General features: G+C 32.7%; 18 protein-coding genes, 1 long non-coding RNA gene and 1 other non-coding gene across 29 annotated transcripts; 11 read left to right on the top strand and 9 right to left on the bottom strand.

Annotated features, from left to right (window-relative positions):
* Window positions 1-3,583: 3,583 nt before the first annotated feature.
* LOC102662025 (uncharacterized) lies at window positions 3,584-5,482 on the top strand. Its single transcript, XM_041006788.1, has 4 exons — window positions 3,584-4,254; window positions 4,447-4,587; window positions 4,666-4,807; window positions 5,330-5,482. The coding sequence occupies exons 1-4, from the start codon at window positions 3,584-3,586 to the stop codon at window positions 5,480-5,482; spliced, it is 1,107 nt and encodes a 368-aa protein (XP_040862722.1).
* A 12,554-nt stretch (window positions 5,483-18,036) lies between these two features.
* TRNAP-CGG (transfer RNA proline (anticodon CGG)) lies at window positions 18,037-18,108 on the bottom strand. Its single transcript has one exon. It is a non-coding gene; the product is annotated as a tRNA-Pro (tRNA).
* On the top strand, window positions 18,047-20,412 carry LOC100779359 (uncharacterized). Its single transcript, XM_003537801.5, has 3 exons — window positions 18,047-18,758; window positions 19,779-19,985; window positions 20,073-20,412. The coding sequence occupies exons 1-3, from the start codon at window positions 18,252-18,254 to the stop codon at window positions 20,139-20,141; spliced, it is 783 nt and encodes a 260-aa protein (XP_003537849.1). The 5' UTR covers window positions 18,047-18,251; the 3' UTR covers window positions 20,142-20,412.
* Window positions 20,413-20,631: 219 nt separating this feature from the next.
* Window positions 20,632-26,501, bottom strand: LOC100778835 (protein DETOXIFICATION 46, chloroplastic). Its single transcript, XM_003537800.5, has 14 exons — window positions 25,977-26,501; window positions 25,775-25,869; window positions 25,166-25,274; window positions 24,979-25,034; window positions 24,601-24,656; window positions 23,995-24,133; window positions 23,741-23,878; window positions 23,589-23,657; window positions 23,369-23,479; window positions 22,996-23,124; window positions 21,772-21,849; window positions 21,235-21,306; window positions 20,976-21,035; window positions 20,632-20,896 (listed from the first exon to the last, which is right to left on the bottom strand). The coding sequence occupies exons 1-14, from the start codon at window positions 26,401-26,403 to the stop codon at window positions 20,795-20,797; spliced, it is 1,641 nt and encodes a 546-aa protein (XP_003537848.1). The 5' UTR covers window positions 26,404-26,501; the 3' UTR covers window positions 20,632-20,794.
* Window positions 26,502-30,287: 3,786 nt separating this feature from the next.
* EDS5 (MATE efflux family protein 4, chloroplastic-like) lies at window positions 30,288-35,656 on the bottom strand. Its single transcript, NM_001252998.1, has 14 exons — window positions 35,224-35,656; window positions 35,029-35,123; window positions 33,999-34,107; window positions 33,845-33,900; window positions 33,484-33,539; window positions 32,882-33,020; window positions 32,624-32,761; window positions 32,472-32,540; window positions 32,249-32,359; window positions 31,887-32,015; window positions 31,430-31,507; window positions 31,041-31,112; window positions 30,887-30,946; window positions 30,288-30,389 (listed from the first exon to the last, which is right to left on the bottom strand). The coding sequence occupies exons 1-14, from the start codon at window positions 35,654-35,656 to the stop codon at window positions 30,288-30,290; spliced, it is 1,647 nt and encodes a 548-aa protein (NP_001239927.1).
* Window positions 35,657-43,080: 7,424 nt separating this feature from the next.
* On the top strand, window positions 43,081-50,228 carry LOC100775983 (squalene synthase 2). Of its 2 annotated transcripts, none has more exons than XM_003537794.5 (14): window positions 43,081-43,573; window positions 43,665-43,707; window positions 44,232-44,321; window positions 44,609-44,684; window positions 45,418-45,487; window positions 45,886-46,029; window positions 46,487-46,591; window positions 47,017-47,163; window positions 48,044-48,119; window positions 48,844-48,932; window positions 49,303-49,394; window positions 49,478-49,523; window positions 49,798-49,867; window positions 49,962-50,228. In XM_003537794.5, exons 1-13 carry the CDS (start codon window positions 43,379-43,381, stop codon window positions 49,864-49,866), a joined length of 1,242 nt encoding a protein of 413 aa, XP_003537842.1. In that variant the 5' UTR covers window positions 43,081-43,378; the 3' UTR covers window position 49,867; window positions 49,962-50,228. The 2 variants fall into 2 exon arrangements, with proteins under 2 accessions (XP_003537842.1, XP_006590871.1); XM_006590808.4 differs by having other exon boundaries at window positions 43,100-43,573; window positions 49,798-49,871.
* A 2,439-nt stretch (window positions 50,229-52,667) lies between these two features.
* LOC100777051 (SH3 domain-containing protein 2) lies at window positions 52,668-56,181 on the bottom strand. The gene is made up of 10 exons (XM_003537796.5): window positions 55,874-56,181; window positions 54,979-55,101; window positions 54,808-54,877; window positions 54,580-54,731; window positions 54,094-54,195; window positions 53,725-53,925; window positions 53,544-53,606; window positions 53,259-53,411; window positions 53,075-53,149; window positions 52,668-52,892 (listed from the first exon to the last, which is right to left on the bottom strand). The coding sequence occupies exons 1-10, from the start codon at window positions 55,931-55,933 to the stop codon at window positions 52,776-52,778; spliced, it is 1,116 nt and encodes a 371-aa protein (XP_003537844.1). The 5' UTR covers window positions 55,934-56,181; the 3' UTR covers window positions 52,668-52,775.
* A 1,429-nt stretch (window positions 56,182-57,610) lies between these two features.
* LOC100775442 (subtilisin-like protease SBT3.9) lies at window positions 57,611-63,975 on the top strand. The gene is made up of 11 exons (XM_003537793.5): window positions 57,611-57,865; window positions 58,019-58,113; window positions 58,377-58,474; window positions 59,471-59,626; window positions 59,716-59,827; window positions 60,056-60,599; window positions 61,359-61,456; window positions 61,549-61,788; window positions 62,148-62,262; window positions 62,355-62,589; window positions 63,248-63,975. Exons 1-11 carry the CDS (start codon window positions 57,779-57,781, stop codon window positions 63,814-63,816), a joined length of 2,349 nt encoding a protein of 782 aa, XP_003537841.1. The 5' UTR covers window positions 57,611-57,778; the 3' UTR covers window positions 63,817-63,975.
* A 1,919-nt stretch (window positions 63,976-65,894) lies between these two features.
* LOC100789689 (GATA transcription factor 7) lies at window positions 65,895-68,110 on the top strand. 2 transcript variants are annotated; one of them, XM_003538957.5, is made up of 3 exons: window positions 65,895-66,056; window positions 66,177-66,517; window positions 66,865-68,110. In XM_003538957.5, exons 2-3 carry the CDS (start codon window positions 66,188-66,190, stop codon window positions 67,432-67,434), a joined length of 900 nt encoding a protein of 299 aa, XP_003539005.1. In that variant the 5' UTR covers window positions 65,895-66,056; window positions 66,177-66,187; the 3' UTR covers window positions 67,435-68,110. The 2 variants fall into 2 exon arrangements, with proteins under 2 accessions (XP_003539005.1, XP_014619472.1); XM_014763986.3 differs by having other exon boundaries at window positions 65,917-66,517.
* A 2,781-nt stretch (window positions 68,111-70,891) lies between these two features.
* On the top strand, window positions 70,892-74,071 carry LOC100820348 (uncharacterized). 3 transcript variants are annotated; one of them, XM_041006439.1, is made up of 5 exons: window positions 70,892-71,220; window positions 71,802-71,971; window positions 72,431-72,497; window positions 73,313-73,421; window positions 73,686-73,756. In XM_041006439.1, the coding sequence occupies exons 1-5, from the start codon at window positions 70,986-70,988 to the stop codon at window positions 73,687-73,689; spliced, it is 585 nt and encodes a 194-aa protein (XP_040862373.1). In that variant the 5' UTR covers window positions 70,892-70,985; the 3' UTR covers window positions 73,690-73,756.
* Window positions 74,072-75,768: 1,697 nt separating this feature from the next.
* Window positions 75,769-82,997, top strand: LOC100101849 (endoglucanase 24). Its single transcript, XM_003537790.5, has 4 exons — window positions 75,769-76,627; window positions 79,416-79,715; window positions 81,628-81,789; window positions 82,141-82,997. The coding sequence occupies exons 1-4, from the start codon at window positions 76,190-76,192 to the stop codon at window positions 82,747-82,749; spliced, it is 1,509 nt and encodes a 502-aa protein (XP_003537838.1). The 5' UTR covers window positions 75,769-76,189; the 3' UTR covers window positions 82,750-82,997.
* Window positions 82,998-85,384: 2,387 nt separating this feature from the next.
* On the top strand, window positions 85,385-88,364 carry LOC100818383 (fructose-bisphosphate aldolase 1, chloroplastic). The gene is made up of 6 exons (XM_003537788.4): window positions 85,385-85,868; window positions 86,393-86,662; window positions 87,022-87,131; window positions 87,263-87,353; window positions 87,502-87,771; window positions 87,855-88,364. The coding sequence occupies exons 1-6, from the start codon at window positions 85,689-85,691 to the stop codon at window positions 88,131-88,133; spliced, it is 1,200 nt and encodes a 399-aa protein (XP_003537836.1). The 5' UTR covers window positions 85,385-85,688; the 3' UTR covers window positions 88,134-88,364.
* Window positions 88,365-90,444: 2,080 nt separating this feature from the next.
* On the bottom strand, window positions 90,445-95,393 carry LOC100789168 (TATA box-binding protein-associated factor RNA polymerase I subunit B). The gene is made up of 6 exons (XM_003538956.5): window positions 95,280-95,393; window positions 95,040-95,155; window positions 93,642-94,315; window positions 92,355-93,155; window positions 92,095-92,228; window positions 90,445-91,106 (listed from the first exon to the last, which is right to left on the bottom strand). Exons 3-6 carry the CDS (start codon window positions 94,252-94,254, stop codon window positions 90,495-90,497), a joined length of 2,160 nt encoding a protein of 719 aa, XP_003539004.1. The 5' UTR covers window positions 94,255-94,315; window positions 95,040-95,155; window positions 95,280-95,393; the 3' UTR covers window positions 90,445-90,494.
* Window positions 95,281-98,300, top strand: LOC100788628 (pentatricopeptide repeat-containing protein At5g50280, chloroplastic). The gene is made up of 2 exons (XM_003538955.5): window positions 95,281-96,136; window positions 96,932-98,300. The coding sequence occupies exons 1-2, from the start codon at window positions 95,313-95,315 to the stop codon at window positions 98,217-98,219; spliced, it is 2,112 nt and encodes a 703-aa protein (XP_003539003.1). The 5' UTR covers window positions 95,281-95,312; the 3' UTR covers window positions 98,220-98,300.
* Window positions 98,301-99,209: 909 nt separating this feature from the next.
* On the top strand, window positions 99,210-102,175 carry LOC100818915 (fructose-bisphosphate aldolase 1, chloroplastic). The gene is made up of 6 exons (XM_003537789.5): window positions 99,210-99,628; window positions 100,193-100,462; window positions 100,822-100,931; window positions 101,069-101,159; window positions 101,307-101,576; window positions 101,660-102,175. Exons 1-6 carry the CDS (start codon window positions 99,449-99,451, stop codon window positions 101,936-101,938), a joined length of 1,200 nt encoding a protein of 399 aa, XP_003537837.1. The 5' UTR covers window positions 99,210-99,448; the 3' UTR covers window positions 101,939-102,175.
* On the bottom strand, window positions 100,277-100,923 carry LOC106795169 (uncharacterized). The gene is made up of 2 exons (XR_001383466.2): window positions 100,795-100,923; window positions 100,277-100,544 (listed from the first exon to the last, which is right to left on the bottom strand). It is a non-coding gene; the product is annotated as an uncharacterized lncRNA (long non-coding RNA).
* Window positions 102,176-102,807: 632 nt separating the features above from the next.
* On the bottom strand, window positions 102,808-104,956 carry LOC100816970 (uncharacterized). Its single transcript, XM_003537785.5, has 3 exons — window positions 104,469-104,956; window positions 104,350-104,392; window positions 102,808-103,154 (listed from the first exon to the last, which is right to left on the bottom strand). The coding sequence occupies exons 1-3, from the start codon at window positions 104,733-104,735 to the stop codon at window positions 103,003-103,005; spliced, it is 462 nt and encodes a 153-aa protein (XP_003537833.1). The 5' UTR covers window positions 104,736-104,956; the 3' UTR covers window positions 102,808-103,002.
* A 1,943-nt stretch (window positions 104,957-106,899) lies between these two features.
* LOC100527369 (uncharacterized) lies at window positions 106,900-109,423 on the bottom strand. The gene is made up of 6 exons (NM_001248166.2): window positions 109,210-109,423; window positions 108,117-108,213; window positions 107,903-108,018; window positions 107,565-107,807; window positions 107,296-107,390; window positions 106,900-107,157 (listed from the first exon to the last, which is right to left on the bottom strand). The coding sequence occupies exons 1-5, from the start codon at window positions 109,300-109,302 to the stop codon at window positions 107,301-107,303; spliced, it is 639 nt and encodes a 212-aa protein (NP_001235095.1). The 5' UTR covers window positions 109,303-109,423; the 3' UTR covers window positions 106,900-107,157; window positions 107,296-107,300.
* Window positions 109,424-119,618: 10,195 nt separating this feature from the next.
* LOC100788096 (kinesin-like protein KIN-7E) lies at window positions 119,619-128,266 on the top strand. 6 transcript variants are annotated; one of them, XM_014763985.3, is made up of 15 exons: window positions 119,619-120,733; window positions 122,039-122,343; window positions 122,755-122,844; window positions 122,927-123,027; window positions 123,180-123,296; window positions 123,433-123,514; window positions 123,603-123,670; window positions 123,758-123,823; window positions 123,919-124,043; window positions 124,618-124,954; window positions 125,448-125,549; window positions 125,659-125,791; window positions 125,914-126,512; window positions 127,031-127,335; window positions 127,562-128,266. In XM_014763985.3, exons 2-15 carry the CDS (start codon window positions 122,124-122,126, stop codon window positions 127,881-127,883), a joined length of 2,667 nt encoding a protein of 888 aa, XP_014619471.1. In that variant the 5' UTR covers window positions 119,619-120,733; window positions 122,039-122,123; the 3' UTR covers window positions 127,884-128,266. The 6 variants fall into 6 exon arrangements, with proteins under 6 accessions (XP_014619471.1, XP_014619470.1, XP_014619467.1 ...); XM_014763984.3 differs by having other exon boundaries at window positions 125,899-126,512; XM_014763981.3 differs by having other exon boundaries at window positions 125,629-125,791; window positions 125,899-126,512.
* A 6,773-nt stretch (window positions 128,267-135,039) lies between these two features.
* On the bottom strand, window positions 135,040-139,060 carry GRF11 (growth-regulating factor). Its single transcript, XM_003538953.5, has 3 exons — window positions 138,592-139,060; window positions 137,356-137,719; window positions 135,040-135,759 (listed from the first exon to the last, which is right to left on the bottom strand). The coding sequence occupies exons 1-3, from the start codon at window positions 138,821-138,823 to the stop codon at window positions 135,330-135,332; spliced, it is 1,026 nt and encodes a 341-aa protein (XP_003539001.1). The 5' UTR covers window positions 138,824-139,060; the 3' UTR covers window positions 135,040-135,329.
* Between the last annotated feature and the right edge of the window lie 663 nt (window positions 139,061-139,723).

Raw genomic sequence — 139,723 nt, 5'->3', positions numbered from 1 at the left:
AAAAATCATCACAAATTTTAGATTTTTTTTTTTTGAAAAAAAAATCTCAAACCCATAACAATCACTACCAAACACCATCCTTGCGCCGCCACCTATAACAGCCACCATGAAACCAGCAAACACAAAACATGTTTATCGCTGCCATGTGCCTCCAGCCGTCGTGGTGCAATAGCAGAATGCAACCATCAGTCCATCACGACCCTCCTTGCACCAAAACACCACCGTTGCGACTTTCAATCCCATCACCTCAAAAGCGCGCGTTCCTCTCCCTCAACCTCTTTCAACACCGCAACCCCACAGAAATTCTCCTTTCGTGTGTTGGAAAAAGCACAAGTTCGCTACGACATCTTATTGTATTTTTTTTTACACAGAGGGATATATATTTGTCGGTAAAAAGAAATTAAATCAACCAGGATTTTTCTTCACCGCTATTTTGCTTAACTATTGAAAACTATTACAAAGCGGCGATTCATTAGATTGATTTTTTTTAGGATTACAAATTTTTTATATTAAAGATACATGGAAGAAATTTGTAAATGGTTTTAAAATTAATTCTAAAGTTCCTTTTTTTCCAAATAATTTTTAAAATTAAAGTTGAAATTAATAATTAATAATTTAAAACAATTGAATTAAATTTTTAAATATTTTAAAACTAAAAACAAAAAATCACTCTAGACAAAAATTACGAGAGTGTTTGGTTGTGTTATTTTTTTCTTCATTTTTAATGAAAATAAAAAATAATGATAAAAATGTGTTTGGTTAGATCTTTATTTTTATTTTTAATGAAAATATTTTTTTAAATAAAATAAAAATTAAAAATAATAAAATCTTGTTTTCAGTTGAAATAAAAAATATCATTTTAAGTAAAATGAAAATATGGTAACAAAAAATATAATTTTAAGTAAATCTAAATATATATATTTTTTTAAAAATGTATTTTCAGTATTTTTATTTTTTAAAAATAAAAAATTAGTTTTCAAAAAAAATAAAAAAATAAAAAATGAAAACAGAATGAAAATGAAAACTAAAGAGACCCTAAACATATCCGCTCTTTCGTTTTTTAATTTTATTTTTTGTAATCCGAGTGTTCCGTTTGGTTTCCAAAGGAAGAAGGAAAGAAGCTTTAATGGTGGGCCCCATAAGAAATCCCTTTCCGCCTTGTGACATGAGAGAGTGGAATGGTTCCCTTGCCTCTCCAACAATTTTTTAAAACGTTGGATGAAGATAAGGGTTGAGATTAACGTTGCCAGTTTTAGAATAAAATTCTCTCCCGCGAGTGTTTTGACTTTTGAGTCTAGATTTGTTGCAGAAAGACATAATTATCCTTCACATGTAAATCTTTGGTGGAAAAAAAATCAGTTTAGCATCTACAATTTTACATTTGTTTCTCAGAACGTTTTTACTCAGGTCAACATTTATGTGGATTTTGGTTAATTAAAATTACTTTGAAAATAATTTGAAGCTAATAAATATTTATTTAAAATAATTTAAACATATTAAATTATTTTGAATAATGTTAATAAAAATAATTTGCAAGAATGATTTTTTAAAAGTTATTTAACATTATTAAAATAATAATAAGTTAAAAGACATTTTTAATATCTTATATTTTTATTCTCTGTATCATGTCTCGTTCTTTTATTTAAGAATATGTATTATTTTATAAAGATAAATAGTCACTTTTTTTCATGAATGTGTAATTCGCTCATAAATAAATTCCTGAAAAATAAAAATGCAAAATTTAATTTTTAAAAGTCTAAAAAATACGATAAATATATCCGGCTGTTATCTTTCATCTCTCACCATTAATAAAATAACTTATGTGACATAGAGGGATAAATTTGTCACTCATTGTCAATGTGTTCATCTTTAATTTGTCACTCATTATCAATGTGTTCATCTCTAATTGTCAACATAAAATAACTTATGTGACATAGAGGGATGAATTTTTGACTTTTCGTCTTTCACTTCACTGACAAATACGTCCCTCAAAGATGAAACCCGAAAGTGTAAAAAGTGCGACAAATATATCTCGACGTTAGTAGTAGATTGTGATTAATTATTATAATTTTGAAAAATTTATAATGATTACGACAAAATATTATCAATGGAAGTGAATTTTTATTACTTTGACGAATTCTTCTTACTTTTCTTTTACTACAAACAAAAAAAATCAATCATTTGGTTGTTAACTCTTGAATAAATGTTATTAACATAGGAAAAAAATTATTGTAAAATGATAAGAAAACCATTATTTCTGTTTAATCAAACACTATTTATTTAATTATATTTTTTTTATAAATTTTTCATAATAAAATATGAATATCTATTAATATATATAATGACATCAAATTACAAAATATAATAAAAGTTTGTTGATTTTTAAATTATTTTTTTATATCATACACAAGTATTTTTTATTGACTGATCATTTAAAAAATCACAACTTAAAAAAATCATTTAAAGGAGGTGAGTATTTTTTACAAATTCAAAGTGTCATTGTAATTTTTCCTAAAAATTATTCATGAATCTAATTTAACTATAATATTTTACAATAAGTATTTTTTTACTTAAACCAATCATCAAACAAGTATAAAAAAGTTATTTACGAATTTATAAAACTAGTATTCATTTTTCTTTTAAACTCAATCTAATTTATAGAAGTTTGTTAAAAAAATTGTCCCAATCAGTATAAATTTCTCAAATTGTAATAATTAGTCACGATTTACTATTAACGTCTGCATATATTTGTCACATTTTTTACATTTTTGGAAACTAAATTTCATATTTTCATCTCTTAGAGACGCATTTGTCAATAGGGTAGAAAGATGAGAAGTAAAAGAAATATATTATATGACAAATATATCCCTATGCTGACAATTCAATATTATCTCGTTGACAATTATTTCAGTGATAAATTTATCCTTCTGTGTCACATAGACTATTTTATTAACGACGACACAGACAGAAGTTAACAGCCGAATATATTTGTTACATTTTTTACACTTTCGAGGGACTAAATATTATATTTTCATCTTTTAAATAAATTACATATTTAGAGACAAAAATAATTATTTATCCTTTTATAAATATATATGTTATTTTCTCTCACTTTCTTTCTAATTAAACAAGATTAAAAAATATTCTTTTCTTCCTACTACATCAAAAATCATCTTACTTTTTTCTCCCTTCCTTTCCTTATACTTTTCTTTTATCCACTAAATAAACACGTACCGCAAAAACACAATTAATTAATATAGTTAAAATATAGCAAGTGTCAAACTCCGAAGTACCACTATAATATACACAGAGGGGCAGAAATGTGATTCTAATTTGTAGTGGTAACTTGTAAGTGTAACTGTGTAAGTCATTCGTTCAACAGTGATTTAGCTCTTTTCTTTCCCATCGGAAAAGCCATTATATAATCATAACTGATCTGTGATCGGTGCATAGCATCATCTTCTTATTTATGCTGCTGCTGCTGCGTTTTCCTTTTCTTTGCTAACAAGAACAAGAACAACAACATTTGTTCTGATTCCTATTCCTTCTTCTTCTTCTTCAACTCCAACCATCTCCAACAACAATGGTTTCTCCACTGAACCCAGAAGCTCTGGAATATTTACCAAGGCACAATCACAAGCTTCAGCAACAACAACAGCAAGTACTTCAACCTCAACCCCTTCCTTGTTCCACTTTCCCTCCCACTTCCATTTTTACTCCTCACTGCAACTTCTTGTTACTGTTCTCTTCATTTCCCTCACGTCATCCTTATAACCCCTTCTATTATCCCACTCTAACACTTCCACCATTACCACCTTCTTCCATTCCCTTAGCACTAGAAGCTGATCAACCAACTCGTTTTCATGAAATAAAAAATGGTTCTGATTCTGATTCTGATTCTAACCCGGTTGAAGCACATGCAGTGAACAAGAAGAAGGATCAAATGGTAATAGCTGAAGAACCAAAAACTGGTTGTGGTTCGATAGGATTTGTAAAGAAGCGAGCTTTCAAGGCTTACATTAATGGCCGGTGTCTTGAGAGTTGGAGACAAAAGAGTTACCCGCCGAGAAGGAAGGTGGAAGAAAATGGTCAACGTAAAAGTGTTGACTTTTTGAGGAACCGAAAGGTTTTTAGGCACCACCCAGCAAATGAACCCTTCAGGGGTTTTCCCAAGAGGAATCGTTTTAATCCCTCGTTGCCTGTTAGGGATGGCGAAACCACTGTGATGATCAGAAATATTCCCAGCAAATACACGTATGTTTTCTGTCAATAATACCCCCTTCATATTCTCAGTTTCTCATTCAATGAGCCTCTTTGTTTTTGGAAACCCGTGTCATTTTAAAAAAAAAATGATGGTATTATTTTTTTTGGTACAGCTTGAATTTTGAGACTCTTGAGCTTATTTTTTTAAAGCAAATTTTGTTTGTTTCATTTTGTGTGGCGTAGCCGAGAATTGCTGGTGAAGTTTCTGGAAGATCATTGTCTGAAAGTGAATCGTACTACAGAAAATGAAGCTTGCAAGGAGAAAGGCGAAGAAGAATCCATTGGTTTAGCTTTTGATTTCGTTTATTTGCCCATTGATTTCAAGTACGCTACGAACTCCTTTTGTTTAGTTAGCCTTTCTCTCACTTTCTCTCACTGGATGATTGTTTTCATGCTTTGCAGATCTAGGATGAACAAGGGATACGCTTTTGTGAACTTCACTAAGCCCCAGGCAGCTCGGAAGTTTCGTAACACAGCCTCCAGATTGAAATGGGACATGTTCCAGTCTAACAAGATACGTGAAGTGGTTTCTGCACGTTTACAAGTATGGTCACATACACATTGATTAGACTTAATCATCATTGTTTCTATTAAACTATTATTTATATTATTGTTAGGTTAAAGATTGTTATATTTTTCCCTACCTACACCTGATCATTACCACTATGTTTTTTTGTTGTAAACAAAAACTTTCATTTCAGTGCCCGTGTGAAGAAAAATTGTGAACCGGTCCTGATTTGGCGAGATTAGAGTATGTTTTTGCGTAAAGACCTAAATAACAAATTTCATTTAAACGAAAATCAGTGTCAAGTTAATTTAACACCATGATACTTCTGATGATGGACAGCACTGTTCAAAAGAAAAATGATTTCAAGTACAAGGACTAACTTTATAATCAGTTTGTTTTTTTCGCTGAACTATAGTCAGTTAGTGTTATTATTGCTTTGTTAATTAATATGTTAAAGTGGTACTTTGTTAGTTAATTGTTGCTTTGATTAGGATTTTTTATATTATAGTTCTCTATGTTAACCGAAAATATTGAGAGCTCAGTTATTCTCCACTGTAGGGGAAGGAACAATTGGAGAAACACTTCGAAACGATGAACTTTCCTTGTGACTCCGAGGATGTTTTGCCCGTGAGCTTTAGCCCACCTCGCGATGGTGTAAACAAGGGAGATCAAAGGACTATGGGGAATCTTATGAAGCGCCAACATGTTTGAAATGCATGATTCAAGAGGGGATGCCATGACAAAGCTCGATGATGTTTTCGTTTCTTTGTGATTGTTGTTACCATCTTTTATTTCTGTTTAGGTCTTCTGTTGTGGTAGCTATATTAGTATTAATATTTCGGTACCAAGTAATCTGGTTTCAGTGTTATTTGGGAGTTTCCACGAATGGGTTGGGTGGACCCCGGCCACTTGATCCAATGACCTAGGTTGTGTGGTGGGGTCCACCCTTCTTGTGGGTAGAGCCTCAACTCTCCAAAGCCCCAACTCAAGCTTGAGTTCCTGTTGGGGAAGATGGTGTAGTTCAGTGTTTAGTCTAATACAACATACTACTCTGTTGGTGTATTCTGATCCTTATGGTGTTGTATGCAGGCTTGTAGCCCTTGTACCTATTAATGTTTAACTTATTTTTTTTAACTTTTAAGCACATGCTCAGGGAATATATATTTAATGTGTCGTGTCGTTTTTTATTTCCATATCTAGTTATGTCGCTGTTTGTCGCTGCGAAAGTTCAAATTCTTCTTGACATTAGTTTGTGTTACTTATCTATCTGGCAACATTGTTGGACTTTAGTCAGCGCCTGGAGATTTGGCATATACCCCATACTAAGTCAAAGGTCACTGCCAAAATTAATACTGCATCCTTTGTGTTCCTTTTAAGATTGTGCTTGTTGGGTGCAAAGATTTTTTTTCCCCATTTGATGCATTCACAATTAATGTTGAGTCAAAGGGGTGTTTTGTTCTTTGGAAGCTTGTACTAAAATGGTGCAGAATTCGCAGGATTCAACTCCTCAAACATGACCGTTTGAAAAGTTGAGCTTGTTAATTTGTCCTCAACTCTTGGACCCAGAAGAAAGGACCTTTCATCTGTTTCATGTTTATGTTAATTTTTCTATCTCTCTCCCTCGTTGTCGTTGTATGGTTGTATGCTTGATGTGGCCTTCGAATTGCTAGTAGACGCAACTGTCTAGTTACTAAAGAAATGCTAGTGGCATGCGAATACTTGGGGTACTAATGTACTATTTACCACACGACAACCTTATGTTTACAGAATGTAAAAGCTGATTTTCATTAACACCCAAAATAAGTCCTAAAATATGACTTGTTTTATGGCACTAGACCAAAATCGAAAAAAATATACCCAAGTAAACCTTGTGCCATTTTATTTACGTTAGTTATCCAAAATACTGTTAGGGTACTATTTTTTCAATCGTGTACACTATTTTCTTGGGTACATCTGGATAAAAAAATTGAATTTGAGAAATGTATACAAAATTTTACGTAAATAGTTTAATTATTTAATTTGTATTTAAATCTTAATTAAAATCTTATTAAATAATCCTCTAACAATATATTCAGGCAACATCTTAGTTTGTGTTTGTTTTTTTGAACTTCATGTGTTATATTTAAAAGGCTATTAAGTACTAAAATAATTGTTACAGTTTCCAAACACGATTTTCAACCCTTTTAAAATCGATTTAAGTTGCAAGGTTATATTCATCAACATGAAAATAATAATGTGAATGAACTGTTTTTGATACCGTTGTATTTATAAGTGAAAGAAAGCAAAAAATAACCCTCAGGAAACTATATGCAAAAAGTGATTTTTTTATAAAAAGTTTTTAATACTGTTATCAACCCTTTTTAAACGAATTAAAGTTGTAAAAGTTGTATTGCCCTATTCATCATAAAAACAATGTGAAGAATGGTCGTTCGTTAAAAAAAAAAACCTTATCCATATGACCATATGCAAAAAAGAATGCAAAAAGTGAGCGTCGAGAAACTGTTGAAGTGCAAATGGTGATTTTTTTAGTTTTTGGCCATCATTTTTAACCTTTTTTTCAACTTGTTCAACTCGCTAATATTGTATTATTGTATTCATCTACATAAAAAGTACGGTAATGCATTATTATTCAAACCATAAAATTCCTTATGTATAATAAAAAACTGCAAAAACTGATCATAACAAAAAATTGTAAACACGTTCAAAGTTATATTTCACGTCAATTTAACCATTGGATTTTTTTATAAAAAAAGAAAAAATAATCATTGTTCATCGGATATTTTTTTAAAAAAACTATTTACAAAAATAAAATAAAATAACTGAAAAACGAAAATTAACTAAAAACCTGTTGAGAAATCTGTTTTGAGAAAACTACTTTCTCACAGGCACTTATTATTTTAAAATAAATAAAATGGCACAAGATTTACTTGGGTATTTTTTTTCGTTATAGTCCCCAAAATATTTCTATTTTTCAGATTACCTCCCATATGTTTTTCTACTGTCTGAACTCTGATTCTAGGCCATAGGCGCGATCAGATCGAGGGAGGCTGAGCTTTTATTACGGGTATCTTTGTGACGTAAAAAGTAAAATAAATTTAGAATAGATAAACACAAGGAAATTTGGTTATTTCCTTCATGTTTTGATTTCACTAATTCCCACCCATTTCTTACTTCATTGAGATAATACACAGGACGGATCCAAGACTGTATTTAAGGGGTCAATTTTTTTTTTCTTTTTTACACAATTATCTAAATATTTTATTTTTAATAAATAATTATATAATAAATAATACGTTTCAAAATAATATTTATTATTAATTTTATGAAAAAAATTAGAGATATAATTTATTACTATAAAGATTTTAAGAAAATATTAAGTCAAATTTTTTTATATATTTTATTTTATTAATGTATTTTTTCTATTTTTCTTCTTATATTTACATAAAGGGGCCTAAAAAAGGGAGGGTCCTGCTTGTTCCCATGGATCCATCTCTAATAGTAAATATCAACAATATTCTAATACCATCTACACTTCTTACTGTGCAAATCATGAAAAAATATAAAAAAAAATTTATTAACGATAATTTTACATATTTGAATTTTTTTTCTTTTAACCAGTGTCCTAATACAATCCTTATTTGCATTTCACTAATTCACCCCATTACTTACTTCATTGAGATCATAAATACCAGCAATAACATACACACCTGGTATTGAAGTATGGTATATGTATTTATAATATTTACTGTTTTAATTTCAAATGAGATCTTTATTTTTTTAAATAAACTAAGTGATGAATTGGTGATATTACACATATATTTTTTAAAGGATATTACACAAATTAATAAAATGTAAATTACACCAACAATAATTGATATAAGTAATAAGATATAAGTGATAATGATTTATATTTCTTAATAAAGAGATCCAGAGTAAAGTGTACCACACATTTAATATAAGATAAAAAAGATGCTAAAAAAATAAACTTTAAAGTGCTTAGATACATCTTTAATTTGTGAAAAAAAAACATTTGTAATATTAAATTTATAATTATAAATTTAGTGACGCAATAATATAAAATTATAACTAAAATGGGAGCTCATATGTAATATTCAGTTTGTAAATGCTACATTCTTTGTTTTGGAAACTAAAATGGATTACGTTGCCTGACCCTAGAGTTAATAAAGAAGTTTAAGTTTTGATCTAAACAAATACCAAGATCGATGTAAAAAAAATAAAAAATTGCTTGATAACAGGGAAATATATGAAAAGTTGAATTGTGATGTATTTTTTTTTAGTTACAAGAGATGAATAAAAAACAGAAAAAAAGAAGAAGAAATACACAGCTACTGTCTATGGAACAAATAGTCATTGCATCTGCAAATTGAAGTTGTTGCATGTGATGACAACGGGGACGGGTTAGGCACAAATAATTATTTTTTTATATATGTTTTATTAGATAAAAATCGGCCATGTGTTTATCTACATCCTCGTTGCTTATTAATAGGTTAAAATGCATTTTTTTTCTTTTTATTATTTTAAATCTGTATTTTTAGTTCTAATATTTTTTAATTGAGATATTTTATATGATATTTTTTTAAAATTCATAATTTTAATTGAGAGATTTTATCATTTATTTTTTAAAAATTCATAACTTTACTTATGATGACTAATTTTAAATGTTGATATAGGTATTATGTAAATATATAAATATTTTCTGACCAATACACTAAAATAGTAGATTTTTTAAAAATAAAAAATAAAATATCTTAATTAAAAAATTAAAAAAAAAATTATAATTTTTTTAAAATAAAAAGTAAAATGTCTTAATTAAAAAATAAAATAACTAAAATCACTTATTAGAAAAGAATAGGAGAATGAAAATTATAATTTAGTTATAATATTATTAAACTCATCCAGCCTCCATTTCAAGAAACACGTGTCGCCATTTTATTCAATTCTGCCTTAATATAGTTTTTCTCTGTATTTGCATTCTGTTTTTTCTTTGTTTTTACACACCGTGCAAACACACGGGAGCCATTATAGTATTTGTTATACATAGCTGCAAATTTTGTTGAGATATGTGAATAAAAAATAAAAAATAAAAAATAAAAAATAACTCAACAATTTAAAAATACTCTTAACTATACTTTTTAATTATTACGGTAATTTATTTTATAAAAAATAGTTTCAACTGTTAAGGTTCGGAAATTAAAAAAGCAATATTTTTTTCGTTAACTAATAAGTAAAAATAACTTAACAATAAAGAGAAACTAACAAAAGTAAAAATTTTGGTAAAAAGAAAAAACAAAAGTAAGAATTTTCTTATTGACTTATATTTAAATAGTAATATTTCAGTAATTTTACAATAATATATAATAATGGATACTTGCGAGTATGGGTATTTTGATATCCATCCACACCTTGGTGAATAAATTGTAGGAAAAATATTCGTGTACATTATTTGTGAATACCATTCATTCATTTTCTATTGGTTACAAATTTTACCTGTAGATATCATTGCTGCAAATAGTTGTCATTCATATGAAGACGCGCTTTGTGAAGAACTAGAGTATGTTCCTTTTTAGTAATTAGTTTAGTTAAAAAGATTTGCACACTTGTCCTTCAAAATATCTTAAAATTTGGTTTTATTCCTTACATTTATTGAAAACTAGTTTTTGGAGCCGTGGAATCCACGGTTTTTTTATAAATATTATATAAGAATTATTATGAATATAAATATTTTATAAAAAAATAATATCCTGATAACTTGTAGAATAAATAAGTTGGAGAACAAATCAAATTTACTAAATTAAACAAACAAACAAAATTTGTCTAAAAACTATCTAATAGATGGACAACAAATCAAAAAATAATATTCAAATTTTGTATTTATTTATTATGTTCATGAAAATATTTGTATACAATACACAATATATGTCTACCTTCTTCGTGAAGTCAATTAACTTTCAAAATTTGTTGTACATTAATCCACATATCCTTAACGCACATATTTCCCTGTATAAAAAAAAATACAATAAAATGTGTTCAAGAGATTAGATGTATAAATTTGAGACAACTTAGGCTGAAAAAATAATGTCTAAAAACATATAAGAGAAGAGTATCAAAAGAAATATCTAATTATAGATATGTATTATAATTATTAATATAATTCTAAATAAATTGTTTATTCCCGTGAATTAAGTAAAAAAATTCTTACTTGCATTCATGAGAAAAGAAAAATCTTCGTGTGTTATATTTTATATATAATTATATTAAATTATTACAACAACAATTAAAAATATAAAAACTATAATATACTATCTTTTTCTATATAGAAAATTAAATTTTAAGACTATAAAAAAATTAGATATCAGAAAAGTTAATAATGTTTGTGTTTAAGGTGGTTTAAATAAGAAATAAATAATTATTTTCTTAAATTTAATTTTTTCAGTCTAATTTTTCATAGAGAAGTAAATAATCATAATTTCATTGATTTAAATTACTTTTTTATGTAATTACATATATATTAATTAGATTGAAGAAATTTTAATTTTAATAAAAAATCTTTAGTAGAAAATTTCATCCCGTGAATTGAGTATAATTTCTCTTATTTGTTTTTTTTTTTATTGAAATAGTTCACCCCATCTGCTATGTTTATATAATTTATATTTTAAGAAAAGTCTAAATTTCACTTTATATCTTCATTAAATTATTCATCTCCATTTTGAATAATGTCAATGATTAATAAATTATTATGGAGTAAAATTACATTTTCTTGCTTCATATTTTAACTTTCAAGAAAACTCTAAATTCCACTTCATATATTATATATAATAATTTCTATCTTAGCAAATATATAATTAAATATAATTTTATTTTATCTAACTGATATATACATATATACAATTTTTTTATCATTACTAAAAAATAATCCCCATAAATTAAATATAAATTTTCTTACTCAATTTTAGAAAAAATCATCTTCATATTTTATATTTTAAATATAATTTATATTTTTCTGATTAATAACAAAAATATATAAGTTGTATCTTTAGTAATAAATAGTTCCTCCATTGTAAATTAAGTATAAATTTTCAAATATATAATTTTTATCTTACTAAAAAAAAAAATTCTCCCCATAAATTAACTATAAATTTTCTTACTTACTTTTTAAAAAACCATCTTCACAGTTTTATATTTTAAATATGATTTCTATTTTTTCTGAATAATAAAAAATATATATAATTTCTATCTGAAATATAAAAAATTCATCCCGTAAATTAAGTATAATTTTTTTTTACTTATCTTAAAAAAATCATCTTCATATTTTATATTTTAATATATAATTTATATCTTTAGTAAAAAAATGTTTTTTTTCCTAAAATTGAGTATAAGTTTTCTTGCTTTACAAAAAATGTATTTTATATTAAATTTATAAGATAAACTTTAAAATTACCCGGGTAAAAATAGTAATTTGTTATTAAAACATTTGTTTAAGAAAATAAATAATAAAAGAATAAAAAAAATGAGACAAGTTACAAAAAATGTAAAATAAATTTGATTTTTTTTTGTAAGACATGTACAGTCTCACCACTTCGAATGATTACTTCATTACTTGACCAATAACCATGACGGATAGATCTATTTTTTTCTTTTTAAAAAACAATACTTTGAAAATTACATATTAAGAGAGTCCTTAGTAATAAGTTTATAAAACTGATTTGTTTTTCAATCCTTTCATACAATAAAAATATATATAATTCTTGAATTAGCTTACTCTAAAAGTTTACTTGGACTCCACCTTTGATCATATTTTTCTTGAATTGGTTTACTCTTTGGTTTTAATTTTTACTGTTTGATTTTCAAATATATAATTTCTATCTTTATTATAAAATAATATCTCCCCATAAATCAAGTATAGATTTTCTTGTTTACTTTTAAAAAATTATCTTTATATTTTATATTTAATTTTTATCTTTAATAAAAAAATTACTCCCCTTAAATTAAGTATAAATTTTATTATTTGCTTTAAAAAAGTTATCTTTCAGATAGTATTCAAGTTCGATCTTTAGTGAAAATAATTTTTAGTTCGTCCTTACATACCTTTCGGGCAAATTTAAGATTAATAAGAATCTCTTTACCATGATAAATAGGAGGATTAAGTAAAAAAATATTCTTGATAGTTTATATTTAATTTCTATGTTTAGTTAAAAAAGTTACTCTCCATAAATTAAATTAGGTATATATATTTTTACTTGCTTTAAAAAAATCATCTTTATATTTTATATTTTATAAATAATTTTTATCTTTTAGTTAAAAAGTTCCTTTACATATAAACTAAGTATACATTTTCTTACTTACTTACTTTTAAAAAAACACCTTCATATTTTATATTTTATATTTAATAAAAGAGGTTCTTTCATGTAAATTAAGTAAATATTTTCTTACTTGCCTTTTAAAAAAATCTCTTGATATTTTATATTTTAATATACAATTTCTATCTTTAATTAAGAAATTTCTTCCTGTAAATTAAGTATAAATTTTCTTATTTATCTTAAAAAATCATCTTCATATTTTATATTTTAATACATAATTTCTATCTTTACTAAAAAAAAATTCTTCCCATAAAATTAAGTATAAGTTTGCTTAAAAAAATTATATTTTATATTTTACATGTTATTTCTATCTTTTGGAAAAAAATTATAAGATAAATTTTAACTGTTAGGTTTCTTAACAAAACTGATTTACAAATTTCTATTAAAAATCATAGTTGCATTACTTAGTTTTACACCGTAGCTTTATTTCAATTATAAATCTTTCCGCAATCGTGCGCTTATGTATGTGTTTTACTTGCACCAGGTTTAGCATCGAATAGACCCCTTCCCATGATGTTATATATGCTTACTTCTATAAAAGAAGATATAAAATGCAGAGAATTATCGGATACCCATGCACTTATTTTTTACAATCTGTGTCTTAGTTGTAAACACAGGAAAAAAAAGAAAAAGAAAAAAAGAATGATTGTGTTAAACATAGCATATATATCTTAACAAACCTGTAACCACATCAGAGTAACATTCATTCAGTCTATTTCTATGATCTCCCTTTACAAAATTGAGACCATTTCTCACACTTTTAATTATAAGCTTGCTTAAAGAACCTTTTTCACAGCAGTTAGCAAGACTCGACAGTGTAGAATCTATCAATTCCATATAGAAATATATCATCATGGTTAAAAGTAAAACCATTTCAAAGTCAGTATACCAATTGTTGTGTCAATAATCCATTATTATAATTATAGATTGATGGAATCATTAATCAAGCTTGAAGAGAATGTATTGAAAAGCTCTTAATGAACAAAATCAATAAGATAATATAGGATGCAACCAGTCACAAGATCACATAAAGGATGCATGCGAAAAAAAAATCAGCACAAATTCTCTTCCGTCTCATGATGCCATAATTAGTGTGAGGGGCATGACAAATGCATTTTTGTAATTCATAAAAGGGCTAATGTCAAATCATTGTTATCACCATCAGCTAAAGGTAAAAAAAGAGGAAAGGGGGGATGTCTGTTGTATTTCTCCAAAGCTCAAACATAGAGCTACAACCCAAATAGTACAAATGAATCTAATAAATCACAAAACTTAATAACAAAATAAGTGATAGTGAACAAATGTATAAAATATAGCACCCTGTACTACAAATTGAAAATATGCAGCCACAGATTATAAAAAAATGGCATGTGAACTGCAGTCTCATAATATTCATATTCAATTAACACTCGATATGTAGAAAATATTTTTTTTTACGGATGCTATAAATAATGGTCACTGGCTAGACAGAAAATAAATCACAATTCAACTTGAGGCACAGGGTAATTCTGTTTTGAGGAAGCACAAAATACATCTACAACAGTGAAGGGTTCTCAAAGGATCCAAAATAAGTAGCTGTTGTGAGACAGCCGAAGGGAACTCTGATGTTGTTTCTGTAGCTGTGGCTGCATTCCATGAACTTCTTGTTGACTCTGTTGTACATTGTTCTTGGAGCCATCTTTAACCACATCCACTAATGGCGCAGCAAAATTACTGCGAGCAAAGAGCAGAAAATGTCAAAATGCATCTGATGCATGTTTAAGATGTCTTGATTGAAATGCAAAATATAAATCAGGGTAAGACTGTTGCCTAAAAAATCCTTGCACAACCACAAGAAGTCTATGCACCAAAAAGTTCACAGCACCACAATTTGTCATCATATATCCCTCTTCCTCCCCCTTGCAGATTTCTACTACTTGAATGTTTATAAACAAAGTAATACTGTAGTGTTAGAGCAATTGCCACGAACATGAACATATTAATGCAAAGTAAGATTATCATATTTTCCATGCTAAAAACATTTAGTAATAAAACTAAACACAAGCAAAGTGCTCAAACTCACCTAAACCCTACTGTGCTTGATCCCGTCCTCAACAATGTCATCCCACTTTTTATCATCCATGTTGAAGTACTCGTCCTTCACCATCCTCTTCATCACCACGTCCCTGGCATTGTACAAATCGTCGATCTCCTCGTTGGTCCCTGGCGGGGAGTACTTCCTGGCTCCCCGTCTCCGCCCCCAGCTACCCCCTGGTCCCCATCCCCAAACCCTGCCGCTGGGAATTTTTTTCCGTCCCCGTTCCCACGGGTCCCGGCAGTCCCTGCAGGACCCCAATTTTTCTTTTAAGAAACTCCAAATTTTAAATTCTAATACAAATAAATTTAAAAAAGACTTAAAAAATCTCACCAACATAATATTCAAATTCAAATAATTAAACTCAAATAAACAAACATGGATAACAAGTTTAATCTGAAATAATACAAATATAATATTCAATAATAATACAAATAGTTCAAACTACAAATATTTTTTTGTAATATTTTGAACAAGTAAGTCTTTAAGTCCTCTAATTCTACAACCAGCAAATCTAAAGTCCTCTAATTCAACAACTAGCAAGTCAGTACTCCTCTAATGTTACAAGTCAATAAACTAATAATATATTAATATATATTCATTATCTCACTATTATCATCCATGTCCTTGACAACAACAAATTCAAATATATGTGTTATGGATAAGAGTATCATAAATATCAAATTGAAATAGATAAAATCATATATATATATATATATATATATATATATATATATATATATATATATATATATATAAGATCAAAGTGAATTACTAAAAATCATATTGATCAAGAGTGTTTAGATTTTTAGTAACTAAAATATCTTATTTATACTATTTCGTGAAAATAATTTAAGAACTTGGTCTAAAGAATAGGATCTAACTTATTCATAGTTAGGAGTCAAGATGTAAGTTAATTTGAATGTACAAGGAAATCTTTGGGTATAATTCAAAGAGAATTGGTCTAATTAGTTCTATATTTTAGTCAATTATTAGTGAAAACAGATAAATAATCATTACATTTTTCAATATTTGTGAATTCATGTAATGGTCAAATATAATAGAACTTTTAAGTTACATGTTACAATGAATATTTGTTGAATAACTAATAATCTCATTATAAGTACTAATAAAATAGAATGGGAAACTAAACATTAACTTTTGTTTTCAGTGTACTGCATTCATCATTCTGCTGCAAGTATCAATTTATGACAAAAAAAGACAAGAAAAAACAACCAGGGAAAGAAGAAACAATTAGGGAGACAGTTGAACCCCAAATCATATATTTTCAATGATGGATCACGGGCATAAATTGTAATATCATCCACGATCTTTCAAAGAAATAAAGAAAGTCCAAATAATCAAAACATGAAACAAACATGGGTTTGAACTTAAAACTAAAATCCGAGCAATCAACTAGGCAAAGAAAATAGAAGATTAAAACTTTTAAATGTAAAATGTAATTCTGAAATGATCAAGCAAAACTATAGGAAAAAAAAAAAGCAATGAAGACAATGTGTAGCAAACAAATCTATTGGCAGGAAGAGAGTAGCCAATATTTACACTCTGAGGCGACCGATGGCGAGGAGTGACGTGACTGGGTGGCGATGATGCGGTGTGGGGAAAAGTGAGCGGTGCGACGTGATTTTGGACGAGAAGTGAAGTGAAGTGAATGAGTAATTTGAAGGTTTAAACTTTGGGGGAGACTGAGTCATTAGAGTTTCTTAAAATATAAAGATAATTTTGTAATTTTCTCAAACTAGGAACTTGCAGGAGGGAGGGGATGATCCTTGTTCCTGTCCTCGCTGAAATATTTATCCCCATCCCTGACCCACTGAGTAAAAAAAATCCTCGTCTACGGACTCCAAAGAGGACAGTTCCCATGAGAATCTCCGTTTATGGTACAAGTTGACACCACTAACAATAATTTGCTTTTTAAAAAGCCACTCAGTACTATATATTTCTTCTAAATATATACTTTTAATTAATCTCATTTAACATATATATTGTTTATCAATTGATATAAAAAATGTATAGACACTACCTGCGCGTACGCATGGATATTGTACTAATGGTTTATAAAAAGTGGTTCTGTGTCAGATGACGGTGGAATTGACACACGTAAAAACAACGTCCAAAGGTGAGTTTCATTATTATAATTATAGATGACGTAGTTTGTTTTAGTATCTTATTAGAAACTAAAAACACTTGTTAAAATGTAGGGACTAAAAATATTAAATTTATATAAAGATTAAAATCAAAATTCAAGATATTTTGAGGGGAGAAAATGCATTGTACCCTTTTAATTTTTATTATTTGATTTGTCATATATGAACATGTAAGGAATTATGACTGATGTCGATATTAATGAAATTTAATGTTTTTTAATGTCAAGAAATTGTTTTTGTGTAAATTATTTTAAAGTATTTTTCAAAAGTGAAATTAGTCTTCGTCTTATATTTTTTAATATTTAAAGATGCATTCGATAATTTAATGCACTTAAATATAAAAAGATTTTACATCGCAATCAATTTAAATTTATTCTTTGACTTTTAAGGTTGTTATTTGTTAATATAAAAGTAACAAATCTAGATTATACGATAACTTGTGATTAAATAATAGTATAAAAGAATTAAACAGTCGGAGCATGAATTATTTACTTAATTTTTTGTTTACGAGTAGGAATAAAAAAGTAAAATGATGATAACATAAGCTACTGAAAATTAAGCATAATAGCATGGGTTCTGAAAAAGGGTTCTATAACAGTGATAACCCAACGTAAAATAATAAAATACTAAATTACAAGTAGGGAGGGGGTGTTGCGAGAATCGAACTCGCGACCTCTCGCACCCGAAGCGAGAATCATACCACTAGACCAAACACCCTTAATTAGTAGATGTTTTGCAAATAAGATCTATCTCTTGAATATTTTGTATTTCTGCTTTGATATCTTTTTCCTAATCCCCTCTATGTTACTGTGTCCTAGGCAAAATACACTACACTAGGCTCACGATTCATCCAAACTGAAATGGCGGCAGTAGTATCAGCATCTTCTCATCTATTGTTTGTTCTTCGTTCACAACCATTATCATCATCACCCTCTTTCATTTCTCTTCTCAAACCTCTTCTTGTTTCTTCCCCCTATGCTGTATCTACACCCCTTCGGCATATCCAAGTTCCACCGCTTCGAAAACCTCTCTTCTCTACTTCCTCTTCCCCCTCCCTTACCGTTTCTCAAGATAGTGAAGAATTGGAAGAAAAAGAGATTGCAGACGATGATGATGAATTGGAGACTCCAAGAAGAGATTTTGAAGATACCCAATTGGGTCCCACTTGCTCACCGTTGGAGAGAAAGAGGAAAGAGAGTGTGAAGTTGGAGGTTCCGAGTTTGAGTGTGAAAGAAAGGAAGGAGCTTGCGTCTTATGCTCACAGTTTGGGGGATAAGCTCAAGACCCAGTTGGTGGGAAAGTCTGGTGTTACGCCCAATCTTGCCACCTCTTTCATTGAGACCCTCGAAGCCAACGAGCTTCTCAAGGTATCAATCAAATCAATTACTATGTTCATTTCTCTGTCCCATGTTTATTGGATGTGTTTGATGAATTTTGCTAATACATTGAAAAAGGAACTTGTTTGATACTTTTACTTTATACTTTTATGGCGAGTTGCAACCCGGTAGATGTGTTTGTTTTAGGCTAGTGATTTGATAACTTGCTATGCTTCCAATTCTAAAAAATTATTTCTATTGGATTGCTTGTCTTATTGGTTTACCGTTTCTCAATGTAGCTTTCTTGTGTTAAACATGTGTAACTGCCATTTTACATGCTTTTATGTTGTGATTTGGGACGGTTGGACTTTTGAACCAGTTGATGGTAGTAGCTGTGTTGTTCTTGCATGCTTGTTTTTTTATCCGCAAATGTTAGTTTCTTAGTTTTAGTTATTGCTGATTAATGATTATACCTTTGTAATTTTGCACAGCTTTCATTGATTGGGTGATTTTTATTTGAATGATTTTCATAAACTTCAGTGTTGTACTTAAGTTGGTTGAAATATCTAGTGGCGGGAGGGATTGATTTTGAATGAAATTTTGCAAAATTGGTTTTTATTAAAATTGATTTTAAAGTAATGCAATTTATGTTGGAATGTTTTTATTATAAAATTAAGTTATGAGTAAAATTCAGCACAAAATTTTAGATCTAACGTAAAAGTTACTTAAAGTTGTTCTAATCCAGAATCAATTCTTAATTCTTCTCCAATGTGAAACCAATCCAAAACCAATTATAAACAATTTTCCAACCAGACACCAAACACACAGTTACTTTGCACGCCTAGAAAACAAAATGCGATTTTCACTTGTCTGGGTGGATTTTATCTTAACTAGTCACTATTGTAGACTGCAGATAGTGATTTTTTTGAGCCCACATAATATGTCTACTATTGTGTGATTTGTGTCTTCATCTTGTGTTTTCTCTTTTGCTTTGTAAACTTGTAAAATGCAGAAGTGTCAAGTTTTTCAAAATCTTGGATCCTTACTTGCAACCTGGATGATATTTTACAGATTAAAATACATAGGACCTGTCCAGGCGAGTTAGATGATGTGGTGAAGCAGTTGGAAGAAGCAACTGGTTCAGTGGCTGTTGGTCAGATTGGTCGAACTCTCATCATATACAGGCCCAGTCTCTCCAAAATGAAGGCAGAAGAAAAGAAGAAACAAGCTCGGAACCTTATTCTTAAAAAACAAGTCAAACAAAGACTAGTTAACAAGGTAAAAGTTACGTCTTTATTTATGTTGTTGTGAATAAACTATTGTGTTCTATTGCTATGTTTCTCTAATGGTCTTGTGAAACTGCAGAGTAAGGAACAAGTACCCAAACTATCGTGGCCTGGTTCATCATGGAGTGGAAAAAAACGTAGGGCATAATAAACTCTCTAATTGTGTCGAGGTTTGTCATGGTGCTTGGCTTGAATTAGCTTGAGGCTTTTGCATGCATAAATACCAAAGGTCATGGTACTGGATGTATTATTGGCACAAGAAAAGGATCGAAGAACGCTTACATACTATGATAGAATGTGTTTGTGACCACAGCTGAAGAACATAACGATGAATTGAGTTTGGCTAGAATTGTTTAAAGACCAATTCAGTAGATTCTATTGTATTTGCAATTATTACTTAATATGAAATCTTATTGTAATATTGTATGGGTAAAAAAATAGTAAACCTAAATAAACTACATTTCCTTCCAAGAATAATCTTTTGTTGGAAACAACAGACTCCCTCTCTGGTTACAAGAGACATCTTTTACTGCAAGGAAAAGAGAAAGCAATTCTTGATTGGCATGCAGCAATTATTTTAATTGCATTCTTGTTCAGTTTACAAGCATTCTGAACAATATTAAAATACACGAAAAAGATTGAGGCAGCAGCAACTTGCTTACAGTGCATTTACAATGCAAATGTATTGTAATCTGTGTTAAAATAGAACTGATTTTATAATTCTAATTTGCAACAGACAACATTCTTCTATCCTTCTAAGTTCTAACGCCTCATGAATTATAAAATAAAAAAGGTCACAACTTAGGCAGTCCTTAGCTTTCGCAGCTTATACTGATCTGTATCTTCCGAGTATAAAATGCCCTTGGGAGAAAGAAGGCGCCGGAGGGCAATTGAAAACCGAGCCTAACAACCATAAAAGAAATGCAAATTCAAGAGCTAATACTTTAATTCATTTCAAGCTCTAGCTAGGTCTTGTTCTTACCCATTGAAATAATGCGAGGGAAAACCAGCAGCCTAGCAAACCGAATCTACTACTCAAAGCCTGGGCATCATAAAGAATAGGGTGTTTCAGGCAATATTGGTCAAGCAATATAACTAAAGGCCTGTTTGTATACAAGTCAAAAGTGCTTTTGTGAGTTTCTCTATTCGAAATATAGAGCTTTTCCAGTAGAAAAGTTCTCAAAAGGACCTCTTGCTTTGTATCCAAACAATAAGCCAGGAGTTCAAGGAAAAGTTGTTACCCATAATACTAATGTACCCACACAAAAGCATCCAGTCATTGATAAACTTATAAATTTCAGATCCCGTCCAGCCTGCAAGAGTAAAGATACATGCAAGTTACAATACTTTTAAGACAACTTATCAACAGTCCCCCTTACGTCCAGTCCAGGGCTATGGGCATGGAGCGTGGCAAATCGGCAATGCAAGTGGCCCAACAGTCCTTATCATATATCACGGATAAAGGGGGTATTTGGAACAACTTAAAGGAGTTTATTCGGACATGAAAATAGCTTAGGACTGGTCTTTTTAGCTTATTTTAATAAGCTTCTCAGTAAAGTTTATTAAAACAAGTTCTTTTTAGTTTGTTCCAATAAATTTTATAGTCAAATTGGTGACATAAGTTATTATATGCTAAGAGCTTATAGAAAGCACAATTCACTAAGTTGTTTAACCCTAACACACCGAAAGCCCTTAAACATCCTTGAATAGTATTCACGTTAAAAAAAATAGTAGTTTTATGTGCTAACTTTCCCATATATATAGAAGATGAAAAATACCAGCAACGTTCCCTCGAGGCTGTGAGTAGGGGGTGTTATAGCCAGCGCTATAAAGTATGGAATCAGCACCTTATGCATCTGCATGGTTACAAATACATTAGTTAACAGCTATCTATTGTCTAAATTTTAAAAATATTATAATCCAAAATAGTCGCTACATTTCCATTTGTTTTCCTTGTTGCGTATCAGCTGGTGCAACCAGTTCAATCAGGAACTGGCTCAGTTATTTGAAAACCAGTCAAGAATCAAGTGAACAGGCCTGTTTAGTTCTTGACTGGTTTGAGCTTGCCAAAAAAAAATGTAAAACTTCCAGTCCTAGGATTCAAGACGGGAAATTTGTCCCATTAGATTCATCCACATAAAAACTATAGAGACCAACTTATGTTTGGACCAAAAAGGGACATAAATAGGGTGAAAAATGCATGAAAAGTGAGTTCTCATAAACAACCAAAAAACTGAAAAATCTAATATCACATTCTTTTCTTATTGCTCATAAGACTCATTTTTCATGCAATTTTCACTACGTTTGTGACCTTTTTTATTTCAAACATTAGTTGATTCCTATAGCTTTCATATAGGTGAATCTAATGGGACAAGTTCACGCCTTGAATCAATCAAAAATAGGTTCAAAATTGTCCCAAAAAATAAAAAACGATATGTTTTTTCAAAAGGCTAACTTGTCATAAATTAAATAAGGGGCCACTTTAGAACTTTAAAAAATTAGGGGACCAATTTAGAATAAAAAAATAAGATAAGGGACCATTCCTATGCTTTAGCCTTTCTTTTACTAATAATACTTTTGTAACATAAACTTATTTATTAATTCAACTCTGACTATTAATTTTTAACAATGCAAGACACATACTATGGTATTTTATGTTATTTTAAAATCTAAACAAACTTAACTTCTATAAGTTTTACATATAATAATTACGGTGTGTGTGTATAATTAACATTGGTTCACCCACGGTCAAACCCATAAACTGTGAACTATCTTTACTGTTTTAATACTGATCTGACTTTAAAAACAATATTATGCAGATTATGATTTTAAATCATGAACTCTCAAAGAACAAAACAAACCAGGGAAAAACTAGTGATTTAACTTCTAAATACTTGATTGACAATACCGCCACATGTTTTGAAACAAGTCTCAAAGGATTAAAAATGAAAGGGGAGACAACACAAATATAAAATCTAAATTTTAAAAAAGAATGACCTGACCTCCTGAATCACCATCCGATCAGGAGTAAAAACATAGGGAAATAACCAAGGTACTGATGTTCCAACAATCCCTAACAATAATCCAAGCATAGCTCCAATTGTCACAAGAGACTTTAGAAGCAATCGGGCCTGTTGATATTATGAAAATATGAAAAATGATTGAGAAATGAGAAAACAACATTGATAAGTAAAGATAACCACATAACATATTAGCATTTTGTAAAACTACCCTTCCCAACTAAAAAAAAAATTATCTTCTTATTTAACATGAACGTCACCTAGACGCAAAAAATATCAGAAACCAGAGATATGAGGATAGGGGAGAGACCTTTGGACATCAGAGTATGTGACATTACAAATGAGAAACACTTACCTTTGACAAACTCCTATTTACTCCATATATCAATTCAGGCATAAATGATTGAGCAGTTTGGGAGAGAGGTTCACCCCATACTGTACACATACCATAAGTTTGGACCATGACCTGAAGCAAGAATTAAGTTATCACTGGCCCTGAATTTGATTTTCAAAAAAGCCCAGATAGCAGGCAAATGAAGGAATAGTTCAAAACAGGAGACATAAATAAAACTAACTTGATGAGCAGCCATTGTATGTGTACCCATTGATGTAGCAAAATATATAAGTAGTGCGTAGAAAGCCACCTAAACATCAGAACTTCAGATTACATTAAAAGGTGAGCCTACTCCATACTAAGCTACAGATCTAGTATAATACTTGAGACAACCTTTGACATCAGTGTCAAAAAAACAGGAGCAGCAAGCCCAAGTATCATCAGAATTTCCTTCCCTGTAGGAATGGAGAAGGCAAGTGCATTATATCCCTTCATGTTTAGATTTTGAATCATCATGTAAGCGGCAACAACCTAGAATCAGCAAGGGAAAAGAAAAGCAGTATATAATGAGTTAGAGTACTTTGAGAATAGGTAGAACCATACACACAATTAATATATTATGATGCATAAGAGTTAGCTCAGCATACTTGGGCAACCATTGTAGCCCACGCAGCCCCTACAATTCCATAGCCTAAATAGGTGCACAAAAGTATACAACCAGCGAAATTTATAACTGTAGCAGCAGCCAAAGCTTTCAAGGGTCCCAAGGAATCTTTCATACCAAGACTGCAGAGTGTGAATACCAAAATAATAAATTGATTTAGTAAGCCAAGTCTTAACATATTTTTCAAATCATACAAAGTAAACATTGAGATTTGGTATTATATTAAGCTCTGCTGATGGTAAGAGAAATTTAAAAAAGGTTGTTTAAACATTTTCTTTTCTTTTCTTTTTTTCAAGTAAAACCAGAAAGAGGAAAATGCATACTTTATTCAAGATATAAGCAACAAACCATATATTCCACAAACAGAGGTAAAGTAACCTTGCTGTCCCAGAAATGTCAAAAGGAATTTTAGCCAAGAGCTTCCGACAAAATATCAAGACAAAATTTACGATTAATATTGAACAGTATTTTGACATGATATCAATTGCTACATGAAATAGAATGTCAAGACTCTAGAGCAGTATCTCAGATTGAACATAACCTCTAACTTCAGAGAATCAGATGTTAGAAATAAAAAGAATATTTGCACCTTGCACTCTGAGCAACCCATCCAACAAGTAAAGCAGGCCATGCCAAGCCTCGAATCTAACATAAAAAAAATGAGTGTAACCAGAAAATCACTGCAGTAAATTAGGCAGAGAACACAATAGCTTATCATTTAAAAAAAAAAAAAGGAAATATAAAACATAAAGCAAAGTGTTATTAGTTATTTACAAGATTTTATCCCTTCGTAAAAGGAGTGTTGTTATATTATTACCTTCGTCTACAATTACAAGAAAACAAAAGTTGACGAAAGCATAAAATACTTCCCTCCATAAATAAAATGTTCTGTAACTTATTGGATTTATAGAACATGAGTTGCAGTCTTTATTTAAATCAAAGGATATAAAATCATGTAGAATCAAACCTTCACATAATTGCTAGCTGCAGGTACTACGTGTGCATTCTTTGGCCCAGTGAAAGCTGAAAAGGCATAAATAGAAAAATCAACAGTTATGGGATTTGTTCTGACACCCTTTCAGTACAAGTGAATTATTGTTATCCAAAATGTGTTGAAGAACAAAAATGCCTAAAGCACTCTCCATTTTGAATACCAGTTATTAGTGATGCACCAAATAGCCTTGAGAACAAAAGCATCCCAACGCCACAAGATAACCCAATAAAAAGCAAGACAGATATGTGATGCTGTACTTCTTCTTTGTCCTACACAAACCCGTGAAAGAGCAGTATAAGTCCTGAAAGTGCATACAGTGGTAGATATGCAGATTTAAGTCTACAAGATCATGAAGGCTAAGCTGTAGATCTCAAGTTTCTAATGAACGACAGATTCAAGCAGTGGTCGTTGCATCACTACATATTTAAATACTGCAAAGTTGAAGGTTAAGCTGTAGATATTAACTATACATCAACCAACAATCCGGCTGGCTCCTTACTGCTAATAATTGTTATAATAATGTGTTGCCCTCACAGGCAAGTTATATATAGGATAAAACATGTCATAAGATTTGTGAAGAGAATCGCAAAACATGAAGCACCATCCTAGTAACTTCACTTCACTCACTCACTGTATATTCCAAAGAACACACATCAATGGTGTCAATATTCACTGATCTAGATCAGGTGTGCCTCGTGTATCAATTTTTGTAAGACATTATGCATATGTATCTTATTTAACATACAATCACACATTTGCTGCTACTAACCTGCTTGGCAAGGGCAGTAGCAACCATATTGGAAGTAGCAATTGATAGAAACATGAACACGTAGCTCATGTAGTCGCAAACAACTGTAGCAGGACCTGCTCATAGAAAATTAAAATAAGATAAATGTGTGTGCTATATCCTTAATTATAAGAAACTCTAATAATGTAAGATATATTATAAATGATAATTTATTTATGAGTACCTAAAGCAGCAAGCTCAATTGAGCTTCTCTGACCAATAACTGCAGTATCGATGAGACTCATAAGCGGTCCACAAATCCAAAGACCCGTTGCTGGTCCTGTAAACATCACAATTTCCTTTATCTGACTCCATATGCTTTGCTTCGCGAGTTCCTTTTTCTCACCCTGCCTCGATATTTCTTCGTCTTTTTCTTCTTCTTCAAAAACATCACTGCTTTTGCTTTCGTCTTGGCTTTGAAATGCGCGAACGGTTACGGCGAAGAGAGTGCGATGAAATGTGGAGACTGAGGCTGCGCCGGAGAGACACGAAGTGGGAGGAAGGGAAGGTGCAAAGAAACGAAGGGGAATGCGATGGTTTGAATGCGACGAATTAGGGTGCTGGTGGCGGAGAGAGGAGTGAAGAGATAGTGACGAGAGTTTCAAAGCCATTTTTCGCTCTCTGCTTTCGTTTGGTAGAGGGAACGAAAAAGAACCCGAATATTTCCTCCCACCTGCACCGAGTCCAGGCTTCACGGTGCTAAACTCAATATTTATTTTGTAATCAGGACCGAATGTTGAAATTTAGACGTTTAATGCCGGTGTAAGGTCAAATTTACATTTAATTTTTAATTCAATACTATTGTTAATATTTTTTTTTCAACGGTAAAATTATTTATCAAAATTTTATAATTAAATACTTTTATTATATATATATATATATATTAAAAAAGCATGTGTAGCATATTGACATGTAAAATGAAAATTCATTCAATTTATTCTTTAATTAACATAATTTTATATAAGATTTAAGTATTTCACATGTTACTCTTAATTGTCTATTTCATTAAAATTAAGAAAAGTGATTAATTTTATTTATAATAATAAAATTGTCTTAAATGTATAATTTTTTTCAAAATCATTCTTCTCATTGATCTTTTTCTCTCTTATAATACTTTATCAATATATTTTATTACTTTTTTTAATGAGAGATATTTTAGTCTAAAAATAATTGATACAAACAATAGTATAAATTACATCTTATAAAGAAGAAAAATTATATTATTTTAAATTTTGCTCTTATAAATAAGAAGGGAGAAAGTAATTTAATTTAAGCAATATATAGTTACAAGGATTGTCAACCATATTTTAGAAGCAAATATATGTAGTATTTGAATTTTGTAGTTGATAGGGAGGAATGTGGTAGTGAGTTTTTCTCAAAATTTCATAAAGAACTAGTAGAAGAAGAAGATAATAGAAAAGGTACTTGTATGTTGATAAGTTCTTATGGTTTTCCTTAGCGAAATCATCGTAGGGATTCTTGGAACCCTTTGCGGTCCTTGTCTTTTATGATCAGCCCCCCTTATGCACAGTGAAGGATTTTAATTATATGTTTTCCCAAGATGACAAGTTTGGTAGGGTGGAGCATCTAACTTGGTTATTAGAGGGATTCAAGGAGGTTGTTTCGAGTGATGTTGCACAATAGAGGTAGCTTTGAAACTATTGAGGAGCAAATCAATAGGGTGATGGCTAACCTTTTCTGAAGGAACCTATTTACTAAGGTTTGTCTTAGGAATGCTCCAACTCTTATCTCAAATCACACAACCCCTTCTTCTTTGCTATAAGGAGCACATACAAATGCTTTTCTGAAGACATTCCAAGTTTGAGAATGCTCGAATCAATGAGGAAGGGTTAAATGAAATAGTGAGTATGATAACGAAGGTTTGATGATTGATAACTAAGAAGGACTCAAAGTTATCGTTGATGATTACTTTAATAATCTCTTTGAGAGGAAAACAAGTAGTTTTGATATTGATAATGATGTGGTCTAATCTAAGATTATATAATCTGATATTACATATGAAGATATTAATGTTATGTTTTATAAGATTGAGTTTAAGAATGTCCTATTTCACATGCATTTAGACAAAAGATCTGTGTTCCCATTTGTTAAAAGATAGTGTGTTTAGAGATATTCACAAGTTGGCTGGTCAGATTTAGGAATTTTGTTTACATATCCAACCCAACCAGATCATAAATGGATTGCATTAATTGAGTTTTGATATTTAAAAATTATTTATATTTTGTAAAAATTAAATTTTTTAAAATAATAATTTGTTTTTGTCAAAATTTTGTAAGTATATAATGATTAAATGTACTCAAAAGAGATCAAAATGTAATAATATTTAATTAATAGAATTAATGATTTCAATGTTAATATGATATTTTTATTTTAGATAAAAATAAAATATTGTATTAACATGAAAAAATATAAACAAAATCAAGAGAAGAATAAAAATAACAACTTTAATAGGAAAAAAAATCATAGATGATTTAATTTAATAAATTATGTGAATTAAAAAATAATGTATTTTTTACTTAAAAATTAATTTATATATAATAATAAATTTAATTATAGTTGAGTTGGATTAAAAAAATAGAACTCATTAATTTGAGTTTTAATTGAGTTCCATCGACTTGGATTAAAATATTAAAAAACTCAACTCAAGATCAAATTGGATTATGAATTGACTTAAACCGTGAACACTCTAATGTGTTTTTGTCAAACAATTACAATGCTTATTCCAAAATGTGACAATCCAAATTTATAAAAGACTTGAAACCAATGGCTCTTTGAAATTTTGTTTATAATATTTTATCCAATGTAGTACTAGCAAATAGACTTCACAAAGTCATCGGTGAATGTATCTCTGAGGAGCAATTTGCATTAGTAAAAGGTCGCTCTATCCTAGACCATTCACGTTCAGGCACCAACTATTTATTTATATAAAAAGAAGTACCACAAATATACCAGTCTATTTTTTTTAAAAAATGAAAAGTAATTATTTTTAAAGTCCGTATTATTTAACCAAAACCTTTAAATAAATAATAATACTACAATCAAATAAATAAATAAAACTACATGTTATGGCATAGTTTTTCAGTGTGGTACGAATTACCACCACACTGCAGACTGTCTATCAAGTCAAGTAGATATAATAAAAACTTGGCAAAATAATTACACTCGTCTCTGCTTACGCCACGTGTGGCGAGTTAGCCACGTCAAGGTTTGTCTTCGAGTCCGTTGAGGCCAAGAGCGTTTACCTCTGGAATTCAGTGATCAATGGGTATGTTAAAAATCACGACTTTCGCCAAGCCCTTGCTTTGTTCCGCGAAATGGGTCGTAATGGGATGTTGCCCGATGATTACACTCTCGCAACGGTTTTCAAAGTTTTTGGTGAACTTGAGGACTTGGTTTCTGGGAAATTGATTCATAGGAAGGGTATAAGGATTGGGTTTGTGTCGGATGTTGTTGTTGGCAATTCTCTGATGGCAATGTATTGTAGGTGTGGAGAGTTTGGTGATGCAGTGAAGGTGTTCGATGAAACGCGTCACAGGAATGTGGGTTCATTTAGTGTAGTAATTTCTGGGTGTGCTGCATTGGAAAACTGTAATTCTACTTCGCATGATGATTTATCGAACTTTTTTCTGAGAATGCAATGTGAAGGGTTTAAGGCTGATGCTTTCACGGTTGCAAGTTTGTTGCCTTTGTGTTGTGGCGATACTGGGAAATGGGATTATGGGAGGGAGTTTCACTGTTATGTTGTGAAAAATGGGTTGGATTTGAAGATGGATTCAGATGTGCATCTGGCCCCTCAGAAGTTGGCCGTTTGCTAACTATTAATGTTCAATTGTGATCTTCTTGGACACTAACATTACCTGATTTTAATAAATAAGAGGACAAATTTTGTGAATTAATTTATTGAAAGACAAAATTCGAAATTGAAGATAAACTGAGAGACTAAATTTATAATTTTGCCTAAAAACTTACTAATTTTCAAAATCCTAAAAAATAACAAAAAGTCAGAAAAGAAATACTCCTAGTCTCCTAGGTTTCATTTCTCAAGCATATCGTTAACTATTTTGAAAATTGATTGACCTTATCCGAAATGTGATTGTTCTAAATGTCCTTAGTTTACGGTCTACAACTGAGGTACTCAGTGATGCCATCCTATCCTATTAAATAAATAAATAAATGCAAATCAAATAAACAAATATAAATTGCGCCCAATATAATTAAGAATCTGAATTAATTTTTCATGCTAATTATTATAGCAATCATACACATATAAGTATCAAAGTGAACTCCAACCTATGAGCCAACCCAGCTCGCGGACTAAACAAATTATAAAAACGATGGCTCACTTTTTAGCCGGTTGTCCTGGTCTTAACTCGCTTAACCCATAAGCTGAGATGGTCCAACATACTACTATCCTCTTTTTTTTTTTATTAAAACATACTTCTATCCTTGTAACTGGTGTGATGACTTCATCAAACTAGGCAGTCCTTAGCTTTAGCAGCTTATACTGTTCTGTATCTTCCGAGTATAAGATGCCTTTGGGAGAAAGAAGGCGCTGGAGGGCCATTGAAAACCGAGCCTAACAATCACATAAGAATTACAAATCAGAATGCTTTAAGAACTAATACTCTTGACTCAGAAATGCTGGCAACACACTCATTGCAAATCACAATTATTAGTTAAAAATTTTTGAAAATTACAAATTTTTATAGGTTTCACCTCTTATTTAATGATTCTTTTTCTTGATTTAGTAGTTTTAAATAAGTTTTAGAGATATGCTAGCAATATACTCTCTAACACACTCCTCCTAACACAATCTCTCATTAATTAAAACTTATTGAAAACTACAAAATCATGAGTCATTAAATTAGAGGTGAGGCTAACAAAAAATTGTGATTTTCAATAAATTTCAATAGAGTGTGTTTAAAAAAGTGTGTTACTAGCATTTCTCTAAGTTTTAACCAATGAAAGAGTGTGCGTTAGGACTTAGGAGGGGTGTGTTGCTAGCACTCCTCGTAACTGAGAGTGTGTTGCAAACTAGTGTAACTTGATACAAGCTCTAGGTCTTATTCTTACCCATTGAAATAATGCGAGGGAAAACCAGCAGCCAAGCAAACCGTATCTACTACTCAAAGCCTGGGGCATCAGGAAAAATTGGATGTTTCAGGCAAAATTGGCCAAGCAAATATTACTATGTATGTACGCCAGGAGTTCAAGGAAAGGTCGTTACCCATAATACTAGTGAACCCACACAAAAGCATCCACTCATTGACAAACTTATAAATTTCAGATCCCGTCCAGCCTGCATGAGTAAAGATACATCAAAGTTACCATAAAAGTTTTTACTTATGACACATTCTGGTCCCTATTGAATGAGTTGGACTGTTGGGGAATAAGCTAAATCCTCGTCAAATTAAGCATGTTACCGATATGATTGGATAATTTATAATATCATAGTACTGTATTGGTTTAATTTTATTACCGTTAAAACAACATAATTTAGTTGAGTTGAGAAAGTTAATGTTAAACATCCTAGAAGAGTAAGTATGGGAGAAGAAATAGTAATTTTATTATTATATGCTAGCTTTCCCATTTGTATAGAAGATGAAACGAACATACCAGCAACGTTCCCTCAAGGCTGACAGTAGGGGGTGTTACAGCCAGGGCTATAAAGTATGGAATCAGCACCTTATGCATCTGCGTCATAACAAATGCAGCAGTTAACATGTGTCCTATTGTCTAAAATCCAAAATATTATAATTCATAAAAATCTATGCATTTCCATTTGTTTTCTCTGTTGGGTATCAGCTTGTCTGACCAGTTCAACTGGGAACTGGTTCAGTAACCAGTTCGGTACATCCTCTTTAATAACTGATGATTTGAAAACCAGTCAAGAATTGTGTGACCTGGCCTGCTTAGTCCTTTAACTGGTTGAGCTTCTTTGTACACAAAATGTAAAACTTCTAATGATTGATTAATAATAACACCACACATTTTGAAACAAGTTGCAAAGGATTAAAAATGAAAGGCGAGACAACACAAATATGTAATCTAAATTTTGAAAAAATGAACTGACCTCCTGGATGACCATCCGATCAGGTGTAAAAATATTGGGAAATAACCAAGGAACCGATGTTCCAATAATCCCTAACAACAATCCAAGTATAGCTCCAATTATCACGAGAGACCTTAGAAGCATTCGGGCCTGTTATGAAAACTTGAAAAAGGAGAACTGAGAAATGAGAATTGAATATATTTCCATAAAATAACATTGGTCAGAAAAGATAAATGGATTACCATCTTATAAAACTACACTTCCTAACTAAAAATAATTTATCCTCTTACATAACAAAAACGTAAACTAGGCACAAGAGAGATCAGAAACCACAGATATGAGGATTGGACATCAGAGTATGCTTTGTAATGAGAAACACTAACCTTTGACAAACTCCGATTTACTCCATATATCAATTCAGGCATAAATGATTGAGAGGTTTGGGAGAGAGGTTCACCCCATACGGTACACATTAAATAGGTTTGGACCATGACCTGAAGAGGGAATGAAGTTATCACTGGCCTTGAGTTTTTGTTTTTAAAAAAAGCTCAGATGGCAGGCAAAGGAAGGAATAGTCACAAAACAGGAAACAAAAAAAACACTAACTTGATGAGCAGCCATTGTATGTGTACCCATTGATGTAGCAAAATATATAAGTAGTGCGTAAAAAGCCACCTAAACATCAGAACTTCAGATTATATTAAAAGGTTATACCACTCTAGACAAAGCCACAGATCTAGTATAATACTTGAGACAACCTTTGACATCAATGTTATAAAAACAGGAGCAGCAAGCCCAAATATCGTCAGAAGTTCCTTCCCTGAAGGAATGGAGAAGGCAAGTGCATTATATCCCTTCATATTTAGATTTTGAATCATCATGTAAGAAGCAACAACCTAGAATCAGCAAGGGAAAAGAAAAGCAGTATATAACAAGTTAGAGTACTTTGAGAATAGGAAGAACCATATATAATGCAATTCAATATATTATGATGCATAAGAGTTAGCTCAGCATACTTGTGAAACCATTGTAGCCCACGCAGCCCCTACAATTCCATAACCTAAATAGGTGCACAAAAGTACACAACCAGCGACATTTATAACTGTAGCAGCAGCTAAAGCTTTCAAGGGTCCCAAGGAATCTTTCATACCAAGACTGCAGAATGTGAATACCAAAACAATAAATTGATTCAATAAGCCAAGGCTTACCATATTTTTCAAATCATACAAAGCAAACAATGATTCTTGGTATTATATTAAGCTATGCGAATGGTAAGAGCAACTTAAAAAAGGTTGTTCACAATTACAGTTTTTTTTTTTAAAGAAAGTAAAACCAGAAAGAGGAAAATGCATACTTTGTTTAAAATATAAGAAACAGACAAGATATATTCCACATATAGAGAAGCTGTTTCAGATATGTCAAAGCAAGGGAATTTTAGCCAAGAGTTTCCAGCAAAATATCAAGAGAAAATCTACTATTATATTGAGCAGTGTTTCAACATGAAATCAATTGCTTCATGAAATAGAATGTCAAGACTCGGGCAGTATCTCATATTTGACATAAAAAATTCCAACCTCTTATGATAATCAGATCTTAGAAATAAATAGCATATTTGCACCTTGCACTCTGAGCTACCCATCCAACAAGTAAAGCAGGTGATGCCAAGCCTCGAATCTAAAAAAAAAAAAGAATGAGTGTAACTGAAAATTCACTGCAGCAAATTAAGCGGAGGAGAACACCATCGCTTAACTTTCTAAATTAATTAAGAAACATAAAGCAAATTCTTATTCACAAGATTCCATCTCTTTGTAAAAAAAGCTTGTTATATAAGACCTTCACATACAGTTACAAGAAAACAAAAATTGATGAAAGCATAAATTACTTCTCTCCATAAAATGTTCTGTAACATCTTGAATTTATAGACCATGGATTGCAGTCATTATTTAAGTCAAAGGATATAAAATCACGTAGAAACAAACCTTTACATAATTGCTAGCTGCAGGTACTACGTGTACATTCTTTGGTCCAGTGAAAGCTGAAAAGACAAATAGCAAAATCATCAGTTATGAGATTGGTTCTGCTACCAAAATGTGTTTAAGAGCAGAAATGGATAAAGCACACCATTTTCAATACCAGTTATTATAGCAGCACCAAATAGCCTTGTGAACAAAAGCATCGCAATGCCACAAGATAACCCAACAAAAAGCAATACAGATATGTGATGTTGTACTTCTTCTTTGTCCTACACAAACTCGTGAAAGAGCAGTATCAGTCCTGAAAGCACAAAGTGGTGGATATGCAGATTGAAGTCTACACAATCATGTAGTTTTAGTCAAATCAAATCATAATAGATAAATCATCGCATCACCACCACATATTTAAATATTACAGCATTGAATGTTAAGCTGTAGTGTGGATATTAAGTTCCTATAACCAATCTGGCTGGCTCATTACCGGCTAGTAAATGTTATAGGTTAAACTATTCATATGTTCCCAATAGTTGTCCTCATTCTAGGTTTTAATTCCCATGCGAACAAACTACAAGTTTTAATCCCTACACATGCATAATAAAAGTTGAGCTTTGGTCCATAGTGTTAACACCAGAGAAAATTTTTCAATGGTATAAAACTGCAACAAAAACTTTCTGGTGGGGATAAACCACTACAAAAAAATTGTCTAAGAACTAAAACTTGCTGTTTTCTGATACAGGGACTAAAACTTAAAAAGAAAACAAGAATAGAGACCAAGTAACTAGTTCAAGTTAAATGTTATAATTCTATGTTGTCCTCACATGCAAATCATATATGGGATCGAATGTGTTATAAGATATGTGAAGAAAATAGCAAATGCATGGGGCACCAGCCTAACTTGTGGCACATAACAGTTGATTTTTTATCAGCAAAGGTGAGTTGTTAATTGTTAGTTTTTTTTTGTTAGAAAAGGAATCGAACCTACCACTTTTTTCTCCCTCCCTTCTCCTTTTACCATCAATACAACCTTATAACTCTGGTACATAACAGTAGCTTCACTTCACACACTATACTTAAGAACATCGATGATGTCAACATCACAGATCTAGATCTGGAGTTCCGCGTGCATCATTTTTTTTTTCGTAAGAAGACACATCTTATTAAGCATCCGATATCACGCGTTTGTTACCAACCTGTTTGGCAAGGGCAGTAGCAACCATATTGGAAGTAGCAATTGATAGAAACATGAACACGTAGCACATGTAATCACAAACAACTGTAGCAGGACCTGTTCATAGCAAATTAAAACAAGATAACTGTGTTATATCCATAATTAATAGAAAAATCTAATAATGTAAGGTATATTATAAGTGACAATTTATCAGTACCTAAAGCAGCAAGCTCAATTGAACTTCTCTGACCAATAACTGCAGTATCGATGAGACTCATAAGTGGTCCACATATCCAAAGTCCAGTTGCTGGTCCTGTGAACATCACAATTTCCTTTATCTGATCCCATATGCCTTGCTTCGCGAGTTCCTTTTTCTCACCCTGCCTCGATATTTCTTCGTTGTCTTTCTCTTCTTCTTGTTCAAGAGCCTCAGTGATCTGGTCTTCGTCTTGGCTTCGAGCGGTTACGAAGAAGCGATGGCGATGAAAGGTGGACGCTGAGGCTGCGCCGGATAGGCACAGGGTGGGAGGAATGGAAGGTGCGAAGAAGCGACGAGAAAAGTGATGGTTTGAGAGTGTTGAATTAGGGTTTTGGCGGGAAGGGGAGTGAAGAGAGCAAAGGAGAGGTAGTGATTTCAGTTTGAAAGCCATTTTCGGTGTCTAACTCTGGTTGGGTGGAGGGAAGGAAAAAGGGAAGCTGAATAATCCCTCCCACCAAACACAGGCTGAGTGGCTCACGATGGTAAACTCATTATCTAGTATATAGTAGTGTTTTCTTATCATACTTATAATAGTATGATTTCATTTTATGGAACAGGATCCGTGACACTAGCAAAACAGAAATTTCTATGGACCCTGACCTAAATGTGACGTGTTTACACATCTAATACTGTTTATAACAGCACAGTAAAATTTTAGGAACATTAAAAGATACTAGTAATTTTCATTTTCTCAACTTCCCTTGATGCTTGCTTCTTCCCCACTAAGGCACTGAGGTGTGATTCTAAAATTGGGATGATAATGAACAAAAAAAAAAAAACTAGTAATCTCTATTATTCATTTGCCTACATAAAGTAATCATCGTATGAATCTGCAAATCACCACTATTATTCATTTGTTTCTATTTCCAACAATCCAACACCATTAGTTAAAGCAATCGAATGGAGGATCAATGCAAGTCACTTCTTTTTATTCATCTTTTATTGTTATTAATCAATTACACTTTTTGAATGAGTTTGGGATGGCAATTTGGAATTGCAATACACACTGTTCGTTTGAAGCAGCGTCTAGGAAACTGCATCCTAGGTGATCAATGAAATGCTAGAGTGTGGCTTTGCACCCTGATGTTGTAACTTCTGTAACTTTGATAGATTTTCTCTGCAATATTGATTTGAAGGCTGCACGAAACTATATTGCCTATATGACCAAGTTGATGTTCCTTATGCACAATTGCACATGCACCTGTGCACCTGTGTTAAAGGTGCTTCTAGATCGTTTGCAGAATTACAAGACTCTCTTTAAGGTGGGTGTTGGGTTTCTTTCATGCGTGCCAAATTGGAACCTCTTGTGTGATGAGGTCCTGTCCTGAGGGCGCAGTGGCACTGGCTGGACCCACTTCGTGTTTCTCCAGTGAGGCTCTTGCAAGTTGCAATCTGTGAGACTGTGGTTGAATCAATTTATTTATTTATTTAAAATGATGTGGTAATATCTCAGTTAGTTGCTAGTGACTAAGACACATTTTGAAAAGTGTCCAGGGAAGTCTTCCTCCCGTAAATGGGGCTTCTCATCCAATCTAGTGGCTCCAAATATTTCAGCTAGTAAATAAAAAATAGTCACGTGTCATTAACCATATTGGGTACCCCTACCGGTGGCTTCAATTGATTTGTTTTTAGTTCCTGCTTCAATTGATTCAGTAATTTTTCAGTTCACGTGTGTTTCTTTTACCTTATTAGTGACTGAGAATTCAATTGATAAATTACGTGATTATGATTTTAGATAAGCGGGAATTCAAGTGATGAGAAACTGGGAATTCAATAGGTTATATGCTTCAATTGATTTATTCGAAAAGCATGAAGTAACACAATGGTGATATGAATTGACTTCGATTGGATAAATCAATGGGAAGAGCAATTGAAAGTTTTCTGTTAGTACAGTGACGGTGTGACTGTGGACCAATTTGAATAATTTTCAAAATATAAAAGATGAAAGTAGATTTTTTTTTTAATCAAAGTATATTTTTTTAAAGATGAGAGATAAAATAAAATAAAAAGAATTTTAAGATGATACTTCTACTACATTTTAAGATGAGTCTATTATTCAATATAAAGAAAAATAGACTTATGTAAAAACTTTAATATAAAATAGATTTTTAAATAGATTAATAGACCAAATAGATTAAATAAAACCTAAAAATAAAATCTATAATAGATAATAAACCAAACTCAATCATTACATATTTATTAACATATTTTATTTTTTACATGTTTTTTTTTCTTATCATATCATAAATCCTTTCAAACTTATATTTTATAATTATTTTTTTCTCTCGCCTTAGATATCTAATAATAACATTGTGAATGTTCATTAAATATTTTTTTCCTATCAAATGATATCACTTATCATATTTATACATATCATATGTTTTTTAATTACTAAAAACAGACTAAAATTAAATAAAATTTTAAAAGCCATTTTTTAAATTAGAAAAATATTTAAGTTAATGATAAAATATATTTTATTTTATTTTCAAATTTTAATTAAATAAAAACATTTAGCTTATTAAAAATAAGTGGAAAAATAGAAATGAAAATAAAAAGAAAAAAGAATGTAGCAAATGAGCAAAAGAAGATAAAAATATAGCAACAGCTTGAATTGAACTAAAATATATAAATTTGAAACAATATAACAATTTTTAAAAATACAAAGAATATGACATGAATTTAACGTTGTTGGCTTGAGTTTACATGGTAGGAATAATTTTTCTTTGAATGACTCGAGATGCGACACATGGAACATCGCTTCGATTGATCTGGTTCTTGGATATTTGTTTTGGTGTGGATATGAGAGGAGACAAAATTACCTTTAGAATTTATTTTCTTGTCTAGGTTGGGGCAGATCATTGGCTTGTGACATGATGGTCAATATGCTTCGTTGCGCAATTCTCCAAAAAATCTTCTATATACGTTGGAGACACTTTCCAACGTATACACAGGACGTATTTGTAGTTCATGTATTCATGGTAAACATAGCTCACGTCATTCCACCACTTTGTCGTGTAACATCACATCACAACACAACATGTCTCATTCATTTTTACTTCACTCACGTATTCAAGGATCAAAACACAATATCACTAAACCAATCACTATTGATTAATACATAGGCATTATGCAACATATACATTAAGACTCAATCCTATATGCAATATGGTACCATGTCAGTGAAAAACCTCGTCAGACGCATAAGAGTACATGACAAGACAAACCACACACTAGTAGTCAGGTCACTCTCACTAGGTAAAATCATAGGGAGATTAGTCTGGGTCACGCTGTTTTGCGAGAATGCTTCAGCCATGTGGGATCGGCACAGACTTAAAGGAGCACTCAAACCGGGTGTATTTACCCCTAAGGCTTACACTCCGAAGAGTTCATCAGGGTTTCTCCCTCTTGATTCAGGTCTAACTCAGAAAACATTTTAACACACAAACTCTATCTATGAACTGTACAAAATACATGACTCCTCAATTGTTCTCAAAATAATTTTATCTCGTCGCGCTTGTGATTAAACTCATCAGGTCCCCACTATGGTTCCTATCACAATACTCGTCACGCATTAACTCGTCGCCTTTAAAGGGTCTTATAGTTGTGTGATTGTACGATTCATAGCTTACAACTCAATGCACACATATATATTACAAGTCAATACATACTCAATTTATCACATACATTTAGTCTCAATTACAATGGTATAATCCCAGAGTAGCATGTTATCACACCTCATGAATCATATACACTTTACCTATGAACTATGCAATACACACAACTACTCAATTGTTTTCAAAATCATTTTAACTTGTCACGCCTCAAAGTGATTCAACTCCCACAGTGGATCTCATCACAATATTCATTGCGCAAAAACTCGTTGTTCTTAAAGGGTCTTACAATTGTGTGATTGCACAGTTCATAACTCACAACTCAATACATACAACATCTCAATACATATGTATCTCACCATTCATCACAGGTTCAACTTGTCACTTACTCACAGTTTGAATCACCATCTCATAATTTCAATATAACAATTTATATAAAATGTTTCTCACAACATGGGGAGTAAAATCCCTCAAACAATTTCCCACAATCATATTAAAATTAATGAATCAAAATCATAAGTCAGAAATACGTAAACACCAATAACACTCAAGTTTATCTACCAATTCACATCAGAACATCAATTGGTCCGTCAAACACAACAATATTGTATTTATAATCGTAAAGAAAGATTATAATTCAATAAACATCCCAAAATAAACTCTAATTTAATCATCTAAGGATCCCTACATATATTCATTCGAACCCCAATTGTGATAAACTCATCCCTTACCTCTAAGCGGACTCACGTGTGTAGTCTGGAAGTGACAACGGCGTCTCTGACAGTTCCCTAAGATTCTTCAGCTTTTCCCATATTTGCTTTGTTAGGATTTCTAAGGGTTAGAGAAAAGTAGAAGAGATTGTAGCCTCAATATCACTGTTAGTGTGCGAGACTACTTTTTCTCTATAAAAACGTTCTTTCACAAATCCCAACAGTCAGACTGTGAGAAAATAAGTTACTAATGTGGTGTACAAATTTCACAATGATCCAATGGTTAACGAGTCCGAGATCATAGTTTTACTGAGACAGGTTTGAGTGTATACGGGAAAAGAGAAAGCTCAGTGCAAGGAATATTTTTTCCACCATAGACATTATCTCAAAAATCTCAACGGTGAGAGTGTGTGAAAATAAATTCCGAACCTCTTGTTCAAATTTCACAATGATCCAACGATTAACGAGTCTGATATTATCATTTTATTGAGACAAAGTTTGAGTATATGCGAGAAAAAGAGAAAGAGGTGTAAGAGGGAAGAAGGGAAAACGAACTTGAGAGGAAGATAAAGCGTAGAGATGTATCATCTGAACAACTAACCTAACATGTCTCTATTTATAACTAGATACTCTTAACCTATTATTTACTCTATTTTTTTTATTCTAAAAAAATCTCTATTTTATTTTCTATAAAATGAATAAATAAAATATTTTTTTTCTTTCAAACTATTATTTTAATTAATAAATCTATTTCTCCTTATTTATTTAATTATAAAAAACTCATTATTTTTTTAAAATTATATTTATTTTAAAATAATTTTTTTTTAATTTATTTACGAAAAATGAAATCTAGAACAATTCTTCTCCAATATCTAATTGTGCATACCAGAGAAAGAATGTTCAGGGTTATCACTCCAAGTCTATGTTTTGCTGCCCTTTTTGAACGTATAAATTGGATTGGACCTATTTTCCATTTCCTAATGAGAGCAACAACCTTTTTTCTATTAAGTGTATTTTGCTCGGGTCAGGGGTGTGATTCCCATTCCGGCACGGGAGAATGTTTATCCCTGTCCATGCAGAAAAAAATTCTCGCCTGTGAGGTCCGATATAGGACAATTCCTGCAAGGATCTTCGTTTCGTTTGTGGATCCAAATTAACACCCCCCTTACTTGTAACACCCAAAAAAAAAATATCAAATTTGGAAGCAAATAAAACGGGAAAGATATGAAACGATTATTTTCTTTTTAATAAACACTAGTATTTTATAACATTTTTTTAAGGAGGTGTCAGTTGACCTCACATTTTATACTTGCACGTTCACCATAGTCTTTCTCTAATTCTCTAATAATTTTATTTGAGAGTCACGCTGTTAGCATGCCTCTCGCTTCTCGCGTGGCCTGCATAAACAAATTGGTTGCAAAGAAATGTGTAAGAAAAGTGACAAAATAGCAATGTTGATTATATTCTCAAAAAAAAAAAAAAAAGCAACTTTGGTTATATTGCACAGTGCTCGGCAACGAAATATTACGCCTAAGACCTTTTATGTAGTTTGGATTTTGGAGAGTCCAAGTCTATTCCTGGCCATATTGCTATTTTTTCAAATATTGCTATCTTTATTAATTTCCCTTCTGATCATTTTTTAAAATTAATTATGTTAATAATTTGATTTTTAAATATATTTTAAAGCCTTTCGTAATTAATTATGCGATGGTTTTAAATATCTGAATACTTTTTTTATTATAATTCGTACATTTTAAAGAGTTCAATTTGTATAGATTTTCACAATATCAATCAATTAAAAAATTAGCTTAGATATAAATTTTAAAGTGTTAATAAATTTATTATACATGATAATTTATAATTAAATTAGAGTATAAAATCCATTTACATTGAAATTGTATTTCAATTAAATCTCTTTTTTTTTTACAAATTAAACCTCATTTTAAAATTTATATCAATTTAACATTTAAAAAGAATGTGTAATTCTTTGAGTTTAATAGACTTATAGTGACGCGAGGGTAAAAGCTTGTGGGTCACTGATATAATTAGATAACTAGCATTGAAAATCGTCTTTAAATTATATGGTTGGTGTTCTTATATCCATAACTTACTGATTACAATCACTATCGCCTTTATGTTGGATGATTTGGTGTTTACACAATCCTTATCTTGATGACTACATTTTTTTGTATTTATTATCGCTTCTACTATTGTTTCTCCATTTGATATTTTGATGATATTAGTGGGTCTATTTTTGCATATTTACTTTATGGAAACAAAATCATTTTTAGTGTGATAAAAATTTGTATATTATCAACTAGTTAAAAATAATTCCCTAAAAAGCTAATTATAAATAATAATTGTTATTAATTTTAAGGTTGCTATTTTAAAAAAAGTTTAACTATTTATTTGGTCCTATACTTGTTATCAGTTTCTGTTTTAATCCTTATATGAGAAAAATGTAAACTGTAATTTCTACCCATGAATAAAAGTATTGGTCCTTATTGCTTAAACTTTTTGGTGGTACAAATATGTTACAAAAACTTTCTGACAATATAAATTGTCACAAAAATTGGTGGTATAAATAAGTAGCTGGGGACTAAAACTTAAAAATTTATCGAATAGGAATAAGAATTTAAAATGAGAATAACTATAATAATTAAGTGAATAATTTGTGATTAAAACATTGTTATTCCAATTCTTTAACTCATGTGTACGATTTTGAGTAATGATTTATTTAAGAAACATAATTGCTATTTAATTTCTAAAAGTTAATCTATTTTTTTATAAATAATGAAAATTATAAAAAAAAGCATAACTTTAACCAAATTATACAAAATTATATTTTTATATAGTTACTTTAATAAATTATAAATAATTATATAAGATTTTTAAAATTAGAATTATTATTAAAATATTTTTGTTAAAAAATATATTAAAAGACATATTCCAAATTGCATCAATTCACTGATGAAAGTCCTGGGAATAATCAATAATGAATTGCTGCAATTTCTACACCGATAATATATAGTAGTATAAAAATTAAACCCAAATCAGAAAACTCAAATAAAACTATCAAAAGACCAATGGGCTTCACTGGACGCCGCATAGGACATGTTACTAAGTAAAATTTTAGGTTTGAATTTGTGAATGAAAAAATATGATTAAAAAAAATTGTTAAAAATATTCAACTTTGATAAAAAATAATCCTCCATACCGTGAATATTTTATATTAATAATATAATAAAAAATTATTAAAAATAATCAAAATTTAATTTTAATTAAGACTTAAATATATTTTTTATGTAATTTACTACCTAAAGAATAATTTATTTTATTTTATTACTTGATATTTTAAGGTGTTATAAGGTGACAAATTAATAAAATGACACCTAATCATCTAATGCATTTAGATTAACAAAAAATAAAAAATTGAAAATATCAAATATCAGCGTCTTGTGGTTATGCAAGGATGGGTATAATAGAATTGGGGAATGGATCCTACAAAACGGACAAAGCGTGCATTTAAAACTAGAAAACAAATAATAACGCAACTCCCACCCAAACCGTGAGTGCGGAATCTATCAATCTCAAACCGTTGAAAACACGATGCGAAATATTTTCAACCTCAAATAAATAACGTTGAGTTTCCAAACTTACCACACTCAATCACGAGCCAACCATAGGCGAAGAACGGAAGAAGCCACCATAGTCGTCGTCGTGAGCGAAGATCCATAACAATACAGTTACAAATTGCAACAACACACTCCTCGTTCGATCGTAGCCAGAAGAATGGGAAGTTTGGGAGCGATTCTGAAGAATCCAGATGACTTTTACCCTCTGCTGAAGCTGAAAATGGCGGCGAGAAACGCCGAGAAGCAGATCCCGCCGGAGCCACATTGGGCGTTCTGCTACACAATGCTCCACAAGGTTTCTCGAAGTTTCGCCCTCGTCATTCAGCAACTCGGCACCGAGCTTCGCAACGCCGTTAGTTCCTTGCATTTCTCGCTCCTTCCTACTTATGCCTTTGATTCCACGTTTTTTCTTAATTGACATCTCTTTTTTTTTTTTTTTTCAGGTTTGCATATTTTATTTGGTTCTGCGAGCTCTCGACACCGTTGGTTTGTATTCGTATCTTCGATTTGAAGCCTCGCGTTGTATTTCATAACTTGCGATGATGAACGATAGATATTTCGGTTTTAATTAACTACGCTGTGTTGACGTGGTTGTTCGGTGTTTAATTTTGACTTATTTCTTTATTTGTTTGTTTTATTCTTAGCGTTGAATGTTGTTGAGTGGGGATTGATGTTATCGTCGAACGGCTTTGGGAAATAAAATGTGATTTTAAGATTCACCTCTTTGAAAAAGCTTTTGAAAATGAAAACTCAACAGAAAAGCAGTAACACAAGTTTTTTTTTCTTTCTTTTTTTGTTCTAAAAATCATAATTATTATAGAAGGCATGCAAAATTTGCTTACACTGAAACTATTCAAAGTCCATCAATCTGCTGGATATTTATTGTGTCTATTGTCTTTGAAAGATTTATGTTTAAACCTTAAAATTATTCTATTGAGCAACTGTTCTATTCTTCAGAGATTAAAAAGGCTATCTATATTGTTGTGATTTTTTTTCTTTTCTTTTGACAGAGGATGATACTAGCATAGAAACAGATGTCAAGGTGCCAATACTGATAGCCTTTCACCGTCATATTTATGATCGTGATTGGCACTTTTCATGTGAGTGAGTCATTCTTTTTGCTTTTCTTTTTTTAAAATAATTTCTTGCCAAGATAAGATTCAATACAATTTGAACAACCTTCTTCCAATCTGTTGTTTTTTTAGATGTAAGTATTCAATTTAACCACATCTAGCTTGATTGGATTTTAAACTACGTACCCATAGCAATTGCTTGTAATGATATCAAAGACAACCTTTATCAATCATCAGGAGAATGGTTTTATTGTATATGTGCCTCAAAATTTATTGATGCTGATCTGCACATTAATTGTTTCTAATGTGACTAGGTGGCACAAAGGAGTACAAAGTTCTAATGGACCAGTTTCATCATGTTTCAACTGCTTTTCTGGAACTTGGGAAGAAGTCAGTTCTTATACTTGCACATTTAGCTAAATTGAATTTTAATATTCTGCAGCATATGTGGTCTCAAGTTGCTGTTTGTTTCCATCCTTGATCCAATCAGCAGCCCTTTGGGTTTTATTGCCAATTCTATGCTATTATTGCTTATTACCCTTGGGGAAGAGGAGAGGGGGGTGTACTGTTTATCATTAAGACATGCAACTAAAATATCATTTAGAAGTTAGTTTGTGAATAGCATTTTGTGAGATTCAATTTATTATCCCTTTTCTGTCTGGAATATTAAAATTTGGATACGGAACTGTTGTGGCATGTTGTTGGTCTGGAGGTTGTTGTCAATGTCATGCACCTTTTAATGTAATTACTTATTATGTTGATTATTGACTACACATTATGGATAACTATGGTCCTTTGTGTTTGTGATTGATAAGAATTATCCATTGTTTCCATGCTATATGATAGAGGTTTCTGTATTTTTTTTTCACTAGCTGTTACTTAAATTTCTGGGTATCTGTCCATTGCTGGTCACATTCCACTTAAAATATTTTTTTAAGGCTGGGCAGAGGGGGGGGGGGTCTCATTCTATAATTTGTCTTTTCACAATTGAGTTGGGTCTTTGAGATGTGTATATGGACTATAGATTCACTGCCTTTATTAGCTTCTCTCATTTATGTGTAATTAGAGTTGTGGCTGTGCATTCTATAACAAACAAATTAAATGTTGGTCAATGGTTTTGCAGCTACCAGGAAGCAATTGAGGACATTACCAAAAGAATGGGTGCTGGAATGGCCAAATTTATTTGCAAGGAGGTTTGTCGCACATGGCTTCTGTTCTGCATATATTCTTTTCATTAACTTAGTTGTAGTTAATTAACCTGTGCTGACAAGAGATTATATAGAGTTTGTTATTCGTTTAAATGATGTCTCCATCTGCTAGTTTCTGTTTTTTATTGTTTTTTTAAATGATTTTTGGTGCTTCAAACTATCTTTTATTCAGGTAGATGAAAATTTAGGGAGAGGGGAAATATAATGAAGAGAAAACAAATAGTCTAGTAGTTTTATTCCAACAAAAAATTCCTTAATCATTTGATGTTATACTATTATTATCAGTGCATCTATCCTAAATTCTTATGTACAGAGCACTATGCTGCAAAGGAATTCCTGCATCATCTTGATTTATGACAAGAGATTTTTTTATTTTTTTCCAGGTAGAAACAATTGATGACTATGATGAATATTGTCACTATGTGGCGGGACTTGTTGGGCTGGGTTTATCAAAGCTTTTCCATGCGTCTGGTTCAGAAGATCTGGCTCCAGATGACCTTTCCAATTCAATGGGCTTGTTTCTACAGGTATCATATCATGGTAGTAAGTAATAAAAAAATACAGTATGGTTGCAATTGTTTACTGATAGGAATCTTCAGTTTAGGAAGAAAGAAAAAGAAAACAGAGCACTTTAACTGAAAGAGATGAATCTGTTTTATCGAAAGGATAAAGAAAACACAAAGGAGCAATCCTCCTTTCACACAAGGGAATATCCCTGTTCCACTATGGATACAACTCGATGCCCCTCCTTGTCCTAGCAAGGATCCCTTTATACTTCTCAGCTGAACTCCCTCTAACAGAATTAGCTGTCTAACAGAAGTAACTGTCTAACAGTTCTAACTGAAAGGTCTAACAGAATTAACAGTATTCTGTTTTTAGACTCTTTCCCTCCTCCTATATACTATTAGAGGTCTTGGTTGTGGCTGACCTTGATCCTCTTTCCTAACATTTACTGATATTTCTGGCCATCTTTTGAGATTGCAGAAAACAAACATTATTCGAGATTATCTGGAAGACATCAATGAGATCCCCAAGTCACGCATGTTTTGGCCACGACAGATTTGGAGTAAATATGTTAACAAACTTGAGGTTTGGCTCTATACTATAGTAATTTATATTTAACCTCGTTTTGTTATAAAGTTAGAAAATCAATTCTTGCATTTTCCAATGAAAACACACGTTCCAAGGCAAATAATTAAACAGTTGTTTGACAATATTCAACAGTTTTGTTCAGATTAATTTAAGCATACAGCTCAATTATATTCAACAGTTTAAAATTAATTCTATCAAACGCTTAACTGAAGGGGTACTTAGTCTAACATAAATAATTCTTTCATTGCTTTCTCCCCCATTTCATTAATCTCATACAAATTTCTTATCATTTGATGGAGTGATGGTGAAACCTGTCACACTTTTTTTTACACTTGAATACCTTTTTAACTTTTTTTCTGTGTCCAGGTGTGCTCACATATGATTTTCTTCTTTGTTACTCCAATTTAACTTTTATGATTCAGGATTTGAAATATGAGGAGAACTCTGTTAAGGCAGTGCAATGCTTAAATGACATGGTCACTAATGCTCTGATGCATGCTGAAGATTGCTTAACATACATGGCTGCTTTACGTGACCCGCCTATATTTCGCTTTTGTGCTATACCCCAGGTGCTGTTCTTTTACTTAATTACTTCTGATATTACTGTTATTAAGTTCATGCCAATCATCTTGCAATGATATACCATCATTTATCTGCATGTTTTATATTGTTTGCATATCATGTTATGTTACTACAGTAGAGTTGAATCTTTAGCAGCTTCTTATTCAATTCAAATAAAATACGAAAAAAATAAAATTACTATGTTCTGTCAGTTTCTTTTAAGTTTTTAGCTTAACACTTCCCAAAAGATGTGTGAAAATAACTCATTTATATACAAATTTTTATAAAGTGCTTTGCAGAAACATAGTGGTAAAACCTTGAGACAAAATATTTTTAATTGTAATTTCATGTACAACAAATGCAAGAGTATAGATCTTCTTTCTATGGTTGAACGATTTTCTAGATAATTAGTGGCTGAAGCTTTAGGTATGTAACCTTGCTGATTTTAGTTAATATTACCTGGAATAAGAAAATATTTCTTTTGAGCTGCAGATGTTCTAGAGGAAGAAGCTGTATGGGTCTTAGGCCTACAATTTAGATTTAAACAAGTTACAGTACCTTGTGGTAGATTTACTAGGTTCAATCTGATATGGAACCAATTTTTTTCTTTATACATTACAGTTGTTTTGTGGGGGTGGGGTTAGTTCTAGTTCATATTCATTTTGTGTTTAATGATTTAAACAAATTACAGTACCTTGTGGTAGATTTACTAGGTTCAGTCTGATATGGAACCAATTTTTTTCTTTATACATTACAGTTGTTTTGTGGGGGTAGGGTTAGTTCTAGTACATATTCATTTTGTGTTTAATGATTTATGTATATCGCAATAGTTATTTTCATAATTTTTCCCGTGTAACTTTGATGTTTATTTGACATATGCCGTGACAGATAATGGCAATTGGAACACTTGCATTATGCTACAATAACATTGAGGTCTTCAGAGGTGTAGTTAAAATGAGGCGAGGTAAGAGCAAATATTTTGATACTAATTTCCTTGTGATTTGATTTTGAGGCATACTAAACATAAAGTCAAACTTGGTATATGTCAGGGAATGTGTCTTTGAAGTCCTAGGAATTGTGAATTGCTGCAATTTGTATTTCATGTTATTTCATGCTGAATCAATCTCCATAAAATTAATTACCTTGGAATCTGTTTGTTATTATGGAATCCACATATGCATTTGTGTCAAACATAACTTTTGTATGGGCCCAGCACGAAGTCATTGAGCATCTTCCATTATATTCTGTGATTGTATCTTGGATGTTCAAATATCAAATCTAAATAAATACTTTGCAACTATTACTACCACACATCTTCTGTAGCATTCTCCTCGTATGCATGTTGGTTAAGTACTGAAAGACAGTTTGAACTTGGGAAGAGTGGCCAATGGCATATACTTTTGAGTTAAGAGGTCAGCAGCTGCAATTCTATGATCGATATCCCTAGTTTTGAAGTGAACTGATAATACCTTAACCTAGATATAAATTATTAGTTGAGGCATTTGAACAATTTCCTTTCCTCCCATTTCATTTGACAAAATATTGTTTTTTTCTTCTGGGAATAAAAAAGGATCAACATGTAGCTATTGGTTTTCGTGTTTGTTGTCTGCTGTTGCTCTGTCTGTGTGTGTGTGTAATACTAAACTAGCTGTTATTTCTTCATTTTGTTTTCACTTTTCAATTTATAGGTTTAACTGCCAAAGTGATTGACCGAACTACGACTATGGCTGATGTCTATGGTGCTTTCTTTGATTTTGCTTCTATGTTGGAGTCCAAGGTATGAATCTTTCGTTGTCCTGAACACATTATGATTAGGTTTTCAACAGAAGAATGTGAATGCTACTCATGTTGCATTTTACATTGGATAATGTTCCTAATTCCTAATTCCTATTGAATGTTTATAACAGCAAACACATTAGTTTTACGTTGGATAATGTTGCTGCTTCCTACCGATTCCATTGTTCTAAAGGAAAAGATATATTTTAGTATCCAAAATTTTAAAATGTTGATCTTGTTGCAGTCTTTTTTTCCCTACAGCCGTAGTACATTCCATCCACCATGGAACTAAAAGCAGTTTTTCAGTTTCAAGAGTATCTTTTAAAAGCTGACTTTTTCCAACTTAAAAGATTCAGTATTTTCCTTTGTAGGTTGACAAAAATGATCCCAATGCAACTAAAGCATTGAGCAGGCTGGAAGCTATACAGAAAACTTGCAGAGAATCTGGTCTCTTGAGTAAAAGGTATGCACATAACCGAGTAGCTACAAAAGTACTTTATCTTTTTATCGTTGACAGTCTAGCAACCCTTTCATTGATTTAAGCAGGAAATCTTACATTGTGAAGGATGAAAGTGGATATGGCTCAACCATGGTACATTTTTGCTTTTTTTGTTTTTTGGCTTAAATTAGCCTCTGATGTCAAGTAATAATGTTAATCAATGATGTAACAGCAACAATGACAGTCATATGTAATTTTTTTTGGTAAACTGTGTTTTTAAATCATCATCTGTTCAAAACAGTTGATGAGAGATTTAAAAACACAATTTATATAAAAAAAAAAAATACATGACTGTTCTGCTATCTACATTATTTTAACTAGATCCTGCATTTCTAAGAATATGCACTGACGGAAACTATTCCTACAGATTATCGTACTGGTCATCATGGTTTCCATCATTTTTTCTTATCTGTCTGCTAGCCACCAAAATAACTAGTGTAAGTAAGTTTTATTGTTAATTAATGTACGGTTGAAATTCTAAGAACAATATTCGTTATTTATAAAATTCTTCACTCCTTTTTTTTTTTGTAGCAACTAGCCATGCCTTCTTGCCTTTCCGAACATTGATATCATGCCTCGTTCATGGAATGCAAATTTGCACGCAAGCAATATTATGATGGCTGCAGTTGACTATCGTGTATTTTAATGGAAAAATAGTCGAATGTAGTGTCAAGAGCTCCTTGTGTTAGTTTGGATTTAACTCTACCCCTACGTTCGTCCTGAAAATTATCATTATTCTGCGTGTTATTAGTTGTTTGTATTCACGGATAAAGTTGGAATACCAGATGAGTTATACCAGTGGTGCCCCCTCCCCCTTTTTTCCCCTCGTTGTTCAAATTCTATAGCGTGGCATGCCAAAATCATTTACACGAAAGAATGAAGAAAGGTTAAAGAGGATGGAAAGAGACAAAAAGTTAAGGGTTTTAATCTGATAATTAATATTCACAGGAAATTTTTTAGATCAGGATTTGTCCTTGAAAACTCATAATCGTCGAATCACAATCCATCCATTGTGATACAACCGTGGTCAATCGCAGGTTTTTTTTTAAAAAAAAAATACTGAACGGCAATTACTAGTCCCGGCTTTAAAGTATAAACTATCACTTTACTGCCCTAATATTTGAATTGAAGGCTGCGGTTAAATATTATTTTCACTTAACAGTAACATTTATGATTCGAACTCTACACATTATATACAAAGTTTTTTTTTTTTTGAAAGGATATACAAAGTTTATTAAGAGGTAATATACTTCTATTGAGACCAACCACTCTTAAATAAAACAACAAATAAGTTAGATGTGTGTATAAATAGTAGATTAAATTTGAAACAATTATTAAGAAAATAGTATATTAAATTAAATAATTAGCTTAAAAATAAGTAATAGTAATAAGAATAGAGGAATATACAAATATTTACATCAGGAGATATTAGTATTTTTATCCTTTAATTTTAAGATTAATTTTGATTTTGTCCTCTAATTTTTTTTATCAATTCAATTTAGTTATGCAATTTCTGTTTTTTTTCTCTCTAATCAAAAGGGCTAAAAGCCCAAGAAAAGAAAGCTAATTAGCTATTACACGAGGAAGTCAAAGCCCCCTAGCATCATTAAAAAGCGGATCCTTCATGAAAGAAGGATGGTGCTCAAAAATCAAAAGAGTCTCCTTAGCAGAACAAGCAAAATCAGCTAGCTTATCTGCACAATAATTCCGTTCCATCCCACAAATTGCATATGAACCAGTCTTCTTCCTGAAACACACCCAAGTTTGTTGCCCTTTATAGCAGTCGAGTTAGTGCTTTTGCTATAACGACGTTAAATCCCATTGGAAACTAATTCTTTTCTTATTTAAATTGATTGAAAGGTTCCTTTAAACACTAGATAGTGATTAATATATATCAAAATTGTGTGATTAATGAAAGGAAGTGTGACACTAATAATTATTTTTATTAAACTCTGACTTTGAACATACACTTTTTTTTGTATGATTTAATGGGTTAAATACATTTTTAGTATGTAATGTATCGACCTTTTAAAATCAAAGACGTAAACATTTGCCTAAAATCATGTTTTTTAATTCAACATATTTTTTTGATAATTTAACTTCAGTCCAAACATGCATGGATTCATGTCCAATCATCCAAAATCACATTACAATACTCCTACCAACCAACTGATTTTAGGTAAATGTTCATATATTTAGGATAAAACAATTGATTGAGTTAAAATAATTTTAAGTAACTTTTTAATCTAAAAATTGATGGAGTTAAAAATAATTTTAAGTAGCTTTTTAATTGGATAAAAAAATAGAGTTTTACTACTAAATTTTAAAATTAAAAAATCCAAATATCAATAATTTAACTTGGAAATTAATTTTCCCTTTATCATACGGATGTAATTCATCCGTCAGATGTACTATGAGTCATGCGGATGTGTAAAATTAATGGCTCAAACAAGAATTGAACTTGTGACTTTGAGGTTATCAGCACAACGCTCTAAGTCTAACCAACTAAACTCATGAGGCAATTACATTATAAAATAAATAATATTAATATTGCTATACATAACACTAAAATTTATAATGTATATTTAATGCGCATGTAAATTTAAATAATAAATTGTGACAATTAATTTTAATATAAATCATACGAATTATTTAATTCATATAGTTTTTATAAATAAAAAATATTTACTATTACAAAATTTAATATATATTAAATCTTATAATAGTAAAAAAAATTTAATGCACAAATGATAATTTAACATATTAATAATTAAAAAAATAAAACTTTAAAGAATTAAAGAAAAACAAAAAACTAATACGAATGAAGTTCATTCGTATGGTTTATACGGATGCTTCATCCGTATAAAACATACGGATCAAGTTCATCCCTATTATTTATATATGGATCAACTTGCGGATCAACTTCATTCGTATAATTCATACGGATCAAGTTAATCCGTATGTGAAAAATTGCTTACGGATCATCACTCAACTAGAAAAAGTAACTTAAAAAGAAATAACGAGCCAGGGATATTTTGGACATTAATCAAAAATGCTGGGTGCACCTAACAACACCGTTTTCTTCATCATCAGTTTTGCAAACGATCACCCAAATACACATTAGTTGGTTAAAGTCGCATAAACAAACTATGAAGGAAACAAGTTGAGATTGTTGGGTGGAATAAAATAAAAATGGATAACAAAAAATTCATTTATAAATTCTACAAGATGATCACAAAAGGAAAAGTTGGCATCTATATCTCAAATCAATTTGTTTTACAAAATCAAAACATACATACAAAATTCGCAGGTTAAGAAACCAACCCAACAGGAAAATCTTAAAAGTTAAAACACTTCAGCCACCTTGCTCGCAAGAACCCGCTCCCTCCGTTCAATGTAACTAAACGGAAACCAACCTGCCCTGCCTTTGCATTCACCCTCGGCCCATCCGCTGTTTGTCACCTGTTAAAACCGTAAGCACCATAATAATGGCAAAGGAAAATCAGATCAACTTGGAAAACAAGGATTTTATGTTAGCATTGCATGATAATGGTATAAATGCATTCTACTTGGTTATTCCCGTGTCAGTTTTGAAATGGTTCATCGTAAAATATAGTTATATTCAGATGCAGAAAACTATTAACCTTTCGAACAACAACGTAATCACCAACTGATAGATTTAGCTCCACTTCAGATACAGCAGAATATGGAAATAAAACCTGAAAGAAGAGCAGAAGTTACAAAAGAAGAAAGCAGTAACCTGCTTTCAATATTTATTATCTGCAAGTGTTCCCGTGTACAAGAAAGTAGAAACAATCTCATGCTAACCTCTCCTAAGAAGTAACCCATGCTATCTGTTGATCCATTGTGTGCCTGAGAAGCAAAGACACCATTCACTTCTTCATATGACGGAGGTGGTGGCATGCTGTTATCCAGACTAGGAGTAGTGGGGGTTTCAATTCGTTGTCGCTCTGATGTCACCTATCATTAAATATACATATAGCACGAAATCATATGCTTATAACAAAAGAAAATTACCTATCTGCCAAATGGTATATTTGGCTTCTGCATGGATAATAAATGGTAAAATGACCACGTGATATGAATACTTACCTCTCCCTCAAGCTGATCAAGTATTTGTAGGACTATTTGATGATAGGAACGCTCTGCTTCAACCTTCATAAGTAGAAACAAAATGTGGTATTAATTAGAAGTTATGATTCGTTATTACTCTGAAGAACCAAGGTTTCATTAAATTGAAGAATTGCAGAATCATAAGGGCAAACTGCAATACCATAGCTATAAGACGCTGAAGAGTTAACCTCTGTTGCTGTGCTTCAACAGCAGCCAAAGCTGCAGCTGCTTCCTTCCCCAGTATGGTCATGTTTGTCTTCAGATCCTGCAGCTTAGCTTCAGCTGCTTCTAATTTCATAGCATTCTCTCCATTGGGTGGCATTTCTCTTACTTTTGCCTGGCGTTTAGAAACTTCAATAGCCTGTCTAGGTTCAAAAGACAGAGTAATTACACCACAAAATAGTAAAATAAAATCATTAATGAAACATGCACTGAAACACAGAAGACAGACTACAAAAAGCAGGTGACAAATGAAAAAGGATGTCCAACAAGTTTTGAAAAGTTAAATGAAAGATAAATACTCGAATACCTGGGCTTCCGCTTCCTGTCGCATTCTGTCATAACGTTGAGCAAGATGCCTAGCATCCTCCAATGGAGCTCCCACCACCATTGCCCTTAATGGCTCTGCAACCTAATCGGCATTGACCATGACTTCAATCACATAGTTATTAGGCTAAGATGGCAACACACACTAGGTAAATCAATAATATGAGCCACCAGTATAGATAGCGTGAGATTGATGAACTCAGTATACGAGCATGGCTATTAAATTCTATTCACGATTGAACTTGAATATGGCCTCCATATTCCTTTTTCATTAGATTAAATGTACTTAAATATCTGTAAATCTCATTCATATCCAGTAAACCAGTTCAGTTAGGGGGAAATCCCCATCATTACTTCTGTGAAGTCAGATTTGAACCTTATAATCTTGCAATTGCAAGTACTGCTCAATGAACTCATACATAAACACTCCACACATAAGCATACTTACATATCAACATGTATATACTACCTGTGTCCCAAGAGCTTTTAGTAAGTTTCCACGCTCCTTCTCAATTTGAGCATGGGCTTGCGCAAAACTTAGTGCAGCTCTCGACAGTGTATTACCACTGGTACATGTATTTTCTGCACCATATTTCCTGCTGTCTTCTGACAACTTTGTTCCTGTTAAATAAGATATAGAGGAGTTCAATAATAGTGTTTTCTGCAACAAAGTTATATAGAAGCTTCATAACCTTACCTATTTCCACTTGCTTGGACCCGGTAACAATATAACCTTCTACACCTCGAACAATATCCCTTTGATAATGCTGAAACCACAATTGGAGCTATTATCAGCTTAGGGGAGAAGGGATAAATCGACATGAACTATAAATGAAAAAAAAGAATTGAAATCAAAGAACCAAGTCACCTTCCCCGCACGTGTCGATATATAAAGTTTCTCAAGTCTCTGGTGTAGCTGGAGCTCCACTCCATCAGTAACCACATTATCTGAACCTCCATAACCGCCACCCCCAAACTGCTTCAGAACAGCCTAAATAGCAACAATTCTGAATTTTCATTAGCACCTCGATGATTGAGAAAGGAACTAATCAAATCGAAGGAACATTTGAGAAACAGGAACCAAAAAAAAAAAAAAAAAAGAAATGAACGAAAGCTTAATCATCACAATTAATTAAGGAAAGACATAACCTACATGCAATTCCAAAGGATAAGTGGTTTTGGTTTTGTCCTCCAATCATACTTGGAGTTTCACCTCAGTAACCTATGTTGACCTTTAATAGAAACCTTTATTATGCAAATTACAGTTACAAAACTACAATTCTGATTGGAGAAACACCAAAAACACCAACGAAACTGCATCTAAGTTTTGTCCATTAATGAAATGGAAACACAGACATGCGCACGGCTCGGTGATTTTGAATTCAGCTACTATTATTGATTAGATATTAAATTTAAGCTTAATCACCGAAACACAGACATGCGCATCTCGGTGATTTTGAATTCAGCTACCGAGCTCAACGCGTAAGCAAGATAAGACACCGATTTAAAACTCAACTTTGATCTACAGTTTTCATTTATTGATTTTCGCAATGCAAGTATGAAATTCGATTAGATCTAATACTCTGCGGTATCATATTCACGAGAACAACAATTACTACAAGGTTATAACCACACTGCTCGGAGTTAGACGAAAATTGCATCGGAAAATAGCAACGAAGGGTACCAAATGTAAAGAAAACCGTGAGAAGGTGTAATGATTTAGAGAGAACAAAGAAGAAATGGAAGGATCTGCGGTAACGAACCTGTTGCTGGCGAGCGACCTGTTCTCGAAGCTTGGAGGCTTGCTTTCTGATAGCATCCATTCAATTCAATTTTGGTTCAGTGAAGAAAGGAGCGAATAAATTGAATCTAATAGTTTCAGTTGTTCAGTCCCAGAGCACTGCCATCAAAAGCTTCTTCAAAACGATAACCATTCATTCATTGGGCTTTGGATCCTTCCTCGAGAAACTTGTCTTTTTTCAAAAAAAATTATTTTTTTTAAAATAATAATAAAGACAGTTACAATGCAATTATCACTCTTCTAAAGCACCAAACCAAGGTGTTATATGGATGTACACCCGGCAAGAGGAATTAGATGAAAAATAAAGGGATGGGAAATGAGGTGAGTACAATTTTTTTTTTTTTTGTTGGAAGTGAGTATTATTATTCTTTTTTTAACCTTCGGTTAATTAGAAGAAAAAGACTTGACTAATTCAGAGCTGGAAGTCATTAAAGTCTGGTTAAGGATTATTTTCATCAATAATCAAACTAAAATTTCTACACATTAACCATTTGTATTTATAGGTTGTAAAGTGAAAAAAATAAAAAAATTTATTAATGATTTTATTGATAATAGTCATATTTCATTTTAAATAACTATCGTTTTTCTTTTTTTATGATATGAATTTAATTCCCCAGCTGAAAATGTTTGTCTAACAACTCAAACCAGATGCGTAGCAAATTAAATTTAAATTTTAAATCATATTCTGTAAAATTAGATTAAAAGTTTTTGTTTCTTTGTAATAGAACTAACAAGTGTTTAGTGAAATTAATGGTTAAAATTAGAAATTTCTTTTAATTTCTATATACATGAATAATGAAACAGGGGACCACATCCTTAAGCTAAAAAGTCGTGGCAAATTTGTCAAAATAACTTGGTTACTGTGAAGCATGGTCATGCTAGGCTTAATTGACTTGGGCTTGGATACAGTTTATGACCATTGTAACTTGTATGGACGTTGATGTTTTTGTGTTGGCAACTTCAACTTCTCCATCATGAAGTCTGATACTACATTCTTACAACTTCTGATAACATTGCAGACTTTGTCTTTGGTAGTGCAATGGGTGTGAAAAAGATATATATGTAGGTTCTGTTATTCTGTCTAATCACCAATGATTCATCATGATTAGCATGGGCGAACTCTTCATTTGCTTCAAATGCATCAATCCTCATGAACTTTTCCTATAATGGTAGTGATTGCTTTGTAGTTTGGACAATTAGAAGCCATATGACTAAATAATTGGCACCTGAAACACTTTCATAATTTAGGATTGGTCTCTTTGGTGGGCTTATGTGGTGTTGTATTTGATGGGCTACATTGTTGGGTTTGCATCTTTTTTTATATCCATAGGAATCCAACACAAAATACCAAGAGATTCATAAAACTCTCATCCACCTTATTCAATCAGATAAGCAAGCTAGAAAAGTGTCCTGCTTCCTCATTGGAATCACATTTTTGCATATCATAAACGATAAATAATACTACAAGTATAAGGAGTTGACATCACCATCAATTGTCCCAATATGAGTCAACGCTATAGGACATGCTTTGGAAGGTAAAGTGCTAAACTAATAAAAGTTCATTTTCATGGTCCTCAATAGGTACAAAGATTCCAAGATCAATGATGGAGCCTAAAAGCTGAGACTGAGCCCACCAGAGTAAATGCTGGCAGTGGTGGTGGAGCAGGTACTTAGTGGGTTTCTTTGACACCTACTACTAACAGTATCTAACACACTTTCTATCCAAAATGAAATGAAAATCTACTAAGCCAAACTATCACTCAAACAGTGGTATCTCACACACTATCCAAAATCTACAAAGCCAAAACTATCACTTAAAACAGTGATATTTTTGGATTCTCATTCTTGGTTTTGCTTGCGCTCCCCCATGGCTCTTGCTTGGAATTTAGTCATCACTTTGATACTACTTCTTCTGCAACAATCTTGTTTCCTTGTCACCTTTGCCTCAAGCAATGTAAACTATGCTCCTCCTCTTTTCTACTAGCCATATTTTGATTTTTTTTTCCCCCTTAATAGCATCTTCAAATGGCTATAAGGGGTTATTTTATTTTTTTACCTCTTCCATCCTTATTTGGTTCTCTTTGTTGTTATTCCCGGTTTCTTGTAGGTTCATATTGTGTATATGGGTGACAGAATGAGCCAGAGTGAGCAACAGTTAGTTGAAGACTCTCACCTTGACATACTATTACGTATTCTCGGAAGGTTTCCCCTCTAATTCATTGTTCTTATTCAGTGTATATGTTTCTGTTTCTCTGAAGTTTCAATTTGAGTTTATAAATGTGGTGTGTACTTGGGAGTGTGTCAGGGAAACAAAAGTGTTAAACATGTTCATAATTTTTAACATGAGAATACTTGCATATTGTTTTCTGGAAAATAATTGAAAACAAATGGCGTTTGAATTAATATTTTCAGTTTAAATATAAAATTGAGAATCTGAAATGCTCTTCTTTTTCTTTCTTTAACAGCAAAGTTGCTGCTAGGAGGTCCATCCTGTATAGCTATAAGCATGGCTTTTCTGGATTCGCTGCAGTTTTAAGTCAGCCTCAAGCTAAGCTCATTGCAGGTATTTATTTCACAGTTGTTTCAATGGAAAAGCATATTGCTAAATACTTTCTGTGCAAATAAATAAATAGGATTAAAATGAAATTGAAATTTTTGAAGATTAATATGAAAAGTTGAATATTATGATTTTATTTTTCTTTGCTATCACTCTGTTTATTCTCTGTTTGCATTCTATCTTTCTTGTTTCCACTTCCATACATTTCAAAAAATGGAGTGTACACTCAATATTTTCCTCTTATTATGCCGTCATTAAGTTAGATAAACAACCGTTGACAATTGATAAATTTGATTCAATTTTAGAAAATTTATTTATGGCATCTATGTACCCGTACGATTACCTTTATCTATGAGAGACATCTTAATTAGAACATTACGATTATCCTCTAAAAAGGAAACTTTGTTAGAAGAGATCTAAACCTTTTTATATGAAATTAATGACTGAGTTTCATTAAGAAATGGTGAAAGTGGCCCCCAGAAGCATGACACACAGACCTTTAAATAGTTAGACATCCAACAACCAACCAATTAGCTATAGCACCAGCCAATAACTAGTCATGGATTATTCCAACATGCTGTATTTTTTAGATGAAAATATCCTTGCAAAGTGAAAGCTGATTTAAAGAAAAGTCATGATGGTGTGCAGGATGTGGCAGCATCAACTCTGACAAATACATAAACTATAATCTCTCTTATTAGCAAAATGTCAAAGTTATGGTGGTAAATAGTGTACTTTGTGAAGCAATATACAGAAGTTGTGGTAGTGAGTCAAAATGGTTGCATAAAGAACTCGTATATGATGTGGGAATCTTTATGCTATTGTGAGTTCAGCAAAACTATAACCATGAAATAAATTTCAAAGAAAAACATGAAAATCTGTAATTCGGATTATTTGATTGCATCATTATATATTGGCGTGAGAACTCTAACATATCTCAATCAGAGCTCTGCCAAGTAGTAGTAATAATTTTCTCTCCTTATCTGCATTTTGTACATGCAGATTTCCCAGGGGTTGTCCGTGTGATTCCTAATAAAATTCTTAGTCTTCACACAACAAGAAGTTGGGACTTCTTGCACGTAAAGCAAGATATAGTAACCGGTGCTCTTTCTAGGGGTCAATCTGGAAGAGGCACCATCATCGGCATCATGGACACTGGTTAGTATGGAATTGCTGTGTATGCATTTGCCTGATAATAAAATCATAAAATGGGCTTGTGATTACATAATTGATTCTTTGCTCTGTAGGTATTTGGCCTGAGTCAGAGAGCTTTAGAGATGAGCACATGGACAATCCTCCTCTACATTGGCGTGGTATATGCCAGGAAGGTGAAAGCTTTGACCACTCCCATTGCAACAGGTTGATTATAATAAGTTTATTTCTAGTCATTTAGATTTTGAGTAAATAGTTCTGACTGTTGTTTAATCACAAATTGTCATCTATAATAAGTTTGTTAACTGTTATAATAATCAGTCTAAAACTTTTTAGGCTGATGGTGCATAGAAATTAAACTCTTAATTTTCTTCTTTGAACATTTTGGTCAAAAAATGTAGCCTTAGATGATGGTATCTTTTGATATGATGGCAGTAAAATTATTGGTGCACGTTGGTATATTAAAGGATATGAAGCTGAAATTGGCAAACTAAATACAAGTGATGGGGTAGAGTACTTATCTCCTAGAGATGCATCAGGCCATGGCACTCACACTTCATCTACTGCAGCCGGCGTTGCAGTAGAAAATGCAAGCTTTATGGGACTAGCTAAAGGATTGGCAAGAGGTGGTGCTCCATCAGCTTGGTTAGCCATCTACAAGATTTGTTGGTCTACTGGAGGATGCAGCTCTGCTGACATTCTTGCGGCATTTGATGACGCGATATTTGATGGGGTTGACATTCTTTCAGCATCTCTTGGCTCTGATCCTCCACTTCCTACTTATGTTGAGGACGCACTAGCCATTGGTTCTTTCCATGCTGTAGCCAAAGGAATTTCTGTGGTATGCTCTGGTGGCAATTCTGGTCCATATCCCCAAACTGTCATAAACACTGCTCCTTGGCTTGTTACCGTTGCTGCCAGTACCATTGATAGAGAATTTTCATCTAGGATTATCTTGGGAAACAATCAAACTCTACAGGTACTTCATCAATTCATCTTTGTTGTGCTTGCTGTGATGTTTCACTTTCACCACAAAATTCTTCAAACACTTAATAAATGTTAAGCTGTTATTATTGTTATTATGATTCGAACAAGGACCAAGAAGTTATTTAGTGATTGAGATGAGCGTAGCTTAGGATTTTCTGATGAAAGTTATGGATCTTCATTTCTTTATGAATATAGCTTGGCATTTCAAGCATGAAACAACATTACATCCATTTCGATATGCCTGCAAGTCTTTAGTTCAAGTAAATCACCACTTTGATCCTAATAAGATTGTAAGCGTTGATTACTTTAATCACTTTAATCATGGACTTCATAATAAAACTTTCACCTTAGTCTCTGACTTTGTAAAATGTTACAAAATATCATTCACTTAATTCCTTTCCACTATACTTTGACTTAAGTGACCGACGCTTGTAATTAAAGCAATTAAAGGGAAGGTTTATTATCTTATTATGATTCTGTAAGTAAAGCTTGTTAGACTGAAGGATGTTCTTTTCAGATTTCAAGGTGATATAACTTAATTTATCGGAAAACTAAAAACACTAACCAAAATAGTTGCAATTAAAAACAAATTTTTTATGTACTATGTACAGCTTCACCTGCTTTGAAGCACCTAAATTTAAACATTTAACTGAGCAAACAGACACAAATTATGTGTTAATACTAGTTTGCATACATGCAAGATTAACCGTTTGCAGTGCAGACACAACTATATTTTATTTCCCTCATATAGGGTCAGAGTTTATATACAGGGAAAGATTTGAGCAAGTTTTATCCTATTGTGTTTGGAGAAGACATAGCAGCTTCAGATTCTGATGAAGAAAGTGCAAGGTAAATTTCCTTAATAACTTCCTGTTAGCTTCATATCCCTGTGAAGCCGGGAGTGTGACTGTGAAAGTGCATATTTATTGTTTTCTGATCAGGAGCTGCAATTCTGGGAGCCTGAATTCAACCTTAGCAAAAGGAAAAGCAATTCTGTGTTTCCAGTCTCGGTCACAGAGGTCAGCCACAGTTGCTATAAGAACAGTAACAGAAGCTGGAGGCGCTGGTCTCATATTTGCTCAGTTTCCAACTAAAGATGTTGATACATCGTGGAGTAAACCCTGTGTCCAAGTTGACTTTATTACGGGAACAACTATTCTATCATACATGGAAGCAACTAGGTGAGTACTATGCAAGAGCAACATCTATTCTTTATGCACAAGTCTGTCAAATGTAAGAAAGTAATAGTCACATTGTTATTATTAGAGATTCCACATTGACTAGTGATATAGTCAAAATTATGTATATAAGTGTGGACAATTCTTACCTCATAAGATTGAGTTGAGTCTAAACTCAAATTCTAAAATATTGTTAGAGTCTATATCCTAGTGGTTGTAAGAATTAAAAAGAAGATGTATGAGTATATTGGTTTAAGAAAGCATAATATTGTTGATTGCACTAGAGTCTTTTTATTACATAACAATAACATGGTCTTGGGAACATGGACCAAATTATCTTGTGATGGATGCATGTGTTGTAGGAATCCTGTAATAAAGTTTAGCAAGACAAAAACAGTTGTGGGGCGACAGTTATCACCTGAAGTGGCATTCTTCTCGTCGCGGGGACCAAGTTCTCTGTCTCCTTCGGTGTTGAAGGTTCTGATAATTCATTCCTTCATCAAGGCAATAGTTTTTATCTTAACGAAAATGTAAAGCTTTTATGTTTATGATCGATGAATGTGGCGCAGCCTGACATTGCTGCTCCTGGGGTTAATATTCTGGCGGCTTGGTCACCTGCTTCCTCTGCCCGTTTGGTATCTGATGCTGAAAATGAAGATGAGACAGAGTTACATCCCCTTAACTTCAACATTGAATCAGGAACTTCCATGGCATGCCCCCACATAACTGGTATTGTTGCACTTATAAAGACTATCCATCCAACTTGGAGCCCGGCAGCAATTAAGTCTGCCCTTGTCACAACAGGTAAATATCCACTAATCTTTTATTTCTTCTGTCTCTAATTATAAAATATAATTGAGTAACTTATGTTTATTAATTAAATTAATTGTTATCATTAAATTTATTTATAATTATAATATTTTTCAAATTTATTATTAATTGTATTGGAAATCTTTTCATGTTCTCTAATCTCCACTAGAAAGAAAGAGATAACTTAAAATATTTCAGTCAAAAAAGAATTAATGTATGAGAAAAACAAACTCTTATAATAAAGGACAAAAAAAAGTTATTAACTATATTTTATAAATAACAACAGGAGAGTATTTCACAAAGGATATAGATTAAAGACAAAATAAAATTTTTTTAACCGTTTTTACTATTGTTTTCTTATCCTTAATAGAGTTTTATCTCTTCGTAACAAAAATAGTGTTTTATCTCAAAATTAAATGTCAACTTTAAACATAAATGGACCTTTAATCAAAGATTAATTATTAAATCATGTCATAAATATTTAACATTAAAAATATGTAGAAATTAATTGAGATCATGCACACTTAATGATCCTGAACAACAATTTTTCCATCAACGGACATGTTTATCCTCACACACACACTAATCACTTGTCCCTTCTCGAAGTTATGGAAGGCACTAATTTGAGCAATTTCTTTTGGTTTTGATGTAGCTTCTCTGAAAAATGAATACAAGGAATATATTTGGGCCGAGGGAGCACCACATAAACAAGCTGACCCATTTGACTACGGTGGTGGTCATGTTGATCCTAACAAAGTCACAGATCCTGGTCTTGTATATGACATGAAAAACTCAGACTACATTCGTTTCCTCTGTTCTATGGGCTACAACAACACCGCCATAAGCATATTGACAGGGTTTCCTACCAAATGCCATAAATCACACAAGTTCCTCTTAAACATGAACCTGCCTTCTATTACCATTCCAGAGCTAAAGCAACCCCTCACGGTATCAAGAACAGTCACTAATGTTGGTCCAGTTAAATCAAACTACACTGCTCGTGTTGTTGCTCCAATTGGAATATCAGTTATAGTTGAGCCATCAACCTTAGCATTTAGTTCCAAAAGAAAGAAAATGAAATTCAAGGTAACTTTTTCTTCCAAGCTACGAGTTCAAAGCAGATTCTCATTTGGATACCTGTTATGGGAAGATGGGTTGCATGAAGTCAGAATACCCTTGGCAGTTCGCTCTGCAGTACATGAATTTTGTGGACAAATATAATATCATGATCATTATTACCACTGTCACAAAATGATAAGAATAATGTACTAATATGATGGTTCGGTCTCATTCTTGCCTCCCATCATACCCAATGCCCTCACATTTTGAAAATGACATGCCATTTCATATTTAATAATTGCATTCTGTGTCATAATTTGTGTTAAACTTCTTGACATAATTTATGCGAAAATCCAAATTCCTTTTTTAACATCAATTTTGTCATTAACACTTGTTAAGAAAATTTTGAGACAATGCATAGATGGATAAGCATATGAGACCCAATATTTGACCAAGATTTTAAAGAATATAATTAATTTATTTTTTTTTTAAAAAAGAATAGATGGCTTTTGAAAGGTCTTACTAATTAGTGTATTTAGGATATTGATTAAAAAACTAATAAAATAAAATATTTATTATGCAAATAATAAGAAATAAAAAAATATGAATAATATAATTTTTCATCTCCCACTAAATTTTTTTTTACTTTAAATATTTTTACTTTAAATATTTTGACTTTTAGGACAATGGTTAACATTTGTCATTTTTTAGTATACCATTTGTATCTCTAATCAACAACTCATTTATTTTTACTATACATTACTATCACTATATATTAAATAAGGGTGATATTGGAAAAAAAAATATTGATTTTATAAAATGACATATATTTTTGGAATGACTTTTTTAAAATGTTATATAATCTGAAGCAGAAGAATTACTATTAATTAAAAACATTAATGTTATAAGGAAATACTAACTTTCTTTGTTTAGAAAAATGGCAAATGTCACAATTTACAAGAATGTGAAGGGTGGGATAAGTAACACAATGTTGTTTAAATAATTTTAAGGTAAGTTATGTGAATATTATTAATATGCCGTAACATTAAGATACATTATGAATAAAAAATTAAAAAATCAAACTACAAAAATGTTATCTAAATAATTTTTTTAAAACTCCAAAAGGAAAATTAAAATAGAATAAAATTTTCTAAATGGGTGAAAAATAATAGTTTGTGACTATAAAATGATTTTTTTATTCTTTCTCTATTTAATATCAATATATGAAATGAAAATATTTTTTAATTTATTTAAAAATTAATTTTTATTTGTTAAATATATATAATTAATTTAAATTTAAATTTAAAGGATTGAAAATTTGAAAATATGAAAAGTCAAGAAAACATATGCATGAGAAAAATGAAAAGTTAAAAAAAGAAAGTGAAATAAAATAATATATGAAATATTTTATAAAGCTGAAAAAATATCATGTGATAATTTTAATGGAAGAAATTATATATATATATATATATATATATATATATTTAAATAATACATACGATGATTTCTAGTTAATTAATAATGTAAATATTTGTACTCGCATTGTATTCAAGTTAAACTTATAATACTATTATTAATTTAATTGATCTAATTTACACAAATACTTTTGGTCCCAACATTGTCATGATTGGAGAATTAGAAAAGAAAACAAAATAGCGGGAGAAATAATCCAAAATTTGGCACATCACGAGGCGTGATTAACGCGGCCAAGCAAAGCTTTGCTAATCTCCATTTGTGTTTTTGTTTGCGTTTTCCCTTTAGTATTGATTTTTTCCCTCAAAATTCAACGTTGAAAAGTTGTATTTAGTGCACTATGCGCAACCCAGACGGTTTCTTCTTTCCCGGTTACTTCATTATGGAATTCAGGTATCTATTTTTTCGAAAACTGTTAGCGCCAGAGAGTGAGTTATTTCATCATTTTAATTTTTAATCACACACTTAGTCAAACACGGACGTTCATCTCCTGCAACACAACTTTGATTATAATAATAGTCAAAACCGGCATGTGACCTTAACATTTTTGTTTGTAACGTAAAATTGGACCGGGCCAGCCAGTTTCTCGAGATAAGAATTGCAGCATAGTTTTTGACTTTACAAAGCCATCATAGATATCCTTCATTCCAAAAACAAACAAATAAATAACCAAAGTTTAAGGCATCAATAATAGTCAAGCCCCACCACCTGACCAAATGTCACGCCCTTAGTGCATGACCCTCGAGGAAAATTTAGTACTCCCATATTTAAAACGAAAATGCTATACTGACTTGTAAGAAACCAAAAACTATAGAGAGATAAAAGATAACACCAATACCTCAACTCAAACGCTTGTTTCGCCTAACCAAAGGAAACTCCACTGCGGTTTCCCTTTCTTCTCTGTCTTCACTACTCTCTTTTCTCAATAGGTAAAAATTCCATTAAATCTCCAATAACGTTTGTGTTTCCGAGAAAGGAAAAAAAAACATTAAATTAGAACCGCGTAAAATAATATTCTGTCGTGACAATAATAGATTTGAGTTCTGTAGGAACAAGAAAAATGGAAGTTGCGGCGGCGAAAGCGCTGAAACCAAGCTTGCGGACAGAGTTTATTTTCCCTCAAGCAATTTACGACGAGATTTTATGTTTTAACGCGAACAACGTTGTTGCCGATGAAGATTTCTCCATGGACGACTTACTTGACTTTTCCAACGGGGAATTCCAAGTTGGAAAAGACTTCGATGATTACGAGGAAGAGGAAGACGAGGAAAAAAACAGCACCTCCGGTTCCTTGCAGTCGCAGGACAGAGCCGAAGACGACAACAATTCTAATTCCACCGCTGGAGGCGGCGGCCACGACTATGTTTTCGCCGGCGAGTTGTCAGTTCCGGTGAGTTTTCAATTCTTTCATAAAAAAATACTGCAATTAATTTTACGCTTAAATACATTTTTTCCATATAATTTAGTATTTTTTTTATTTTTCTCCTTATATTCCTAACTGTTTTCTTTTTCATCCGTGTTTTAGATGAAAAAAAGACATTTTTCAAAATATTGTTCTACTGTTATCTAAAAATATTTCATGAAAAAAAACAAAACACACATTTTATAATGATTAAAAAAATTAGAAGAATGAAAATGATAAAAATACTAAATTATAGATACTAAAAATATATTTAAACATTAATTTTAATTCATGGTTTTGTGAAGAAAAAACAACAAAATAATTAATTTTTGCAGGCAGATGATGTGGCAGACTTGGAATGGGTTTCTCACTTTGTGGATGATTCTCTCCCGGAGTTATCTATATTGTACCCCATTCATTGTTCCAAGAAAACAAGAGTATGGGCCGAACCGGAATCCAGATTGAGCCCGGCCCAAACCGTTTCAAAAGTCCCGAGAAAGTCGAGAACTGAAAAGCCTAGAAAGCCCAACACTCGTGTCTGGTCCTCTTTTACGGTGTTTGCTGGCTCCGTTGGGTTCGGCGAGTTGGTGACTAAGAAGCAGAAGAAAAAGGTTGAGGCCCAAAGCGGTGGGGCCCAGTCTCTGCGACGTTGTAGCCACTGCCAGGTGCAGAAAACACCGCAATGGAGGATCGGTCCACTAGGGCCCAAAACACTTTGCAACGCTTGCGGGGTTCGATTCAAGTCTGGTCGGCTTTTTCCAGAGTATAGACCGGCCTGTAGCCCGACCTTTTGTGGCCACATTCACTCTAACAACCATCGTAGAGTGTTGGAGATGAGATGGAAAAAACAGATAGCAGAATCCGTTACTGGTTCAGACCGGAAACAATTGATCCCAAATTATTAAATTTTGTTAGACAAAATTTACAATGGAGTAGAGTGCTAGTATTATTTTTTCGTTAGAATTAAAGTTTTACCTCTTATATGCATATAAAAGTTTGCATTATTGAGATAAAATTTTAATTCTAACTAGGCTATCCAAGGAAACTATGTTTAAGTAGTTTTTTTAGAGTCCAATAGGCTATAGATTAGGAATAGGTCAACGAACCGGTCTGAGCCGGTTTGATATTTGTACCACGGTTAGTGAGTAGTGATTTAAATTAGTGCTAGTGAGCTAGGGAGGAACTAAGTGGTAGTAATGGACATTAGGAAGGCATTGATTGCATGTATCCCATTTTCCTAGATCAATTGAGTATAATAAAATCGAGAAAGAGAAAATTTAATTACTTATGAGGACATCTTTGTTGGCCACATATATATATATATATTCAAGTTGGGTTGATATTTTATTTGCCTCTCTTTCAAGCTTGATTGAATTATTCAGCGGTGTGCGTGTGAGATTCTTTGAGTGTGTGCATTTATGTGTAAGAGGGAGAGGTGGGGCTGAGAGGGATTGAAGCATTAAAGTTTTAGTGGCCTTTATTTGAGACCATGGATACTGTGCTACCGCCAAATCGATTGGTCAACTAGGATGAGGTGGACTACTATTATTAACTTATTGTTATCTCTGTCCTTCAATATTATACTGATTCATTTGTTTTATTATAGTTATGGTATAAGAAAGAAAAATTATATTATAATTATTTTTTTACATATATTTTGTATAATATTAATAGTAAATTATAAAATTTATAAATAAATTAATAATAATATTAAGTTAATTTTTAAAAAAATTATTAAGTATTTTATTTCTTTTATTTGTTTATATGTGTTAAAATAGTCTGAGAAAATAATTATTTTGCAATAAAATAAATAATTATATAGTAGTTATAAATTCTTAATTGCTAACCAGTGGTTTTTTCTTTTTTAAGATAACCATCAGTTATGGCAATTCATTTACAGTTAAAGATCAAATATTATATACAAGTAAAAATACCGTCAAAAACATAATTACAAGTATAAAAACTTGATACTTTAGCTAATGAATAAATAATATGATTTGTTTGTCTCTTTATAAAAAATAAATTTTTATTAAAATTTATACATGAATACATTAAAAAATGATGAAAATATTTGTAATTTTGCCCATTTCAACAAAAAAATTCTTAACTAATGATGTAAAGACATTAGTAAGTTGCTAAAAAAATTATAAAAAAGTATAATTTAAAAAAAAAGGATTTAATATGTGATATTACATGTATTAATAATTTATTTATTTTATTATAATTTTTCTTAAAATAATAAAAAAAATTGTTAATTTATTTTTATCTTAGTAAATAATGCATTTTTATATAAAAATAATTGATAAAGTAGATAATATGGATAGAGTTTTTTTTAAATAAAATAGACGAACTTTGTAAAAAGAAAAATCCTACAAAAAGATCGAGTAATAATACTTTACCTTTGTGTTTGTGGCTACATGCATCAATGATGAGTCATCTCCATGTTTAATGGTTAGGAGACATGACTTATACTTCACGGAAAATGGTATTTTTCTTTCTTTTGAACATTTTTCTTTTACAGCTTCTTTTGAAGATAAATTTTTTTATTTTTGATTTTAGTTAAGGACATTAATTTAATAATTAAAAGATTTTTTTTGTTGAAAATTATGTTCGAGATATATTAGAAATCATAAATAAAGTCACAGTACTATTTGTTAATAAAAAGTTTACTCTTTTCTTTCTTAATCAGTGTTCTTAAATATTGATTAGCATTTTACTTTATTTATTTTATAATTTAATATAATAGCAACTATTTTTAATCATATTCGTATCTTTAATTAATTCTTAAACATTGTATATATTTTTCATAAATAGACAAGAAATAAATTCTTAGTATGTCTGTAATAATTTTCAGTTTTCACTCATCTAATCATCTTTTATTTGATATCCTCTAACTATGAGTTTCTCTATATAAGCAAGTCCCTAACCAAGTTGCAACGAAATTAACATCGCATAACCAAGACTTACGCAAACCATCCCTTTAAGTTTTTCAAAGTGTCTTAAATCTACAAACCTCAAAAAACACTTGAAATTCACAAAGATAGCGAGCCCTTACCAAAAAAGTCACATATGCACTTATTGTGGTTGATGAATGGTTGATGGGCCAGGCGCACTAGTATTTTTGTTGAAGCCGAAGGGAGTGACATCATTTAAAGACGTGTTTAACAAAATTAACTTAAAAGTTAACTGAAATTTATAAACAATAAGTTATAAGTTAAAAAACTAAATATTTAAAAGTTATCTGATTGAGATAAAGTTATTTTATGATTTTTTTTATGTATATATATATTAGAATAACTATCTTACAATCACAGTGTTTTTAATTATCATTCTTTAACCGGATGACCTATTTACTTCTATTGATTCTTTTTTTTTTTACATTTTATATAAAATCTCATTATCCAAACATAATGGTTTGTTTGTTTCAAAGTGAAAAGAATGATTGTGAGTGAAAGAAAAATACCACAAAATCTATTCATTCCATGGTTTGGAAGCTCTGAACAGGAGGAAGGAAGAGAAAATTATTGGGAAATAATTTAAATTTATAATTTCAATTCTCTAGCATATTATTTAGATTTAAAAAAGAATATTATTTTATTTTTATGATGCTCTTTTTATTTAAAGATGTATTATATAAATTAGATATTTATTTTCTCTTTTAAAATTATGATGTTAGGTTTATATATAAAAGTTATTTAGATAAAAAAAAATATTTAATCTCAATAGGATATCACCACCCTAGATAAGAGAGAAGGGTTATATCGAGAGAAAGTTTATAAGTCTATTTAACTTATCCTAAAATGTTGAGTAGATAGTAGATTAGAGATGGATATCTAAATCACATTAAATAAAGGTTGAAGTTTTGGATATAAGGACGAGTGTTTGAACTTAGTTAAATAAATTTGTAATATTTTTTATTTCATTTGTGGTGTTGTCTCTTGTTTTTTATTATGTAATTTTTGAATAATAAAAATATAAGTGTGTTTTTTCAATAAATATTTAATCTTACACAATTTTCTTTTTCTCCAATTTTGGACAGAAAAAATAACAAATTTATATTTAAAAAATTAAAAATTTATTATAATTAAGAAAAAGAATATACTGATTTATTTCTTATTAAAAGAACCAGAGTTACTACATAAATAAATGATAGGAACAAAAAACCCCACACTCGTAATCACTAATCAGTCAATTTAAATAAAAAGAGTAGTTTACCATGATTGAATAATAATCGGAGAGAGAGAGAGAGATTAGCCAGTTTTGCGTTTGGACCTGTGATCAGATCCAAAATGAACAAAATCAAGCCCAACCCAAAACGCATGGTCGTGTGTCGTTCATCCATTGCTGCGTTTTGTGGTGAATTGTCGTCTTTCCCCGGCCCTATGTATTTCCATTAGAGAGAAAATAGAGATCAAGCGCAGACATGGGAACTTAACAAAGGAAGAAACGCGAATTGATGATGGAGGTCACCAAAGACGAAGCTGCAACCCCAGGAGCAGGAGGTGCTCAACCTCGCAATCCAAATCCAAATCCAAATCCAACTCCAAATCCAAACCCTAACCCTAACCCTCCTCACACCACCAGAGGATCTAAAGGAAAATCGTGTAAGGGATGCACCTACTACTCATCGCTTCATAAAGCCAAGTCCAAAAACCCCACATGCGTTGGTTTCTCCAGAACACTCCAGCAAGGTATCTCTCCCTCTATTTGTTTTACTATTCATATCTTTGATGAATCTTGAAAACTTGTATATTGGTAAAAGCAGAAAATGCGTGAAATGGAATTTTGTGGGTCAAAGTTTTTAAACCTTGTTATTATTGAACAAAATATTGTATTCTGCGCAATGAAAATTTATCAATTAATTCCGAGCTATGTTGATATCCATTTAGCGGGCCTGTACTGGAATAGTTGTTGATTTTTGCGGAGCACCTATCCTTTTACCTTGTAGTTTGATTCAGAGCAACGTATTTAAGATGACATTGCATTTCTTGTTTTGACTTGAGCCTGCAGCTGGATTCTAATTTGCTTATGTTGAGTGTTAGCTTGTACTCCAAATCATTAGGAAATTGAGTATGAGAGGAAGTTACATTCACCGCCATCCTTGCTGCTGAGCAAGGTTTTAAAAAAATTAATTTCTGATAAAAAAATATAGTTTAATGTTTCTTTTGGATAGGTTCTATATTCTATCCTTTGCTTTACTTATGAGTTATGAGAGTTTAATCTTTATTTCATTAGAAGCCTTTGATATCAATGTTCTTATACATATAACCAGTACCCCCCTTTGTTGTCGGAGAATCTGAGTTGGAAGCTTCCAAAGAGGGCCGCAGCCTTACCAATTTCAAGTATGCATGTGTTGGATACTCTGTCTACTTAGACAACAAAGATTCTTCAGCTGACTCGCAGGATAAAACAGCAAAATTGCCCTTTTGCGTTGGTCTTGAGGTTTTATATCTTGACCTCCTTTTCCTTGTAGTTTATGTATTTTTTTTTTTAACTAGGTTTATCTTGTTCCATGGGTTTCTTCAAAGTTAGTGCTTATTTTGTGTAATCTAGAGTGTCATATATCATGCGGTGAGCAAAATCTATTACGGGGGTCAAATAATAAACTTGTGAAGTCATGAAAGATAAAAGAGAACTGCTAGACTCTAGCACACTCTTTGATGCTTGGTAAAATTTATGTGGAGCTCACTTGTTGAATGGGTCTCATTTATTGTTTAGGGGCTCTCACATGATTTCCACACAATAGTAAGAGTCAACAAGATTGTTGCTAGCAACCTAGCATTCCTCATGATAAAATAAAATTAAAAAATGGAGAGTGGGGATGAGCTGGTGCATCAGTGATCACTTAAAATGTAAATGAAAGCGTGGTGTTAGTTATGACACTGTTAATGCATGTTTCAGGTGGTCTTAGAGGAGAAAGCTTCAAATTCACATGCAGGCCATGTTCCTGCTACTCATAAAACTGAAGGTATTGAAATTCTTGGTTTTTATTTTTATTTACAGTTCTAGGTTATTTCTTTCTTTTTCAATCATGCCTCATTTAGTTGGAAAAAGAATAATAGTAAAAAAGCCTCAGCATATTTGGATAATTATCTGGTATCTTGGAGATGGTCATTTTGTGTTCCTTCTTTGTATCAATGATAACTTTCCCAAAAGGTAAAAAATGTTACGCTGGAAATTCATATGCAAAGTCATAGAAGCAGACAAGCAGTAGGACATCTCATCTGTCGTGTGCTTTTCTAACATTCTCTCAAAGTTGTTCTTTATTGTGCTAAACAGCTTAGATATATTTATTACCAAGTGTTAGGATAAGAAACTCAAATACTGAAGTGTATTTTAGAAGGAACAAGAGACTAGAGGGGAAATTAGGCCCATGGGCCTGTCTAACATGTTAGTCTGGCAGTTATTAGTGGCAGTTGGGTAATAAGGGAAAAACTGCTCTGTATTCAGATTTTGGGAATTCACAGTTGGGAGAGAAGCTGAGATTTTTGAAATTCTAGCTATTATCCAATAAAAAAATTGTTTTTTCTTCTCTCACTTGCCTGTGTATTGAACCATATTTTTATTAATGGTGGACTGCTTTATCACCAACATAGCTAGAAATCCTCAAGTTTCTTTAAAACAAAATGAAAAATGAAAAATGGGGCTTTTTTAATTTGAGCATCATTTAGTTTTGTCAACCTTAAAGAATTTCTTTTAATTTAAGATATTATTCATCAGTTAGTAGTTCTGTATCAAACACTTTAAAAAACAGTTGATTTTGAAGCAATTTCCTCTGCCTAGTGCCTACTATATCGGTGGACTTTTCTACACTTGTAATGGGGCAATTGATAGATAATGGTGAATGTAACACATGGAACTCTCAACACAATCCTATTTACAATTGTACAAGGTGACTCGTTCTTCTAGACTAGTATTCTTCCTGTATGCCAGAAAAAAATTGTCATTGTTTTACTATATAATTCTTTCATTCTGCATGAATTTCTACACCAAAAAATCATTTCATATTAAACATGATTTTATATCTGGTTTTCTGAATAATTATTTTATCAGTTAAGATTCCTAAATTTTGGGGTTATTTTTCTTCTTCTTTTGTTTGTACTTTTTCTTACTGTACCTTTTCATTTCGGGCTTTCTGGTCTTATTTGTCTTGAAGATGAACATGCTGCTCCTCAACCTAGAAGATATATACCTCCAAATCATACGACAGAGTTCTTGAACAGGCAAGTTGAAGTTTTCAGCATGGTCAAGTTAACTCTTGTAGTGCGCATGTGCTTTCTAGCTACACGAATGCTAGGAATGTAGTATTAACTTACTACTTCTAACATCTGAAGATTCTAAATATGCAGGTTTCAAAGAAATGCAGGCCTGGTGGCATCTGGTGTTGCCAAAAACTTGAACAGAGTGGGTAACTATGTGAAAGATCTCCTAAATGACATTCTAAACTAATTCTACAATGCACCTTGCATGGGTGGTACATTCATGCTCCCTTATGTTGATTTTTCATTTCAATCCTCACCCCCTAATGTGCAAGGCGCATTATAGAACTACTCCGACATTCTATTTAGGCGAACGACGGTGACAACTGTAGTTCGTGTACGAAATAAATTCAATTTTACACATTGGCCATTTTCCTTACCTTAGGTCAATTTATTATTTAGGTTACTGGCGGTTTTATAAATAAATTTTACACATTGGTCATTTTCCTTTCGTTTCTGAACTTCGTTAAAATGAGTTTTTTGTCCAAGTTGGGTTAATGCGTATATATAGTTTTTAGATTTCTTATTGCTAAAAGTGTGATTTTTTTTGTTTGTTCTGTAACTTCTTTGTGGGCTTCCAATGTGGACCCCAAATTTATGTACTGGTTCGGCCGTATAGCCCTTTGTTGTCCACTAAACTACCTTTATGCTGCGTGCCTTTGCTATCTGTTTGGCATGTCATACTGGGCTCGTTTTTTTCTTTTATTTTTGAGAATCTAATATTTAACATCTAAGTTGGTGCTTAGAATCTTAGATATCAATGAAACTACTTGGCCATCTATTGTAATAGGGGCTTACAAATGATCGAAATTAAGATGTTTATAAGGATTGCAGAATGTTAAGCTCAAGAGAATTCTAGATGTAGATGCAGTAATTGAAGGAAACCAAATTTCCATTCTTATGAAGGCAGTGACCTTTGATTTTCTATCATTTTAAGAACTAAGGGGTGGATTCGATTAGGATTTCAATAAGGTTCTTGTAATTCTGAATGTTTTCCAAAAATCTATGTTGTTCTTTCATATTTTTTAATTTCTTACTGAATAGATATATTGAAATTGAAACTAGAAAATCTAGGTTATAAAAGTCTTCTAAAAAAAATTGTAAGTTGTAACATTCTTGCGTAGTCTTTTAAATTCTACATGATTTTTTTATATTAAAATTATCTTTTAAAATCTCAATTCAATATACCTCTTAAATTAATTTAATAACATTAAATGAGAAAAAAGAGAGGAACAACGCCTCTTTTTTGTGCTACCTTCAACAGAAATAAAGAACATTTATGTGCTTTGTAGCCCCACTTCTTTTTTGGGACCACTAGCGCATGAATTGATAATTACTTGGAAATATTTCTCATTTTTAAACCTAAACTAACAAAATAACTCTGTCCTGCGAGACGCTCGTTTGGAATGATATTTAAGATGTATGCCATTGTTCAAAACCATTACTATTAACAAAAGAAAAGGGTTACAAATAGTAGTTTCTATTTTCTGCGAATCGAAATGGACGACGCATCACGTATACAATCATACACACACTAATCAACCTTGTGGGGTTATTAACTGGATTTTGATCGCGGGACAAGCTTTCTTGAAGAATGCCGACAGATTCTAATTATTATGTAATTAGAAGTATTCTTTTTATAAGTGTAACATTTAATTTCAATTAAAAATTTCTATTTATTGATTTGCGTGAAAAATTATTTTAATATTAGATTTGAGGTTGATCACATTAAAGACAAAAATGATATATTGAGTTTTTGAAGAATTCTTAATCTTTTAAAGAACTAAAATAATAATTGAGGTGAATAATTATTAACTGTTCGTATAAAAAAATCTACTCTTCCAGTTAGTAGGTTATTATTATAAAATTAACAAATAAACATATCATTCATAATAATTTGTGTTTGAGAATGTAAATGTATAACCTATTTTTCTCATAATATTTTGGTTTATTAGTTTTTTAAGTAGTGTTCTTCTTCATGCAGTGGATAACAGGTAGTTCCTAGCATAGAATGGAGTTAGATGAATCCAGTTCGCTGTGTGTATGTTAAAAGAAAAAGCGTGAAGGTAACGACAAACCCAATCCATCTAACCGCGCGTATAAGGTAGTAATAAGCACTTAGGTTGCGCGCGCAGACCTGTGATGTGGTTAACTTTGATTATCTTTTAGATTAGATTAGATTCCTTCTTAATATGAACCAAAACCAAAACCAAAAAAAAAAAAAAATAGTGAGTGGACCCACAAAATATAAAAGCCAAGCTCCGAACCCATCCTCACTTTTATGTGATGCCAAAGCATTTGTTCACTCACAAAGTGAGCATGTGATTTCACTGACACTTGACAACTCTGCGTTGTATATATATATAAAAACAACGGCATTTCAGTTCAATAGTATTGAATCATGCATCAATCAATGAAAATGAAGAAGGTGTTGAGGAGCTTGTTCCAAATTGCGGTTTTTCATGTGTTGTTAAAACCAAAAGCGGGATTGGGGAGCAGCCACGACTACGGAGACGCGTTGTCGAAGGCGATTATTTTCTTCGAGGGACAGCGATCGGGATTCCTGCCAGAGGATCAGAGAGTGAGTTGGCGAGGGAAGTCGGGGCTGAGCGACGGGTGGAACTACAACACGGATCTCACCGGCGGCTACTACGACGCCGGCGACAACGTCAAATTCGGGTTTCCGATGGCCTTTACCACCACAATGCTTGCGTGGAGCGTGCTCGAATTCGGTGACGTCATGCCTCCCAATGAGCTCAGGAACGCCCTCGTCGCAATTCGTTGGGCCACCGATTATCTCCTCAAGACTGTTTCTCAGCCCAATCGGATTTTCGTTCAGGTAAATTAATTACTTATTTAATTATTAATGTTGATTGTTGAGTACATAAACATCTATTCTATCTCTAATTGTAGTGGTTGTTTGTTGGTTTAGTAAACTAAATTGGTAGTACTCGTATGCTGGGTGGGTGGGTGTGTGAATGTGATGCACACTGATGCTATTCATTAAAGGGGTTGGTTTGGTTAGATTAAATTTTGTTGTCCCCTGCCCCTGATCTTAATGCTCATGATTTTTATTACTTACATTTAAGGTTTTTAACAACTAAAATTAAATTTCTCATCATAATTTTCATCTACAGTAATAATACTTAATAAAAATATAATAGAGATGCAAATATAAGCTATTTTTTGCTTTTCTTAGTTTTCATTTAAATATGACGTCATTCCTCCATTATAGGAGGGCAAAATTGTAAATTTGGTCCCTCAGTTTATCTTCAGTTTTGAATTTGATCCCCTAATAATTTAATTCATGAATTATGTTCTCATATTTTATAAAATTGTGTAATGTTGGTTCCTTAGGCCACGATTGGACGTTGACCGTTACAAAGGAATGTTGACTATCATGTGTCGCATTCTTATTAGATGATGACTGTCACATGTCATGTTTTGATTAGTCAATGAAAATAACAATACATTTTATCTTTTATGGAATCGACATTCAATCAGAACATGACATGTGACATTATTTTTCATGGAGTTGACATTTAATTAGAATATGAGACATGATAGTTATTATCATCCACGTGAGACACGTGACAATTAATGTCACTTGCTAACGGTCAACCTCCAAGTATAGACATTGCATGATTTTATAGAACAAGAGACCCCATTCGTAAATTAAATTACTGAAAAATCAAATCCAAAACTGAAAATAATCCAAAACTGAAAATAAGATGGAGTACCAAAAATATAATTTTATCATTACAAATTTTAAAATGTTTTATATGGGCATGGCCGCAAAGGCGGGTTCTACTTCTACAGTCTACTTCTTTGTCGGGATTTGACGCTTCGGGCCCCCCACAGGCAGTGCCTCTTCAATAGGTTGGGAAACCAAACAAAACCCACCGGATCTTTTTTCTTACTACTTTTAATATTTTTAGTTTGGATTAAATATATTGTGATTTTTAAAATTAATTAATTTTTAATTTTAATTTTAATATTTAACAAAAGTATTTTCTTAATTTTTAATTTTTTTTAACATTATTTGTGTTTTTAGTTCTATCCATGTATTTAGGGTTTAGGATTTATTTGATAGATTAATAATTTTAAAATTTTAAAAGTGAATTTATTGAAAACTTTATAAGATTTGAAAGGTTTTATAAAATGTGAGATTAGAAATTGTAAAGAGAAAAAATTTCAGTTTATTTATTTTGAGTAAAATTTGATGTTCGATCAATAAAGTTTAAATAGGATTTTTTCTGTAAAAAAAAATAGAAGACAATATAATTTATTGGATTATACATACTTTAAGTAGAAAAACAATAAAGTTATAAAAAAAATTAGAAAAAAATAATGACAAGACAAGATAAATTTACTTAATTTTAAAAATATATAATATAATTAATTTTAAAAAGAACTTAACAAACCCAAATTCAAACTAAAGTGAGAAAAAAATATCAATTCAACCTACATTTTTTTGGTTGTGAATCTAACCTACATTTTTTTTTTACTGTCATCACCATCATCATCAAATTGGCTGAATATCTAACGATTAGTTTCAACTTGTGAGAAGGAAGAAGGAGATGGAACCATTGAATCCACCTTTGATGGAAGGGTCAAGGTTCAAATGAATAAATTGCTTTTATATACTATGTATTAGACATAAATCGGTAATTTGAATTAATCAAGCACTTGTTGGCTTTTAGATAAAGTTGTAGCACCATTAAAGTATTTTGAATAAATGAAAACAACTCCACTCTAGTAATAGAGGGTGGACCAATTGGCAGTGTCACAATTTCATGTTATAGTCACTCAATTATTCATGAGTGATCCGCTTTCCATTCTTAAAGTTCGTGAAATTTATAGGCTTAAAAATGGTCCTTGCTGATGGCGACAACAAAGCCTTTTTCTTTTTTCATTTGATTCTTTAGGCTGTATTTGACTATTTGCATTGAGTCATGTTTAGAGATTTCCATATAGATATTATTAATTAATTATATGAAATAATTTTTATATTAAATATAAAATATTTATAAGATAATTCATTTTGTTTAAAATATTTTTTTACAATAAAATTGAAAAGCATAAAATTATTTGTAATAATTGATTTTATGTTTAAAATAATTAGTTATAAAAAAATGAGAAAATAATTAATTAAAACAATCTATTAGCTTTTAATCATAATCTCCAAAATCTTATTTATTTGAAAAAAATGTAAATAATCTAAAATTACAATATGATTTTCGCTACAATTATCAAACAAGAGAGAATAACATTATAAATATTTTTTTTATAAAAATAAATTATAAGCATCATTCCAAACATGTAGCTTAGTCACGAAGGAAATATACGTCATCTAAAAGCTAAGGAATAAAGGGACAGTGAATCATTTGATTAATGATTGCTGTCCCATTTTGCTTTATATCAAGAGTTTAACATGTACATAAAAGTTTTTTTAATAGTAACATCAACTAATCATAAATCAGTTTTGGTAGAAATATAAATTTAACTTATGTGACAATTATTTTTAGTTAGTTTATCTTGATAATTTGTATTTGGATAACAAAAATTTTTATTTTATCTATTGTGTTATGATTGCTTAATGACCTTGTTTCATATTAATGGCATAGGTGGGTGATCCAAACTCAGACCATGAATGTTGGGAGAGACCAGAGGACATGGATACAGCCAGGACTACGTATGCTGTTGATGCACCAAACGCGGCTTCCGATGTCGCCGGTGAAACAGCCGCCGCTCTAGCCGCCGCATCCATGGCATTCCGGTCATCGGACCCGGGTTACTCGGAGACATTGCGTCGTAATGCTATTACAGCCTTCCAATTTGCAGATAACTACAGGGGTGCTTACAGTGACAATGATAATGTTAAGTATAATGCCTGCCCATATTACTGCGATTTTGATGGCTATCAGGTAATTAAATTTACTATGACTTTAAATAATGAATCAAACCAACTAGTAAAATTTAAAAAAACATTTAAGAGAAGTTCCATTTAATTAACAAAGGGTTATCTCATTAACTAAAATATATATGTTTAAGTTTTTTATTTTAAGAATTAATTTACTTTAGATTATATTATTTTAATAATTTTTTTATAAATAATATAATCTAAAAACTGAATATTGATTAATAATAAAAATAATTATTTTCTTCAGTTAGTTGGTCTAAGAATAACTAATTAAAAAATATTAATTTGATTTCATATATATTTTTTAAAACAATGTGTAACTAAATAAGATACAGAATTATGTAAGTAACATACTAATGAAAATATTTGATCTTCACTAATGTTGCTATAATTAATTATATTTTTATTTTGGAATATAATTAATTATAGCAACATATAGGATTAATATTATTATTGTTCCGAGGAAAACGATTTACTTTAAACTTTTTAAACTCAGGAGACAATGAAAACGATATGGACAACGATACATCCAAATGATAAAAGAGATTTGGAAAAGTCAAAGAACATATTGCTTTCACCTGTCAGTCAATTGTGCTAATTGCGAACTAATACGAGCATATTGCGTTCAATTACCATCAAATTATACATTGGATGAAGAAATTAGATATATCTTATCATCATGTGAAAAATGTTAGCTGCACAATCTGTAAGAACTAAGAAGTATTGTTTAACTGCATTTGATGTTGTTCTTCATAAGAACAAATATTATAATAACTTGTGCATTTAAAACCTATATATTGCTAAAACGAAATTTCAATTTTAACTAGAAAAATAATAAAAAAGTTACCTATAATTGTGCGTCTAAATTTTGTACTATATTAATGTGGATAATTTCGGTGGTTGGAGGATGTCACATGTTATCACATGTGCTAGGTCTGCCAATAAGGCTTCCCGGTGCCCACTCCATAGCCAGCACAGTCAATTAGTGATTGCTAAAAGTGTACTTGTTGGAGGATGCAATTGGTTGCTTTACAAAGAAGATTTTTGTGGGGAAGTGAGGAGGGAAGAGAGAAGATAGCTTGGGTTAGTTAGGAAACAATTTGCAAAACGAGGGAGCTAGGAGGGTTGCGAGTTAAAGATTTACTTTTGTTCAATGAGGCATTAATTGCAAAGTGGAAATGAAATATGTTTCTTGAGAGGGAGAGTCTCTGGGTGTTGTGTTGGAGTCAAAATACCAAGGGTGGCAAGGGTTGGAAGGGTTGGGTGGGAGAGTTGATGATTTAAAAATAGTGTGTGGACAACATTTTTGGCAACACACATCGGGTTTCCGCGGAGTGTGGGTTCAAACTCGATGGCCGGTGATGTGGTGCCCGATTACTTGGTGTGCATGGCAACAAAGATCTTGTTCATATACGGTCATGGCTAAAAGCCTACCAAAAGGATTTTTATTATTCTTTCCAACAATGGAAACCCTTCACTAGCTAGTTGTTTAATGTTTGGATTGGTTGATTGGAGGAAATTGTTTTATATACAGGAGATAGCATATTATGCTCACGGGGTACATTTTGGGGCATGCATTGAAAAATTCTGGAAGTTGAATCTTCTGGTATGCGTATTATTTATAATATTTTAAGATTCAACATCTATGCTAAATTAAATATAGGGGCCGTGCATTGTTTTGTTATATAGGGACATCATTAGCAAATAACGTTGAGGTCAAATGATTGTGGGGTATTTGTTTCCTTGTAAATTTACTCAAGCACTTGTGCATTTTAATGAAATTTGAATTGCTGATAAAAAAAAAAACTAGTATGTTTTTATCCTCTAATATTAAAAGTAATGGTAGTTGAGTTGAGTTAGTTGTTTTTGATGGGTCAGTTAGTTATTGTTATTTTTAATTAACATTTACATGGTAGGATGAGTTGTTATGGGGAGCCGCATGGCTAAGGAGGGCGACGCAGGACGATAATTTCCTCAACTACATTCAAACCAATGGCAAAACTCTTGGTGCCGACGACAACATCAATGAGTTTGGTTGGGACAACAAACATGCTGGCCTCAACGTACTTGTCTCTAAGGTCAGCCTCATATTATTACTTCAACACTAAGTACAACCACAACCTTAAATTCACAAAATTTCATGTCATCTGAACTATATACACATCATTCACATTTTCACACACCCAAATAAAATAAATAAATAAAATTAAATGCAGCTTCATAAGTGTTTTTGGTGTTGTTTTTTCAATTAGAATTGAAGTTTCACCTTTAATGGAAACCTTTATTATGCAAGTTAAGGATGTGAAACACTAATTCAGATAGCAAAACAACACTAAAAACACCTATAAAACTGTATTTAAGTTTTGTCCAAAAATAAAAGTAACATGCACTTGTTGATAGCCGATAAATAAATTTATCAATTTTTATAGGAAGTCATAGAAGGAAACATGTACTCTCTTGAGTCCTACAAGTCCTCAGCAGAGAGCTTCATTTGCACCCTCATACCCGAATCACCAAGCTCACACATAGAGTACACGCCAGGTGGACTTGTGTACAGACCCGGAGGCAGCAACTTGCAACATGCAACTTCAATTGCTTTCCTTGAATTGGTCTATGCCAATTACCTAACACACGCTTCACAAGCCATCAATTGTGGCAATGTCTATGTTAGTGCACAAACACTTCGCCAACATGCTAAGAGGCAAGTTGATTACATTTTGGGTGATAACCCAATGGGATTATCCTACATGGTTGGCTATAGCAACTACTATCCACAACGTATTCATCACCGTGGATCTTCCTTACCCTCCATCAAGGATCATCCTCAGTTCATTGCATGCAAAGAAGGTTCAATTTATTACAATTCCACCAATCCCAATCCTAATGTTCTTGTTGGTGCCATTGTTGGAGGACCTGACGAAAATGATGATTATGTGGATGATCGAGTTGATTTTAGGAAATCCGAGCCAACCACATACATTAACGCACCATTTGTTGGGGTTTTAGCATATTTTGCTGCTAATCCCAACTTTAGTTAATATAATAAAAACAATTACCATAAGGTATAGGTTCATCTTTTTGTAAATGAAAAGATATACGCCGAAGATGTTTCTCATCTTGAGAAAATCAAGAGGGTAGAGGCTTGATTGGGTTTAGGAGCATTACTAGAAAGGATGACGGGTTTTTAATTACTTCTAAATGTTTTATTCTCGATGTTTGGATGTACGGGTTTGTTAACTATCTTAAAGTTATATCAGTGAATATAAAGTGTTCATTTTGTTTTAAATTATTAGTGTTGTTTTTTTCTTCTGACGGCTTCAAAAATTTATATAATTAACACTTACAAAAATGAGTACAAGATAAACAATTTCAAATTTGGAATTGGAGTCACGTAGAAGGAGATCAGGAGAGACAGAAAAATATTACATATTTACACATACATTTCTTACATATACTTCGAGTAATATTTAAACTACCAGATTGGTACCAAACGAGTAAAATTTCAAATTACTATTCAAGTTTCTGGATTTAATTAGTGTCTATTTTTTCTTTTAACCATAATAGGCATCCAATGTGTAAAATTATTTGGTACATAATAACCTTGAGCAAAAAGATGTAGAAGGTTTAAATAGAAATTTAATAATAATTTATTTGCGTTTTGATGCCTATCGTTAATATATCGGTCCTTATATTTTCCGTGGCCTAATTACTACAAAATTGACAAGAAATGCTAGTTGGTTTGGAATGTAAGCATTGATCAATCCGTTTTTCCAACCAAGCACAAAATAAAACAAATCAATGAAGTAACAGATGACCCTAGTCTCCTTCTCAAGCACAATGTGAATGCATCAAAAGTCAAAACTATAGATGACCCTAATTAATTTTTACTTTCAACGGTTCTTAGATCCAGTTTCCCTTCATATTATAGGTGATAGGTTGAGCTGCACAAAACATAAAGCGTGTGCTTAATGTCCCACTTAGTGGATGCAAAATTCAAGCAACAGCAGGTGTTATTCTATCAATTTAATTTGATTCCTATATCATGGTATTCTCATAAATTCATTAGAAAGGGAAAGATCAATATATTACACTGTTAAGAAATACGGAACATAAATAATAAGCTAAATAGAATTTAACAAGGGAGCTTAAAGTACCCTCTGAATAAATTCGTCATACTGATTATTCATCCACTTCTGACTTTCTGGATACCAGGATTTGCTTTCATAAACTTTATTTGCCAGGACGAGAGCATGAATAGAAAGACTTTGGGGGATTTGAATCTTTAAGCTTAATAACATTAATGATTCCCTTCCTTTCCACTAGTAAGTACTACTCGGCTGTATATGGAAATAGAGAATAGAATAAGGTTCCTATGGAAAGTGGAAAATCAGATGCGAGGGGAACTCAACCTTTTGAGTAGTAGAAAGATTTAAGATGCTGCAGGAAGTGAATGCTCCTAACTGCCAGTGTCATATAGAAAAAAGTACTTGCTGAATTTTATTATTAATGACATCTCAAAACTATTAATGCGCAATAACCAAGCCATAATCATAGACAGCTAAGGTTTCTTTGATACTCTTATGCAAGTTGTGGAGAAACTCATGAAATGAAAATATTATTCGATAAGTGGAGATACAAGCTTGCATTCATAATTTCAGAGACCCATAAAATATAAGGCTCAAAGTGATGAAGTTAAGGGGAAAAAATTCAGAAAAATGGAAGTACCCAACGCTTTCAAGAATTAGACTGGCTTAATTAACTGCATGAACCTTAAACATTTTCAATTCGTCCTCCATCTCTGTATATACTAGTAAAACTCGAACCTCGAAAAACACCCCGTATGATTAAGAATTAGTGTAATAGGGAATTAAATATCAACGTATTAGCATTACCGTTTTAGACTTCAAGTTAATTACCAGTAATGCTAAATTAATTAGATCATGACAAACTTTATTAAAAAGGTACTATCATTTAATTAGATGCGTGTATGCATAACAAGTGCGAATGCTTACTATTGGTTCGCCATGTGCTAGAAACCAATTAGTTTCTTAAGGGCATTCAGCATCCCCTTTGGACTCCCATTTCAACAAACTTTTCTACCACTTGCTTTTCAATTGATATCTTTAGGTCTTTCTAGTACCAACCTATTTCTTATTGATATATCGTTATAACACCACTACATTTCACAGGGAAAAATTCTCGACTTTTGGTATCAACAATTACAAATCAGCATCTTCTACCCCAATATTTGACAATAGAATATGAAATACTATAATTTAATTTCTGCCATGATACTTCGTACTTATCAGAAGGAGTTCATGCATTTAAAGTTTAAAACAATAAGAGCGTGACATTAATACTACTATAGTTTGTATTTATGAGTTAATTAGGCCATTGAAATATGACAGCCGTTCGATTGGGGCAGGGGAAGAAGGCATAATTACAAGGAGCCAATTGACAAGGTATGATCTGGAGACATCGTTACCTCAATCTCACAACATCTTTTCATTGAACCAAGACCATAAATCAGTAACAAGGAGACAAAACAGTTAATCAGCAAGGTAAATTATAACCTCATACATCTTTGGTCGTTTTCTTCCCCCTACGGACAACAATAATTGGTACCCTTTTTGGTGCATGGAATACATTTGTCACGACTAGGGAAAACAAATATCTATGTTTTATTTTTTCTATTTTCCAAGTAATTTTTACGAGGCTTGAAAAAAACCATCCATTTGAACCACGAAATAAATGGCAAAGGAGAATGGGAAGGAAGGAAGAAGGCTGAAGTTATCATCATCCACATGTCAAGTGAGGATAGGTTAGCTCACAGCAGCCTCAAACGAGACATCACTTGAGAACTATAAATGAAGTGAAAGCTGTGCATGTGTGGTAAAGAGGTGCATACAACTACAAAGGTTGCTGTAGGAGATAAGATATTGAAGTAGTGCTAAGTGCCTAACACCTGCAGTGAACAATGGCCTCTGCATCAGCATCTCTTCTCAAGTCTTCACTTGTTCTTGACAAGTCTGAGTGGGTGAAGGGACAAACACTTCGCCAACCTTCTGCTGCATCAGTTGTGAGATGCAACCCCACCACCCCATCAGGCCTCACCATCAGAGCTGGTTCCTATGCTGATGAGCTCGTTAAGACCGCGGTATGATAATAATAATGCACTTAACTTTTATACATATTAGGCTTTCCCATTTAATTTCTTCAAAAGTTAACAAGCAAGCATAAGTTCATTTTAGCTTATAGAGAAACTGAATATGTTCAATTTAGCTTCTCAAGTACTTATGGAAAAGTTTTTAAGATTCAAATATTAAAAGTTTCTTGTAACAAAACTTAATTGAACTATTCATTTCACACCCATAATCCATTTTCTTCTTAGCGCTGCTGAGTTATTTTTGTTTTCACATTGGCTTTGTAAAAATTTAGAGGATAAAGTGTAGTTATAATTGTCACAATTGAGATTATGATTAAATACATGCATAAGTAGTGATTATGAAAATTTTCTAATCATCAATTATAACCACACTTTATTCGCTGAAGTATGTTCTCTTTATCTTAGAAGCCAAATAAATCTTTGCTGTCCTAGTTTGCCCCCTAAGTAATGGTTTTCACATTGTTGATGCAATAATATTTTGCTGTGCGTTTTCTTGCTTGTTTGTGTGGAAACAGAAAACAGTGGCTTCACCAGGGAGGGGTATTTTGGCCATGGATGAGTCCAATGCTACCTGTGGGAAGCGTTTGGCTTCAATTGGGCTAGAGAACACTGAAGCTAACCGCCAGGCATACCGTACCCTCCTTGTGACAGTTCCAGGACTTGGTCAGTACATCTCTGGTGCCATTCTCTTTGAGGAAACTCTCTACCAATCCACAACTGATGGCAGGAAGATTGTCGACGTGCTCCTCGAGCAAAACATTGTTCCCGGTATTAAAGTCGACAAGGTAAGCCTTTTGGATTTAGGAGTCACCCTATCCTTCCCTTTCCTTTCTATGTAGTTAAATGCCATTTCAGTCTGTGCCATGCCTGAAATGATAATGGAAAAGAATAAGCACTAGTTTTGATGCCAATATGATATGTACTTATGTTTAATTGTACTATCAATCATCCAGATATTTGTTAGAGTGGCCATATGGAAAGATGTCACATGCCTCACATAAACACTAGTTAGTTGTAACATACTGGAGATTAGCTTTTTGTAGTCTATAATAGTGAAAATTTTGAAGTTAAACTCAAAAGGGAGAATTTGAATATGTATAACATTGTATGCACTAATGTGTGGTTTATGTGTCGAGAACAACAGGGTTTGGTACCCCTTGCTGGTTCCAACGACGAGTCATGGTGCCAAGGTCTTGATGGTCTTGCCTCTCGCTCGGCTGCATACTACCAGCAAGGTGCCCGTTTCGCCAAATGGTGAGTGCTAACTTCCCCCCCTTTGTGGTGGCAGCAAAATCATTTTCATAATTCCATGCCCTCCTTTTCTTGTGCTGTACTTCTTGCTCATCTTTTTCATCATATTATACCAATCCCCAATTCCATATCAGGCGTACTGTTGTGAGCATCCCCAACGGTCCCTCTGCTCTGGCAGTTAAGGAAGCTGCCTGGGGTCTGGCTCGCTATGCAGCAATTGCTCAGGTGAGAAATAGCACTTAAGTTATATTAATGATTTTATTTTTTGTTACACTTCTATTCATAGGTGATGTGTGGTAGGATACTTTTTTTTATATAAACCTAGGAAGAGGACCTATAAATTTCTAATGTTTTCATCTTATGGTTGTTTTAGGACAATGGATTGGTCCCAATTGTGGAACCAGAGATCTTGCTTGATGGGGAGCATGGTATTGACAGAACTTTTGAAGTAGCAAAAAAGGTCTGGGCAGAGGTTTTCTTCTACCTTGCTGAGAACAATGTCCTTTTTGAGGGTATTCTTCTTAAGCCTAGCATGGTTACACCTGGAGCTGAGTCCAAGGACAAGGCCAGTCCTCAGACAGTTGCTGATTACACCCTCAAGCTCCTTCACAGGAGAATTCCCCCTGCTGTCCCTGGAATTATGGTAATGCCAAATGCATCATCATTCTTTGCATTCCTAACTTCCCTCCCTTTCATGTGCTAATTAACCAATCCTGTGCTATGCAGTTTTTGTCTGGTGGACAGTCTGAGGTTGAAGCTACCCTCAACTTGAATGCCATGAACCAATCTCCAAACCCGTGGCACGTGTCGTTCTCGTATGCCAGAGCCCTCCAAAACACTGCCTTGAAGACATGGGGAGGCCGCCCAGAGAACGTGAAGGCGGCACAAGATGCACTCCTTTTCCGTGCCAAGTCCAACTCGCTCGCCCAGCTTGGGAAGTACACCGGTGAGGGTGAATCCGAGGAAGCCAAGAAGGAGTTGTTCGTCAAAGGCTACTCCTACTAAGATGTATGTAGTGAATATGATACATGTTAGGCAGCAGCAACACCAGCAGTTATAGTAGGTGTTGACGGAGGATGAAGTGGAAGAAGACTAATTTGTCTAAAATGTAATGTTTTTATAGTCTTGGAGACTATTTTTGTTTATGGTTACATGTACCTTTACAGCTTATAAACCTTCTGCTGTGAGTGGTGTACTTGATTGATTATGTCTCAATATATAACAAACATGGTTGAATCTCGGCAATCAATGAAAAAACCCATTAAAAAATGTGTTGAAATTGAAAAAACCCATTAAATGATCTTTGGGAGGAATATAGCAGCATGATCCATTGGAGTATTTGCTGGTTGAATTTGGTATTGCTGAGAAGCTCTTCTAAGACAATTTTATGTTGTCGATATTTATTTATTATGACAATCACTAGTACATATACTTTTACTACCCAACTCATACCCAATTAGGACAATAGTACAAGACTTGTGTTGGCCTTGTGTCTGTTGCATTAGTGAACCCATATCAGGTGAACTGAAACTGATCAACGAAGCACTGCAGGTTCAGCATATTATAAAGTCAAGGTGTCACTATTTTTTCTTCATGTGCTAGCATGTACAGTCTCTTGATCACTATTTTTGTAGCTTCACAGAAGCACTTTTGATCATGTACGTAGATGAATTTAAATGAGCATCACTGAAAGATATGGATACCAAATTGTGTTCATTCACAAAGTACATATCTACAATCAAAACACCAACTGATAACTAACCTGTTAAATATATAGATTTAGTTATTTACTAGAATGGATATAAAATAGGTCAAAGACAAACACAAAGAAAGTAAGAACCAAATCCATCCAGATTACTCCCTCAAAGCACGTTTCATGGTCGAGAGTTCATTTATTTAATTAAAAATCTAAAAGAAAGAAACTGAATTCAGCTCCTTGTATGAATGCGTAAGGAATATTACATGATCGACTAAAAAATGATACCATGGTTGAAAACAACTAAGCCAAATTGAAAAGGCATGGATGGGATAATGTCCATGACCTAAAAATCCAAAGTCACTGTTTACTGCACTAGTTAAGTTTGTTGAACTTTCTAATGCTTTTACTACATTTGGTAGGTATCTCCAATAGCGCTTTTGAACTCCACTAATTTTTTTTGGAGCATCTGCTAATGGCAAGCCTGCAATTGATTGAATGATATCAAGTCAAGTCAGAAAACAAGTACTAAAAAATGCTTCAGTATTCACACAATGCTTCATACAGTATACACTTTGTTTTTGGTACATTATGCTTCACACAATATTCACTGTGAGAATTTATCAAATAAAGCTTCCAAGTTCTAACAAGCAACAGAAACAAAAATGTCAAATAAGCAAAAATTACGAGATTTATAACAGATCATAATTAATTTGATATGGAACATGAATGAAAAAAACAGAGAAAGTTAACACTGAGACGGGTGCAAATGCAATGGAGTGCAAATGTGGCACCCTTCGACCGAACTTATGCACACAAGCTCAATCCTCTGCAAGTTCTTACAAGCCAAAAATAAGTGTTAAAACTTCAAGGGCTCTTCACCTAGGTAATGTTAGACTTTCCTTTCGAAATATTAGCATTAGAAATACTACCAACACTTGTATCAAAATTCATAAAAATATATTTACAATTCTTGTTTTAAGTAGCTTTCAGAATAGATGAAATGGAGAACTAGTTGAATTTTTTGGCATCCAAATAGTGACTGAAAATCTAAAGGAAACGTTTTGATTAAAGTAGATTAAGACAAGGGACCCGCATAATAAAGAATCAATTTGGCATTATGCCAAGAAGGACAATTATGTAGGCTAAATTGATCAATAAATAACTCCAACAGAACCTCCTAAGTGACTGCATAAACCAACTCAAGTAAAAACTACTAATTCCCATGTGAGAATCCATAAGCAGCATGTTATTATCAGAAACTCTGACAAGCAACATTGCTCGGAAATGGAGACAAGCATGGAAAGTCAATGAACGATTCTACTTTCCAAGTCATTGTATAATGTATATCGTAATTGACAGAAGGACACCGGTTTTAATTTGCAACTCGAAAAGGCAATGAAGCTTGCCCAATCAGATGAAACTCAAACACACACCTCCATTAGTCCTCAATAAGAAACTCCCTACACTTTCATTAACCTAAATATTTATTGATTATGAAAAACCAAGTGTCGTTTCATCCTTTTTAATTTTTCTTTGGTTCTCATCCTCTTATCTTATTCCTAATATTTATTCTTGTATGAATAATTGAAAATCAAAAGAAAAAAAAAAGAAGGAATCGGAGCATCCTTCCTCCATTCTACTATTTCTTAAAGTTAAACTATCAATTCTCAAATATTCAAATTTGATAATCCAGGAAGACCATCAGATCCATTTTCCGTGGCCTTATTACAACAAAATTGACAAGAAATGCTAGTTGGTTTGGAATGTAAGCATTGATCAATCCGTTTTTCCAACCAAGCAAGTCTTCTCTCAAGTCTCAACACACCAATATGCAAAATCCGAATGTCAACTTGTGCAATCCTGGCACAAGCCCGAAGCAAAATGTAATAATCAGCATGAGCAACATAAGTCAGCGCACCTTCGTCCCTCTTTCTCACATAGTGAATATAATCAAGTCTTTTTCGCTTGACACTAGGTGGTATATAATAAAATCTGTTCTCCTCCATCTCTAATTTCATCTGTCTAATGGCTTCCTTGACATGAGATTTTCCTGAACTGTGCTCTTGGGAATCTGAGTCTTCACTGTCTGACAAACTCTCATGGGAATTATTGTTGCTCACATCTTCAAGGCTGGTGTCATCATCAGGAAAGAGTTCATTAAAACCTTTTTTTCTAATCTTTTCCTCCTTGGATATCTTGCCAATGCATCCTTTATCCCTGGAACTCGTTTGGTTGAAAGAAGTATTTGACTGCTCTACATTTTCTGATGGTTTTGTATCCTAAAACAGAAAAAGGAGAAAGTGTTATACAACACATTTTGACAGACATTCTTCATGATGTACTCAGACAACAAAAACAACTCCCGGAAACTAGACATACCAAGGCAGATAGACAAAAAAATATTTTTATTTAATAAAATCTGCCCAACATATAACATTTAGGAGATGATGGAATACAATTTTTTATATATATAACCATAATATTTGGAGGAAAATATTCATGTAGGAGATCTTCATTAATGTTATCTCCATAAATTCTGCACTCACTATATGAGCATCTATAACTACAAGATTTCATTAAGAGAATATGAATGTACAGCCCTTCACTGATTCCAATTACATATCGTTAGAGCACAACAAACCTTCAGTGAGTGAAGGTACTAGCAGTGACATATCAGTTGACCCATGAATATATGAGCATTACTTACAGGAATCAGGTATGTCGTAATTTTGATTGTTGAACCAAGTAAATGTATTCAAATAATAATAACAATATGTAAAAGTAACAAGCAACATGCCATCTTCTAGAAATTTCTCTCAATCACTTTCATCAAAACAAAAGTTTTTAGAGAAATTTAAAGATAGATAAATGGCTGGCACTAGATTGAGTCCCTTCATTTCCGCAGGAAAAAGAAAATAAATTCTTCTCTTTATTCTATTTTGTACAAATTTGATCTGAGGAAATAAGTCCGTGGGGACAATAGTTCATTCATGATATTTTTCTTGAATTTCGACGTCCTTTACTTTAGGAAACAGTGATGTAGCCAATTTATTTTCCAAGCTTCACTGGGAAAGAAATTGAAAATCATGAACAGCCGAGCCATGTCCCATAGACAAAAGAGCACAGGCAGAGGCGCTACTTCTTTCTTAACATATCCCAGGAAATAAGAAGAAAAAAAGAAGTTTAAACTTGAAAGTAATTCCAAGACATCCTAATTCTAAAGGCCTGTGCATATCAATAGAATAACTAGCTCAATTCTTTAATTACCTCTTCATTCTGATAAAATTTCCATAGGTATTCTATCATTTTTTCTTCCTCGTGATTACCATAAGATGGTTCTGATCCAGCAAAGACAACATCCCTACAGTATTTGAGATATGTAGCCAAGTCCTTTGAATACCCTGTCCATAAATACTGGATGTTAGATAGTCATTTAATTGTTGTAAAAAATAGGACGAAAATAGAATATCAACTCGTGCAACATAGGTTTGGTTAAATATAATAATATAAGTAAACAAAAACTTCACCATAGGTATCTGCAATCTCATTATATCTTGCTTGAAGATGTTGGAGAAGCCAGGCAGAATCCAATTCGTGTTTCTGAGATCCTACTTGATCTTCAGCTGAATCTTTAGATTCTTTACCAAAATCATGTCCATTATCAGAGGCAAAAGCATTACCCATTTCACTGTTGTCTTTGGCATCATCATCACGAGACAAACTCTTCTCCCACTCTCCAAAGCCATTTATGTTATACAATATCCTTATTGCTACTACCAGAATTGACATAACGCATACATGAGTAGGTAGCCTAAAATAATTACTGGATAAGGATAACCACAAATCAGGAGGCATCGACCATTCATATATGCGGCATGCATAAGGAAGAATCTTTTCAACAGGCAGTGATAACTTTTGAAGAAAAAGATAAGCTATAGCATAAAAGTTCACGGGAGGTAACTCCAAGCCTATGAACTGAGCAATGGATGCAGCAAATGACTCTAGCTTCTGTACTGGAATAGCTTGTTGGGGCCTGAACATAACACTTGAACTAATAGGACATGCACTTGTTGGTTGTCCCATGCGCTTTTCAATTTCAACAAAAGCAGAAAAATATGGAAGCTTCCCTTCAAGTGTCCACTTCATCATGTCAGATGGCAGGACAGCTTCCCTGGCTACATGACATGCCAGAAATGAAACAGCAACAGTACAAGGTAGTGGAATCCTTTTCTTTAAAGACCTAAACCATATCATGACAGCTCGCTTGCCAAACATATTGTGGGGCTCTGTTCTGTATTTAGCACGTAACTTGTAATCTTCTGGTTCATCTGAGAACAATGCAGAAATAAACTATTAGATAGGCTTGATGGAAATATGGTAAGTATCTTCCAACTGTTGAAAAACTATAGTACACACTTCATTAACAAGCTAATCCTCTTATCTTGCTGCTATTACAATACATTTGATAATTAAGGGGTCAAATCCAAGCTTAATGAACCAAATTGAGTTGCAACTAATCATATACAATATGCTAATGAGTAAATTTTTCAGTTAATTATAAGGTTTCGTGAACTTTTAATACAAACAGAAAGCATTAGTGAAACCTTTGATGAACAAGACAAGTAATGCCCCAAATATGTCACAAGCAAATAAAGCAAGAATTGGAACTTTATGGTCAATCCTGAACCACAAATAAGCATTGACAAGTACATTGAGAAATTGACTGGAACATAAAGAACCAAACCATGCAACAAAAAAGGGTACATGTATTGTAATTTAAATGTAGAAATATAAGAGATAAAACATCATTTTACCTTCATTCTGCGTTTCAGAGTCATGGATTACTTTATCAGCCCAGTCATCACCGAAAATGCCAGTCTTGGAGACAAACCTCAACCAAATTGGGCCAACCAAGCCACAAATTAAAGGGGTCACCTTAAACTCCTTCACCAGCGCTTCACACTGAAGCTCAATCATCATCTGCAACCCCATCACATACCGCATCCTTATCTCATTGTGGTAGTCTTCAAAGCATGCAACTTGGGAGCCACCAAAATCAGCAGGAACAGAAGGACTTGCCTCATCAAACTGGGCAGCGTCAAATTCCTCCTCTCTTTTAACTTGAACATGATCATTTCGTTGAGGATTTTCATCTTCTAAACCCAGATTCCTAATGAAATTGGAGTGGGAATCGTAAAAGGAGTCATACTGAGAGATGGGCTCGGCTTTGATTGCAACAGATCGCTGGCGTTGGTGACTAGGCAAGTAGACAGCACTCTTGTTGAAGAGATCATCGTCATCAACAGCGGTGTCCATCACATCCTCGCATTGAGAACCACAGCGAAGGCAGTAGAAAAAGCCATCAGAACCATCACCAACACCCACGTTGTTACAGGTTTGGCAAATCAACTTATGGACATCAACCATTGCTACACTTGATGTTGCCTCACGCTAGGGTTTCCAAAGCTGATGACGTTTTGTTTTGCACCTTTATGAGGAATTTAGAGGGAAGAAGATGAGTGTTGTTTTTGAAAAACAAAATGCAAAAAAAAGGCGCATGATCCAAGGCACATGTCAATATAGAATTGAAGATGCTTTATTTATTTATATGTATTTTCTATATAGTGTTGCAACATAAGGAACCCATTAAAAAACATATCAGAACAGATTACTTCAATGTAAAAGCCAAACAATAATACTATAAACCAAGGCTATCTATTAGAATATGAAGCCAAATTATTACAATATTTGAAATTAAAAAGAAAAAAGAAAAGTATGCAAATGATTCAATTTATAATACCCATTTAGTTGCCGTTGTGCTTGACAGTTGAGATGCCACAATCTCATTTTTGAAATCCACAAAAGCACAATTTCTCAACTTGTATTATTAGATCAAGAAATTAAGATTAAAGCGTCATTTGAAACACAAATAATAAAATGGCCAAATGCCACTCAAATCTTTCATGCCATTTATGAATGACTTGGAAGCACCACCAAGGACCAAAAATGAGGTTCAAGTTTGGCAGTAAAAGAAAACGAATAAAAAAAATAGTGTTCACAAGCACAGCAATGATTCCTGATTCTGCACAACTAAGCAACAGAGGATTCAAAAGAAGTAGTAAATAATTTAGAGCAACCTAAGCAACAGAGGAATCAAGTGTGAACAATTTCATATAACAATTAAATTTGTTTCTCTCAGTGGTGAGGCCAACCTGGTGCGGCTGCAACTTGCGGTTGACGACCTCCTTCAACGACGACCACGGTGGACAAAGGGTGGCTCCACGGTACTAGGGTTGAAGGATGAGACTGGTGTTTCGAATCCGCGTCCCTTTAGCCAAAAACGACGTTGTTTTAATAAAAAATGATACTAAATACTAATAAGTAATAATAAGTGAACCGGTCCGGGTCTCAAAACCCACCGGGTCAAAAACGACGTTAAAGAACAAGATAACCTTTGCACTTGAACTTGCAAAACCAAGCCAACCATGGCTCTCAACCTCACACCTTCTTCTTACTTTCATCACCCTTTCATTTCACACCAAATTCACTTTCATACACTTTCAAAACCTTTCTCTCTCACACACTCCAAAACCTCAACCTTCTCAGTCTCCAAAACCCTATGTCTTTGTGCATCACCATCCAACACCCCCATTTTCCTCCCATATCTCCGACAACTAGAACCAGAAAATCATGAACAAGGAGAGGGCATAGAAACAATAGTAGAAGAACAAGAGTATGACCCAGATGATCCAATCTACAAATTCTTCAAAACCCGCACTCGGTTTTCTTCCCAAGACCCTGGAAAAGAAGGAAAATTGTCCCTTCAGAAGAACCGTCGCATTTCATGGCACCTTGCTTCTGACCTTATTGAAGAAGAAGAAGAACCTGAAATGGGTTTGATTGAAGAGAAGGAAAAAACGGTGTTTCAGAAGAAGGCTTTGCCTTTGCCTGAGGGCATTGTGGGAGAGATTGTTCAGCTTGCAAGGAACTTGCCACAAAATCTAACTCTGGAGGAGGCTTTGGCTGAGTATGAAGGAAGAAGGGTTAGTGAGAAAGAGTGTTGGGAGGTTTTGAAATTACTTGGGGATGAGCAACTTCTGGTGTGTTGTTTGTATTTCTTTCAGTGGATGAGGTCGCAGGAACCGTCACTTGTTACTCCTCGGGCTTGCACTGTGTTGTTTCCTTTGTTGGGGAAAGCAAAGATGGGTGATAAGTTGATGGTTTTGTTCACAAACTTGCCATCTAGCAGGGAGTTTAGAGATTCTCATGTTTATAATGCTGCAATTTCAGGCCTTCTTTCTAGTGCCAGGTAAAATATATTCTTGCAAAATCATGTGTGGTGCTTTGCTTTTTTTCTCTCAGCTGCTTAAAATGCAAGTCAAGTAGTAGTTTGTTACTTTTGCTTAGATAGGAATAGAATGTTACACATTTAATTAAATAATACACTAGTTCACTTGTTTCACTGTTATAATTCTTCTAATTATCATGGAAAGTAAAGAAATGACCAATGTGCTATAGCCTATAGGCTTGTTATCCAAGCAGTGGTATAAAGCATGCCCATTCTTAATTAGTATATGTCTAAAACACTGGAAATGACATATTGCATCATCTTTTACCGAGAATTCTGATCAATGTTGACATTAAACCAGACAATGTTATGACATGAACATTAAGTGTACTAGTACGTACATCAGTTTTGCCATGAAGTCTTTTCATGCTAGTTCAGTTTTTCCATTATGGCAGATGGATGGAGTCCTTTATTTAACCTCTTGGGCTTGTTTTGTACTAGGTTTCTTGGTTAGTTTGTTATTAAGAAGCCTATGAACAACTATACAATCTATGAAATTTCCTTGGCTACTTGTCAGAGAATTAAGATATTTCAAGTTACCTCAGCTGTATTGGTTCCCTGTGCTGCTTCCAAACTTAAAAACTGTGAAATTAACATATTTAATTCTTGTATAGCAAACAGTGTTGAAAAACAAAAGATATTTCATCTCTCCCTACTCTGACAAATGTTTTAGGGCAGCATCCCACCCCCCGCCCCCTCTCCTGATATACCACATATTTTAAGAGTTTATTGTTGAAGTCTACCTCATTGTTTTAGGTATGAAGATGCTTGGAAGGTGTATGAGTCAATGGAAGCAGATAATGTTCTTCCAGATCATGTGACATGTTCTATTATGGTTATCGTTATGAGAAAACTTGGCCATAGTGCAAAGGATGCATGGCAATTTTTTGAGAAAATGAATGGAAAAGGAGTCAAATGGGGTGAAGAAGTCCTAGGTGCACTAATAAAGTCATTTTGTGTTGAGGGTTTGATGAGTGAAGCTCTCATCATCCTATCTGAACTGGAGAAGAAAGGGGTTTCTTCAAATACAATTGTGTACAACACCCTGATGGATGCATATTGTAAATCCAACCGTGTAGAAGAAGCTGAAGGCCTCTTTGTTGAGATGAAAACTAAAGGGATTAAGCCCACTGAAGCTACATTCAACATTCTAATGTATGCATACAGCAGAAAAATGCAACCTGAGATTGTAGAGAAGCTGATGGCTGAAATGCAGGAAACTGGCTTGAAGCCAAATGCCAAATCATATACTTGTATAATCAGTGCATATGGGAAGCAGAAAAATATGAGTGACATGGCTGCAGATGCATTCTTGAAGATGAAGAAAGACGGTATTAAACCCACTTCACATTCTTATACAGCTCTGATCCATGCATATTCAGTTAGTGGCTGGCATGAGAAAGCTTATGCAGCATTTGAAAACATGCAAAGGGAAGGCATTAAACCTTCCATAGAAACCTACACTGCTTTACTAGATGCATTTAGACGTGCCGGTGACACCCAAACATTGATGAAAATATGGAAGTTGATGAGGAGGGAAAAAGTTGAAGGAACACGTGTCACATTCAACACTCTTGTTGATGGTTTTGCTAAACATGGTTACTACAAGGAAGCAAGAGATGTAATATCTAAATTTGCAAATGTTGGATTGCACCCAACAGTGATGACATACAATATGCTGATGAATGCATATGCACGAGGAGGGCGACACTCAAAGCTGCCAGAGTTGTTGGAAGAGATGGCAGCTCATAACTTGAAGCCAGATTCTGTAACTTATTCAACTATGATATATGCATTTCTCCGTGTTCGAGATTTTAGCCAGGCATTTTTTTATCACCAGGAGATGGTCAAGAGTGGGCAGGTGATGGATGTCGATTCATACCAGAAGCTTCGGGCAGTTCTGGATGCTAAAGCTGCAATTAAAAACAGAAAGGATAGGAGATCCATGATTGGTGTAGTTAGAAATAAGATGGGCGTTGTGAAACCGAAGAGAAAAAAGGATGAGTTATGGAAGTACAGGAAAAGACATGTGAAACAAAAGTAGTTCTGATATTAGTGTAAAGTAAGTTATAGATGCGTTGACTTGTAAGGATTGTAAATTTGTAAGTTCAATTTTGACCGATTATTTATTTCTCTAAAGACAAATGGTAACAAGTGCCGATAAGCAGTAAAAAATGAGAAATTTTCATTAAAAAAAAATCATCAATGCATATTTGTTATGATTTCCAATGCATTTCTAATATAAATGCCAATAAAAACTTTCTATTTGTAATTTTTTAATTAATATCATTAGGGCACTAGTTAACAACATTCTTCTCTAAATGGGTGACATCAAGATTTATAAGGCAATTGGGAATGCTCATCATTTGAAAGACAAAATGAAACAAATCAATGAAGTAACAGATGACCCTAGTCTCCTTCTCAAGCACAATGTGAATGCATCAAAAGTCAAAACTATAGATGACCCTGATTAATTTTTTCTTTCAACGGTTCCTAGATCCAGTTTCGCTTCATATTATAGGTGATAGGTTGAGCTGCACAAAACATAAAGCGTGTGCTTAATATCCCACTTAGTGGATGCAAAATTCAAGCAACAGCAGGTGTTATTCAATCAATTTAATTTGATTCCTATATCATGGTATTCTCATAAATTCATGAGAAAGGGAAAGATCAATGTATTACACTGTTAAGAAATACGAAACATAAATAATACGCTAAATAGAATTTAACAAGGAAGCTTAAAGTACCCTCTGAATAAATTGGTCATACTGATTGTTCATCCACTTTTGACAACATCTTATCATTGAACCAAGACCATAAATCAGTAACAAGGAGACAAAACAGTTAATCAGCAATGTAAATTATAACCTCATACTTCTTTGATCGTTTCCTTCCCTCTACAGACAACAATAATTGGTACCCTTTTTGGTGCATGTAATACATTTGTCACGACTTGGGAAAAAAAATATCTCTGTTTTATTTTTTTCTATTTTCCAAGTAATTTTTACGAGGCTTGAAAAAATCCATCCATTTGAACCACGAAATAAATGGCAAAGGAGAATGGGAAGGAAGGAAGAAGGCTGAAGTTATCATCGTCCACATGTCAAGTGAGGATAGGTTAGCTCACAGCAGCCTCAAACGAGACATCACTTGAGAACTATAAATGAAGTGAAAGCTGTGAATGTGTAGTAAAGAGGTGCATACAACTACAAAGGTTGCTGTAGGAGATAAGATATTGAAGTAGTGCTAAGTGCCTAACACCTGCAGTGAACAATGGCCTCTGCATCAGCATCTCTTCTCAAGTCTTCACTTGTTCTTGACAAGTCTGAGTGGGTGAAGGGACAAACACTTCGCCAACCTTCTGCTGCATCAGTTGTGAGATGCAACCCCACCACCCCATCAGGCCTCACAATCAGAGCTGGTTCCTATGCTGATGAGCTCGTTAAGACCGCGGTATGATAATAATAATAAACAACTTCCTATTCTCTCGCATAAACTAAAATTAACTTATGCACTTAACTTTTATATATCAGCCTTTCTCATTTAACTTCTTCAAAAGTTAACAAGAAGCATAAGTTCATTTTAGCTTATAGAGAAACTGAATATGTTCAATTTAGCTTCTCAAGTACTAATGGAAAAGTTTTTAAGATTCAAATATTAAAAGCATCTTGTAACAAAACTTAATTGAACTATTCATTTCACACCCATAATCCATTTTCTTCGCGCTGCTGAGTTATTTTTGTTTTCACACTGGCTTTGTAGGAATTTAGTGGATAAAGTGTAGTTATAATTGTCACAATTGAGATTATGATTAAATACATGCATAAGTATAGTGATTATGAAAATTTTCTAACCAGCAATTATACACACTTTATTTGCTGAAGTATGTTTCTCTTTATCTAAGAAGCCAAATAAATCTTTGCAGCTGTCCTTGTTTGTCCCCTAAGTAATGGTTTTCACATTGTTGATGCAATAATATTTTGCTGTGTGTTTTCTTGCTTGTTTGTGTGGAAACAGAAAACAGTGGCTTCACCAGGGAGGGGTATTTTGGCCATGGATGAGTCCAATGCTACCTGTGGGAAGCGTTTGGCTTCAATTGGGCTAGAGAACACTGAAGCTAACCGCCAGGCGTACCGTACCCTCCTTGTGACAGTTCCAGGACTTGGTCAGTACATCTCTGGTGCCATTCTCTTTGAGGAAACTCTCTACCAATCCACAACTGATGGCAGGAAGATTGTTGACGTGCTCCTCGAGCAAAACATTGTTCCCGGTATTAAAGTCGACAAGGTAAGCCTTTTGGATTTTGGAATCACCCTATCCTTCCCTTTCCTTTCTATGTAGTTAAATGCCATTTCAGTCTGTGCCTTGCCTGAAATAATAATGGAAAAGAATAAGCACTAGTTTTGATGCCAATATGATATGTACTTATGTTTAATTGTACTATCAATCATCCAGATATTTGTTAGAGTGGCCATATGGAAAGATGTCACATGCCTCACATAAACACTAGTTAGTTGTAACATACTGGAGATTAGCTTTTTGTAGTCTATAATAGTGAAAATTTTGAAGTTAAACTCAAAAGGGAGAATTTGAATATGTATGGCATTGTATGCACTAACGCGTGGTTTATGTGCCGTGAACAACAGGGTTTGGTACCCCTTGCTGGTTCCAACGATGAGTCATGGTGCCAAGGTCTTGATGGTCTTGCCTCTCGCTCGGCTGCATACTACCAGCAAGGTGCCCGTTTCGCCAAATGGTGAGTGCTAATTTCCCCCCCTTTGTGGTGGTGGTGGCAGCAAAATCATTTTCATAATTCCATGCCCTCCTTTTCTTGTGCTGTACATCTTGCTCATCTTTTTCATCATATTATACCAATCCCCAATTCCATATCAGGCGTACTGTTGTGAGCATCCCCAACGGTCCCTCTGCTCTGGCAGTTAAGGAAGCAGCCTGGGGTCTGGCTCGCTATGCCGCAATTGCTCAGGTGAGAAATACCACTCAAGTTATATTAATAATTTCATTTTTTGTTACACTTCTATTTATAGATGATGTGAGGTAGGATACTTTTTTTATATAAACCTAGGAAGAGGATCTATAAATTTCTAATGTTTTCATCTAATGGTTGTTTTAGGACAATGGATTGGTCCCAATTGTGGAGCCAGAGATCTTGCTTGATGGGGAGCATGGTATTGACAGAACTTTTGAAGTAGCAAAAAAGGTCTGGGCAGAGGTTTTCTTCTACCTTGCTGAGAACAATGTCCTTTTTGAGGGTATTCTTCTTAAGCCTAGCATGGTTACACCTGGAGCTGAGTCCAAGGACAAGGCCAGTCCTCAGACAGTTGCTGATTACACCCTCAAGCTCCTTCACAGGAGAATTCCCCCTGCTGTCCCTGGAATTATGGTAATGCCAAATGCATCATCATTCTTTGCATTCCTAACTTCCCTCCCTTTCATGTGCTAATTAACCAATCCTGTGCTATGCAGTTTTTGTCTGGTGGACAGTCTGAGGTTGAAGCTACCCTCAACTTGAATGCCATGAACCAATCTCCAAACCCGTGGCACGTGTCGTTCTCGTATGCCAGAGCCCTCCAAAACACTGCCTTGAAGACATGGGGAGGCCGCCCAGAGAATGTGAAGGCGGCACAAGATGCACTTCTTTTCCGTGCCAAGTCCAACTCGCTCGCCCAGCTTGGGAAGTACACCGGTGAGGGTGAATCTGAGGAAGCCAAGAAGGAGTTGTTCGTCAAAGGCTACTCCTACTAAGATGTTTGTAGTGAATATGATACATGTTAGGCAGCAGCAACACCAGCAGTTGTAGTAGGTGTTGACGGAGGATGAAGTGGAAGAAGACTAATTTGTCTAAAATGTAATGTTTTTATAGTCTTGGAGACTATTTTTGTTTATGGTTACATGTACCTTTACAGCTTATAAACCTTTTTGCTGTGAGTTGTGTACTTGATTGATTGTCTCAATATAACATGGTTGAATCTCGGCAATCAATGAAAAAACCCATTAAAAATGTGTGGAAATTGAAAAAACCCGTTAAATGATCTGTGGGAGGAATATAGCGGCATGATCCATTGCACTATTTGCTGGTTGAATTTGGTATTGCTGAGAAGCTCTTCCAAGACAATTGTATGTCGTCGTTATTTATTTGTTATGACAATCACTGGTACATATATTTTTACTACCCAACTCACACCCAATTAGGACAAGAGTACAAGACTTGTGTTGGCCTTGTGTCTGTTGCATTAGTGAACCCATATCGGGTGAACTGAAACTGATTAACGAAGCACTGAAGGTTCAGCTTATTATGAAGTCAAGGTGTCACTATTTTTTCTTCATGTGCTAGCATGTATAGTCACTTGATCAAATTTAACCATATCATCTTATGCAAATTATCTCCATCCTTCGTGGCTAATCCAATTCTAATAGCTTCACAGAAGCACTTTTGATCATGTACGTAGATGAATTTAAATGAGCATCACTGAAAGATATGGATAGCAAATTGTGTTCGCACAAAGTCCACACCTACAATCAAAACACCAACTAATAACTAACCTGTTAAATATATAGTTTTAGTTATTTACTAGGATGGATATAAAATAGGCCAAAGACAAACACAAAGAAAGTAAGAACCAAATCCACCCAGATTATTCCCTCAAAGCACGTTGCATGGTCGAGAGTTCATTTATCTAATTAAAAATCAAAAAGAAAGAAACTTAATTAAGCACCTTGCATGAATGCGTAAGGAATATTACATGATCTACTAAGAAACGATACCATTATCGAAAACAACTAAGCCAAATTGAAAAGACATGGACGGGCTAATGTCGATGACCTAAAAACCCAAAGTCACTGTCTGCGGAACTCATTAAGTTTGTTGAACTTTCTAATTCTTTTACTACATTTGGTAGGTATCTCCAACAGCGCTTGTGAACTCCACTAATTTTTTTTGGAGCATCTGCTAATGGCAAGCCTGCAATAGGTTGAATGATATCAAGTCAAGTCAGAAAACAAGTACTAAAAAATGCTTCAGTATTCACACAATGCTTCATACAATATACACTTTGTTTTTGGTACATTATGCTTCACACAATATTCACATTGAGAATTTATCAAATAAAGCTTCCAAGTTCTACCAAGCAACAGAAAGAGAAACAAAATTGTCATATAAGCAATAATTATGAGATTTATAACAGATCATAATTAATTTGATATGGGACATGAATGAAAAAAACAGAGAAAGTTAACACTGAGACGGGTGCAAATGTAATGGAGTGCACACAAGCTCAATCCTCTGCAAGTTCTTACAAGCCAAAAATAAGTGTTAAAACACTCTTCAAGGGATCTTGACCTAGGCAATGTTAGACTTGTTCCTTTCGAAATATTAGCATTAGAAATACTACCAACACTTGTATCAAAATTCATAAAAATATATTTACAATTCTTGTTTTAAGTAGCTGTCAGAATAGATGAAATGGAGAACTAGTTGAATTTTTTGGCATCCAAATAGTGACAGAAAATCTAAAGGAAAAGTTTTGATTAAAGTAGATTAAGACAAGGGGCCCGCATATTAAAGAATCAATTTGGCATTATGCCCAGCAGGACAACCATGTAGGCTAAATTGAGCAATAAATAACTCCAACAGAACCTCCTAAGTGACTGCATAAACCAACTCAAGTAAAAACTACAAATTCCCATGTGAGAATCCATAAGCAGCATGGTATTATCAGAAACTCTGACAAGCAACATTGCTCGGAAATGGAGACAAGCATGGAAAGTCAATGAACTATTCTACTGTCCATGTCATTGTATAATGTATATAGTAATTGACAGAAGCACACCTGTTTTAATTTGCAACTCGAAAAGGCAATGAAGCTTGCCCAATCAGATGAAACTCAAACACACACCTCCATTAGTCCTCAATAAGAAACTCCCTACACTTTCACAAACCTAAATATTTATTGATTATGAAAAAATATGCACTTATCATTCAATTTGTTAAGAGTTTATAATAGATTGATTATCCAATATGGGCAATGTAAGAATTCAAAAAGGCATTATTAGCCTAGCCGACAATCTCATTGAAGAATAGCAGTGCAGCATGATTACCAGTACCTTCAACAAACAGAATAATCAAAAGTCAAAACAATTCCAATACACTAACTAACCATTTTTAAAAGCAACCCCCCATGCTTTTCCATGTCTTCCATCCTGTAAAATAAAATGAAATAAGAATGAGAGTCTACTCATGAGAAGTGAGAAATGCGGAGGAATAAATCGGCATCACCTTGTAGAGATTGATTTTAGTGATTTCGTAAGAAACTTCATTCCAGTGAGTCTTGGCCATGTGGTAGCCGATTCCCCAGTTAGGTAAGAACTGAGCCACATCGAACAAGTTCTTCTTTCTTCGCTTCGATTTCTTAGTCTTAGGGTTCTGAGCAGAAGAAACGGCGGATGAAGAAGAAGAACTCAAGGATCTAATGGAGTTGAGCGAAAAGCTTAGTAAGTGAGAGTTTCGAACAGATTCAACTCTGCTACCCAACGCACTTGCCATTGCTTTTCTGCTAAAATCAAAATCTCTCTTGTTGAGAAACAATTGTCAAAAATTTTGGGTTCATGCTATCGTGTTTGACTAAGTATTAAAATACTACGTGAATAAGAAACAAGTATCTATTTTTTGGCAACGGCGTTCGAACCTAAACTATGGTGGAATTGATATTCCATCGTAACCAAATAGACCAGAAATGCCAGCAAAAAAGTAGACCTACTTTGATCAAGACCAAAGGTTAAATTAGTTAATTTAAATAATATAAATTTAAAATTTATTTAAATAATACTCACGAAATTAAATAATTTAATTGGCAGTTATACTTATATTTAATGATATAATTCCTAATTTAAGAAATTATATTTTTCACCCATGCATAATTGAATATGACTTAAATGATTAATACATAATAAATAGTAAATACATATACTTTTATTATAAATGAGTAAATATAAAAAAATTAGAAAGTGATACAGTATTTCTCATAGTTACGACCAAACGATATTTCCAATTGTTTATTATATAAATGAGCAAAGCTAGTACTTACAAGGTCCTTTTATATAACATGAGTTTAATTTTGATATATTTATTATTATAAAGATGTTAACATCATCAACTAATTAAAATTATTTTAGATATGATTTTTAATGTAAATATTACAAAAATAAATAATTTTTCATACATTAGTAATATAATAGTGTAAAAATCTCTTGTGGTATTAGTATATTTTAAACTTAAATATAATTTTAGTTCTCAAATTTTATTCAATTTATAACTTTGTTCCTTCATTTAGAAATAAAGACATTTAATTTTTTATTTTAAAAAATTCATAATTTTGGTCCTCCTATTTTAAAATATAGAAATTTGGTCTTTCTATTTTTTAAAAATTCATAATTTTGGCATAATTCTCTATTTTGCCTATGTGAATTTTTTAAAATTAAAAAAATCAAATGTCTCTATTTTAAAATAAAATTATCAAAATTGTGAATGTTCTAAAATATGAGGATCAAATGTCTCTATTTTAAAAATTGAAGGATTAAAGTTACAGATGAAATAAAATAAGAAGACGAAAATTATATTTAAGTCTGTATTTTAATTAAAGATAAATGTTAATAACATAGTCTCTAACTTTATTTGGATACTCTCTAATGATGAATGAAACTCATTACATAAGAAGCAAAGCCTATCAAATTTTGTGCTTTTAAATTTCAACTAATAAAAGTGTGTAGAAAAAAATGTGCTAAAAATGGAATGATTGACCATTTTGGATCATTTTTTATAAATAAAATACTAATATGAATTTCTGTTAAAATAATTCATCAACATGAGTTCCTTTTGACCATTAATCAGTCAAAATTATATTTTTGACCAATAAATTCAAAGTGTCATATTCTCCTTAAACCTACCTATTAAACTATTTAAAAAATACCCATATTAATATTTTATTTATAAAAATAACTCAAAATATTCTTTTGTTAAAAATGTATTACTAACACTTCTATTCAATCAAATTCTTGTTATATTTTACAATTTTATTTATATAATATATTAATGTTTTATTATAAAACGTTTAATATAAATTAATAATAAACCCTAAACAATAAAACCAAACGGGTAATAATTGCTAGATTAACATTAAAGATATGCGGTTTTTAGAAAAAAACAAAATGAAATTAATTCAAGATACTTAGTTGTTTTGTTTAGAGAAGCTTCATACTTTGTTAATCCTATATTTTGGAAATAGTTTAGTTGGCTGGCTATAAAGGACTGATAATACCCAAATACAATATTATTTTTTTCAAATAAAAATGAGATGAATCAAGTATATAAGAACACACTTTGTTAATCCTATCTTTGCGGATTAGTTGGCCAAGATACTTGGTAACCCCTAAACCTAAAAATTGAAACATTTCTTTGAAATTTGGGATAATTCAAACATTACACGTTGTTAAATTATATTAGAGAATGATTAATCATGACAGTTTGATAGCCCTAATTTTAAAATGAACATTTTTAATTGTTTGGGCCGGTTAGCTGGGTGCAAGGGTTTGGACTTTGGAGAGTAATATGAGGGTTCCTCTTCTACGGGGGGCCATAAATAGTCTTTACTTTAACCGATGCATTAGCATTCCGTCCCTTTTAAGATAGTACAGAAACTGAAGGCAGCAGATTTCAACAATTTGAAGGTTGAATCATATATATATAGACATGTAATAAAATATCATAAAGTTTGTATTAAAACCAACAGTTCCTCTGCTGTCAGACTAGGAAAACCAAAATATTAAGGATGCATTGGACATAAGCTGCTTTAAGGAACGTGGTATATCCTGGACAACAATTTATGTTATACCCTCGAATTTATGCAGTAGTAACCTTGTTTATGCAGCTCATCCATATGAAAGCAACTATTTTCCGTCATTAATTAGGTCTGCAGCCAAACAATTCAAATTTTAAGCAAAAAAAAAAACAAGATTCACATAAACAAGGTCAACAGTGTAAAAGAAATTTGAGTAAACATAATATTTCTGTAGCCTCTGCCCACACTGGCACACCCTATATGTTGTACCTTTGTTACTTCTCAGACTCTTGTTTGAAGGATTCTACTGGTGGCACACTGGCAGATTCATGATTATTGCCTCTTAAAATATCCATGCATTGTTCCTTAAAAAAACAGACTATATGTTAATTCAACAACTAAATCAAGTGTCACAACTTTTGTAGTTTCTGAGCGCTTAAGAAAACCAATTAAATTCAAGGGTTATGAAATGCATATTACAAAACAGCCCACAAATCAAGAACTCAAATCAATATGGAAAACGAGAAAAAAAAAATTACCTGGTTGTTTGGTGCTGATCCATTTAACCGCAGTGGCCTGGTATTAAGATCAATTAACTTTTTATCCATTTTTCCATGACCATCAATATTATTTTCTTGCCTTGGAAAAGGTGAGACACTGTGATTCTGCTGACTATCTCTTGTTTTTAGCTTGAGTGACTGACTTTCATCCCTTCTCGATTCATTTTGATCCATAGGTTGCAGCTCTAGTTCTTCCATTTGGGCAGGTTTATCACCTGGAAACTGACATAAAAAAGTCCAAAACGAAGATAAATAAACTTCAAAATATCTATTCAGAAGCTAGAAAGCTTGATAATTCATTGCAGCCTAAAACATACCTGAGCTCTTTGCCTCAATAGAAGATATCTTCCATGGGTTCTTTTACCACCAACATGCACAATCATATCACATTGCAGACACAGCGAACTACCATCTATCTCACAGTAAAAGAAAGCTACACATACAAATTTCCATGACAAGGGACAAAGGTTCAACTTCTATATAGTTTAGAATGCACAATCTTGCAAAAAAGATATGAATACCCTTCAGTACCAGGTGCATTTTCACATATGTCACAGCGTGGAACATCAGTGGGGTCAGCAAGGCCAACTCGAACATGCCTACTAGCAAGTTTGTTACACATATGGATCTGTAGCTCCAATGCAAACCACAAACACGATGCTGTCAGAGAAAAAAAATTACATGCAAATGTATGGTACTTCCATTAAATTATACATGAATGTCGTTACCAGAAACACATGTCAAAAGGCATAAATAAGTGAGTATTAGTAATTATTACCCCATCCAATCCAAAATATAAAATTCACATGTAGGATGCATCACTTAACATAAAAAGATTTGCAAGGAAAGTATGTACAGATGGCTGGTGCAAAATATCATTTCATTCGCCGGCTTGGCTACTTATATTCTTGTGCCATTTTCAAGTGAGTCCCAATTCCAACTCTTTTGATTAAGTGAATCAATCTCCATATGAAGATTCCATGCAATAATAATTCAAAGGCATTTAAAATCCAATGGTGTAAAAGAACATCTTAAAAGATATAGGCCCTGTTTAGATAAACTTGTCCGTAAACACTTACAGGAAAAGACAATAAGAAGGTAAAATGAGTTGAATTTCTCACAATATAAGCTAAAATCAACTTATGCACTTAAGCTTTTGGAGAAGTTAAATGAAAGAGCTTCTATAAAAGTTAGGTGTACAAATTGATGTTTACTCAAACAAGGCCATATAATATAATTAATGAAACATAATAGTAGCAAATTTGTTAATCCGCTTAAAAAGAAACTCGTTCATTTTGGTCGTACTCAAAGAAGGTAAGAAAATTACATCAACAGCAAGCAATATCTAAACTGGAAGTAAATGCAAATTAAAAACAACATGAAAATCTGAGAAAAAAATTGTGAATGAGTGAGCACACTGCTTACTTATGAGATCCAACACCAAAATTGAAGTGAAACAATAATATTCAAGCAGAATTTGGCATCATTTGTTGCTCCTTTGAACACACTTTATAAAAAGTAAAATAAAATTCAATAAAGCAGGGAAAAGTGTAAATAATTCTTCAAAGCATTGAATTATAGATGAAAAAAGAAGTAAAATTGAAAGAGTGAAGAAAGCAGCAACCTTGTGGTCACAAGCGGAGCAGAGAGCGGCCTCATCAGCGGCGCAGAAGAGAATGGCAGCGGCGCTCTCGCATACGTCGCAAAGGGTTCGCATTATCTTCAATTTCTTTATGTTTATGCCTTCGAATGCTCTCCTTCGCCTTTCTTCTTCTTCTTCTTCAATTCTTCAAAACTTGACTTCATCTTAGCAATTCTAAAACAGTACTATTAAGAAGGATTCCACAACTAGACGAATGCAAAGTTGAAAAATACTCGAAAGTAAAGCAGAGAAATAAATAAATGAATAAATTTATTGATATTAATTGTTATCTCATAAAAGTGAATAAATTTATTATTAGTTTATGCACTTTCGGATGAAAAATTATAATTACAAAATATTACCCATCATATATTAGATATTAATATTATGATGACTTAAAAATATATTCTAATTAAATTATTTATTATGTATATTTATACAGTGAAAAAATCAACATGTATATAGTAATCAAAACTCTTTTAAGCCTAAAGTACAAGTAAAATTAATTAATTTTTGTGCTACTTAAAAATGTTAGTTAATATTCCACCTAGTCCATTTTCTTAAGAAACGAGTAATAGTGTAAAACAATTAAAGAAAATATTATTTAATTCTACTAATTACATTTAATAATTTTTTTACTAAATTTCTTTCACTAAAATTTGATATAAGAATAGAAAAAATTAATCATCAACAAAATGAATCAAAATTTTTAATAAAAAATAATCACCCAGAAAATTAGATACTTAACGCAACCCCATTAAAAAAAAACTTTGCACAAATATTAGTGTGAAAAAACAAATTTGGTTTAGATAAAACCTTTTTATCCAAGATAGTCGTGGCAAGTGGTAACTTTTTTTTTTTTTCAATGTGGCAAGTGGCAACAGATGACCATGAACCATGGCTGCTACCCGGGCCCACTCTGATCCTTTGCTCGGTCACGTAGCTTCCACGTTTAAAATTAAAACACTACTAATTACTAATATCATACATTGTACATTAATTACTAAAACAAAAAACAAAAATCATGTAATGTATAATTTGTCATGTAAAATAATCTAAATGATACAATTAAGTGTTTGCTTGATTTAAATTTTAACTATTAGGCTTTCCAAACAATTAGCTAGCATTCAAAACTAAGTTTTTCCAATATATAGACACACAAACACAGGATGATTGAACTCAACAAAAGTAGATGATAGAGCATGCTGGAACCACAAAGATTCGAAGGTGAGTAGTAATATGAAAGTAACCGTTCATCCATTCACAGCCACATGTTGTATAACTACCAGCCTGTGCTCGTGGTGGCTTGCTATTATCGTTTGTCCGTGAAGAAAATGGCAAATTAACCGAAGCAAAACTCCAAAAATGTGGGTTAAGATTGATTACATCGTGAAAGCACCACCAAATCGAATCTCATACTCTTATTCTCGTGTCAGCTTCTATTCTACTGTCGCACCTTTACTTTTCTACATTCTTGGGTCATTGCCTATTTTTAATGGCCCAAAATACTTGTATATGGGCTTACAATAACAACTGTATTCTATGTACAACCATATCAGGGCATTTGTTTCTTGTTCAAAAAGTCTCAAATGGTAAAAAATATCCTTATCCCTAGCACCTCCTCTCCCCCTTCAATCCTTGTGCCACCGCCTCTTTTACCAACAAGGTCCGATCCTCCACCGTGAGAGAGGTTGTTGTGTTTGTGCTCGTGTTTGCATCTGATTCTAATGAAACATGCTTCGCAAGCAAAAGCCCCAGCAATATCTGCTTCTCCGGCGTCATTATCTGGTTTATGTGACCATTTTTAGGGGGCAAAATCAAAAGCGAAACGAGATCAAAAGCTTTGTAAAGGCGGATTAAAAATGGGTCAGGATCCTGTCGCCTATTCCAGAACGGTTATTTCGGAATAAGATCCTATTTTGGAATACAAAATATAATTTTTCGTATTTCAGAATAACCATTCTCGAATAGGAGTACCTGATAAAAGAAGTATTTTTATCCGTTAGAGTCTTTTAGGAGGTGCAAAATGCAAAATGGAAGGTGTAGCAAACAAATGCCCTCATTTGAGGCTGGTTTCTAATGAACGAGGCAAAAAACGAGCAAGTTACATATGACCCGAAGCTACACATGGATAAGTACATTTTGGAAGTTGGAATAAAAATAGAGACTTTGAAAAAAAAAGTCTGAAAAATATTTCTTTAATTAGAAAGGAATGGAAAATGCTAAAACCTACGGGGGAAAATGAAAAAGGAATCAGCGATGCGTGAGTTTGCATCTTGGGTATAAGGTCATATTACTGTAATTTACCAGATTAGTTAATAAAATTTTCATAGCACTTTTACAACCTGATTCGTGATAAATAAGTGATATACTCGAAGTCGATATTCTTTTCTTTAACCTCCAACTGTGATTTCTGGCTCTTTTCTTTATGCTCTCGTTGAATCAAGTGTAATTTGCTAGAAAATTGTCACAAAGTGCTCAGTTTTAAATCACATTAATAATGCTAATAATTATGAAGTCATCTAGTTAAGAATTTAGCAAATTTGATGAAGCGGGAACTGGGAAGACAGGTTAAACACACTTGATTTGTAGTGCTTATAATATATAAACCGTTATAATTTTTTTCTTCCAAAAACTAGTGTTAAGATATTTCACTTGTTGACCTTTTTTTGCATTATGTAATATTTTTTATATCGATATAATTTGTTTAGAAAGATATATATATATATATATATATATATATATTACTAAACATTCCTTGATTTTAATTTTTTTTCTCATATTATACAATTCAAATGTGTATGTTTTGTCTAAATTTCAAGCTAGATCAATTTTAGATTAGTATTCAGTTGATTCAAGACTAAGTTGGGTTCACAAATAAAATTAGTCCAATCGAAAATTAGGTCTGGACATATAATCTATATACACAAGGATGACACTATCCATATGTATTATGTCAAGAGTGTGTTGTCTTTCTGGCTTAGAAACATACTAAGCTCGAGTGCTCAACTTGACAAAAGAATATTTATAAAATAAAGAACTAGCTGCAAAGTTTATTGATCTTTAGATAACAAGTAATTATTTACCAACGAAAAAAAGATAGCAAGTAACTAGAGCAATATTTAAAGTCTTTCTATCGGTTTATTCTTTTTTAAATCAAACCAGCTATAAAGTTGAAAGGAAGATGTTCTGCGTCTCACTTTACTCCAAAGCCTGAGACTGAATTAGATTCCAAGATCTAAAAGAAATTAGGAGGGGAGCAGAGCAATTGCTGAATGTTGCAACGAACTTGGAGTTGGACATCAAAGATAATAATGTAGGAGAAAAGCCTGCATCTGAGAAAAACATGAACAAAGCACAAAAACACATGCAACTCAGTCTTTATTAAAGTCAGCCTCTTTGGACTTTAATCCAAGTTTTTGTTCTACATCAGCCTGTTAACACTTTTTGCATGTGCTCAAGTAAAGTGTAAGTTACGAACTTCTCATCAGCAGCTTAAAGATTAACTTCACTGCCATCATTGGTAAACTTTGGAGTAATTTATTGAAACAAAAGAAATTCATTACAGTACAATAACAAAATAGTAGTATCATTTATTAAGGGACAAAGCTAGTATTAGTAAGTGTTATAATGGTTTTTATTAGATTAATATTTATCTAACAGAAATTAAACTATTTATATAAAAATTGTAGATTATACATAGGGTCATGACTAATTTTATGCAAATGATCGTTTAAAGCTTCCAATTATTTTAGGACCCCGCAAAAGACTATATGTATTTTTTTTTTAAATATCTATTGTTAATTCAAATTATTACTTGACAAGTTTTATTGTGGTGATATATTTCATTAAATCTTTTTTTTTATATTTTTATATCACTTTAAAATAAAATTTATTATCAACATGATGATTATTATCAATTTCAAAACCTTTCACAATTATCTCTCCTTAACCTCTTCCATTTTGCTCTTCTTCCCTCTATCTTTCTAACTTTTCATTTTCTAAATTTATTTGGGGGGATTTTAATATTCTTAACCATTATTTTGGTAAATTGGTAATAACAGAGTTGGGTGTAGGTAAGATAATAAATAAAGATATTATTATCATTTTATATAAATAACAAGATAATAGTTTTATTAAATCATTTCATGTGTATAAAAATAAAGTGTTATTTTGCTACTATTTCTTAATTTTTATTTTTATTAACTATAAATAATATTATAACACACACATTATAGATTATACATGAAAAATATAAAAATCAAGTGTTGGTTAATGCATTGAATTATTTAAATATTACTTAAGTTCAATCATTAAAAAAAATATTTTTTTATTAGATTTTATTTACTTTCCAGTCCAACTTCAAATTAATCAAGATTTAAAAGTAAAAGATTAGGACAAAAATAATATATGAAATATATAAAAAGAATATGTGAAAAAAAAAAAAGGATGGCAGGAAAATCTTGAGTAAACTGACTTTAACTTTTCTTAGTAAATATGTAAAGAAAGAAAGAGTTAATTAAGATTACAAGGAAGTAATTTAATTGAATTCAGTGACTAATTAACCCTTACCTTTTCATCTTGTACATTAAAAAAATGAATTTGAAGGAAATTGCGGGTTTTGGTATGAATATTGATGAACCCAACCATATTAGATTAATATTGATTGAATGGATCAAAGGACATCCATCATCTATTATCCTAATATATATATATATTTTGCGAGTGCTTGATGATTTCAACAGGATGAAGAGAATTGAGATGAGATGAGATGAGATTGAGAATATATAAAACGCAAAGGGCCCATACAGTCATAGGTACGCGTGCTACCCAAAACCCAAATGGAAGAGTTGTCTTTGACTCTTCCCGCAAATCCCAAACCGTACGATATCTTTTTTCAGTATCGTTTTTTCTGCTTTTGTTGGCACTTTACAATGTGCCTATAGCGTCATAAGTGGCATGCTATGGTCCATCATTATGCCACCAAATGGGGAAGACATCACTTTCTTTCTTCCTCTACCACAAAGGCTTAAACCCGCAAATTTTTAGGTTGCTCTTGATTGGACCCTTGATGTCATTTAATAATTAGAGGTTAATTGAAAATGTTAAGTCAAATAGTAATGAATTCTTAGAGAATCATTTTTTAAGTTAAATCAAATGTAGTTGTGGTCTCCTTGTCATAGAGTGAAAGGTGGACTTAATTTGCGGAGGGAATTGAAGATCACTCAATTGAACCGAAATAGAAGGAATAAAGATAGCTCTCATCAAGAGGAGGAAGTCCCTCTAATTTTATCACTAATTTAACCAAGGAACATGAGAAATGAACATCATAACTGTTTCCTAAGAAGTAAGTTCAAAACTTAATAGTTGAAATAATATATATTGAGTTATATATTCTCAACAACCAATCAGATTAATCCCGTGTTGGTCATTTGATCGCTTGTACATTCTTGATCCAAAATCAAAATCAGTAAGATATAAATTATTCTTGAATATAAAGCCAAATTTATTTATAGATATACTTTTTAGATAAATAAATAGTTCTTTTTTTTTAGAAAGGCAAACAATATATTATAAAAGGTACCAGTGGTACTATAGCGTCTAAATAAATAGTTCTTAGTTCTTATTATACATACGTAAACTCTAAACTTGCAACCCAAGTTATAATAAATTAGTTTAACTGCAAATGGCATTCACAAGCTTCGTTGATTTATTTTAGGACTAAAAAAGCTAACATAGATTGAAACATGAAAAAAACGCACAATTAAAAAGCTAACATAGAATGAAACATGAAAAGAAATGCACAATGTAATCATGATTAATGGCTTTTTCAGAAAGGGACGCCATTGTTTTCCTGTGTTTAATAATGTTTTAAGCTCCAAACACGAAACGAAGAAAATTATGAAGGTTTGAAGCCGTCTTTTAGAAAGAAAAATAAATAATGGTAATGATTTTCATTGACTTTGTAAGAATGAACAGACTCACGCGTAATTTAAAGTTTCTGTAATCAGGGTATGATATTTTCTTCCTGGTAATCAAGATAATGTTAATTAAGAGGGACTAGGTCACTAGGGCTTTCACTAAGTTAAAAGACTAGACATGAAAAAAAAAATTACAACATTTGTTCACTAAGGGATTTGACCCCTCTAAAATTATTTTGTTGCTGTAACTAATCAAAGAATATGTTGTAGCTAGTGATTGGGAGGGGGGGCTATATTAAAACTTGGGTTAAATTAAAAATGTGGCCCCACACTTCGAGACTATATGGAAGAAAAAAAACTCTACATTTTGCTTCTTACATGATTTTTCTTTTTTCACAAATTATTTTAATCATCATTGGTCAATATAACACTATTATTACCAAAGTGTTTTATTTATAGGCAAGAACTGATTCAGAAACCTACGAGAAGGGTTTTTTTTTTCCAACAATTATTTAAATATTTAACTTTAACAAATAACTAGCTATTTGACAAATAATAACTTTTGAAAGAGTAGTTATTGATCTACATGTGTAACAATTATTTCTTAAAATTTTGGTAATTATTTTAATATAAAACAGTAAAAAAATCTACATAGTATAGATTTACTGCATTGTTTGTATGGATATTTATGTTTTTTATTTACTTACAATTTTGTTAATTAGTTTAATAACTACGTAGTATAGCAGTAAACAAAAAACTATTTTTCAGTACATTGAGAATGTGCGTAAAGATTATTATTAAAGGTTCCACATACTAATTATAACTCATACTATTTTTTTGTTTTATGTTTTGGAAGACTTTTTAGTCTCACGGACAAAATAATAATCAAACACGATTCACAATCCATGAAAAAAAAAAGTTATAGTAATAATTAAAATTCATCAAATTCTTAATTCTATAACAATAATATATAATACATATAAATATGTTTATAATAAAATAATGTTAATATATGTTGAACCAATTATAAATTAAGCTATGTCATAGACTTATGGCTTCTTTGTTGAGGTCCAATGTTGGCTCGGAAATATGAATAAATGGTACTCAAAATAATTTAGGAACAAGGATTTTTTTTGGGTATGTTTTCTAGTTCCAACTTATTTGACTCGTCTTATTGGCTAATTGGTACCAATTATCCCTCAAAAAAGAAATAGGTAACCGTACGTGTATCAGTAAAAAAAAAAAAACAAAAAATAGACAAAAACGCACACACGCGTATATATATATATACCCCCTTACTTGTAGGGACTAAATAATAAATCTACCATAAACATAAATAATAAGTGTATTTTTTTTGTGAAGGAACCAAAATAAAATATATATGTTAATTTATTTTATATAGAGACTAAAAAAATATTGTCAAATATAGAGATTAAATTTAATATTTTTATAATGTTGACAAACAATGAGAACCATTATAAATGATAGGAGAAGTTGAGTCTTTCTAAATTTTTTAAATAATAAAAACAGAAGTTAAAATTAATTAAAAAATGAGAATAAAAAAGTTAACAATATAAAAAATAGTAGAAAATTAATGTTGGTTAGAAAAAAAATTGAAAAATTTAAGAAGTTATCTAAAAACAATTTTTTTATTGAAATGTGGACACCAAATTAAAGGTATTTCCTTTATTATTAGTAGGTTAAATTAATTATTTTATTTTATTTTTTATTCAACTTAATATTTTAATTTTTTAAATCAATTTAATTTAGTCGGTAAAAAATCACACTTTATAATAATTTAAAACCGTCACTAAAAGAATGTAAACTTCCACAAAATTCATATTTTTTTTAAAAAAATGAATCAACTTTAAAAATTAGATAAATAAATTGAAAAAAAAATCAAATTAAATTGATTTTAAAAATTAAAAAATCAAATTGAATCTAAATAATGAATTATGGGAGAAAAATTAATTTAACCCTATTATTATAAATTATTAGTATAGATATATAAACGATTGTTTAAGTAAATTTTAACTAGTACTCGATAACATTGTTGATTTGTTCATAAATATTTCATGATATTTGTGGATGGCAACAACAAATAGTGTATTAAATTCTAAGGTTGGTAGCTAGTGTGACAGAGAAAAGGAAGCAGTTGTCCTGATTTATATATATTGCCTTTCTTCCAGCTGTCTCCGATCACAACGTGAAGCACGTTACAAGGACCAAGCCCCTCCCAATCCTTCCTTGTTTTCCACTTCTAAGTTCTGACAGAGCTAGTTTGAAGGAGTTCACTGTCCGCGTCACAAACAATACGGAGTTATGTTCACCGATCATTGTTTTTCGTCTAGCTTAGACATACGTCACTACAAAATAGAAATTAAAATAAACTGTGAAATTAATGAAGACGTGTTTGATTTTCTGCTTAACGCCAATCCAATCAAATTTATCTTCATGATGGACTTCTTATAAAATGGGAAGGAGTGAAGGACAAATAAATGAACACACCCATAATCTAATTTGCACCTACCAAGGTTTTATTAGGTGAATATCATAATGTGGAAGGCGGATGAAGTTCTATTTACATATTTGCACGTGAAAATAAAAGAAAATAAACAACATTGCTTTTGTACCTGCAAAAGAGTATTAGGATAATTTTCTCCTCCAGTGTGCTGGAGACTATTTGTTGTTCTTTGACAGGTTCCTTCTTTGGAGATGGTAGGAATGGGTATACATCTTTTACTATATTAACAATACCTAGGGATATGGCCCAAAACCCTTCCACCACGACCAAACACCCCTCAATCACAACTAATCACAACTAATTATCTATTGATTAGTTACTATCCCATGGCCAAATAAACCCAGGAACATGATCTAATATTTCTTCATTATAATTAATCTAATATTTCTTCATTATAATTAAAACACTTTGAATATGTGATATTCTATAACGTGGTCGAATATTCCCTCGAACATATACACAATCATTCATTTTTTTTTTTAAAAATCTCATCAATGTTGTTTTTTACATAAGGAAATTTACAACTTTAATTAATATCAAGTATCATTTTAAAAAATGGCAATAACTGATAAATAATTAATGAAAAAAGTGGATTTGTTTTTATAAATAATATTTTTTTATAAAAGATAATTATGCTTGAATTAGATAAGATCACCATGTAAAAAAAATAACTTGACATTAAGATGATAAAAAACTTAACACCTCTTATCCCAATTATAAGATTCTTTTTTTGCATTTGAAATCTAAAAAATCTTTTAACATGTACTACTACTTTGACATTGAAATGTGAATGTTGTTTTTTATTTTTTGTTCAATAGATGTGTATTGTTAATGTAATTTTGTTCTGCTATTGTAATGAATGATGCAGTAAAAGAAATTTACACTAGCATTTTTTTATTTGTAAGAATATCTAAAACAATATATGAAAACATCTTATTTAACCAATAAATAAAAAATCCTTAATAAATTTACACTAGTTAATATATAGATAATTTATTTATTTTTATTACCTACAAGGATTTGTTTGCTTTAAATAAGTCTAATTTTATTTTGATATTTAAATTTAGATTATATGTGATTTTAATTTTTTCAAATGGATTGAAACTCTTTCTTTTAAAATTAAGTAAAACCATTCCCTTCATTAACTGTATTATAATTAAAATTCTCATTTTTTCCTTCAAACCTTCATAAATTGAATCCATGCATAAATTTGTTTTCAATTTTCTTTACTTAAATGTTACCAATCAAAATATCAAATTTCACTCAAAATAAAAACCTCAAAATTTTATAATAAACTCTAATGTTCCATCTTACAAAATATTTCAATTTTTTTTTACCTAAATTTAAACTTTCAAAATGATTTATATCTTAAATTTACCATAAACTTCTAAATATTTGAATAGAAAATGAGAATTTGAAAGTTTTAAATTAAAAAGTAAAGAAAGAAATGTAAGTAATTAAAAAAAGAAATTGATACATAGTTCAAATAAGCCCATGTTTAGTAGAATACAATGAAATTAAATAAAATATTTTAATTAATTAGTGCGGTGGAGGTATAAGACCCACAGTAATTTTTTAACTTACTTTTTCAATTATCCTGTATAGTGTAACTTTCAATCGAAAGATATAAGAGACCGTTCAAATAAAATAGAACTTAAAATATAATTAAATAAGACAAGATCTCATATACGTATGAGTTAGTTCAACTAAAAAATATATACGTACTTAAGTTATAAATCCAAGTCATCATTTTTTTTTATTAATGTCATTTTTATCTATTAGATTTATTTTTAATTTCGTTTTAGTATTTTAAATTTTAAATTTTTTATTTTGATCTGTTTTTAAAATATATTATTTTGATATTTTTTAATTTTTCATCTAAAACGTTTAACTTTATTATTATTATTTTAAATTTTAAAATAATTAATTTAATTAAAAACTGTCACTCTTTTTATTTTGATTTATTCAATCTTCTTCCAATCGCATCCACCATAACCACTACAACTCATCTTCAACCTCCCAACCACCGCAGCCTAACACTAGAAGATCCGCGTGACCATAAAACTAAAAAACCCAATGAAAACAAGATGGGGAACAAGTGTGGTTGCAGGTAGCCAAACCACCAAATCTGCGCAACCCATTTGATAAAACAAAATTTCCGATCTGAAAATTGTTGCACGAGTATGGTTCTCGCAAATGGGGGAATGCCCTCAGCTCTGACCACACCGTTCCAGTTTTATCCGAGGTGAAGAACCACCGTTGAGATCTCGCCGCCGCAAATGGAGCTCAGATCGGAGGAGGGCGAGGAGGGGACGCGGTTGTTGTCGGAGACCGGGATTTCTGAGATAGATAGATACTAGTATTATTTGTTTTTTCATAATAAAACAGTGTTTTAAACTCAGATAATAAATTAGAAAAACCCATAAATAAATAATAGTAATTGGAAGTGCTACAATATTTAATAACTGAAGTGACCGTTAGACACAAAACTCCAAACGTGTCGATGCTCAACTCGGGGAACGGAACTTTAATCCGTATGGACGGTTTCTCAAACACAGTCATTAAGACATTAACGTGAGTGGGTAGAACTCTGCACGTGCCTAGCCGGCGTTTGGATCACAACCGCTCACATAAATACTTAAATACCCACAAAGTCCCTCCCATCACGTGATTGGGAGACTAATATCGAAGCAAAAAGCAAGGATCCAATCGTCATTTACCTTTTTTCTTCTCTCCCACCATAGCGAGGGTAAAATAAATAAAAGAAGCCAAAAAAGTCAAATTAAAAAAATGACATGACAAAAATAAAAGAATAGAAACATGGTGGAAGAAATAGACACCCCCTTCAGATTTACGCGCCCGCTGGTCCATTCGCAACTACGATGCTGTGAGCTTCAGACTCTGAAGAGAGAGAGAGAGAGAGAGAGAGTCGTCGGTTGAGTCTTCACTCTCTCTCTAACCCGCATTGTGTTCGGTTGTGTTCTGTTTCAGTTTCAGATCGTGGTTCGTGGTTCATGAAGTGAAGTTGTTTCAGATTCTAACTGTTCTATTCCCTCACCAAGTATAGTTATCTTCTTCTCTATCACTATTATGTCTCTCTGTTTTTTTTCTTCATTATTTTTAACAACATCTGATAGTTACTTAACGCTACCGTGCTACGTTGTGGCTTGTGCCGGCCTCTGAAGAAGAATACGCTTGCTAAGTTCCAAAAGATCCAATCAAGTTGTGAACCTTGTTTCGAAGAATACACTTAACGCTACGTTGCATCATTCAACGAGGCATTTATTTAAGAGGAGTAGTAGAGATGATGAATTGTTTCTATTTCAGTTCTTATCCGATTTTTTGAATTGTGATCACGAAAAAGTAAAAAAAAAAAAAAAAAAGCAGCTCCAGAACTTAGCGGAGGTTGTAGATTCATAAATAAACTACGCTGTGCTGTGAATGTGGATTAGGTTATCGGTGTTACAGTGTGGCGAAAAGGACATGTGGAAGTTGAGAGGTTAAAATTCCTTGGCTTGCAAAAAATAATATGAATGAAAATGAGTGAGTGTTTGCGATGCTTTTGTTAATTGGCTAGAAGTAAAAATAAAGAGGAGGAGGGTGAGAAAAAAAAACTGAAAAGGATGGTACTGTTTGTTGGGGACCAGTGTTGTGCTGTGCATAACTACCAATTTTTATGGTCAATTTCATATTTATTATTTATTATTATGTAAAAACTCTGTTGCTTCGTTCTCAAGCGTTATTGGGGGGTCGCTGCTGTTGAAAGTTTTCTATTCTTACATTACAATTGGTCATTGTTGAAGGAAGGATTAATAGAAAAGGGAACCCCGCTTTTTTATGCTTTGTTTGGCCCCAGCAACACTTTTTTCTTTTTTTTTTTTCTTTGCTCCTCCTTCTTTATTCTTCTCTCCCTATGAAGCTTGGTACCAAAGAATTATATAATTAAAAGACCGGTATGTCCTTTAATCGTGTTAAACTAAAACCATGATTGATCATCTCTCTCTCTTAAAACAGAAGTCTTTTAGTTTTAGGTCGTGATATATTGCCAACCACTGATAGTTTATTGATGATAAAAGCGTAATTAGTTAGCATTCTGTTTTGTCTCGGTCTTTCTTTCGTTGGTTGGATATAAATAAAATCTAAAGTTAGCTCGCTATTGCTGTTATTGCCTATTTTATTTATCAACCGAAATTAATGGGTTGCTATCTTTTCTGAGTTTGGTCATTTCATGATTATGAATTATGATTATCTTCTAGCATTTAGTAAAGGGCTTAGTATTTCCCTAATCTTTCCTTTTAAATGCTTGCATTTTGGGAGATGAAGAATAACTTTAACAGTTACCCACCCCACTTATGTCCTCTTTTAGGAGTCATGGGCTTGTTCTGAGGTCTGATTAGCTTGTTAATTGGGTTGGAGAGGAGAAAACATTGAGTTAAAAAGAGAAGAGAGAAATGGGAGCTATTGCTGGAGAAGAGCTGCTGAAATGGGAGAAGATGCAAGGAGTGAGTAGTCGCGAAGAGAAGATTCTGGTGTCAATAAGACTGAGGCCTCTGAATGAGAAGGAAATTGCTGCTAATGAATCAGCAGACTGGGAATGCATTAATGATACTACCATCTTGTACCGGAACACACTGCGTGAGGGTTCCACATTTCCAAGCGCCTACACATTTGGTAAGCAAATGCCTGTTTTTAATAATGTTGCCTTATTGTTTTGGAATTTTGTATTAATTCAGTTTCAAGTTTAGACCTGATATTAACAAATACTAACAAGTATTGGGGACTTAAAGTGGGTTAGATTTGGAAAATATATAGTCCTTAAGGGATCACTTTCCTTCACCTGAAGAATGACGTTTAATTAACAAATACTAACACGACTTGCTAAGGAGTCAATCCCAGGTTTTTTTCTTTTTCAAATTTAACTTTTAAACCAACCTCTGTTACGCTTAAAAATGCATTTTGCATAGTTTTGTTGTAAGATACTGTTTCAAAGATTTTTTTTTTTTTTTTAAATTAAGACGTTGAATTGGAGATTCATTAATTATGGGCAGAGTGTTTCTAAATTTTCGTTTTCATTGGTGGTAGACAGAGTATTTCGGGGTGATTGTGTCACGAGGCAGGTATATGAGGAAGGAGCCAAAGAAGTTGCTCTTTCAGTTGTCAGTGGAATTAACTGTGAGTATATATTGTTATGTTGGCTAGTTTCTTATACGCTTTGTGCACTTTGATTAATATTTGTGTCTATATATTCTTTCAGCAAGTATTTTTGCATATGGGCAAACAAGTAGTGGAAAGACATACACGATGGTTGGAATAACTGAATACGCTGTTGCAGATATTTTTGACTATATAGAGAGGGTAATTAGACTACTATTATATTTTTTTTTTTGATCAGCAGACTACTATTGATATATGCCTGTTTAACTCTTGGCTATCATTCTCCACTAGAGTTCTTGTTTATAACATTATTAGTAAGTGCTATTGACATAAAGATATTTTGACTTTTTTAGCATGAAGAAAGAGCATTTATATTGAAGTTCTCAGCAATTGAAATTTACAATGAAGTTGTTAGAGACCTCCTCAGCACTGACAACAACACTCCACTTAGACTACGTGATGATCCTGAGGTGAATGCCGTATATATATATATATATATATATATATATATATATATATATATATATATATATATTGGATAGAAGTTTAATACTAAAAAAGATTACATAATTAACTGTTGTTTTCTTGATTCATTATTTTCATCAGAAAGGGCCCATTTTAGAGAAACTCACAGAGGAGACTCTACGGGACTGGGAGCATTTAAAAGAGCTTCTAGCCTTCAGTGAAGGTAATGAACTTTGTATAGTTTTCTTGTTATAGGGGGTAGTCAGTAGCCGGTACCACTATATTGCTTAGTGCTCACTTTATTCTTGCAGCTCAGAGACAGGTGGGAGAGACATACCTAAATGAAAAGAGTTCTAGATCTCACCAAATCATCAGATTGGTATGTACATTCTCCTTGTATGCTTAAAATATTGTGCTTTATATATTTTACTGAGAGACTTCCATTAATGGAGTTGCAATCTTTCAGACAATGGAGAGTTCTGCCAGGGAATTCCTGGGCAAAGGCAACTCAGCCACCCTAATAGCTAGTGTGGTATGTTAACATTTTTTAAAATTCCCTATTGTTCTGGGCATAAAATGTTTATCAAAGATTTTATAATTATTTAATTAGTTTTTTTTTCTCTGCAGAATTTAGTTGATTTGGCAGGGAGTGAGCGCGCATCTCAGGCATCATCAGCTGGGATGAGATTAAAAGAAGGTTGTCATATAAACCGGAGCTTACTGACTCTTGGAACAGTTATTCGTAAGCTTAGGTTGTCTACTTCTTCCTTGGCTTATGATGTCTTCCTTATTTACGTAGTTTCTAATATAGTTAGAAAATCTAATTTTATTATTGCTTAGTCTTATTAGGTTGCTTACATTCTTTTTGCATGAAACTGACCAGCACAATACTTCATCTTTTTCACTATTATAATATCATAGGCTAATGGAGTAGGATAGTGCTTCTATATATAAAATATTAGGGTAACCTCTTTGGTTAATTTATATGAAACTGAGTTGTTAGAGAGCTGAAATCTAGTTAATGTGATGTTTATTTCACCCATCGTCAAGAAATTGAGACAAAGGAAGACAGATTAATGTACCCTGTTTCTAATTGGAGATATTTTACATTAGAAATCTTCTGTATGTTCAAACTTTAAGGCAGGAGCTACTCTATATAACTGTTCATATGTAAAACTTGGAAGTTCCCCGGTGCTGCCATGAAAATTTTAGATGATGCTCTTTAAACACCCTTCCCAATTTCTAGTTTCTGTAGTCTTTCTTCTACACCAAATCAAAATAGAAAAAAAGTTTGAAGTCCCATTGACATAATGTGAATGAATGCAGCAACGGAAGACATGGACACATCAATTACAGAGATTCCAAGTTGACACGCATACTGCAGCCTTGTTTGGGTGGAAATGCTAGAACAGCTATCATTTGCACTTTGAGCCCTGCACGAAGCCATGTTGAGCAAACCAGAAACACACTTCTTTTTGCTTGTTGTGCAAAAGAAGTGACCACTAAAGCACAGGTTAATGTCGTGATGTCTGATAAGGCGCTGGTTAAGCATTTGCAAAAAGAGGTGGCTAGATTGGAGAGTGAGTTGAAAACTCCTGGTCCTGTACCCTCCAATTGTGATTATGCAGCATTGTTGAGAAAGAAAGATGTCCAGATAGAAAAGGTCATATTCTGTTTGAATTTTTATGCTATTATGTCTGTATTGATTGTGGACATGTCTGCGTATGGAATTTCAAAGATATTTAGAACAATTTTGTGTAGTGTAACCTCTCTTTCCTGGGTACTTGTGTTAGTGAACTATACTGCCCTTGTGAATTTATGTATCCTAATATCGAAGAAGGGCTGCATCATGTTGGAGTAGACCCCAAATAGACTGCTTGTTACCCGTCTTTTTCTATATTTTTTGGGTGGGGCAAGGTTTTTCTTCAATATATCTTACTGTTATTTAAGTTTAGTTGGCGATTAGAGTAGTCTTCAACATGTGTGTCACACTCTCCTTGGAAACATTTGAATGTAGCAGCAGCCATTTTATATTTGTATAGCCTTACTTTTTTTGGGTGAAGTTGGTTATCTTAGATATAGTTGTAGTGATATTAATAGCATTTTACATTTTCCTTACTCCTTAGATGTTGATAATATGAGTTTCAATTATTCAGATGGAGAAGGAGATTAGGGAGCTAACTAAGCAACGTGACCTTGCTCAATCAAGGGTTGAGGATTTGCTTCGCATGGTTGGAAAGGAGCAGATATCTGGAAAAGTAGTTTCTATTTTGTAATTGCTGAAATTGTTTTATATATTTGAGATCATGCCTCTAAATTGGGATTGTTTTTGTTCAGGCTAGCATTAATAATCATCTGAATCTGCAGGAAGGGGAAGATATCTGGGAAGATGACTGTTCAGTATCAGAGTCATCAAGCATTTGTGGTCCTCATCGTCCTAATACACACATTAGAGAGTTCAACAATCCTCATTATAATGATGAAGACAGTGATCCTGATGGTAGGTCCTTGCATATTTAATATCTATGCCTGTAGTAGTTAGTTTGATAAAAATGATGACATTCTTTGGTGGAACTGCATCAGATCCCATCATTATACATTTGTTAGCTTTTGCTTGTACAGACGACCCTGATGATTATTGCAAAGAAGTTCGATGTGTTGAGAATGGGGAGTTAGCTTTACCAATATCTGGAGAGGAAAGTGGAACAAGCCAAGAAATATCTTCACATTTGAATGAAGATACCGGAGACAGTCAGATCCAAGAAAATTCAACATTGCTGGAGCAGAGATTGCATGTTGTACAGTCAACCATTGATTCTCTTGTATGTCCTTCCCCTGATGAACACTCTCCACAGGTCATGTCAGAAAATAATAAGAATCTTAGATTAACTAGAAGCTGGAGTTGTACGGAACATCACATGGCTGGTTCTCCCAAGTCAGGCGGAGGAGTACAGAGGACTCCAGCCAATGGATATGAAAAAGGATTCCCTGGAAGACCAGATGGTTTGCAGAGAAAGTTTCCTCCATTAAATTATGATGGTTCAACAAGATTGTTAAGGAATGGTTCTCAGTCTTCCATGGGAAGTCTTTCTGTGGATGATCTTAGAGCCAGCAGCATCAGAACATCTGCTGATGAGGATATTACTAGCATCCAGACTTTTGTTGCTGGGATGAAAGAAATGGTCAAACAAGAATATGAGAAACAGCTTGTTGATGGTCAGGTGAGAAGAAATCATTTCAGCTGCTTTCTTGATTCTTTAAGTTCAATTAATGAATTACTGGTCTTTTAACTGAAAATGCACATGATCCTAAGTAACGGAAATTGTTATATGCTATTTACACAAATATTGATCACTAATCACATCCATATGACTGTTGTACTGTATTACTGTTTACAACTATGGCTTCTTACGTAGGTGAACTTTACTCTTGGAATTTCTGTTATTTATTCTTATCTGTCATTTATTGCATGAAGTTCTTCCTTTTCACTAGCAAATGGTGGGAGAAACTCCAACTTCGACTGTAACAAGACTTGTATATTGATACTTGTAGCAGGCATGGATAATGATTGACAATTTGACATAATTATATCTATATTCTGTAACTTTTATGTGCTACTTATTCATAATTTTATACAATGTTCTATTTTGATGATTAAAATCTGAATTTGGAATGTCAGTTTTTTAATCTCTAGATGCTTGATGATACTTTTGAGTAAATTCTGCTTTCTGAATTGTAGGATCAGGAGACAGGAAGAAAGAACGTGAAAGATGTAGGTGTGGATCCGATGTTGGAGGCACCTGGAGGAACTCCATTAGATTGGTCTCTGCAATTCAAGAGACATCAAAAAGAGATAATTGAACTGTGGCAATCTTGCTGTGTACCATTGACCCACAGGACCTACTTCTTTCTTTTGTTCAGGGGTGATCCATCAGACTCCATTTACATGGAGGTAGAACTTAGAAGATTGTCCTTCCTCAAAGAATCATTTTCTGATGGAAACAAGTCTGTGAGAGATAGTCAGACAATCACACTAGCTTCAAGGTTCTCTCTTTCTGCCACTTACGCTAACCTTTGATGCTGAATATATTTTGAGAAATAGATCATGACTTTTGCTATTAGCATGCTATTTATTTAGTATTTACAAATAAAATCTAACCATCCCTTACAAAAAAACTATTGCAAGTTTTGTTTATTTGATTCACATGGCTTTTCCTTGCACCATATCGTCTATTTCATGTTGACATGTGTTTGGTTGGGGGGGATACAGCGTGAAAGCACTTCGGCGAGAAAGAGGAATGCTTGTGAAGCTTATGCAGAGGAGGCTTTCCGAGAAGGAGAGAAGAAGGCTATACGAGGAGTGTGGCATTGCATTGGATTCAAAGCGCAGGAGGGTACAACTAGCGAACAGTTTATGGAGCGAAAATGATATGAACCACGTAATGCAAAGTGCTACAATAGTTGCCAAGTTAGTGAGGTTTTGGGAACGAGGCAAGGCCCTCAAGGAGATGTTTGGCCTTAGCTTCACACCCCAACTCACAGGGCGAAGATCCTCTTATCCATGGAAAAATAGCTCAGCATCTCTTTTATAGTCGTTTTTATTATTTGGCCCGCACGTGTACAGTGTTAAAGAAATTTTATCAGAGTTTCTGATTGATGTATGCTTCTTCATTGAGATAAGAGATGTATGAGTTATTGATTAAGCCACTCTGGGCGGTGGTATTGTCTTTTTTCATGGTTTTGGTGTATCATTTAACGAAGTGACATTTTTTCTTTTCTTTAATTCCCTGGTGCAAAGTTTGTTTGTTGTGTTGCTTGTTTCATTGTAAACTACTAATTTCTCTACCTCACTTTGGACGAAGTCGTATACTTTTCTATACTACGTACACTGAGTCGGTCGAATTGTGTTCATGAGGCATAGTAAATCAGTATAGATTATTTTTTATCAACTGTTATGGATTGGTTCGTGTTTTTAATTGGGTATTTTTTTTTTCCAATCTTGGAGCTGGGCAGTCCTCGTATATGAAATATGTTTATATACAGTAGACTATCACTAATTATTATAATTTGGATAATTTATAATTATTGGTATAGTGTTGTAATGTTTATTTTGATAAACTGGTAAAATATTTATTTTTGGATAATTTCTATTGTGACAGTTAAATTATAATTTTTAATCAATATTATGGTTATTATTATATTTTTTTTAAATTATGTTTATCATTTTTTTCAATGATTATTGTAATGTTATGTTTGTAACGATAAAAAAAATAAAAATTTGTTTTAAAATCATATTTTACAATTAAATGAAATGAAATTTAGAGTCTAACAAATTAGTCTAATAAAAATATATTGATATTTAAGTCCAATAAAATATTGCTGACATTAGTATCTAATGAAAAAATTACTGATATTTTTTGTCCAACAATGATAAATTATTGACATTTTGGTCCAATGGAAATGTGCTAACATTTTCGTCCAAACAAAATTATTGATATTTTCCTCCAAAAAAAAAGTATTGTTATTTTCGTCCAACAAAAAATTATTACATTTAGGTCTAATAATGATAACTTACTGACATTTTTGTCAAATTTATTTAGTATGATCACGTTGATTTTGTGACAAATTTGTCTCACTGTGTTAATTTATTGACAAGTGTACCAATTTTATCACAAATAGTAAAGATTAAAATGGAAGTCCAAGTGTCGAATCCATAGAGACTTTGGTTGTACTTAAGCGATGCTAGCCCAATTATTAAGCAATGAGAAGAAGAAAAGATAAGGAATTAAAAGTGTGAAATTTGGAGTAAGGCAAAAAAAAGATAACAAGAAAAATAAATAATAAACTAAATGCAAAAAAAAAAAGTCAGAATGTAATAATGTTAGGGCCTAGCATGCCAAAACTACTTATAATGTAATGTAAAAGATTTTCTCTATATAATGAAATCCATGTTTTCACTCACATCTATTAAGACACTGAACCCTAGTCCCTCACAATGAAGAACCTAATTTATCTATTCTCTCTCCCAACTCCCTTTGCAAAGATTGAATAGTAAATCGCATTAAGCATGAAGATGTATGCAGAGGCAAAGATTGTATGCTGAGTGAGCTGTCCAATTCTTTCAACTTTTCTTCAAGGCTTTTTCTTCAGTTTTTGCATCAATTTTTCTTCTAAAGCACTTGAAATCTTATTCTTTTGACTTCTGCTAATAAATTTTTTACAAAGATATTAATTTCTTCATTATTTCATTAAAAATAATAGTAAAGTGAAGAAATTACAATCATCATTAGCCAAAATTGATTATCAAATTAACTCAAATTTCACAGTTATCAGCCTCGCAAACTATTTTATTAACATCAATTGATGGAAGTTAACGGTCTCATGATCGTTCTGGTAGATCAAAAGAGAGTTATTAGACTTGCTTTGAGAAAACCAAATAGAAGAAACATAATTAGCAAATCGTTTATATCAAGCTCTAGGAGCTTGCTTGAGCCCATATAACGATTTCCGCAAAAGACAGACATGATTAGGACAATTTGAATCCTTGAAACCTAAGGGTTGATGCATGTACACTGTTTCTTTTAGTTCACCGTGCAAGAATGCATTTTTAACATTCAACTGATGAATGGGCCAAGCCTTAAAAAGAGCAAGACTGAGAACTGTGCGAATGTCATTGGTTTGACTACCGGGCTAAATGTTTCTCCATAATCCACCCCAACCTGTTGACCTGCACCATCACCTACAAGACGAGCTTTATTCCTCTCAAAAGAACTGTCAAATTTTTCTTTATGTCTGAAAATTCACATAGATCGAATAACATTAACAATTTAACATCAGGTGGACAAGACACCAAATCCCATGTTTTATTTTTAATAAGAGCATTATATTCATCATCCATGGCCATTTTCCAATTTAGGTCTTTGAGTGCAGACACGGGGTTATAAGGTAAAGGTGATTTTGTGACATGATTTAGAAGGCCACGATGGTATTTTTTATTTGGCATAAAAATACCATGTTGGCTCCTCGAAACAAGTTTGTTGTCTGAACTCGAAGTGGGCTGGAAAATGGGAGGGAGGGTAAATGTTGTGTTTGGGCCAAGAAATGAGTGACCCACTTTGGAAAAAGAAGATGTGAGTCTTGAGGGTGATGATTGGGCTGGCTGTGGAGATGTTTGAGCTAATTGGGCTGACTGAGGAGATGGGTGAGCTAATTGGGTCGGCTGAGGTGATGGTTGACTTGTCTAGGCTGACACATTTGTTTGAGGAGTGGCTTGATTGTGAAGATGATGGATCACGTGAGGAGAAAGTCCATCATTTAGGAAATCATAAGTGGAGGAAGTTGGAGTGTGCAACTTTGAGAATGAGAATTGATTTTCATCAAATAATACGTGGCACCTAATGATGATTTTATTTGAGGATAAATCATAGCATTTGTAGCCTCGGTGATTTGATGGGTAACCTAGAAAGACACAAGGTGTGGAACGAGGTTGGAGCTTATTTATCGTAGTGGAAGGAAAAAGAGGATAACATAAGCAACCAAAAACTCGTAAGTGAGAGTATGATGAGTCTTTTTGGTATAGAATTTTCAAAGGAGATTGATAGGCAAGAGTTTTACTTGGTAAGATGTTAAAGAGATATGTTACCATTTGTAATGCATGGTGCCAAAATGAATGAGGTAGTGAAGCATGAGCTAACAATGTGTGAATAATGTTGTTAATAGAACAAATTTTTCTTTCGGCTTTTCCATTTTGAGATGAAGTATCAGGGCATGAAAAACGAAAAGAAATTCCATTAGCTTCACAAAGACTCAAAAAAGGACCATCATCATATTCTCTACCATTGTCACATTGGATATTTTTTAACTCTTGTTCGAATTAAGTTTTAATATAAGCTCTAAAGGTAATAAAAGTGGAGTAAAGTTAAGATTTTTTGGAAATAGGAAAAGTCCATAAAAATTTCAAATAATCATCCAAATAAAGCACATAATATTTGTGACTTGCAGAACTCAAAACGAGAGATGTCCATAAATCATTATGCAAAATATCAAATGGCACATAAGTAGAGTTGGGAGAATCAACAAATGGAAATTTAACATGTTTATCAAGAGAACAAGAATGACAAACATGAGAGTTTCTAGTTTTGTTATATTCAATCAAATTATTTCGCCTAAGGGAATCTAAAATAGGATCTCCCGAGTGACCTAAATGGTTATGCCATAGAGAAGAAGACAAACCTACAAAAGTTGAAAGTGAGTTGGCTTGATTCGTGGTGGTGGTAATGGGATAGAGCTCACCCCGACTATTACATCTCATTAGTGTCATCCTTATTTGAAATTTCTTCACAGAAAACCCAAATGGATCAAATTCAACGAAAACTTGGTTATCTGTAGTAAATTTGCAAACTAAAACTAAGTTTTTAATCAAGTTGGGGGCATGAAGATCATTTTTTAACACTAATGGAAGGTGTGGGGGGTGATAAATTAGCACTACGAAAACCACAAATAAGAATATATTGGCCATTTCCAATAATTATACCTTTTATTTTTGCTCAAATTAAAATAAGACAAGAGATTACCTTGCAAATAAGTCATATGGGATGTTGTTTCGGTGTCCATATGCCATGACGGGTCTGGTTGAGCAAGACGTAGAGTATGAAGAACTGCTTCAATATCTTTCAGGTTGGGTGTGGCAACATTAAATGTTGCCTGCTATGGCTTAGATCCAAGGAGACCAGGTTGTTCTGGCCTGAGTTGCATTGGGCCTGGCCCAACTATATGTGGGATATGGACATGGCGACACAATCCAAGGAGCACCTTGCTGCCACACCCACTGTTAAGGAGCCTGCCATTGCTGCTGCTGTCCACGGTTACCACCGCTAACACCTTGCCCGCTGTCGGAGTCGTGACCACCTTTGCTGGAATTTTGGCCACTCGAATTTTTGTTATTTTTCTTATTGTTGTTGCCCCTATTCAATTATTATTATTATTATTATTATTATTATTATTATTATTATTATGGTTAACTTGAGAGGAATTTTGGCGATTCATATCATCATCAAAATTTTGGGGATTTGCAACAAGGGCAGCCATTGAGGAAGATTGGCCAGATTCATGAGTGGCTTGTTGAAGAATTTTTTACTCTTCGAGTTCCAATCTAGACTTGGCGATTTCAAATGGTGGCAAGGGATCATGTTGTTAAATGTATGCTACAAAACCGACATAGTGATAGAGAACTATCCAAGGAGAAAGAGTTTGGTTTGAGTGGGCTCAACATGGATGGACCAGTCACTTGAACAAGGAATAAGAGATTTCACAAAGAGCTTGGCGAGAGCTTTGGTTCTTGAAATCAGGTGTTATCTTTCCAAGTTGAAAAATCATATGGGGACTTCTTGTATATTTGCTTCCTCTTTGGAGGATTTCATTCATCAAGCTATCAAGGTGGACCATTAATTAAAGAGGAAGCAAATATTCAAGAAGTCCCCATATGGCTCTTCAACTTGGAAAGATAAGGAGACATTCAAGAATGAAGGAGGATCTTCATTCAAATCTCATGAGAAAGGTGTTGCACTTAGTAAAAATAATTCTAACCCTATTCCCACTTTTTCAAAAACAAGTTCTATTAAATGTTTTAATTGTTTGGGAAAGGGTCATATTGCCTTCCAATGTCCTAACAAAAGGACTATGGTTGTGTTGGATAATGGGGATATCATTAGTGCATCTTCTTCTAGCTTTTCTAGTTCTTCTAGTGAGAGTGAAAGTGAATGTGATGTATAACCCCTGGAAGGTGATCTTTTGATGGTTAGGAGGTTAATGGATAGTGTGTGTAAGGACATAGATGAAACTTTAAGGGAGAACATTTTTCATGCTAGGTGCATGGTCATGGGGAAAATATGCTCTTTGATTATTGATGGGGGTAGTTGCACCAATGTAGCTAGCCAAAGATTGATTGAAAATCTTGCTTTGAAAACTTCCCCTCATCCTAGGCCTTACAAACTACAGTGGTTGAGTAAGAATGTGAAGCTAGTTATAGATAGACAAGTTTTAATATGCTTTTCCATTGAAAAATATGTTAATGAGATATTGTTTAATGTAGTCCCTATGGAAGCTAGTCGTCTCTTACTTGGAAGACCTTGGCAGTATGATAGGAACATTGTCCATAATGGTGTGACAAACAGATTTTCATTTGTACATAAAGGAAAACAGGTTACCCTCACACATTTGTCTCCAAGTGAGGTTTGTGAGGATCAAATAAAAACGAGAGTGAAAAGAGAACAAGAGAGAAAAGAAAAGAAAAACAAAATTATTGAAAGAAGAGAAAAGAAAGAAAAAAGTGGAGATAAAAAAAAAGAGTGAAACTGTAAAAAAAAATATGAAAATCAAGAAGAGAGAAAAATACAGAGTTTGTTCATGAGAGAAAAAAAGGTGAAGAAAGTGATGTTGGCTAGACAACCTTTGTATTTACTAATGCCTCATGATTACTGTTTGTCTTCTATTGCTAGTTCTTTGCCTATAGGCATGGAAGAAGTATTGAAGGAGTTTTTGGATGTCTTCTCCAAAGACACTCCTCATGGGTTATCTTCTTTGAGAGGGATAGAGCACCAAATTGATTTCATTCTAGGAGCTTCCTTACCAAATAAGCCAACATATAGAAGCAATCCGGAAGAGACAAAAGAGATCCAAAGACAAGTGGAGAGCTTGATGAAAAAAGGATGGGTGAGAGAAAGCTTGAGCTCATGTGCTATGTTTGTCACCTTGGTAAATCAAACTTTATCTCAACTTCTAAGGTACTCGGTAGGTAAGAATTTGAAAGCTTGGGAGGAATGTCTACCCCATGCTGAATTTTTTTTATAATAGGATAGTAAACTCTATTACTTTTTATTCTTCTTTTGAGGTAGTTTGCGGTTCTAGTCCATTGTTCCCTCTTGATTTGTTACCTTTGCCTAACACTTTTGATATGATGAATAAGGATGAGCTTTCTAAAGCAAATTTTGTTAAGAGCTTGCATGAGAAGGTGAAAGCACAAATTGAGAAAAAAGTTGAACAATATGCTAGATATTCCAATAAGAGGAGAAAGAAAATGGTTTCCATACCGGGTGATTAGGTTTGGATCATTGTCTAGCGTGACTAGTAGGAGGGATTTCACAGTGATTGCTAAAGTCAGGTGCAACTTGGGTTGGGCAACCATTGAGGGAGGGATTTCACAGTGATTGCTAAAGTCAGGTGCAACCTGGGTTGGGCAACCATTGAGGGTGACAAACAAGGAGGAAGGGAACGAAAGAAAGTAAAGAGAAGTGGTGGGAATGGTGGCTAGGTGGAGGAGAGGAGAGAAAACCTAGGCTAATACCATAAAAGAAATTTGTTTCCTGTCATTTCTCATTACTTTGTCTGCATAATATACATTTATACAAGCTAATGTCAAGGCTATAAGCTAGGCTAGAGTTTAGGAGAATCTTTGACTAATTTACAGCTCAATATTGTCTAATGTAATATGAAAGATATTTATCAAATATAAAAGATTTTCATTAATTACATATATTCTATCAAATTTCCGTCATTTAACATTCCTATCCAATATTCTCATACAAGTAATCCCTTGAGTGCAAAAGTAAAAAATGAGTTTCAAGGTTTCCCACAAACCACGAAGAGAGAGGCCTCTGCAAAGCAATGCAGAGACAACTGGGTTTCCAACTTCTAAGGGATGCATTAATTCATGAACAAAACTAATGACTTTTATTCAGCATGAATTCATTCAGTACGAAGTATTTATGTTTTCATTAGATAGAAAACCAAGAATGTTCCAAGGTTCATCAAATATGATTATGATCTTGCTTATAACAAATGGCTGAGGTTCCATAAAGTTGTACAACAGCTCAGCTTGAATGAAAATACTTGAACATGGGATTCCTTTGGACCACACATATACTACTAGACTTATTTGATCCTTTCATAACATTGCACCGAAAATCTCGAAGGACTGCTCTTAATTATCCGCAACAATATAATTGCAAGATTCAGCTAATCCATACATAGAAGCTGAAACTTTACCTAAATTGAATCTCATCTTCACCATGTGGGGACTGAGAGCTCGTTGCAGAGAAATTGGAAGACATAGGAATGGATATTGAGAGTTGAGTTGTGGAGAAGGCTGTTTGGTTGGATCTCTCATCTTCTAGACCAGACCATGACTCCCTGCTTTTAGGCCATTCATTAAAAAAAGGTCGAAGAGGCTGGCCCTCCTCCTTTACGTGTTCTCCCGACACATATTCACCAGATAAAAACGAATGCCGGGGATAATCACTATGCAACAGGGAATCATTACTTGATTTTGACGTAGAAAAAGAGGCAACTCTGGTTGACATCAAAGGCCATGTGTTTTCCAGCTGTGACTCCATTTGGAGAACCTTGTTGCTTCCAGAAGCTTCAGAAAAAAAGCAGTGCTCACCACCCTCAGATTTAAGTCCTTGAACATACCTGTTTAGTTCAAGTAAAATTGCCCACAGTCATATTTAATTATACAGGAAACTTATCATTACAATATAACAACATGCCTTATTGGCAAGCTAAATAGTACAAACTACAAACAAATAATCATGATAATGATTGCATGACATTAGCAAAAGGAACAAATCAAAGAGGGCAAAGAGAAGAAGACTAGACAAGGTCACCACCAATGCTATCCTAGTTGCAAATGTTCTACGATTATTCAATGAAATTAAAGCTTTTGAGGTCTCATTATTTTTAATAAATTCACATCACAACATTGAAATTATATGGTGGAAGTAACAGTGAATTAAAGAAAAAAATACTATCATATGATGAAATTACTCAATCAAGATCCTAATTAGTCTGAATGAAATGAAACATAAGGAGAAAGAAAGGTGTTGAAAAGTGAAAACCACCAGAAGTTCAAACTTCACAGAGTGCAATTAAATCTTTGAATTCAATGACAGACTGCAGTCTCCCTACTAAATTAGGCTAAACTGCAAAAGCCAAAACTTAGAATAAATTCTCAGCTTGTCTTTTTTCCCATAAATCCATCAGCAAAGTGTTATCAAATTTATTTAATTGTAATATCACATAAATATTCGGAGGAATAGAAATAACTTTGCCTTATAATGTGCAATTTACTATTTAAGAAAGAACAAATTAATATGGCTGTGTGGAACAGAACAAAATTCACAGCTATATTTAATAGTGTATTAAGAGCAAAGTGTGAGACACCCTTCTGTTGTTGAATGTTGAAGGAAATGCATCCTTTCTACCCAAACAAAAATTAGAAGTCATTCAGTCCGTGACGTGTATACCTACCTTTCTCATTATCCCCATATAGCAGATACTTACTGCAGATGGACAACCGAGCCTTCAATATGTACTTCATATTCAGAAATAAATCAGTGCAAGAAAATGAAAAACTAGAAAAGAGACAATTAAAGGATCACTTCTCTTTCTCAAAATTTTGTCGAAGTACTCAACAAGGCGTAGTTTGGAAACAGTTTTGATTCATTAAGGTCTCTTAAATCTAGTACCTATTCGGCTATTCCACATGTCAGACCATCACCCAACACTAGAAAAGAATATAAAACAGAAACCGGAAATAAACAAAATAAGAGTTCAGGATTTTTAATGAAAAACTACAATTCTCCTCATCAACATTGAAAAAAAAATAATACAGCAGCTGAAGCAAAGCAAGGCAACCAACAGCTCTAGTATTTCTTTTGACAATATACACAAAGACGTAGATACTTCTGCAGTGAATACCGTTCTAACAATTAGTTATAATGCTTGCAGATCTCTGTCCCAAAATTAGAAATGCACAATAAAAGCATATCACTATCCTCATATCGGAAATCTATCCTCACAGGCTGACGGTAGTTATAAAAAACTGCCACAAATTCAAATTAAAATATTAAAACTCAAGAATGTGAAGAAGTACAGGCAGTTCCATTGAATATGCCAAGCAAAACAACTTTAATTAAAGATATATTTTCTATTCTATTCTTTACAGTGGAAGTATTTTTCAAATTCCAAGCAAACAATGGGTGCAAAATATGATAAAGATGTCTGTACCTGTATTCTTTACTTGGAATCGCATAGGGAATGGAATCTAGATGATAATTGGTGTGGTCAGTTCCAGAATCGGTACCCTGGAGATTACCAAAGGTATTTGTAGAAAGGTTTTGGAAATTTACAGTTCCTTTGCTGGCACCACTACCCCCAGTGACAGTGAGTGATGTGACAGTTGAAGATGAGTGAGTCATAGTTTGTGATTCCACAGGCTTTCTTGAACGGTTGCGGCCACGGTGCATGTGGCGCTCGCAGTACTTGGAGTCTGGGTATGCTTCCTTGGAGCACCTCCACTTTTTTCCATCAGTCCTCCTGCATCGTCCTGGCTCAGGGTCCACCTTCTTCCCATAGAAGGAACAGTAACTCACTGCAAAGTTAGTCATGCACAGCTACTTTATTACCAACATTCCAAACACACCACCCCAGACCTTAATGAACAAGAGACATTCATTTGGCAGCAGTAAAGACAAAATGAAAGTATACATAGCTAGTGTTAGATGATGCGTTTAAGACTGCTGATGTGGAGTAGTTGTTACTCGTTACTAAGTCAAAGGTTTTTAAATATTTACTGTTATTTAGATTTGGTTATTTTTTTAATTGTTGTTCAGTTTATGATCGTGGTGTAGCTTTAGTGGGTAGTTATAAGGCTTTTCAGAATTTCAGTTCCTTGCATAAAGGTTTTAAGTTTCCCGTGGATAAGTGCAATTTTCATTCTCTTCGCCACTGCAGAAAGTAAAAGTTTCTGGTTTTTCTTTTCCTTATTTAACTTGACAACAGAAAACAACCAAATCAGCAAATTCTCCTATAACCGAATTATTCTAACAAGCATAGTCTCCTACTAGGTGCTACCAGTCCTATCTTGCCAGCTAATCCAACTTCTAACAGAATTTAGAGTTTCTTCACACGTCCTTCGGGTGCTTGGGTAACTGCTGCTTCCTGTATCCTGCAGGTCCATCTCCTTTGGTATAGTCCCTGGCCTATCAGGGTCATTCGGGGACGAAGGAAGGGCTATTATAGCAATATGCAGTCATTAGGGTTGGAAGAAAAGCATTGACAAAAATGGAATCTTTACTTGAGTTCACCAAAAAATTTAAGAAATAATCAATCACTAACAAATGCCGATTATAGAATCAAATCAAATCTTCAGATAAAAACTAAAATAAATAAAAAACAATGTAAATCTAACATTGTTCATGAAAATAGGAAAACATGAGCAAAACAAGTTCCTGGAGAACTCACACGTGGGATGGTGAAAGAAAGCGTGCGAGAGCGAGATAGTAGAGTGGAAGCTGTTCTGAATGGGGAACACGAGATCGAGAGGAACAGGAAGACCCGCAAGCATGTACTTGAAGATCAAAGCTTGGTGCTCCAGTTCCTGCCACTGAGACACTGTGAATGGCGACCTCCCACAATACCCATTACTCAAACCCATCAAAGTTCCTCGTCCTCCTCCGCCACTGCTGTTGTTCATGTTTTCCACTACTCTTACTTAGTCCTATTACTATTAACTACAACAACACGACAACACTCTTTTTGTTGTTGGGTATCCAAATCAAACATAGTTAGAGCAGAAACATCATGAGATCACACTCAGGTCGAGCTTTGTCGGAACCATTAGGATTGTCGATTGTGTTGTGTTATGGATGGCGATGCTCCAAGCCTCCAACTTAAAGTGAACTTTACTTCTTGTTGCATTCAAGTCAAAAGTCATCCTTAACATTCACTGCTCCCAATTTTTAACTTTATTTCAGACAAAAAAATAAAAATAAAAATTCTCATTCATGTATTCATGTATGGGCATGAGAAGAAATTAAAAAAAAAAATCTTTCAGAAAAGCTATAAAATACATTATTTTACAATTCTTATTTATTTTTGTCTAGGATCATGTGCCACGTATTTCTTATAACTCATTAGATCACAATTAATCTCTATCATTGGTCCAAACAAATTATACATAAAAAAATTAAATATAAATTTTTTTCACGTGTTAGCACAATAATCAATTTTTTTTATGACATTCAATTATAACTTGTTGTGTAATAATTGTTTTAAAAGGTGAGTTTGATAGTAAACTTAGATTTAAATTCATGAAATACTATTAAGTAATATAGGTATTTTTGAGATAATGAATGTTTTAAGATAAATAAATCTTGATAATATAAATAGAGGAAGTGTTTTTTTACTATGTTTTTTTTTTTTTGAAATACTTGCTCTCATTTTGTTGATCTACTTTTATTTTATTATGCTACCCTTTAACGGACAGCAACAAGGCATGATGGGCTGGAGTAATTGCGGGCCCAGTGGCCCAAAGGCAAAGCACCGCTAGAGGAAACCATCCACTACTTGCCGGAATGCGGGTGACATTTGATGT

The sequence above is a fragment of the Glycine max genome, chromosome 11 (assembly GCF_000004515.6).
Source record: "Glycine max cultivar Williams 82 chromosome 11, Glycine_max_v4.0, whole genome shotgun sequence".
Taxonomy (NCBI): Eukaryota; Viridiplantae; Streptophyta; class Magnoliopsida; order Fabales; family Fabaceae; genus Glycine; species Glycine max.
This window is presented reverse-complemented; position numbering and strand designations above follow the sequence as displayed.

Excerpts from the sequence above, each read along its gene's own strand:
- LOC100101849 (XM_003537790.5), top strand. The coding sequence starts at position 76,190 with ATGCATCAATCAATGAAAATGAAGAAGGTGTTGAGGAGCTTGTTCCAA. Across the intron at positions 76,628-79,415 it reads CCAATCGGATTTTCGTTCAG|GTGGGTGATCCAAACTCAGA; the intron begins GTAAATTAATTA and ends TTAATGGCATAG. Across the intron at positions 79,716-81,627 it reads GCGATTTTGATGGCTATCAG|GATGAGTTGTTATGGGGAGC; the intron begins GTAATTAAATTT and ends TTTACATGGTAG.
- LOC100788096 (XM_014763981.3), top strand. The coding sequence starts at position 122,124 with ATGGGAGCTATTGCTGGAGAAGAGCTGCTGAAATGGGAGAAGATGCAA. Across the intron at positions 124,955-125,447 it reads AAGATGTCCAGATAGAAAAG|ATGGAGAAGGAGATTAGGGA; the intron begins GTCATATTCTGT and ends TCAATTATTCAG. Across the intron at positions 127,336-127,561 it reads ACAATCACACTAGCTTCAAG|CGTGAAAGCACTTCGGCGAG; the intron begins GTTCTCTCTTTC and ends GGGGGGATACAG.
- LOC100775983 (XM_003537794.5), top strand. The coding sequence starts at position 43,379 with ATGGGAAGTTTGGGAGCGATTCTGAAGAATCCAGATGACTTTTACCCT. Across the intron at positions 43,574-43,664 it reads GCACCGAGCTTCGCAACGCC|GTTTGCATATTTTATTTGGT; the intron begins GTTAGTTCCTTG and ends TTTTTTTTTCAG. Across the intron at positions 45,488-45,885 it reads CCAAATTTATTTGCAAGGAG|GTAGAAACAATTGATGACTA; the intron begins GTTTGTCGCACA and ends ATTTTTTTCCAG.
- EDS5 (NM_001252998.1), bottom strand. The coding sequence starts at position 35,656 with ATGGCTTTCAAACTGAAATCACTACCTCTCCTTTGCTCTCTTCACTCC. Across the intron at positions 33,901-33,998 it reads TGGTGCTGCTATAATAACTG|CTTTCACTGGACCAAAGAAT; the intron begins GTATTGAAAATG and ends TTGTCTTTTCAG. Across the intron at positions 32,360-32,471 it reads ATACAATGGCTGCTCATCAA|GTCATGGTCCAAACCTATTT; the intron begins GTTAGTGTTTTT and ends TTCCCTCTTCAG.
- LOC100789689 (XM_003538957.5), top strand. The coding sequence starts at position 66,188 with ATGGAAGTTGCGGCGGCGAAAGCGCTGAAACCAAGCTTGCGGACAGAG. Across the intron at positions 66,518-66,864 it reads CCGGCGAGTTGTCAGTTCCG|GCAGATGATGTGGCAGACTT; the intron begins GTGAGTTTTCAA and ends TAATTTTTGCAG.
- LOC100527369 (NM_001248166.2), bottom strand. The coding sequence starts at position 109,302 with ATGCGAACCCTTTGCGACGTATGCGAGAGCGCCGCTGCCATTCTCTTC. Across the intron at positions 108,019-108,116 it reads CATATGTGAAAATGCACCTG|CTTTCTTTTACTGTGAGATA; the intron begins GTACTGAAGGGT and ends TTGTATGTGTAG. Across the intron at positions 107,808-107,902 it reads TATTGAGGCAAAGAGCTCAG|TTTCCAGGTGATAAACCTGC; the intron begins GTATGTTTTAGG and ends TTTTTATGTCAG.
- LOC100789168 (XM_003538956.5), bottom strand. The coding sequence starts at position 94,254 with ATGGTTGATGTCCATAAGTTGATTTGCCAAACCTGTAACAACGTGGGT. Across the intron at positions 93,156-93,641 it reads CTCTGAAACGCAGAATGAAG|ATGAACCAGAAGATTACAAG; the intron begins GTAAAATGATGT and ends CATTGTTCTCAG. Across the intron at positions 92,229-92,354 it reads TGAGATTGCAGATACCTATG|GGTATTCAAAGGACTTGGCT; the intron begins GTGAAGTTTTTG and ends ATTTATGGACAG.
- LOC100775442 (XM_003537793.5), top strand. The coding sequence starts at position 57,779 with ATGGCTCTTGCTTGGAATTTAGTCATCACTTTGATACTACTTCTTCTG. Across the intron at positions 59,627-59,715 it reads CATCGGCATCATGGACACTG|GTATTTGGCCTGAGTCAGAG; the intron begins GTTAGTATGGAA and ends TTTGCTCTGTAG. Across the intron at positions 60,600-61,358 it reads GAAACAATCAAACTCTACAG|GGTCAGAGTTTATATACAGG; the intron begins GTACTTCATCAA and ends TCCCTCATATAG.
- LOC102662025 (XM_041006788.1), top strand. The coding sequence starts at position 3,584 with ATGGTTTCTCCACTGAACCCAGAAGCTCTGGAATATTTACCAAGGCAC. Across the intron at positions 4,588-4,665 it reads TATTTGCCCATTGATTTCAA|ATCTAGGATGAACAAGGGAT; the intron begins GTACGCTACGAA and ends CATGCTTTGCAG. Across the intron at positions 4,808-5,329 it reads TGGTTTCTGCACGTTTACAA|GGGAAGGAACAATTGGAGAA; the intron begins GTATGGTCACAT and ends TCTCCACTGTAG.
- LOC100818383 (XM_003537788.4), top strand. The coding sequence starts at position 85,689 with ATGGCCTCTGCATCAGCATCTCTTCTCAAGTCTTCACTTGTTCTTGAC. Across the intron at positions 85,869-86,392 it reads ATGAGCTCGTTAAGACCGCG|AAAACAGTGGCTTCACCAGG; the intron begins GTATGATAATAA and ends GTGTGGAAACAG. Across the intron at positions 87,354-87,501 it reads GCTATGCAGCAATTGCTCAG|GACAATGGATTGGTCCCAAT; the intron begins GTGAGAAATAGC and ends TGGTTGTTTTAG.
- LOC100820348 (XM_041006439.1), top strand. The coding sequence starts at position 70,986 with ATGATGGAGGTCACCAAAGACGAAGCTGCAACCCCAGGAGCAGGAGGT. Across the intron at positions 71,972-72,430 it reads CCTTTTGCGTTGGTCTTGAG|GTGGTCTTAGAGGAGAAAGC; the intron begins GTTTTATATCTT and ends TGCATGTTTCAG. Across the intron at positions 72,498-73,312 it reads TGCTACTCATAAAACTGAAG|TGCCTACTATATCGGTGGAC; the intron begins GTATTGAAATTC and ends TCCTCTGCCTAG.
- LOC100777051 (XM_003537796.5), bottom strand. The coding sequence starts at position 55,933 with ATGGATGCTATCAGAAAGCAAGCCTCCAAGCTTCGAGAACAGGTCGCT. Across the intron at positions 54,196-54,579 it reads TAAAAGCTCTTGGGACACAG|GTTGCAGAGCCATTAAGGGC; the intron begins GTAGTATATACA and ends AATGCCGATTAG. Across the intron at positions 53,412-53,543 it reads TTGATCAGCTTGAGGGAGAG|GTGACATCAGAGCGACAACG; the intron begins GTAAGTATTCAT and ends ATTTAATGATAG.
- LOC100788628 (XM_003538955.5), top strand. The coding sequence starts at position 95,313 with ATGGCTCTCAACCTCACACCTTCTTCTTACTTTCATCACCCTTTCATT. Across the intron at positions 96,137-96,931 it reads GGCCTTCTTTCTAGTGCCAG|GTATGAAGATGCTTGGAAGG; the intron begins GTAAAATATATT and ends TCATTGTTTTAG.
- GRF11 (XM_003538953.5), bottom strand. The coding sequence starts at position 138,823 with ATGAACAACAGCAGTGGCGGAGGAGGACGAGGAACTTTGATGGGTTTG. Across the intron at positions 137,720-138,591 it reads TTTCTTTCACCATCCCACGT|TGAGTTACTGTTCCTTCTAT; the intron begins GTGAGTTCTCCA and ends CTAACTTTGCAG. Across the intron at positions 135,760-137,355 it reads ATTCCAAGTAAAGAATACAG|GTATGTTCAAGGACTTAAAT; the intron begins GTACAGACATCT and ends TGAACTAAACAG.
- LOC100818915 (XM_003537789.5), top strand. The coding sequence starts at position 99,449 with ATGGCCTCTGCATCAGCATCTCTTCTCAAGTCTTCACTTGTTCTTGAC. Across the intron at positions 101,160-101,306 it reads GCTATGCCGCAATTGCTCAG|GACAATGGATTGGTCCCAAT; the intron begins GTGAGAAATACC and ends TGGTTGTTTTAG. Across the intron at positions 101,577-101,659 it reads CTGCTGTCCCTGGAATTATG|TTTTTGTCTGGTGGACAGTC; the intron begins GTAATGCCAAAT and ends TGTGCTATGCAG.
- LOC100778835 (XM_003537800.5), bottom strand. The coding sequence starts at position 26,403 with ATGGCTTTGAAACTCTCGTCACTATCTCTTCACTCCTCTCTCCGCCAC. Across the intron at positions 24,657-24,978 it reads CAGCTAGCAATTATGTGAAG|ATTCGAGGCTTGGCATGGCC; the intron begins GTTTGATTCTAC and ends TTTTTATGTTAG. Across the intron at positions 21,307-21,771 it reads GCCTCGAGGGAACGTTGCTG|GCTGGACGGGATCTGAAATT; the intron begins GTATTTTTCATC and ends TTACTCTTGCAG.
- LOC100816970 (XM_003537785.5), bottom strand. The coding sequence starts at position 104,735 with ATGGCAAGTGCGTTGGGTAGCAGAGTTGAATCTGTTCGAAACTCTCAC. Across the intron at positions 104,393-104,468 it reads CTAAAATCAATCTCTACAAG|GATGGAAGACATGGAAAAGC; the intron begins GTGATGCCGATT and ends TTTATTTTACAG. Across the intron at positions 103,155-104,349 it reads GGGGGTTGCTTTTAAAAATG|GCTTGCCATTAGCAGATGCT; the intron begins GTTAGTTAGTGT and ends AACCTATTGCAG.
- LOC100779359 (XM_003537801.5), top strand. The coding sequence starts at position 18,252 with ATGGCGGCAGTAGTATCAGCATCTTCTCATCTATTGTTTGTTCTTCGT. Across the intron at positions 18,759-19,778 it reads AAGCCAACGAGCTTCTCAAG|ATTAAAATACATAGGACCTG; the intron begins GTATCAATCAAA and ends GATATTTTACAG. Across the intron at positions 19,986-20,072 it reads AACAAAGACTAGTTAACAAG|AGTAAGGAACAAGTACCCAA; the intron begins GTAAAAGTTACG and ends GTGAAACTGCAG.